General features: G+C 35.2%; 12 protein-coding genes, 1 long non-coding RNA gene, 1 other non-coding gene and 1 pseudogene across 33 annotated transcripts in view; 6 read left to right on the top strand and 9 right to left on the bottom strand.

Moving 5' to 3' along the window:
• The window catches only part of LOC146951128 (pentatricopeptide repeat-containing protein At2g03380, mitochondrial-like), an 11,203-nt gene extending 8,346 nt beyond the window's left edge, over positions 1-2,857 (bottom strand). For 14 of the 15 annotated variants that reach the window (XR_015027799.1, XR_015027790.1, XR_015027791.1 and 11 more), the window contains exon 1: positions 2,686-2,857. The gene's annotated coding sequence lies outside the window, so the exon portion shown is untranslated. Of the gene's footprint in view, positions 1,089-2,685 lie in introns of all 15 variants that reach the window. The other variant, XR_015027797.1, reaches the window with a different exon arrangement.
• Positions 2,858-4,703: 1,846 nt separating this feature from the next.
• Positions 4,704-5,975, top strand: LOC146951127 (endochitinase PR4-like). Its single transcript, XM_085747090.1, has 2 exons — positions 4,704-5,187; positions 5,404-5,975. The coding sequence occupies exons 1-2, from the start codon at positions 4,746-4,748 to the stop codon at positions 5,808-5,810; spliced, it is 849 nt and encodes a 282-aa protein (XP_085603216.1). The 5' UTR covers positions 4,704-4,745; the 3' UTR covers positions 5,811-5,975.
• Positions 5,976-8,878: 2,903 nt separating this feature from the next.
• Positions 8,879-10,459, top strand: LOC146951126 (endochitinase PR4-like). Its single transcript, XM_085747091.1, has 2 exons — positions 8,879-9,461; positions 9,934-10,459. The coding sequence occupies exons 1-2, from the start codon at positions 9,023-9,025 to the stop codon at positions 10,338-10,340; spliced, it is 846 nt and encodes a 281-aa protein (XP_085603217.1). The 5' UTR covers positions 8,879-9,022; the 3' UTR covers positions 10,341-10,459.
• A 29,364-nt stretch (positions 10,460-39,823) lies between these two features.
• LOC146951125 (uncharacterized) lies at positions 39,824-40,652 on the top strand. The gene is made up of 2 exons (XR_015025496.1): positions 39,824-40,026; positions 40,121-40,652. It is a non-coding gene; the product is annotated as an uncharacterized LOC146951125 (long non-coding RNA).
• A 2,744-nt stretch (positions 40,653-43,396) lies between these two features.
• Positions 43,397-45,262, top strand: LOC146951124 (endochitinase PR4-like). The gene is made up of 2 exons (XM_085747088.1): positions 43,397-43,956; positions 44,731-45,262. The coding sequence occupies exons 1-2, from the start codon at positions 43,509-43,511 to the stop codon at positions 45,135-45,137; spliced, it is 855 nt and encodes a 284-aa protein (XP_085603214.1). The 5' UTR covers positions 43,397-43,508; the 3' UTR covers positions 45,138-45,262.
• A 69-nt stretch (positions 45,263-45,331) lies between these two features.
• LOC146951123 (uncharacterized) lies at positions 45,332-46,032 on the bottom strand. The gene has a single exon (XM_085747089.1). It carries the CDS (start codon positions 45,926-45,928, stop codon positions 45,431-45,433), a length of 498 nt encoding a protein of 165 aa, XP_085603215.1. The 5' UTR covers positions 45,929-46,032; the 3' UTR covers positions 45,332-45,430.
• A 25,364-nt stretch (positions 46,033-71,396) lies between these two features.
• LOC146951122 (protein THYLAKOID ASSEMBLY 8-like, chloroplastic) lies at positions 71,397-74,549 on the top strand. The gene is made up of 3 exons (XM_085747085.1): positions 71,397-71,789; positions 73,624-74,019; positions 74,204-74,549. Exons 1-3 carry the CDS (start codon positions 71,466-71,468, stop codon positions 74,234-74,236), a joined length of 753 nt encoding a protein of 250 aa, XP_085603211.1. The 5' UTR covers positions 71,397-71,465; the 3' UTR covers positions 74,237-74,549.
• Positions 74,550-77,035: 2,486 nt separating this feature from the next.
• Positions 77,036-77,753, top strand: LOC146951121 (glycine-rich RNA-binding protein 4, mitochondrial-like). The gene has a single exon (XM_085747086.1). It carries the CDS (start codon positions 77,168-77,170, stop codon positions 77,537-77,539), a length of 372 nt encoding a protein of 123 aa, XP_085603212.1. The 5' UTR covers positions 77,036-77,167; the 3' UTR covers positions 77,540-77,753.
• A 3,290-nt stretch (positions 77,754-81,043) lies between these two features.
• LOC146951120 (L-type lectin-domain containing receptor kinase IV.1 pseudogene) lies at positions 81,044-83,277 on the bottom strand (annotated as a pseudogene).
• Positions 83,278-85,894: 2,617 nt separating this feature from the next.
• TRNAN-GUU (transfer RNA asparagine (anticodon GUU)) lies at positions 85,895-85,968 on the bottom strand. Its single transcript has one exon. It is a non-coding gene; the product is annotated as a tRNA-Asn (tRNA).
• Positions 85,969-89,015: 3,047 nt separating this feature from the next.
• Positions 89,016-91,436, bottom strand: LOC146951118 (uncharacterized). Its single transcript, XM_085747084.1, has one exon. It carries the CDS (start codon positions 90,793-90,795, stop codon positions 90,172-90,174), a length of 624 nt encoding a protein of 207 aa, XP_085603210.1. The 5' UTR covers positions 90,796-91,436; the 3' UTR covers positions 89,016-90,171.
• Positions 91,437-92,988: 1,552 nt separating this feature from the next.
• Positions 92,989-102,044, bottom strand: LOC146951117 (uncharacterized). 4 transcript variants are annotated; one of them, XM_085747080.1, is made up of 9 exons: positions 101,419-102,044; positions 100,583-100,741; positions 99,899-99,982; positions 98,968-99,066; positions 98,056-98,148; positions 97,829-97,972; positions 95,052-95,159; positions 94,025-94,076; positions 92,989-93,271 (listed from the first exon to the last, which is right to left on the bottom strand). In XM_085747080.1, the coding sequence occupies exons 1-9, from the start codon at positions 101,779-101,781 to the stop codon at positions 93,213-93,215; spliced, it is 1,161 nt and encodes a 386-aa protein (XP_085603206.1). In that variant the 5' UTR covers positions 101,782-102,044; the 3' UTR covers positions 92,989-93,212. The 4 variants fall into 4 exon arrangements, with proteins under 4 accessions (XP_085603206.1, XP_085603207.1, XP_085603208.1 ...); XM_085747081.1 differs by having other exon boundaries at positions 98,968-99,063; XM_085747082.1 differs by lacking the exon at positions 92,989-93,271 and adding an exon at positions 93,473-93,921.
• Positions 102,045-104,296: 2,252 nt separating this feature from the next.
• On the bottom strand, positions 104,297-109,690 carry LOC146951116 (uncharacterized). The gene is made up of 10 exons (XM_085747079.1): positions 109,431-109,690; positions 108,733-108,883; positions 108,449-108,632; positions 107,799-107,869; positions 107,342-107,479; positions 107,171-107,262; positions 106,246-106,517; positions 105,532-105,617; positions 105,266-105,367; positions 104,297-104,720 (listed from the first exon to the last, which is right to left on the bottom strand). Exons 1-10 carry the CDS (start codon positions 109,517-109,519, stop codon positions 104,559-104,561), a joined length of 1,347 nt encoding a protein of 448 aa, XP_085603205.1. The 5' UTR covers positions 109,520-109,690; the 3' UTR covers positions 104,297-104,558.
• A 2,736-nt stretch (positions 109,691-112,426) lies between these two features.
• PEX13 (peroxin 13) lies at positions 112,427-117,389 on the bottom strand. 2 transcript variants are annotated; one of them, XM_085747076.1, is made up of 5 exons: positions 117,159-117,389; positions 116,197-116,441; positions 115,764-116,092; positions 115,110-115,202; positions 112,427-113,042 (listed from the first exon to the last, which is right to left on the bottom strand). In XM_085747076.1, the coding sequence occupies exons 1-5, from the start codon at positions 117,188-117,190 to the stop codon at positions 112,782-112,784; spliced, it is 960 nt and encodes a 319-aa protein (XP_085603202.1). In that variant the 5' UTR covers positions 117,191-117,389; the 3' UTR covers positions 112,427-112,781. The 2 variants fall into 2 exon arrangements, with proteins under 2 accessions (XP_085603202.1, XP_085603203.1); XM_085747077.1 differs by having other exon boundaries at positions 116,200-116,441.
• Positions 117,390-118,337: 948 nt separating this feature from the next.
• Positions 118,338-127,596, bottom strand: LOC146951114 (protein NLP9-like). Of its 2 annotated transcripts, XM_085747075.1 has the most exons (7): positions 127,414-127,596; positions 127,020-127,123; positions 125,276-126,343; positions 123,710-123,754; positions 122,890-123,636; positions 120,954-121,077; positions 118,338-119,730 (listed from the first exon to the last, which is right to left on the bottom strand). In XM_085747075.1, exons 3-7 carry the CDS (start codon positions 126,257-126,259, stop codon positions 118,724-118,726), a joined length of 2,907 nt encoding a protein of 968 aa, XP_085603201.1. In that variant the 5' UTR covers positions 126,260-126,343; positions 127,020-127,123; positions 127,414-127,596; the 3' UTR covers positions 118,338-118,723. The 2 variants fall into 2 exon arrangements, with proteins under 2 accessions (XP_085603201.1, XP_085603200.1); XM_085747074.1 differs by lacking the exon at positions 127,020-127,123.
• Positions 127,597-138,684: the final 11,088 nt, after the last annotated feature.

Genomic DNA, 138,684 nt, shown 5'->3' with positions numbered 1-138,684 from the left:
GCACCCGTGGATATCCGCGGATAAAATCCGCCATGGACACGGAGCGGATACCTTAATGGATATCCATGGATTAAATAAACGAATTTTTTAACTACCTGCTAATTAATGGATACAGATGCGAATTTAATGGTATCGACACCCCGCGGATATCCATACCCGCTATTAAACCGAGTAAATTACATAAATAACCTTAATACCATTCAACTTCCTAAGAAAAAACCCTAGGTATTGTGAGTGTTATTATTTATTACGCTCCTTTAAAAGAAAGTAAAGTGATTGGGATTGTTGATACAAGAGCTTTGTTTTTGTTGAATATGATCAACTTTACTTATGCTAAATCAAAGAACTTTATTTTTATTAAATGTAAGAGACTTTATTCATGTTTTTGTTGGGTCAATGATCTTTGTTGTTTTTGTAATGTATGAATATTATGTTTTGCTAAAAAGAAAAGAAAATGCATGTGAAGAACCTTTGTTTCTAAATTTTAGCTAAAAAAAAATTAAACAATTTTTTTTTAAATGTTATCCATGGATATCTGTATAAACCCGCGGATACCTCAAAATCCGCGGATTATCCGCTAAACGGATATCCGCACGGATATGGACAGGGTACGGATTTCATATTTATCCAACGGAGCGGACACGGATATCACACTATCCGCATCCATGGATATCCATTTACATTGGGTCACTGTGAAAGCATGTTTTTATTTCAAGCAGAGTTTGAGCTTATAGCTTTTTACATTTTCTTTCATTTTAAACTTATTAATTTTTTATTTTATTTTTAAGGTTTAACTAAAATAAAATATCCACCCACATTCAAAGTTAACTACCCATGTTCTCTTTTTTAGCAAAAGAAAGTGAAATCTGAGTTCAATTTTTAGATGAAACAATTTCAGGTGAACTCTGAATTACCATGACCTCTTTCACCTGAAAATCATTGGGTTAATACCAAAACAGTTGGTTAGGAATTGACTCGCGCACAAGGTTCTGGATTCAACTTTCGTTGTTAATACATGAACTTCAATTTAGTAGTGATTTGTAAGTACATTTGTTAACATTCGTTGAGTCTTGAGACTTGGTGTTACCCTGATAATAAAAAAAAAATCATTAACTAAAAAACTTCTATAAAAAAAAAAAAATTCAAAATTTAAACAAGTGACCCGACTAATGTTGTTTTTCTTATTTTTATTTTTATGGAAATGTTAACTTGTTCTTTAAGAAGTTAAATCTTAGAAATTATTTATTTATTATTATTATTATTACGATGTCAAACTAACCCATCAATATTGACACCAAGAAAAATCGATTCTAAAACCTTGAAATGAGTTCAATTCAAGGTTCCAAGTCAACACCACCTAACCAATCAATGTAGATCTGTGTTTATTATTTTGAAAATTTAAAGACTATTTTTTTAAAATCAAAACTTATGTTTTAATTCTATTTTAAGATCGTTAACTTGTATTCTTAGAATATAAGTTAGTGTAACCCTTATTTTTATGAATATTGTTGTTTTTAGTTTAATGGTGGAATTCATTCATTAGATAAGAGAGATGTATTAGTGGCTGATAACCACTATTTTCTTCATCTTCTTCCAATGGAGGCAGTGGCGGAGCCAGACAAAAAAGTTTGGGGTGGCCGCCATCACGCCGTCAATTATGCACTTTTAAATGTATTGTTTTACTCAATAAGTTACCAGATTTAATTCCAACCGTGAATATTCTAAAGCTAGCTATAATATTCAATGATTTAAGTTCCTCAATATTCTAAAGCTAGCTCTAATTCCAACCATGAATAGATTAGTTCTCAATAATCTAAAGCTAGCTCTAATTCCAATTATGCATTTAAGTAGTATTGAAATCACCAAAAACTAACACCTATTTCTAGAATTATCACTGTATAGCTGACTAAAAAGATCACAAGTCAGATGCTTTTTATTATCTTGCAAGTAACCATACAAGCATATCCCTGTTGTCTTTCACTCCTTTGAATCATCACAAGAAAGGGAGAATAAGAACAATGACTCAAGCAAGTTATTAAAAAAAAGCACATCATCTAAGAACACAAAACAAAGAGTAGTAAACAATCCATAATAATTAGAATCAAGCTAAGAATTAAAGAGCAATAGGCTAAAACAATTGATCAACATCTCCACTTTATTCTATTTCATATTAGTAAAAACTCCATCTGATAATACAAGAAAAACATGAGATTTTAGCCTTTTCAAAAAAAAAAAAAAAAACAAGAAAAACATGATAGAATTATAGTTGTTAGTCACTGAGTCACATAAGATTCTGATTCCTCATATTAACCCTCACATTAGCAAATTAAAAAGGGAAAAATTAAGCCAAAAATTAGAAACAGTAAAAATTTATTCATGGGTCTCATGGAATTAAGCCATTTTGCTTTCAACAAACGAAATAATGGAAGCAAGGGTTCAAGTTTCCTACAATTGAATCAAACAACAATGGAAATAAAGGGTTCAAGTTGCCCCCAGTTTTTTATTTTTAGGGTTCAAGCAACATAGAATAATTTCATACCAATGTTGAATTGAACCAAACAATCATTTTAAAGACCAAATTATTAGCAGACAATAACAACAACAACAACAACAAACCAACACATTGATTCTAAAATCGAAATGAAAAAAGGGAAATCAAATGATGAGATTGAAAAAATAACTTACAATTAGGGTTTTTGGTTGTACAACCGTGACGGACGGAGAGAGATGGAAGATGAATAAGTGTCAGGTGAGCTTCAATAGAGAGATGGAGGGCGCCGCCGCGCCGGATTAGTCCTGAGAGAAGAAGAGTGAACTCGCATGGTCCTCGCCAGAGTTAGAGAGAAGAGCGCGTTTCAGGAAAACTGAGGGTGGCATGGTTGTAAATTTCATATTAACTCAAGGGTATTTTAGTAATTTCCCACAAATAATGGGTTGGCCATGGCCATAAAGATACCCTCTTAGGCAAGTTACTTCCGATATGCCGTAACCGACAGTTTGTTGTGCCAAATGTTTGACTTTAGTACTTGAATTGGAAAGTGTCAATTGTTTCAATCAAGTTTGTTACTATGCACGACGTTAATATACGTAACGTTTGACAGATAATCAGAGAATGTTCTCATCGTTCATTTTTTGAGGGTGTTCTCATTGTTCATGCATGCATCATCTAAAACAGGGTCTTGACAGGCTTCCATCCTCTTTATAATAAAAAAATATTAGTAGGATTTTGTTAGCTAGTATTTTGAAACATTCTTTAAGGTTTTATTATATAAATATAACAAAATTAATTATATTTTCTTTTTCAATGCATTGAATGCATAAACTTATATAAAAACTTATCTTTTAAAATCTTTAAAGAATGCTATGAACACATTTGTTAGCATTTTCCTTATATTCTAGTATTTTATTGGTTATAAATGATAAAATGGTAAAAAAAAATTAAATAAAATGTATACATGAAAAAAAAATGTTACACTAAAAAACTTAGTACTATCTTTTAATATAAAGGTATATATATTTGAAAATTTTGATTACTTAATTAAATTAAATTATAAATAAAATAGTTTTCATAACATATAAAGTTGGAAAACAAAAAATCACACCAAAAGTTTGTATAGTAATAAAACTAGTTGAACTACAACATCAATTTAGTTCGTTGATATAAATCAATTAATTAAAGGATAATGTTAGATAGTGCGAGGTTAAAGTTCATGAAATTTTTAAAATGTGTTAGCAACGTTTTGTTCATTTGATTTTATTTGATTAATTGCTACTTTAAAAAATATGGGAACCACAACGCTGTTTTTTCCAGACAACAATGATTTTTATTGGCTAAACTAGTTACAAACCCGTGCTTCGCACGGGTTGAATTATGTATTTTTTAAAAAATTTACTCTAAAGGAGAGATGTTCAAATTACTGAACATTGCTATTCTTCGTAAATTTGAAATTGGCCTTAAAGTTCACACAAGTAGACACCATTGTGATGATTTCAATGTTAAGAGAAATGCCTCAAATTCAAGTCCTTGTAAAGAGCCAAACTCAAAAAATTCTACTTTGATGTTCAAACCGTAAGCAAACAAAGTGAAAGTATACAACACATTACAGAAATTCAAAGTGACTCTAAAATAAAATAATGTTAATGGAGTAATGAATGGAAAGAAAAACTTACTTTGAGTAACTCCAAAAAGAAGTAGGAAAAAAAAACTCAAACATAGAGTTCATAGTAAAAATAGAAGACTAAGATGTTAATTTACAAATTCTAAGCTGCCTGTTATAGAAGAGTGTTATTTGAACAATCATTTACTTGACAACTTATGAGACAACCATATATTCTCAAAGAAAAGTGATTATTGACACGAAAATCAAAGCAATAGAGAGATAAAAAAGTAAAACATAATTTGAGTATAGAAAGAAAATTGTCACAAATTAGTTATACAAATATCATTTCTCATTTTAATTTATTAAAACATGTTTCACTCGGCCATCATTAAATAACACAACCGTGTTGACAAATAAGTAGTACAAAGCACTCTTTCGACAAATCAAAGTAAAAGTCCACCCAAAAGCAACCCATGCTTTCTAGAAAAGGATTGCAATTTCAATGTTGAAATGTTCAAACTCAAATTTGTCAACTAATTACACATTTCATCATCACAACCACAACACCTAACTAACAGTATAAATACACACCCTCCACCAGCTGATTAAATATCTTAAACAATTAACTTCAATAGCTCTCATAATATGACTATGATGGGAAACAAATCACTAAGCATATGTATGGCAACACTTGCCATAGCCTTTTTTATTATGATCATGGTTCCAAAAAATGTTAGTGCTCAAAATTGTGGGTGTGCTGAAGGAGTGTGTTGCAGCCAATACGGGTATTGCGGTAATGGTGATGCATATTGTGGCACAGGATGCAAACAAGGTCCTTGTTATGCAGGCCAAACACCACCAAGTTTGCCTAACAATGATGCTAATGTGGCTGACATCCTTACACAAGAATTCTTCAATAGTATAATTGATCAAGCTGATTCTAGCTGTGCAGGAAAGAACTTCTACACAAGAGCTGCTTTTCTCGATGCCCTCAATTCTTATAATCAGTTTGGTAGGTCTGGTTCTTTGGATGACTCCAAACGTGAGGTTGCTGCTGCTTTTGCTCATTTCACACATGAAACTGGACGTAAGTATTTCGGTTCATAATTTATTGTTGCATTCATTTACCATCAACTAAACAAAATTAACGAAATATTTAAACTGTGTTAACTACTAATTTGTTATCAAATTTGGTAACACAATTATTGGGTAAATTTCATGATTTTTAATCTCATATTCTCTTTTTACTAGGGTCGTGTCGTGTTTATGAACACACATAACATGTGATATTAATGTTGTGCAGATTTTTGCTATACTGAAGAGATTGATGGTCCATCAAAGGACTACTGTGATGAAGGCAACACAGAGTGGCCATGTGCCCCTAACAAAGGTTACTACGGTCGTGGACCGATTCAACTATCTTGGAACTACAACTATGGACCAGCTGGAAGAGACAATGGTTTTGATGGATTGAACTCTCCTGAAACAGTGGCCAATGATGCTGTTGTGTCCTTCAGGACAGCATTATGGTTTTGGATGAATAATGTGCACGGTGTCATGAACCAAGGTTTTGGTGCAACCATTAGGGCTATTAATGGTCGACTTGAATGTGATGGTGCTAACCCAAGCACAGTTCAGACTCGTGTTGGTTACTACACTCAATATTGTAGTGAGTTGGGTGTTGCTCCTGGTGATAACCTTACTTGCTAAGCTAGCTAGCCATACAACACATTTAGTATATATTTGAATAAATGAAATGATATCATCATAATACTGGACTCATGAAAATGATATCATAATGTATACACACAATTCTTTATAAGAAAAATAATGTATACACCAATTCAATAATACAATTTTAACTTATATTACATATCCATAGAGAATTGATATCTCACTGCATTGCTTAATTAATTTTATATAAATACTACGGTCCATAGTACAACAATGTCACCGATATAAACCATACTCAACAACGCCATAGTTTAATGATTAACTGATTATATTGAGATTACTTTAAAATCATAGATAGTTTCAATAACTAGTAGCGTATTGTGAGGTTTGGAATGATTTCACACGTTTGACAAATTGGTTAGAAGATATGGAAAGGAAATTTTTTTGCAAGGAATTTACTTCCCAAGTTTCCATTCTATGCCTTAATTAGGCATACGACTTTTCTCCATTTGATACATACCTTTGACTTTGAGCATCCCAAAAGAATTTTTTTTTTGCAACCTTTGCATCTCCAAACTCATATATTAACTCTTATGCAATACATATACATCCCCATAAAGGATGATACATTACATCCAAACTATCTTCAAGATTATACATCCCCATAACGTTTATTGTTACTAGAGTATGAAGTGCAAGAATACTATGTGGCAAAAACACCTAAAAATAATACTAATTTACTCTCCCATGCACATTCAGCTAGAATTTGATTGGTTAAATATCCTTTTTTTGCATTCTTCTATTTCGTAGGGAAATCCTTCATAAAAAAATAGCATTATTGAAGCTGTTATACAAAGCCACCGACAAATCATCACCACCATCATCATCACTCAACAAGTCAGCATATAACATTACTAATACTTAGATTAAAATGTTAATACTTCCTTTAAAAAAATATTCAAATCATGTGTATATTTCACATTTTTGAATGAATTTTAATAGAGATGTTTAGTACTACAAATTTTTTGAATGAATTTTGCAAGAGAGATTTATGTAACGTAAAAGACACATGATTTTACTTAAATAAAGTTGTGATGGAAATTTTTTCAGGAACCAAAAAATGATGAAATTTTTTATTGAGTAAAACTTGAAATTTGAAAAATTTAGACGTGCTAAAAGTGAAATATGATATATTTATATTGATAAAAACTTTTATAACCCTTAAAATTTTAAAAGAATGAACCTAGATATGAAAATAGGTCAGACCAAGCTAGTTTTTGGCAACTTTAAGTCTAGTTTGATAAACAAATTGCTTAAGTCTGACTAACATGTTATCCATAACAAGCTTATTTTTTAGTGTGAGTCTAATACATTTAAAAGTCTATATGATTGTTAACCTATTAAAAGCTTATTCCATATCAATGTCCTTGAATAAAATATGATTTATTTTTAAATAACCAACCATCAGATAGATCAAATTATTTTTTACGGGAGATAGGTCAATGTTATTAAGTTCAATTTTGAGATGTACCAAGATATTCTAGAGAGAATGATTTTTTCTCTGTACATGAGTGACAAGCACCAACTAAAATTGACACACAGAGAAGATTTCAAATTTGAATTTCGGTAATCACAAAAAAATGTCCGACCTAATATGATATCCCTTTACAATTATATTTATAATAATGTATTTAGATATACTAATTGATGTAAGCTAATGTGTTCAAATTAATAAAAAAAATTAATACAACTTCAAAAAAAAAATTAATACAAGGTACAAATATAATATATTGTTAATTATAAAAATATCTATATTTATTAAATAGACTGACATGGTAAATGTGAAAGACTTTTTTGTAGATTAAATATTAACACTCTTAACTAAATAAAATTATAAATAATCTTAATTTTATCTATTTAAATATGTGCTTTACAATACATGTATATTGATAGATAGGTGCTTAATACGATAGATAGGGATTTGAATCGCAAATGAATGTTGACTTAGTTGGTAAAGAGTTGACTCATTCGTAAACTTATGTATTCAACTTTCGCTATCAATGTGATTAGCTTATGGCAGGTGATTATCTTCTTAACCAATTGAGTCAACATTTATTTTTGATTAATTTCCACTTAATTTTAACAATTCCCAATACATTAGTCTTGATGCATATTCTGAACGTTGGTTAATCTCATAGTTCAAATCACCTAAATTTTTATGCATAAAAAGAAAGAAGATAGTAGTTGCTTGAACCCGAAGTAGACCGTCAACCTCTTTGAATCAGTTTGATTTATTTTCATCCGTAACCGAAATTTTGTGTTGAATGTTTGATTTGAACACTTATATTGGAAAGTGTAGATTGTTTAGTTGGTTGATATGCACAACGTTGATAGATACTCCCTCCGGTCCTATTTATAAAAAATAACTCACTCTTTAAATTCATTGAATAATCAATGTATTTGGTCTATATTTTAGACTGAATACATTAATTATTCAATTAATCTAAAAAGTCAATTATTTCTTATAAATAAGATGGGAAAGAGTATAACGCGGGAACAGTTAAAGTTTGATAAACTATGAATTTCTCACTGTTAATTGTTTATTTTATTTTACCGTCACGATCATTATCATTATTATATCACTAACCATTTTTATTTTTCATTTCTTTCACTCATGTCATTGTCTTTTGTAAAAAAATAAATAACTAACTATTGCATTATGTAATTAGCAAATTATCTTATAATTTGCTATTACGTTTTCTGAGTTTTGGCACTTTTTTTGTGTGCTTAAATTTAGTGTTTTTAGTAGGTTTTTAGCTTATACTAAAAATTTAGTTGAATTACAACATCAAATTAGTTCATGTATACTATAATTCAATTAAGTAAAATTATGTATACTATAATTCAATTAAGTAAAATTATTGTGACATTTGTACCCCAAAAAAAATTTGTGACGTACCGCTATCATCATTTAATGACACAATCGTGTTGACAAAAGGTATTACTACTCTATAGACAAGTCAAAGTAAAAGTCCACCCACAAAGCAACCAAATGCTTTCTAGAAAAGGATTGGAATTTCGATCTTGAAATGTTCAAACTTAAATGTCGTCCACATAACTTGTTTACATAGTATTTCTTTATCACATTCACAGCACCTTGCTATCAATATAAATATGCACCACATCTCCACCACCTGATTAAATATCTTAACTCAACTTCAATACCTCCCACCCAAAATATCACTATAATGGGAAACAAATTACTAATCATGTCTATAGCAAAACTTGCTATAACCTTTCTTATTATGATCATGGTTTCAAAAAATGCGAGTGCTCAAAATTGTGGGTGTGAGGAAGGTTTATGTTGCAGCGAACATGGATATTGTGGTAACACTGCTGCATATTGTGGCACAGGGTGCCAACAAGGTCCTTGTTATGCGGGCCAAATTTCCCCTAGTACTCCTGGTCCTAGCAATGATGTCAACGTGGCTGACATTGTTACACAAGAATTCTTCAATAGTATAATTGATCAAGCTGATTCTAGTTGTGCAGGAAAGAACTTCTACTCAAGAGCTGCTTTTCTTGATGCCCTCAATTCTTATAATCAGTTTGGTAGGTCTGGTTCTGTGGATGACTCCAAACGTGAGATTGCAGCTGCTTTTGCACATTTCACACATGAAACTCTACGTAAGTAAAGTATTATATCATTCAAAGAATCAATCACAAGTTTAGTTTTCATGCAATTTGATCACTAAAACAACAAAATTTTAGAATGATTTCAGTGATTAAATTGATTGAACTAAGAACTAATATGATCAATGATTATTATTTTCAATAATCATTTGAGAATTTAGTTAATCACAAAGATAAAACTGTCAAAACATTTACAATTTCAATGACTTAAAGGGCGAATCAATATGATTAATGAACTTTGATTAGCATTCAGCTTGGTTAACAGTTGTTTGAGACTAACGAGACCTCATTTAGTTCAATTCTTGTTCTAGCGTATAAGCTATATGATTTGACTAGGTTTAATTTTGTACACACATACATACATACATCTATAAGACTAATAAGTAATAAGTAAATTTCATGTTTCTTAATCTCCATTTTCTCAGTTTCTCAACATACATAACATGTGAAATTAATGTTGATGCAGATTTTTGCTATATAGAAGAGATTGATGGGGCATCAAAGGACTACTGCGATGAAAGCAACACAGAGTACCCTTGTGCCCCTAACAAAGGATACTATGGCCGTGGACCGATTCAATTATCTTGGAACTTCAACTACGGACCAGCTGGAAAGGACAATGGTTTTGATGGATTGAACTCTCCTGAAACTGTGGCCAATGATCCTCTAGTGTCCTTCAAGACAGCATTATGGTATTGGATGAAATATGTGCACAATGTCATGAACCAAGGCTTTGGTGCAACGATTAGAGCCATTAATGGTCGACTTGAATGTGATGGTGCTAAGCCAACCACAGTTCAGACTCGTGTTGGTTACTACACTCAATATTGTAGTCAATTGGGTGTTGCTCCTGGTGATAAGCTTACTTGCTAAGCTAGCAATCATACAATAGATTTTATAGTATTTGAGTTGATAATTATATATGTAGTAATGAATAAATGATATCATAATGTATACGCAATTCAACAATTCAATTCCTCCTTTTACCACTGCATCGCTTACTTTGATTAACTTACTATCTTAACAAGAAAATAGGAAACCTTAAACAAAAATGTTTGTATTCCAAAAGCATAAGAATTTTCTGTTTTTTTGTTTTTTTCTTCATATGCCATGCTTGAATTCAGTTATTTTGTAAAATACAAATGTTTGTTCTTAGCCAGATTTTCCATTTTGACAGTACATTTAATCAAATTAAACCATGCAGTTGAATTGTGTATACATTATGATATCATTTATTCATTACTACATACATAATCATCAACTCAAATACTACAAATTACAAAATCTATTGTATGGACTGCTAGCTTAGCAAGTAAGATTATCACCAGGAGCAACACCCAATTGACTACATTATTGAGTGTAGTAATTAACACGAACCTTAACTGTGTTTGGGTTTGTACCAGGGTCCTCTGTGTTGCTTTCATCACAGTAGTCTTATGATGCACCATCAATCTCTTCAGTATATGAGAAATCTGCATCAACATTAATTTCACATGTTATGTGTGTTCATAAACATGGCCCAATATTAAAGAGAAGATCAGATAAAAATTATGAAATTTACATAAGAGTTGTGTTATTTTGACATATAAATTTGACATCATTGATAGGCAAACTTGGTGGTGTTTGGCCTGCATGACAAGGACCTTGTTGGCACCCTGTGCCACAATATGCAACACCAATACCGCAATACCCGTATTGGCTGCAACACACTCCTTCAGCACACCCACAATTTTGAGCACCGACACTTTTTGGAACCATAATCATAATAAAAAAGGCTATAGCAAGTTTTGCTATAGACATGCTTAGTAACTTGTTTTCTATCATAGTCATATTATGGGAGGTATTGAAGTTGAGTTAAGATATTTAATCAGCTGGTGGAGAGGTGTTGTGGATGTGATGAAGAAATATGTGTAATTAGTTATGTGGACGACGTTTGAGTTTGAACATTTCAATATCGAATTTCCAATCCTTTTTTGGAAAGCATGTGTTGCTTTGCGGGTAGACTTTTACTTTGACTTGTCAATAGAGTAATACTTTTTGTCAACACGGTTGTGTTATTATTGAGAAGATGAAATTCAGAGAAGAAAAAGAGAAAAATATGAAGAATGAAGAATAATTCTCATTAGCTTTGAATCACTGATACAGCAGCCTTATATAGGTTTATAAAATGAAGCTATACTATATGCTACTATGAACCATCTCACACAGGATTATAACTAACTAATTGACAGCTAAGCAAGTTAGTTACAAGAAACTTGGGCTACAAGTTAGCCATATAAGCTAGTGACTTGAGCTAACAAGGCTGGTGACTTGAGCTGCAAGTTATTGAACAGCAGCTTCTGATCATGTGCTTCTGAAGTACTGCTTCTGAAGTACAGCTTCTGAACATGTGCTTCTGAAGTACAGCTTCTGAACAGCAGTTTATTCAACTCTAGCTTGTTTCTGCTTCTTCATCATTTAACAGATGCATTTCTATCTTTTTCATATCTTCTTTCAACAGCCTCCCACAAGCTGGAGCATGATATATGTTGATCATTCCCAGCTTGCATATGAAAGAATTAAACTTTGGAGGTGGAAGTGCTTTTGTTAAGAAATCTGCCAGCTGCTCATTGGTTGAAATGGGTAGGAGCTTAAGAACACCCTTATGTAATTTTTCTCTAACTAGATGACAGTCAATTTCAAGATGTTTTGTTCTCTCATGAAAGACTGGATTTGATGCTATGTGAATAGCACTCTGACTATCACAATAAAGAACTGGCTGCTTAACACATTTAATGTTGAGATCCTTCAACAAGTACAGTATCCATTGAAGCTCACAAGTTGCCACTGATAGAGCCCTATATTCAGCTTCTGAAGAGGACCTGGAAATAGTTGGCTGTTTCTTTGCCTTCCAAGATATGAGTGAAGAACCCAAAAAGAAACAGAAGCCAGTAGTTGACCTTCTAGTGTCCACACAACCTGCCCAATCTGCATCAACATACCCCAATATTTGTACTTCTGACTTTCTTGGAAACAGAAGACCAAGGCCAGGAGCATTTTTGAGGTATCTTAGAATTCTACACGCAGCTTTATAATGAGTAGTGGTAGGAGCATTGAGAAACTGACTCAGTTGTTGAGTGGCCAATGAAATATCAGGTCTTGTGGTGTTTAAATACAACAGTCTTCCAATAAGCCTCATATAGCAAGACACATCTGTAAAAGGTTTACTTGTGTCTTGATGCAATTTGACTGAAGTGTCTAAAGGTGTAGGAGCAGGTTTGGCACCTAAAAGACCTGATGAATCAAGCAAATCAAGACAGTATTTTCTCTGTGAAATAGAGATTCCTTCCTTGGAATGAGCTACCTCTAATCCCAAAAAGTATTTAAGAATCCCTAAATCCTTGATTTTGAATTGATTATCAAGAATATTCTTGATTCTCTGAAACTCATCAAGTGAAGTGCCAGCTAGTATAATGTCATCCACATACACTAGAAGTGCTGTGAAATCACTACCATGTTGAAGGGTAAACAAAGAGTAGTCAGCAGTGGATTGATTGTATCCTTCAGCTAAAAGCAATGTAGTCAGTTTCTCATACCATTTTCTACTAGCTTGCTTCAAACCATAGAGGCTTTTCTTCAATTTACAGACTTTGCCAGATGAACATGAGACACCTTCTGGAATTGTCATGTAAACAGTTTCTTGTAGCTCCCCGTGAAGAAAAGCATTGTTCACATCTAGCTGGTGCAAATGCCAATTTTGAATAGATGCAATAGCAAGAAGGGTCCTCACAGTGGTTAATTTGGCTACTGGTGAAAATGTATCAAAATAATCAAGACCCTCTATTTGATTATATCCTTTAGCCACCAATCTTGCTTTGTATCTTTCAATAGAACCATCAGCTTGGTACTTGATTCTATACACCCATTTACAACCAATAGGTTTCACATTTGGTGGTGTATCAACAATGCACCAGGTGCCATTATTGGCTAATGCCTCCAATTCAACATTCATTGCTTTTAACCAATGATCAGACTGACATGCTTCTTTATAGGTTTTAGGCTCAGTACTTTGTGTGACAGAAGTAGAAAAAGCTTTATGTGAAGATGATAAATGAGAAAAAGAATGAAAAGAGGAGAGTGGATATGGTATACCTGAGTTGACTGATGATGGTGATTGAGCAGATGAGCTGCATACAAAATCTTTCAAATAAGCTGGTTGAGACCTAAGTCTTGTGGGTTTGGGTGAATGAATAGTGGAAGTGGTGGATGGGGATGTTGATGTGGATGTGTCATTGGTAGTGGGAAGAGAGAATTCAATGGATAAAGGTGAAGTATCAGAAACAGGTTCAGCACTAGGGGAAAAAGAAATGTCAGAAACAGGTTGTATGTTGGTATGGTAGGTCCAAGGAATATGTGAAGGATTGGACTGATAAGGAAGAATAGTTTCATGATGTGTGACATTTCTAGAAACAAATATTTGTTTTGAGTGTATGTCTAAAAGCACAACACCTTTCATGCCACTTTTGTAGCCAAGAAAGATGCACTTTCTTGCTCTAGAATCAAGTTTGCTTCTTTGAGCTTGTAAAGTAGAGGCATAGGCTAAGGAGCCAAAAACTTTAAGTTGATGTAAATCAGGTTGCATGTTATGCAATAGAAAATAGGGTGATTGATTTTGTAAAATGGGGCTAGGCACTCTATTCATGATAAAAACTGCATGAACTGCAGCATATGACCAAAATTGTTTAGGTAAATGAGATTGAAAAAGTAATGCTCTAGTAATGTTTAAAATGTGCTGATGTTTTCTCTCAACTCTTGCATTTTGCTGAGGTGTTTCAACACAACTAGTTTGGTGTAAAATTCCTTTGGATGCATAAAATGAAGGGATGTTAAATTCAGGACCATTATCACTTCTGACAGTTTTCACATTACAGTTGAAATGATTTTCAATGAGGGTTATAAAAGCAATGACATGTTGTCTGGTTTCACTTTTTGTTTCCATTAGGGTTAACCAAGTATATCTACTATAATCATCAACTGCAGTGAAGAAATAAACATGATTATGAACAGAAGGAACAGAAATGGGGCCCCAAATATCAAAATGTATTAGATCAAACGGTTTTGAAGCTTTATTACAACTGATAGGGAAAGGGAGTTTTCTATGCTTAGAAAAATGGCATACATCACATGTTGCCTTAGAATCAACATGAACAAAAGGGAAACTAGATTGCAACAAATTCATTCTAGAAAATGAAAGATGGCCAAGTCTGAAATGCCAAAGGGCACTGTCAGGTAAAGGGATGTGTTATACCCTAATTTTGGACCTAAAAATACTAGTCAATCTTTCTTTTCTTACATTACAAGTCATTTGAACTATCTCTGATCAATTGCATCTTTCTCTGCATTTTATTTCAATGTCATTTGCAAAATTTACATGTAAGGGTATTTTAGTCATTTCCTATGTCAATTTTCTCTCAGTCTTTCAAAATTTTGTTTGAGTCCTTTCATATAGTGTGAATAAGTCTTCATTTCATTCTATGTCAAAATCCATTTCAAAATTTGCATTTGAAGTCATTTTGAGTCAGTTTTGCCCCTAGGGGCATTTTAGTCATTTCAAGTGTCAAGTCACTGTTTAAATCTCAAAAAATTGTCTCTGAGTCTTTTAATTTTGCTTGTATAAGTCTTTGTTTCATTTCTCTGTTAAAAACCCATTTTAAATTTGCATCTGAGTCATTTTCAGTCGTTTTTAGCCCTAGGGGCATTTTGGTCATTTCACACGAAATTTTGGCAGAGAGAGGTTACTTTAAAGTACCTCATTTAAGCCATTGGTTCATTTTAGTCCGTTTGGTCAAATTTTAGACGTTTCACTTTACGTTTAGTCAGATTACCTTTTTTATTCCAATTTTATTTTAGTTTTTTCCCTAAGTCCTAAAATTCCAAAAATTGCATTTCAATCCCTTAAGTCATTTTATTTCCTTTTAGGTCCTTTTCTTTATCCGTTTCTTTTTTAAGTCAAACTTCTTAAATCTTTTGGTCAATTACCCTTTAGTCCAGAAACTTAACAGTTTTGCAAGTTAGTCCTTTTTTTGTCCAAGTTTATTTTTCAGTCCTTTTTATTATTTTTGCAGATAGGTCCTTGTAATTTTCAATTTTGCAGAAAGGCCCTCAATCCAATTTTCAGCCAAGGCCGAATCAGTTAGAGTCCAGGACACATGTCACCATGCCATTTGATCTCAGGAACACATGTCAAGCTATAAAAGGGCCTAATCATTACAGAAGCAATCACAACAAGCCACATCACACAAACAGATTCCATATTCTCTCTCCATTCTGTTACGATCAAAAAAGCAAAAGTTCCAAGAACACGAAGAACACAGGGAAGAACCCTAAGTTTCCAGAACAAAGAATTGAACCAATTTGGGACTAATCTGCTACAATTCTCAGAGATTCGCGTTAGAATCTTCATCATTGAATTGATAGAACTGCAATTCAAGCACAATTTCGAAGAAATTGTGCGATCACAGTTCGAAGAGAGTGAGAAGAAGAGGAATTGAAGCAAGATCACAGTTCGAAGAAGAGAAAGATCAAAACACCGATTTATTTTCGGTTTCGAAGCCTACCAGAAGAATTCAAAGCTACGTGGATCTTGTTTTGTTCGAATCTCCGAATCAAATTCAGGTAATCATCCAAACTTCTTCGTTTTTCATCGCAAAAAGCTCAATGAAGGCTTACGATCACAAATAAACGGTGAATCGAAGGAAAATTTTGAAAAAGATTCGAAGAGGTTCAGGACGAAACCCTAAAAACGCAAAATCGTTCGAAATTCACCGTTTATTTCATCAATTGAGGTTTAAATCCATGATTAATGAAGAAAGTAGTTCGAATTAGGGTTTTGATTCAGAAGAATTTGAAAAGAAAGTTGAAACCCTAAAAAATCGTCAAGATCCAAAATCAAACCTGCGTGAAACTTGAAAATCGAAACGTTTTGAACACTCTTCTTCAAGAACTTGTAGATCGAAACGTTTCGAGCTTGTTTCCTTCGAAAAATGTCAAAATCGAACAGTTCGAACAACTTTCTTCAGAAAATAGCAAGATCGAAGTGTTTTGTGTCTGTCCTTCAAAGAATTGTAATTTGATTCATAGCTTTTTGGTCCAAAATCATGTTTGATGTATGAAAATCATGAAAGAAGCCATGAGAAAACGAGAGAGAATGAGAGAGTCTGAAGAGAAGAAAGAGAAACCTAGGTTTAGAATGAAGACAGACCGGTCCTCACGTTTTTATAAGAGCATGAACCAGACCGGTTCGTTTGAACCAGTCTGGTTCACCTTCAGGCCGGTCTTTCCTTCGTTCTTCACCGTTTGATTCACTAGATGATGACGTGTGTGGCCTAGATTCACTCCTGTTGTGTACTTGATTTGTGTTACCATACGCTGCTCGTCCTGGACCCTCAGATCTAGGGTTTTGATGGATCTGGATCAATCCAACGCTCCTGATGCGTTTGGATAGTCCAAATCCATCAAGACTTTGGGCCTGGACCTTTGTTCCTTGCAGAATTCGTTTTCCTTTTTTATTTTTGCTATTTCCTAACACTGTTTTGCTTTTTACACCTCTGTTCATGATCAAAATTACTTGGAAAATTCTATAAATTTTTGTACATGTTCTTGTTAATTTTTGGGGTGTTTTCATGCATTTTGTTTACTGAAAATCTTGATAAAAAAATATTATTTCATTTTCTTGCTTTATTTCCTTGATTGTGTGAAAATTCATGAAAATTTTGTCCAATTCCATTTCAAATTCTTGATAGTTGTGTGTGATACATGTTATATGATGTTGAGGGAGTTTTAGCTACTGTTTGTGTTGATATTAATGCATGGATATGAGTCTTGATAGGTTACTTAGCTTACAAGTCATTAAGTAGTTAAATAATGTAAATATGCTTCAAACTTGTTTTAAAATGTCAAGTAAACCATGTAGCCTTAATTCTCATTCCAAAACTTGTTTCTAAACCTCTAAAATGTAATTGGAATGTGAGAATTATAGGTCACTTGGTTCTTGCATTTTATGAACAAATTTTAGCCATGTTTGCACTTATTTTCTATCTTTCATATTCTAGTATTTCTCTTACTTCACTTCTTTGATATTGCCTTATGCTACTAACCATTTTCCTTTCATGTTTCATATTCACCATAAGCATCATCATTGCATCCCATTTTCATCTCTATTTTCCTTCTTGCAACTTAATTTGTACCAAAAGTTAGAATGTAAACACTTAGGAAATTTTGTAATATTCTTTCATGCTTTTAATTTCTTGGCAAAGAGGCCATAGAATGTATCTAGGGTATGATGTAAAGGACAATGGACTCTAAAAAATGTACACCGACACAAGCACCGACACATGCACACACACCACTATAGCTAGAATATGCATGTTTAGATGTATGTTTAGGATTGTATGTTTAGATGTATGTTTAGGCTTTATACTTAGAAAAATCATTTTCCAAAAAATATGAACAAACTTCACCCAAATCTTTTTCACAATAAACCTTGGGGTCAAAACCCCATTGATTTTCCTTTTTCATTTTCTTAATCAAATTTCAATGAAAATAATCAAACTTTGACCATATTTTGCAATTCACTAATCCAACCTCACTATTTCCTAATCTCATGCCCTTGAGGCCTCTTTCTATTCTTCAAAATCCAATTTTCAAACTTAAAATCAACCAACAAAAACAAAAACATTTTTGAGAGAGAACTACGGTGGATTTGATCCCTTAATCGGGTACGTAGGCAAGGAACAAAATTCCTTCAATTCAAATAAAATAAAAATCCAAAAACATTCTTCTCCCTCCAATTCTTCATTTAGCAAATCTTAGGTGTAAATAACATTTCAAAATAGCATTTAAAAATAAAGCGCGCGCGTAGAAATTAAAGACGGTTCCTATAGGTTACTATAGTCGTTATGGGTGCCTAACACCTTCCCGTAGCGAAAACAACTCCCGGACCTCGATTCTCAAGGGTTTTGCTTACTTTTTCCCTTCCCAAGAAAAAATAAGATATCACCGGTTTAAAAGGTTCAAACGTAATCAATGTTTGACACCCGAAAACCAAGATAAAACAGCTGGCGACTTCACTGGGGAGATTCGAGAGTTACGCCTAGTCTTTATTTCCACGCTTGCGCTTGTATTTTTACTTGTTTCTTTTACTTGCTTTCCTATGTGAATAAATGTTTAATTTCTTGCAAACGTGTGGGGTGAGAATATCAAAAGTCCTGCACCCGGGCTGAGTGAACTTAGGATTTAGGGGGGATGTAATCGACAATTCATTCCGGGGGTCGCCTCGTGTTTTGGATTATGCGATCAATCCCACATAGCTGAGGCATTTTGGGGGTGATGTTGTCGGCGCGAGTTGTCGCGTTTAGGCACTTTGCTTCTAATTGTTCTATGACGCTATGAACCGTAGATAACCAAACCCATCCATGGCCATTTTCTAGGATGTAGTGCGGAGGCTAAACCGGGTGTTGTCTCGAGTTTTAGTCGTCACGCGATACTACACTCAAGTTAGACCTTCCACGTATAATCATGGAGCGAGAGTTGTCTCGTGACACCATGAGATACGTCGGAGAGGTTGCAACTTGGGAACCTTCTTAGAACCCGGTTACTATTATCCTAAAGCCTTAGTTTCACCGGACACCGTGTCCACCCATGACTCCTCGACTTTGAACTTCAAACCCACCATGTTTTCTCCGAACTTGAACATAATCATGCATTCATGCATACATGCATACATGCATAAACTTTTTGTCATGCATTGTTATCGAAGGGCTTAGACAAGTTGAATTTGTAAACATTGTAGGCATGAAGATGACTAAGTCCTACAAGTTCAAGGAAGTGGATTTGGCTAGTTTGAGGGATTTGGCACTCAAGATTGAGGATCCGACTGGTTTCCGACGCCGTTACGGGGCTTTACTTCCTATTCTCCAGAATAGTGTGGATGAGAAGCTTGTGCACACTCTAGTGCAATTCTATGATCCAGGGTATCGGTGCTTCACTTTTCCAGACTTTCAGTTGGTACCTACTCTAGAGGCTTATTCTTCCTTGATGGGTTTATCTATTGCTAAGGGGATACCTTTCTCAGGACCTGAAGATCCTCTTCCTCCATTGGTTATTGCTAAGGATCTCTATCTCAAGACCACCGATGTCTCCAAGAATCTTGTCACTAAGGCACATATCCGAGGGTTCACTTCAGAGTATCTTCTTGGGAAAGCCAACCTCAATACCACTTGTCAGGACACTCTCGAGGCTATTCTTGCACTTCTCATCTATGGGCTTATTCTCTTTCCGAATCTGGATGGCTTCGTGGACATGAATGCTATTATGATCTTCCACTCCAAGAATCCGGTTCCTACTTTACTAGCTGACACATACCATGCTATTCACGATCGTTCCAGCAAGGGTCGTGGATACATTCTTTGTTGTGTGCCTCTCCTCTATAGGTGGTTTATTTCGCACCTTCCGCAGTCTTTCCACGACAATCCGAGGAATTGGTCTATTTCACAAAGGATTATGGCTCTCACTCCTAATGAAGTGGTTTGGCTCACTCCCGCTTCTAGGGTCAAGGAAATCATCTTCGGTGGTGGAAAGTTTCTTAATGTACCTCTTCTTGGTACCCGGGGTGGAATCAACTATAACCCGGAGCTTGCTTTGCGACAATTTGGTTTCCCGATGAAAGATAAACCCATCAATCTTGCTACAGCTCCTTACTTCTTTCACTACTCCAATGCTCCCACCGGAATTAGAGAAGATTTCATGCAAGCTTGGACCAAGCTTCGGAAGAAAGAGGTGAAGCATATGGGTGTGAGGTCCGGTATCGCTCATGAGGCCTATACACAGTGGGTGATAAGCCGAGCTGAGGAGGCTGGTACGCCTTACCCCTCTATGAGATATGTGTCTGCAACTGTTCCTACCATGCCTTTGCCTCTACTCCCACCTACCCAGGAGATGTATCAGGAGCATCTAGCTATGGAGAGTCGGGAGAAGCATCAGTGGAGGGCTAGATACTATGAGGCTGAGAACCTGATCATGACTTTGGATGGAAAGGGTGAGCAGCAGACTCATGAGGTCTTGACGCTGAAGAAAGAGTTAGCTAAGGCTAAGAGAGAGATTGAGGAGAAAGATAGACTGCTTATGAGGGACTCCAAGAGAGCTAGGGGGGCCCGTGACTTCTATGCACGATACTGCAGCTATGAGTCCGACTCTGAGGACGATGATTCCACTTCCTATGCTTGAGGATTGCCATTTTCTGTTGTTATTTCCATTTGTTCATGTTGAAATTGTCTTGTAAAACCATATGTTGGTTGTGTGTTTCCCGTTTATGTTAATCGTTGTTTAGTAATGTTTACAAGTTTATAATTTGTCTAAAACCCTTCGATAACCTAAAAAGAGTCTTTTTTGCATATGCATTAACACATTTCATGCATCATATGCATTCATTGGCTACAAAAAAACTTCTCTCGTACTCATTGCCTCCTGGTTTTGTCCGCCGCAGTCTGAAAAGTGGCTCGTGTTCGCAAAGTCTACCAACCAGATAGAATTCACCAGACAAGATTTCACAAGAGAAGGATTATGGCTAACTTTGAAGAAGAGAATGCTCTGCTCCGGGCCGAATTGGCTGCTATGAAAGAAGATCTGGCTAAGGCTCATGACGCTATGTCCACCATGATGGCTGCACAGGAACAACCAGCCACTTCTATTCCAGTTACTGCTGAGGTGATTCCCTCTATCCCGCTATCTACTGTGGCTACTGATGCTCGTTTTGTTATGCCCAACGGCCGTCCTTATGGACTCCCACCATTCTATTCTCCTAATACTGCTGCTGGTGTCTCTGGTTTTGCTGGTCAAGGACAGATTCCTGTGTCTACTGCTATGCCTCAGGTAACCACTGTTGTTACCGACCCTATTGTACACACTGTGCAACAGGTGATTGATGTTGATACTCCGCGTGGACAAGATCCCGCAATGGAAGCTATGAAGAAACAGTTGAGGGAGTTGGCTGGAGAACTCCGTGAGGTCAAGGCTAGCCGAGGAAACAATGGTGCTCCTACTAAAGCTCGTGATCTATGCTTGGTATCCCGATTTGAGGTTCCTAAGAAATTCAAAGAGCCAGAATTTGACAAGTACAATGGGACTTCTTGCCCACATAACCATGTTATCCGGTATGTCCGAAAGATGGCTAACTATGCCGACAATGATGCATTAATGATCCACTGCTTCCAGAGTAGCTTGACAGATGATGCAGCAGATTGGTACACTAGTCTGAGCAAAGATAACATCCATACCTTTGAGGAACTCGCTGCCGCTTTCGAAGGTCAATATGAATTCAATACCCGTCTAAGGCCAAACAGGGACTCTTTCAAAGCCCTATCTCAGAAATCAGATGAAACCTTCCGAGAATATGCTCAGAGGTGGAGAGGGGCAGCTGCCCGTGTTTCTCCTCGACTTGATGAGGAAGAGTTGACACAGACATTCCTGAAGACTCTGAAGAAGGAATATAAGGAGAGAATGATAGTCTCTGCTCCAAACAACTTCTCTGATATGGTTACAATGGGAACTCGCCTAGAGGAGGCCGTCCGAGATGGTATTATTGTCCTAGAAAAAGGTGAATCTTCAAACAGTGCACCAAAGAAGTACGGTAACAGACATCACAAGAGGAAAGAATCTGACGTAGGGATGGTGTCTGGTAACCCGTCTGCAGCAGCCATGCAACTACCTCTGCCTTATCACTACATGCAATACTCTCAACACCCTTTCTTCCCACCATTCTACCAGCAATATCCTCTGCCACCGGGTCAACCACCAATGCCCGTCAATGCTATCCCTCAGCAAGTGCAACAACAGACTCCTGCTCAACAGCAACGGCAACAACAACAGGGTCCCCGACCCAAACCTTCTTTTCCAACAATACCAATGCTTTATGGTGAGCTGCTCCCAACTCTACTTGCTAAGGGGCACTGTGTCACCAGACTAGGCAAGCCTCCGCCTAATCCATTGCCTCCCAGGTTCCGTCAGGACCTAACATGTGAATTCCATCAGGGTGCTCAAGGCCATGATGTCGAAGGTTGCTTTGCTCTGAAATATATTGTGAAAGATCTGATAGAAAAGGGACGGTTGACTTTTGAGAACAGTGTTCCCCATGTCCTTGACAACCCGCTTCCAAACCATGCTGCTGTCAATATGATTGAGGCCTTTGAAAGGGTTCCTGTCCATCAAGAGGATCCCAGGCTGGATGTCCGCAATGTCGTTACTCCCTTGGTGCCATTACATGTCAAACTTTGCCAGGCTTCTCTGTTCAATCATGATCATGATTCTTGTTCAGAATGTCTGCAGAATTCTATGGGCTGTTGTGTTGTGCAAAATGATATCCAGAGCCTGATGGATGACAAGTACTTGATTGCCAGTGATGTATGTGTGATTGTGCCAGTATTCCATGACTCTCCTGTTGAAAGTGTATCTCAGGTAAAGAATGTTGAGCCTTTGGTAATCAGGCTACCTGGTCCGGTATCTTATACCTCTACCAAGGCAATTCCCTACAAATACAATGCAACCATGATTGAGAACGGAGTGGAGGTGCCTCTCGTATCCCCAGCTACAGTTGATAATGTTGCCGGTGAAATCACAACTCTGAGAAGCGGAAAGGTCCGTCCACCCTTGTTTCAAAAGAAAGTAGTTACACCCATTGCCACGGTAACTCCACCAGTTGTTCCTCCTGTTGACAAGAACACCGGTCCAGCAGGCCAATCTATTGAAGAGTCCAATCTGGACGAAATCCTGAGACTTATCAAGAAAAGTGACTATAAGATTGTTGACCAGCTGCTACAGACTCCTTCAAAGATATCCATCCTGTCTCTGCTCATGAGCTCTGAGGCTCATAGGAAAGTGTTAATGAAGATACTTGAGCAAGCTTATGTTGACCACGAGGTCTCTGTGGATCAGTTTGATGGGATAGTGAGTAATATTACTGCCTGCAACAACTTGGGGTTCGGTGACGATGAGCTCCCCGAAGCAGGGAAACGCCACAACTTGGCTCTGCATATCTCAGTACATTGTGGGTCTGACCTGATATCCAACGTATTGGTAGACACTGGGTCGTCTCTGAATGTAATGCCTGAATCCACACTAAGGCAATTGAGCCATCATGGAATTTCTCTGAGAGGAAGCAGCTATCTGGTTAAAGCTTTTGATGGATCCCGCAAAGATGTTCTCGGGGAAGTGGACTTGCCCATTACCATTGGTCCTGAGACCTTTCAAATAACTTTCCAAGTCATGGATATCAATGCCTCTTACAGCTGTCTCCTCGGAAGACCATGGATCCACGACGCTGGAGCAGTCACATCCACTTTGCATCAGAAGCTCAAGTTCATGAGAAACGGTAAGGTTATCACCGTATATGGTGAGGAGGCATTTCTGGTTAGCCAAATATCATCGTTCTCTTGTGTCGAAGCAGGGTCCGCAGAAGGGACGTCATTCCAAGGCTTGACTGTTGAGGGTGCAGAGCCCCGGAGGGCTGGTGCTAGCATGGCCTCACTGAAAGACGCCCAGAAAGCTGTTCAAGCAGGGCAAGCTGCTGGTTGGGGCAAGGTGATCCAGATCTTGGAAAACAAGCGTAAAGAGGGCCTTGGATTCTCCCCGACATCTGCTGTTTCAAAGGGAACCTTCTACAGTGCTGGGTTCATCAATGCTATTGCTGAAGACGCTGCTGGAAGTAGTCACGTGCCTGCATTTGTTATACCAGGAGGCACCGTGAGAAATTGGGAAGCCATTGATGTTCCTTTAGTCATGCATGCTTCCATGTAATGTGTCTTGTTGCTCATGTTTTTCTTGTTTTCAAAATAACAATCCTTTCGCTCTGCCCAAGGCGAAAGTGATATCTTTGTAAGGGCGTGTTTGTTTCGGCATTGCCGTTAATCAATAAAAAGTTGTCGTCTTTCTCACGACTCTTTGTTTTTTACTTTTAGTGCCTTTTTCTTGGAAATAATGGTAATGCCAGAAAAAACCAAAACATCTATATTTTCTTATTAATTTCAAAAATCTGCATAGAAAAACATTTTTCTAAAAATCATCCCAATCATATTATGCAGATTGAACCATAATAAACCCGTTGAACACAGTGACCCTATGGTTCCTCCAAATTTTGAATTCCCTGTATATGAAGCTGAAGATGAGGATGATGAAGAGATACCGTATGAGATTACTCGACTGCTTGAGCAAGAAAGAAGAGCCATTCAGCCTCACCAGGAAGAGATTGAACTCATCAACCTGGGTACTGAGGAGAACAAGCGAGAGATCAAGATTGGTGCTGCACTCGAACCAGAGGTGAAAAAGAAGATCGTCCAGCTTCTCCATGATTATCCAGATGTCTTTGCATGGTCCTATGAAGATATGCCGGGTCTAGATCCCAAGATTGTGGAACATCGGATACCGACAAGGCCTGAATGTCCTCCTGTCAAACAGAAATTGAGAAGGTCTCGTCCAGACATGGCTCTTAAGATCAAGGCTGAGGTACAGAAGCAAATTGATGCGGGTTTCCTCATGACAGCTGAATATCCTGAGTGGATTGCCAACATCGTACCAGTACCTAAGAAAGATGGGAAAGTTCGAATGTGTGTTGATTACAGAGATCTGAATAAAGCTAGTCCAAAAGATAACTTCCCATTGCCTCATATTGATGTGCTTGTTGACAGTACTGCTCAATCCAAAGTATTCTCTTTTATGGATGGTTTCTCCGGCTATAATCAGATACGAATGTCTCCTGAAGATAGAGAAAAGACGTCCTTCATCACTCCGTGGGGAACGTTCTGTTATAAAGTAATGCCGTTTGGCTTGATAAATGCTGGTGCTACCTATCAAAGAGGTATGACAACTCTGTTTCATGATATGATTCACAAAGAAATTGAAGTATATGTTGATGATATGATTGTGAAGTCAAGCGATGAAGAACAGCATGTTGTGTACTTGGAAAAGATGTTTGAAAGACTGAGAAAGTACAAGCTGCGGTTAAATCCTAACAAGTGCACATTCGGTGTAAGATCTGGAAAGTTGCTAGGCTTCATTGTCAGCCAGAGAGGCATTGAAGTTGATCCTGACAAAGTCCGAGCCATCAGAGAAATGCCGGCCCCTCAAACTGAGAAGCAAGTCAGAGGTTTCCTCGGACGTCTGAATTACATTTCAAGATTCATATCTCACATGACTACTACTTGTGGTCCAATTTTCAAATTGCTCAGAAAGAATCAGCCTGTTGTATGGAATGATGAATGCCAAGCAGCTTTTGATAGCATTAAAGAATACCTGTTGGAGCCACCTATCCTTGTCCCGCCAGTGGAAGGAAGGCCGTTGATTATGTATCTGTCAGTGTTAGATGATTCAGTGGGCTGTGTTCTCGGTCAGCAAGATGAGACTGGTAAGAAAGAGCATGCTATCTACTATCTGAGCAAGAAGTTCACCGACTGCGAGACTCGGTATACGATGCTTGAAAAAACTTGTTGTGCTTTAGCTTGGGCTGCCAAACGCCTGCGTCATTATATGGTGAATCATACAACTTGGTTGATATCCCGAATGGATCCAATCAAGTACATCTTTGAAAAGCCTGCTGTTACTGGAAAGATCGCACGTTGGTAGATGTTGTTGTCTGAATATGATATTGTATACAAAGCTCAGAAAGCCATCAAAGGAAGCGTCCTTGCTGAGCATCTTGCTTGCCAACCTCTTGATGATTACCAGCCGATTAAGTTTGATTTCCCTGATGAAGAGATTATGTATCTAAAAGCAAAAGACTGTGAAGAGCCACTGATCAATGAAGGGCCAGATCCCAATAGCAAGTGGGGATTGGTGTTTGATGGTGCTGTTAATGCTTATGGTAAAGGAATTGGAGCCATCATTGTAACTCCGCAGGGGCACCACATTCCTTTCACCGCTCGAATAACCTTTGACTGCACAAACAACATAGCTGAATACGAAGCATGCACCTTGGGCATTGAAGAAGCCCTCGGTCTGAGAATTAAGCACCTTGACATCTATGGAGATTCTGCACTTGTTATTAATCAGATAAAGGGTGAATGGGAGACTCATCATGAGAAGCTGATCCCGTACCGTGATTATGCAAGACGTCTGTTGACATACTTTACAAAGGTTGAGCTGCATCATATCCCTCGGGATGAAAATCAGATGGCTGACGCTCTTGCTACTCTGTCTTCCATGTTTCGGGTGAACCATTGGAATGATGTGCCTGTAATCAAAGTGCAGCGTCTTGATAGACCCGCTCACGTGTTTACTATTGAAAATATGCCAGATCAAGCTAATGAAGATGTGAATGATAAAAAGCCTTGGTATTACAACATCAAGCAATTCTTGCAGAATCGTGAATATCCACCTGGTGCTTCCAACAGAGATAAAAAGACTTTGAGACGATGGGCTAGCAGATTCCTTTTGGACGGAGAAATCCTATACAAGAGGAACTATGACATGGTCTTGTTGAGATGTGTTGACAAACAAGAAGCTGAGAAGTTGATGCATGATGTACATGATGGTACCTTTGGGACCCATGCTTCGGGTCACGCCATGTCAAGAAAACTGTTAAGAGCCGGCTATTACTGGATAACTATGGAACGTGACTGCAACAGACATGCCAAAAGATGCCACAAATGTCAAGTTTATGCTGACAAGATTCATGTGCCTCCACATGCCCTCAATGTTATATCTTCCCCATGGCCTTTCTCTATGTGGGGCATTGACATGATCGGAAGAATTGAACCGAAAGCTTCCAATGGACATCGTTTCATTCTAGTGGCAATTGACTATTTCACTAAATGGGTTGAAGCTGCCTCCTATGCAAATGTGACCAAACAAGTGGTTGTCAAGTTTATCAAGAATAACATCATCTGTCGATATGGTGTTCCCAACAAGATCATCACTGACAATGGTTCCAATCTGAACAATAGTATGATGCAAGCTTTATGTGAAGAATTCAAAATTGAACATCACAACTCTTCTCCTTATAGACCTCAGATGAATGGTGCAGTTGAGGCCGCTAACAAGAACATCAAGAAGATTGTTCAGAAGATGGTCACTACTTACAAAGACTGGCATGAAATGCTACCTTTTGCCTTGCATGGTTACCGTACTACAGTGCGCAGTTCAACCGGGGCAACCCCTTTCTCTCTGGTATATGGCATGGAAGCAGTTCTCCCTCTAGAAGTGGAGATTCCATCTCTTCGAGTGATCATGGAAGCAAAGTTAACTGAGGCTGAATGGTGTCAAAGTCGGTATGATCAATTGAATCTGATTGAAGAGAAGCGTATGAATGCTATGACTCATGGACAGTTGTATCAAGTGCGAATGAAGAATGCCTTTGACAAGAAAGTCCGACCTCGAGAATTCAAGGAAGGCGAACTTGTATTGAAGAGAAGAATAAGTCAGCAACCCGACCCAAGGGGCAAGTGGACACCTAACTATGAAGGTCCTTATGTTGTCAAGAAGGCTTTCTCTGGTGGTGCTTTGATTCTTACACACATGGATGGTGTTGAGCTTCCAAATCCTGTTAATGCCGATATAGTCAAGAAATACTTTGTCTAAAAAGAAAAGAACAGCGTGGTAGGTCGAAAACCCGAAAGGGCGGCCTAGGCAAAAATGCGCTTCCCGGTGGATCGAAAACCCGAAAGGGCGATCCAGGCAAAAATTAGGGACAAAAAATGAATATGAAAGAGCTCGCTGAGATTGTACGCAACTCAGGCAAGAATGAGCGCCTCGATGAGCCGAAAACCCGAAAGGGCGGTTCATGCAAAAATGAGGTTGACAATAAAAGACAAGTAACTATATCTGGCAAATCACCATCACCCCTTGGGGCATCTGCAACTGTCAATGATCATTCTTCATCAGAGGCTTCTGTACCTGTGAATTCAAAATTTCTATGAAATGTAGCGGTCATCGTGTTCAATGTATCACCAACCAATAAAATTACCATGTTCCAAGCTTTGTAAATCCGTGAAGTCACGCCTTTGGCTGACTTTCACTCTTCTACATCAATTTGAGCCTTTCTACTGTTTGCAATTCTATTTTCCCTTCTACTTTCAATGCTTTATACAAAATATTTTCCTTCTATTTGATAATGACAATGTCTGAAACGAACGTTTTTGAAAATTGAAAATCTTTTTCTGTCTATTTTGAAAGCAAACCTGAGCAACAGGGTACATTTCAATGAAACATGCATGAATGAATGAGTATCAATGTCTATTTCAATACATGTTACAAGCAGGTTACTCCCCAGGATGATCTGTGGTCAATGGCAAGAATGAAAAAACAGAATGAAAATGAAAGTGAAAAAATGAAAAATGAAAATGAAAAGCTCGCTAAGTTGAAAACCCGAAAGGGCGGCTTAGGCAAAAATGAGCACCCCGCTGATTGACAACCTATGAAGGTAATTCAGGCAAAAATGGGGCAATGAAAAGAAGTTATTCCCCGGTGAATCGAAAACCCGAAAGGGCGGTTCAGGCAAAAGTGGGGTTCGAAAATGAAAAAATGGAAAAATGAAAAGAATGTAAAAGCATTGACCACAGATGCGAACATCCAATGTTTACCCAGCACTGACACGCCTAGCAACGGCGACCTGTATCCAAGAACCTTCCAAGGGTCCCTCCTTTACAAGTTTTATTGCCCTCAGCCATGGTTTCGATACGTCTCTCAACGACGGTCTCTCCAAAGAGGTTTTTCCCCTGTGAATATGTCGCAGCACGAGCCACTACGTGCCCAATCTTCCAATGTCTCATCTGCCTTTGTGAAACTTCTCTGTCAAACTGCCAACCAATCATGCATTCCAAACATTCATACATGCATAATCATGCATTTTATGTGCTCATACATCCAATAATCTTGCTATACCATACATACATATTGCATATCCAACTGTCAATCCCCGAATTCAAACCAATTTCAATTCCAAATTCCAATGACAACTTCAATTCCAATCATGTCAAACTGTCAAATTCGAAGCAATTTCCAATCTCCAATGTCAATTCCAATCTCAACCTCAATGTCAAACTGTCAATTTCAACTCAATTTTAAATGTCAAATTCGAAGCAATCTCAACTCCAATTCCAATATTGACATCCAATGACAATGTCAATGTCAATCTCCAATTCCAATATTGACATCCAATGCAATGTCAATATCAATCTCCAATTCCAATGTTGACATCCAGTGACAGTGTCAATGTCAATCTCCAATTCCAATTCCAATGCTAATCTCTAATTCCAATTCCAATGCCAATCTCCAATTCCAATGTCAATTTCAATGTCAAATTCCAATTTCAATCCAATTCCAATGTCAATCTCCAATTCCAATGTCAATTTCAATGTCAAATTCCAATTTCAATCCAATTTCAATGTCAAATTCCAATTTCAATCCAATTCCAATGTCAATTTCCAATTTCAATTCCAATTTCAATGTCAATGTCAATATCCAATGTCAATGCCAAATGTCAATGTCAAATGTCAATATCCAATGTCAATGTCAATGCCAATGTCAATTTCAATTTCCAAGCCAATGTCAATGTCAATGTCAATTTCAATGTCAATGTCAATGTCAACTTTCAATTCAATCCAAACTAATGTCAATTTACTCTTGGGCCAACAAAAATGGTCGTGTCTACGTTCAAATCAAGTCAATGACAATTTACCCTCAATTGGTATCTTGTTAAGCCAGACTTTCAATTGGTATCTTGTTACTGGTCAAGTGCCAGGTTCGATCCAAAAAAGAACCACTTGTACCTACTTGTATACCTATGCTTCCGGACAAACGGCAAGTTCGACAGAACAGTTTGTACCCAGATTATGCTCTGTTATCAGTCAGACGGCAAGTTCAATCTGAAGAACAGTTTGTACCCAGCTTATGCTTTGTTATCGGTCAAACGACAAGTTCGTTCTAAGAGGACAGTCTGCACTCTCCCACATGATGTGGTGATGATCCAACAAGCAAGTTCGATCCAAAGAAGCAGCTTGTATCAACCCTTTTGTCTATGTCTCCGGCCAAACAGCCAGTTCAATCCAAAAGAGCAGTTTGTGCCTGTCTATCTGTTTAACCAAGTGTCAAGTTCGATCCAAAAGAACCGCTTGTATCTGCCTATATGTCTATGTTTCCGGTCAAGTGCCAAGTTCAATTCCACGAACAGCTTGCACCTATCTTTTGTTTTGTATTCCTTGGTCAAGTGACTAGTTCGACCCAAAGAACAACTTGCACCTTATTCTCTACTCCTTGGTTTGTCTACCCTGTCAATGTTCACCTGAATCCCCAGTGACATGACAGGTGCCATAGACTCCAGTCGTTTGTCTTGCATTCATAATCAAATATTGCATGGCATTCATATCTTTGAAAATTTGAAAACGTATTTTTATGTCCAAAAGCAGTGCAAATGTTAATATTTAAGTATCTTCGTCCCGTCAACTCTAAGACTTCGTCTCTTGACTCTCCGGACAAAGAAACTTAAATAGGGGCAGCTGTTATACCCTAATTTTGGACCTAAAAATACTAGTCAATCTTTCTTTTCTTACATTACAAGTCATTTGAACTATCTCTGATCAATTGCATCTTTCTCTGCATTTTATTTCAATGTCATTTGCAAAATTTACATGTAAGGGTATTTTAGTCATTTCCTATGTCAATTTTCTCTCAGTCTTTCAAAATTTTGTTTGAGTCCTTTCATATAGTGTGAATAAGTCTTCATTTCATTCTATGTCAAAATCCATTTCAAAATTTGCATTTGAAGTCATTTTGAGTCAGTTTTGCCCCTAGGGGCATTTTAGTCATTTCAAGTGTCAAGTCACTGTTTAAATCTCAAAAAATTGTCTCTGAGTCTTTTAATTTTGCTTGTATAAGTCTTTGTTTCATTTCTCTGTTAAAAACCCATTTTAAATTTGCATCTGAGTCATTTTCAGTCGTTTTTAGCCCTAGGGGCATTTTGGTCATTTCACACGAAATTTTGGCAGAGAGAGGTTACTTTAAAGTACCTCATTTAAGCCATTGGTTCATTTTAGTCCGTTTGGTCAAATTTTAGACGTTTCACTTTACGTTTAGTCAGATTACCTTTTTTATTCCAATTTTATTTTAGTTTTTTCCCTAAGTCCTAAAATTCCAAAAATTGCATTTCAATCCCTTAAGTCATTTTATTTCCTTTTAGGTCCTTTTCTTTATCCGTTTCTTTTTTAAGTCAAACTTCTTAAATCTTTTGGTCAATTACCCTTTAGTCCAGAAACTTAACAGTTTTGCAAGTTAGTCCTTTTTTTGTCCAAGTTTATTTTTCAGTCCTTTTTATTATTTTTGCAGATAGGTCCTTGTAATTTTCAATTTTGCAGAAAGGCCCTCAATCCAATTTTCAGCCAAGGCCGAATCAGTTAGAGTCCAGGACACATGTCACCATGCCATTTGATCTCAGGAACACATGTCAAGCTATAAAAGGGCCTAATCATTACAGAAGCAATCACAACAAGCCACATCACACAAACAGATTCCATATTCTCTCTCCATTCTGTTACGATCAAAAAAGCAAAAGTTCCAAGAACACGAAGAACACAGGGAAGAACCCTAAGTTTCCAGAACAAAGAATTGAACCAATTTGGGACTAATCTGCTACAATTCTCAGAGATTCGCGTTAGAATCTTCATCATTGAATTGATAGAACTGCAATTCAAGCACAATTTCGAAGAAATTGTGCGATCACAGTTCGAAGAGAGTGAGAAGAAGAGGAATTGAAGCAAGATCACAGTTCGAAGAAGAGAAAGATCAAAACACCGATTTATTTTCGGTTTCGAAGCCTACCAGAAGAATTCAAAGCTACGTGGATCTTGTTTTGTTCGAATCTCCGAATCAAATTCAGGTAATCATCCAAACTTCTTCGTTTTTCATCGCAAAAAGCTCAATGAAGGCTTACGATCACAAATAAACGGTGAATCGAAGGAAAATTTTGAAAAAGATTCGAAGAGGTTCAGGACGAAACCCTAAAAACGCAAAATCGTTCGAAATTCACCGTTTATTTCATCAATTGAGGTTTAAATCCATGATTAATGAAGAAAGTAGTTCGAATTAGGGTTTGATTCAGAAGAATTTGAAAAGAAAGTTGAAACCCTAAAAAATCGTCAAGATCCAAAATCAAACCTGCGTGAAACTTGAAAATCGAAACGTTTTGAACACTCTTCTTCAAGAACTTGTAGATCGAAACGTTTCGAGCTTGTTTCCTTCGAAAAATGTCAAAATCGAACAGTTCGAACAACTTTCTTCAGAAAATAGCAAGATCGAAGTGTTTTGTGTCTGTCCTTCAAAGAATTGTAATTTGATTCATAGCTTTTTGGTCCAAAATCATGTTTGATGTATGAAAATCATGAAAGAAGCCATGAGAAAACGAGAGAGAATGAGAGAGTCTGAAGAGAAGAAAGAGAAACCTAGGTTTAGAATGAAGACAGACCGGTCCTCACGTTTTTATAAGAGCATGAACCAGACCGGTTCGTTTGAACCAGTCTGGTTCACCTTCAGGCCGGTCTTTCCTTCGTTCTTCACCGTTTGATTCACTAGATGATGACGTGTGTGGCCTAGATTCACTCCTGTTGTGTACTTGATTTGTGTTACCATACGCTGCTCGTCCTGGACCCTCAGATCTAGGGTTTTGATGGATCTGGATCAATCCAACGCTCCTGATGCGTTTGGATAGTCCAAATCCATCAAGACTTTGGGCCTGGACCTTTGTTCCTTGCAGAATTCGTTTTCCTTTTTTATTTTTGCTATTTCCTAACACTGTTTTGCTTTTTACACCTCTGTTCATGATCAAAATTACTTGGAAAATTCTATAAATTTTTGTACATGTTCTTGTTAATTTTTGGGGTGTTTTCATGCATTTTGTTTACTGAAAATCTTGATAAAAAAATATTATTTCATTTTCTTGCTTTATTTCCTTGATTGTGTGAAAATTCATGAAAATTTTGTCCAATTCCATTTCAAATTCTTGATAGTTGTGTGTGATACATGTTATATGATGTTGAGGGAGTTTTAGCTACTGTTTGTGTTGATATTAATGCATGGATATGAGTCTTGATAGGTTACTTAGCTTACAAGTCATTAAGTAGTTAAATAATGTAAATATGCTTCAAACTTGTTTTAAAATGTCAAGTAAACCATGTAGCCTTAATTCTCATTCCAAAACTTGTTTCTAAACCTCTAAAATGTAATTGGAATGTGAGAATTATAGGTCACTTGGTTCTTGCATTTTATGAACAAATTTTAGCCATGTTTGCACTTATTTTCTATCTTTCATATTCTAGTATTTCTCTTACTTCACTTCTTTGATATTGCCTTATGCTACTAACCATTTTCCTTTCATGTTTCATATTCACCATAAGCATCATCATTGCATCCCATTTTCATCTCTATTTTCCTTCTTGCAACTTAATTTGTACCAAAAGTTAGAATGTAAACACTTAGGAAATTTTGTAATATTCTTTCATGCTTTTAATTTCTTGGCAAAGAGGCCATAGAATGTATCTAGGGTATGATGTAAAGGACAATGGACTCTAAAAAATGTACACCGACACAAGCACCGACACATGCACACACACCACTATAGCTAGAATATGCATGTTTAGATGTATGTTTAGGATTGTATGTTTAGATGTATGTTTAGGCTTTATACTTAGAAAAATCATTTTCCAAAAAATATGAACAAACTTCACCCAAATCTTTTTCACAATAAACCTTGGGGTCAAAACCCCATTGATTTTCCTTTTTCATTTTCTTAATCAAATTTCAATGAAAATAATCAAACTTTGACCATATTTTGCAATTCACTAATCCAACCTCACTATTTCCTAATCTCATGCCCTTGAGGCCTCTTTCTATTCTTCAAAATCCAATTTTCAAACTTAAAATCAACCAACAAAAACAAAAACATTTTTGAGAGAGAACTACGGTGGATTTGATCCCTTAATCGGGTACGTAGGCAAGGAACAAAATTCCTTCAATTCAAATAAAATAAAAATCCAAAAACATTCTTCTCCCTCCAATTCTTCATTTAGCAAATCTTAGGTGTAAATAACATTTCAAAATAGCATTTAAAAATAAAGCGCGCGCGTAGAAATTAAAGACGGTTCCTATAGGTTACTATAGTCGTTATGGGTGCCTAACACCTTCCCGTAGCGAAAACAACTCCCGGACCTCGATTCTCAAGGGTTTTGCTTACTTTTTCCCTTCCCAAGAAAAAATAAGATATCACCGGTTTAAAAGGTTCAAACGTAATCAATGTTTGACACCCGAAAACCAAGATAAAACAGGATGGTTGAGTGAATGGTCTTGCTTGCAGAACAAGCCAACTTATTATCCAGATTCAAGTAGTACAGGTCTTCTCTCTTATCACCAGAACCAATCATCCTCATGGTTTTCTCGTCCTGAATCAAACATTGAAAACCATTACAACTGACAATAGTATTCAGGGAACTATTCATTTTGGACACAGAAAGCAAATTGTAATTAAAATCAGGGACATAAAGAACATCATAAAGAATAAGAATGGAAGAAAATTTAACAGTTCCTGAATATATTGCCATACTAATATGACCTGTAGGTAACTTTATGGACATGGGAGCAATTTCATTGTAAGAATGAAACCACTTCAGATTGCAACAAATATGATGGGAAGCTCCTGAATCTATGATCCAGGAGTTTTGAGTGAAATTATAATTTGCCAAAGAATTAATGAAACTTGTACCTTGCCTATCTGATGGTGAATGACCAACAGACATAGAAGTAACCTGATTGGAAGCATGCACAGTTCCTGAACTTTGATTAAGAGATGAACCTTGAAGAAGAGTCATTAACCTTTCATACTGCTCATGTGTAATAGCTGGAGCACTACCCCTGCTATCAACACTAGTTGGGGATTCTGCAACATTATTATCTCCCTCAGGTGCAGCATGATTGGCATAAGCAGAATTGAATTGTTTCTGAAGATGTGGTGGAACTCCATGCTTCTTCCAACATGTTTCAACGGTGTGATTGCTCTTTCCACAAAAGGTGCAAACACGAGAAGTACCTTTAGAATTTGATCCTTGAAATGATGATTTACCAAAAAAGTTGTTGCCTTTAAACTTCTTGGAATCAACAGAGTTGATTAAAACAGAGTCATCAACAGTAGGAGAAGGATTATATTGTCTTTCATATTGTAAAACCATGGAGAAAATCTTGTTCATAGAGGGAAGAGGATCCATTAACAGAATTTGAGATTTTACCATACTAAAGCTTTCATTCAAACCAGTAAGAAAACGAATAGCGTAGAGTAGAGTATGATTACGTCGTGCATTTCTCATGAATTCACAAGAACAACGTACTCTACAAGTGCAGTTTGGTATAGGCATGTAAATCTCCAATTCTTCCCAAAGAATCTTCAATTCAGAGTAGAAAGTGGTAACTGTTTTGGAATCTTGTTGTAAGGAGTAAATTTCTTGCATTAGTTCAGAGATCCTTACCAAGTCACCTTGTGCAAATCGTTCCTTCAAATCCACCCAAACATCACATGCATTTTCCATAAACACAATGGATTGAGCAATTGAAGGAGAAACCGAATTCACAATCCAAGAATGAACGAGCATGTTACAGCGATTCCAAGCGCGAAAAAGAGGATCGAATTCATCAAGAATTGGAGAGATTGATCCATCAACGAACTCAAACTTCATTTTCCCGCCCAAAGCTCTTCGCATTGAACGAGCCCAAGAATGATAATTTGATCCGTCAAGAACCGGAGAAACAGAAACTGAAGAAGGACCATCACTTGGATGAACAAAATAAGGACTTGAATGATTTGTGGGATCCTCCTCGAAAGTAGAAGAAGTACCAACGTCTTTGTTGCGTGGCGCCATTGATGAAGAGCTTGAAAAGCTTGAAAAGCTTGCGGAAGAAACGTGTTTAGATCTGAAGGCTCAATGATACCATATTGAGAAGATGAAATTCAGAGAAGAAAAAGAGAAAAATATGAAGAATGAAGAATAATTCTCATTAGCTTTGAATCACTGATACAGCAGCCTTATATAGGTTTATAAAATGAAGCTATACTATATGCTACTATGAACCATCTCACACAGGATTATAACTAACTAATTGACAGCTAAGCAAGTTAGTTACAAGAAACTTGGGCTACAAGTTAGCCATATAAGCTAGTGACTTGAGCTAACAAGGCTGGTGACTTGAGCTGCAAGTTATTGAACAGCAGCTTCTGGAGTACAGCAGCTTCTGATCATGTGCTTCTGAAGTACTGCTTCTGAAGTACAGCTTCTGAACATGTGCTTCTGAAGTACAGCTTTTGAACAGCAGTTTATTCAACTCTAGCTTGTTTCTGCTTCTTCATCATTTAACAGATGCATTTCTATCTTTTTCATATCTTCTTTCAACAGTTATTAAATGGAGAAATGATATTTTGACAACCATTTTTCAACAATTTTTTGACAACTTTCTCTCTCATACTCACAATGTATTTTTATTCTCTCTCTTACTTTTTCTCTCTTTTATTTTCAACCAATAGAAATAGAGGAAAATGAAGTTGTCATGAAAGTTGTCTGTTAATGGTTGTTTATATATCATTGCTCTATTAAATGATGATAGCGGAAATATATTAATTTACACGAAGGAGGATAAAGTGTTATCGATCACAATTCAAAAACATTTTTTGACAATCAATTCAAATTCATTTTTATGAAGGGTTATGAATTAAATGAGTTGGAGAAATATATAGTTTTTGATATAACACTGGTATCGATTTATTCATATAGTTGACCATATTTAATATGATAGAGTTTGGTTGTTGTTGTATCTCGTATAAAGTCATTCTCTTTAGTATGTAATACCTAACTCTTCCTCTCATTCCCCTGCTTGTTAGATTAGATAATTTTTGTGATTGGTGGGGAAAGCATAAAATTTTCTCACCATGGGAAAGTTGTATTTGACCAATAGATCATATCAAGAACACATACTTATCATATTCTCACCACACTAGAATTTCTTTACACACTTCCACCACCATTCTCTCCTCCATACCCTACACTCATCCATTACCAACATCAAACTCAAGAAATTGCACATGGTGAAGTACAGACCAATGCCAAATGACCGTCGTAGTTGACACAAGTAGAATGAATAAATTTCATTTTAGTGTGGTTGATACATCACACAAAATTGTAAGTAAAATCAAGAAGAATCCATTTTAAAGACTTGAGTGTACTCGGGTGGAATCATTCAATACACAAACTTACAATAATGTGGGTGAGTAACAAACAATTTTAAAAACAAAGTATGGAATCCGCTCCCAGTTGCCAAGAAAATTAAAAATTGATTTTTCTGCTAGAGCTCCGGGTTGAAGACGAAGAGGGAAGGTGTGCAGAACAGTCTAAGCCCCGGTAGTGAACTTTGGATTATTCTGTCCCTGTATTTTCTTTTTGAACTTTGTGTCTTGTTATTCCAACCCGTTTTGTGAATTGTTTACTAACTTGATTTTGCTTTAGAATTTGGATCCTTCCATCGTCTACAATTTATCTCAAGTCAAGAATTGCCAGTTCATGGACTAATTTTAACAGGGTCTTCATAGTTGAGCTCTCACAAGTTGAACTACCTCCACCACTAAATCAAACTTTGATTCTGACTGGAAGGGGTGACCGGAAACTTGCCGGCATAGGTGTGTGGCGGCTCTCTAGAGAATGTGCTCAGAATGCAAGGCATGGAGGAGAGAATGGTGGTGGAAGTGTGTAAAAAAAATCCAGTGTGGTGAGAGTATGATAAGTGTGTGTTCTTGATATGATCTATTGGCCAGATACAACTTTCCCATGGTGGGAAAGTTTTATGCTTTCCCATGTTAAATGCCACCTTTGTGATTACCCAGGTTTGAATTTGGAATGTTTCGTTTGTGTGAATTTTAGTTGATGTTTGTCACTCCTGCTTACTACAAAAATAAAATCATTCTAACTAAAATATCATAGTATATCTCAAAATTGAACTTAATAACATTGACCTATCTAATCGTGAAAAATAAGTCATATATTTAAAGACGTTGATATGAAATAAGTTTTAAATAGGTTGACAAATCATACAACACCCAGTAAAAAGTAAACTTAATGTACAAAACATGTTAATAAAGGCTTAAACCTTGAATTTATGGTTTTTTCTAGATTACCCTCTCTTATTTAGAGGGTATTTACCCCTCATGATATCAACCAATCAAAATGTAATATACATTGGCAACATTAAATGTCAATAAATGAGTAATTTTTTTTCTATAAAAAAAATCAATTTTAGGCAACTTTTAATACTTTTAATTTTTATTTAATTATAGACAAGATTACATTATATGTCCTTTATCTTATTTATTTGTAACACTTTGGTCCTTTATCTTTATTTTTTTCCGTTTAGGTCTTTTATCTCTCATAAAAGCACATATACATCCTTTTTCTCATTTTTTATTAAAAAAAATACATAATTTTATTTTTTAAAATATATTTTTATGAAAAATGAAAAAAAAATCCAGAAATATGATGAAGATGTACATCATCTCCATCTTCTTTCTTTGAATCTTCATCATCTTCATTGAATCAGAAAAATTATACACAAATATATCTCCAAATATCATGAATTAATGTTATGTTCACCTCAAATCTTCTTTTAAACACAAAAATCAAAACCCTATAGAAAAGAGATTTAGTTTCATCACAAAAAAAAATTAGTTATATAAATTGTCACACCGTATATTATTATTATTTTCTAACTCAATATTCAAACCCGGCATAAAAATAACCCCAAAATTGAGAGCAGCTTTGCACATCAATTTTGTTGTTTCCAGAACAATCTTAACTTTTGTAAAGCCTAACCCTTCCGTCAGTGACTAAGCCTCCACTATCCTCCTTGCAACATTTGTGAAATTAAGGTTTTGATTTTTGTGTTTAAAAGAAGATTTGAGGTGAATATAACATTAATTCACGATATTTGGAGATATATTTTAGTAGATTTTTTTTTATTTAAAGAAGATGATGAAGATTCAAAGGAAGAAGATGAAGATGATGAACATCTTCATCATATTTCTGGATTTTTTTTTTCATTTTTAATGAAAATATATTTTTAAAAATAAAATTATGTATTTTTTAATAAAAAATGAGAAAAAAGATGTATATGTGCTTTTGAGAGAGATAAAGGACCTAAACGGGAAAAATAAAGATAAATGACCAAATTGTTACAAAAAAATAAGATAAAGGACCTCTAATGTAATCTTGGCTTAATTATATTTAGGTGTTCAATCTTAATTAATTTACACTACAACACTGGCTTAGAACAATTAAAATTTCACATCAAATTTCTTTCATCTGAATGTCCTTAAATTTATCGGTTACATTCATAAAATTTCTTCTTCCCATTTTGATTGTTCAATTTTGTTCTAAACTGCTGCATTTTTCAATTTTCGTGAGAATCGTCGTCGTTCGTTTGATTCCAAATATCGTGAGAATTACTGTTATTTCCAGAACCACGTCAGGTATGGTGAGTTGATTTTTCTTTTTGATTTGATTTTTCTTGGTTGTGAGGTAGTTAATTATAACAATTGAGTAAGTCATCTGTTATACTTTAAGGATTGCTAGCAGGTGTTGCCGCTGTGATGTTTTGGGAGTTTGCTAGCATCTTTTTCGGTTGCTGCTGAAATGGTTATGTCATGAGGCTTTTGTTCTTTTGTTTGGACTTAAAGGCTTTGGCTGATAGGCAGGTCTATGCGTGTTAGCAGATTTTATTAGGTTGGCTGCTTAAATAAAAAAAGTCACGATACCTGACGCGGTTCTAGAAACAACGACAATTCTCACTATAATTTGAACCTGCAGCAGTTTGGAATGACAAAATTGAACAATCAAAATGGGAAGATAACGGAAAAGAAACAAGAATTGATCAATAGGGAAGAATAAAGAAGAAATTTGAATGAAGGAGATGTTTTTGTTCTCACATTCGGGGTTGTGGAATGGAAGAAATTTTATGAATGTAAGTGATGAATTTAAGGACATCCAGATGAAAGAAATTTGATGTAAAAATTTTATTTGTTATAAGTCTTGTAGTGTAAATTAATTAAGATTGAACACCTTAATATAATTAATAAAAGAGTAAATTACACTCTTCTCCCCTCAAAGATTCTTGAATTACACTCCCATCCCCTCTTATGTTAAAATATACACTCCTCTCCCCCCTTATTCCAAACATATTAGAAAACATTTCATTCCCCTCCCTTAAGAGAAGCTTGAATTACATTTCTCTCTCTTCTTATGTTAAAATCTACACTTTACTTCCTCAATATTTTTTTTTAATAATCTAGCAAAAAAAATAAAATAATCTAACACACTTAAATAAATAAAAAAATACCGGGGGTCTATTTTAACATAATCAAAATTTGAATACATATTTTTCGCTATTTTTTATTCACAATTACATTAACATATAGTTTTAAACCCTATTATAAAATATGAAACAACCAAAAAATAAAATTACAATAATTACTAAATACAGTAAAATATGGTTATTTAAAAATTAGTTTTATATTATAAATTATAAACTTAATAGCAAAATATTTAAGTTTAATTACCATTGATATTTAAATTATAAAGAAATGAATTTATTTTTCTTAAATGGTGGTTCAAAATTAGTATATATCATAAAAATATTTATTTATGTTAAAATAGATTAAAGTGTAGTACATATTTAATTATTAAGGGAGATGGTTGTAATTCAAGCATCTTCTAGGGAGAGGAGTGCAGATTTTATTTTTAAAGGGAGGGAAGTGTATATTTTAACATAAGAGTGGAGGGGAGTGTAATTTACTCTAAATAAAAATTAAAAGTATTAAATGTTACCTTATGATTAAGATTAACTTTTTTATTTTTAGAAAAAATTGATTTATTTATTTGACATTTAATGTTGTCTATGCATATTACATTTTGATTGGTTGATATCATGAGAGGGTAAATTACCCCTTAAACAAGAGAGGGTAACGTAGTTCTCTTATCATACTAGACTTAAAGTTGGCAAAACAAAAAAAAAACTAGCTAGGCCTAGTTTATTTTCACCTTTAGGTTCATTCATTTCAAATTTTAAGGGTTAATTAAGTTTTTTATTCCTCTAAATATATCACATTATGTTCTTAGTACGTCCAATTTTTTTCCTCTTCAAACAATGGTCCTTCAAATACTTTCAATCGACAATTTTGATTACTGCTTAATTCTAAATCAAATTATGTGTATCTTTCGAAACTTGAGCTATTTTTGAGTTATCCGTGACCCGGGTTCGAACCCGGAACCTTACAGTTGTGTCACTTGTGTGTGGATTTATTTTCAGTGGATTACCACTTCATCTAAGACAACAAAAAAAAAATATCTTTCTTGCAAAAGTTTAGAACTTTTTAACAATAGATGAATTATACATAAATTTTTATGTTTTTAACGTTTGAAATTCATATTTAATTCATCTTTTTGTTTAAAAATTATAAAGTGGAAGAATTATAAACTTTTGTTGAGTGATGAAGATGATTTGTCGGTGGAAATTTTGGATGTATGCCTAATTAAGGCATAGAATGGGAATTTTGAATGTAACTTCCTTTGCAAGTTTTTCCTTTTCATATCTTGCAACCAGGCTTGAATACATGCTACTACATTCATTCGAGTGTATTCATTGTGAAAATGAGAAATTAAGTGAAGGAAGATCAGCAGATGAATTCAGTGATACATACCATGCCAGATATTCATTCTTTGGCGGTTTGCTTTGAGCAGAAAGGAAAGACTCCTCCTGCAAGAAGCACTACTGCCACAAACACTTTAATCCTATTAGAGATGCTGAGTTTGAGATGAGACTTGATCAATGGAGGCCAAAACCAAAAGGGTAGGAATTGTGTTTTTTTGTTTTTGTTTCTTCTTATACCATGTTTGAGTTCAGTTATTTTCGTCACGCTAAAACAAGCTCACGCTATAAATACCACCATTGGAATCATTCTCAAGGCATCTCATAATCAGTCTAAATCCTAGTTACGATTATTGTACTCACTGCAAGTACAAGTTCATTTATACTCCCTCCGTCCCTATATTTAAACACTCATTTGACTTTATTTTTGTCCCTAAATGTAAACCCCTTTTAAAATTACTAGATGCATTTATTATTTTTTCCTAAACATACCCCTTATTAATACTACTAACTTGTCTTGAAATACGAAAAATCAAATTTAATACACATACATATAAAGGACAATTTGGTAATATTAACACACAAAACAGACACATTAATTACACTGGCAACATTTCTTAAGAAATGTGAAAAATACAAAGGGGGCTTACATACAGGAACGGGGGAGTATAATTCACTTAATTAAAGTTATGAAAAATACAAAGAGGTCTTACATACAGGAACAGAGAGAGTATAATTCAATTAATTAAAGTTATTGTGACATTTGTAACCAAAAATATTAGTATAATTCAATTAATTAAAGTTATTGTGACATTTGTAACCAAAAATATTGTGGCATACCGCAATTACCGGAAAATGGATTATTACATGTGTAATTTACACGTTAAAGGATAGTGTGTTCTCTTATTCATGAATAACACATAAAAGGTGAATTTGAATTTACACGTTAAAGGATAAAGTGTGTTCTCTTATTCATGAAAAACACATAAAAGGTGAATTTGATTTGTGATCGATAACACTTTATATTCGTTTTCCTAAAAAAAAATCACTTTATCTTCGTGTAAATTATTCTATTTCCGCTATCATCGACCGTGTGGACAAAAAGTATTATTCTATTGACAAGTCAAAGTAAAAGTCTGCCCACAAAGCAACCCATGCTTTCCAGAAAAGGATTGGAAATTCGATCTTGAAATGTTCAAACTCAAACGTTGTCCACATAACTAATTACACATATTTCTTCATAACATCCACAACACCTCTCCACCAGCTGACTAAACATCTTAACTCAACTTCAATACCTCCAATAATATGACTATGATGGGAAAAAAGTTGCTAAGCATGTCTATAGCAAAATTTGCTACACCCTTTTTTATCATGATCATGGTTCCAGAAAGTGTTAGTGCTCAAAATTGTGTGTGTGAGGAAGGTTTATGTTGTAGCCAAATTGGGTATTGTGGTAACAGTGATGTATATTGGGGCACAGGGTGCCAACAAGGTCCTTGTCATGCGGGCCAAATTTCACCTAGTACTCCTAGTCCTAGCAATGATGTCAATGTGACTGACATTGTTACACAAGATTTCTTCAATAGTATAATTAATCAAGCTGATTCTAGTTGTGCAGGAAAGAACTTCTATACAAGAGCTGCTTTTCTTGATGCCGTCAATTCTTACAATCACTTTGGAAGGGTAGGTTCTTTGGATGACTCCAAACGCGAGATTGCAGCTGCTTTTGCACATTTCACTCATGAAACTCGAAGTAAGTATTAAATATAACTCATTTAAAAATCAATCACAAGTTTAGTTTTCGTGCATATTGATCACTAAAATTAACAAAATTTTAGAATGGTATTTAAAAATTTAATATTTTCGATCATGTCACTTTCAAGACAATTTCAATGATTAAATTGATTGAACTAAGAACTAACACTAACATAATCAATAATTATTATTTTCAATAATCATTTGAGATTTCAGTTAATCACAAAGATAAAATTGTCAAAACCTTTACAATTTCAATGAATTAAACGGCAAATCCGTTTAATAGGCTTTGATCTCATCCCAAATGCTATGAGAGTACTCAAGCATATTTATACAATTAACAGCTCGTAAACTTGAGCAATGTGGGATAAATAACAAACTACAAAACCAACTTCAACAGAATCAATATTATTAATGAACTTTGATCAGCAATTCAGCTTGGTTAACAGTTGTTTGAGACTAACGAGACCTCATTTAGTTCAGTTCTTGTTCTAGCGTATAAGCTATATATGGTTTGGCTAGGTTTAATTTTGTACACACATACATACATACATCTATAAGACTAATAAGTAAATTTCATTTTTTTTTAAAGCTAAATTAGCCCACCCAAATTGGTATTGAAGAGAATCGAACCTGAGACCTTAAAGAGGAGCACATTCTCAGGTCTCAAGCCAATACCACAAGACCAACCCAAATGGGTTTAAACTTTTTCTTAATCTCCATTTTCTCAGTTTCTCAACATACATAACATGTGAAATTAATGTTGATGCAGATTTTTGCTATATAGAAGAGATTGATGGGGCATCAAAGGACTACTGCGATGAAAGCAACAGAGAGTACCCGTGTGCCCCTAACAAAGGATACTATGGCCGTGGACCGATTCAATTATCTTGGAACTTTAACTACGGACCAGCAGGAAAGGACAATGGTTTTGATGGATTGAACTCTCCTGAAACAGTGGCCAATGACCCTGTAGTGTCCTTCAAGACAGCATTATGGTATTGGATGAATAATGTGCACGGTGTCATCAACCAAGGCTTTGGTGCAACCATTAGTGCTATTAATGGTCGACTTGAATGTGATGGTGCTAACCCAAGCACAGTTCAGGCTCGTGTTGATTATTACACTCAATATTGTAGTGAGTTGGGTGTTGCTCCAGGTGATAAGCTTACTTGCTAAGCTGGTAGTAGCAATCCATACAATAGATTTTATAGTATTTGATTTGATGATTATATATGTAGTAATGAATAAATGATATCATAATGTATACACAATTCAACAATTCAATTTCTCCTTTTACCACTTGACCTCAAAATTTTGCAGTATTCTACTTGTGTAAAAAAAAAAGTACCAGGTTTATATCACACATATATGAACAATCATTGATGTATACTGAGAATTCATATGAGTTTGAACAAACATAGACAATATATACAAAAATACAACCTTAAGAATAAGAATTATAATTTAATTTATGCGGATAAACCAAGAAAAATAGAAAGAGCAACACCGATGGAGTAAGCTCCAACGAAACTCCCAAGCAGCACAGGACCAGATCTTGCAACAGCACCAATTCCAACGATTCCAGCAACACCAACAGGAACTCTTACGATCAAGGCTTTACCAGCAGAAGCCAAAACAGCGTCAGTGTAAAGACACCGAGCCCATTCCTTGAAAACCGGAAGTCGAAGGACGCTGTCGCGGTTGTGATCGGAAGGAAGGACACGGCGGAGTGTGGAGTCAACTTGGGTTCGATCGGGAGGAGATGGGACCCAGTTGTGGATGAGGGGGTGGTTGATGAGGAGGGTGTGGATTTGATCGGAAGCGGTTTTGAGTTGGTAGGGTAAGACTCCTTCGAAGGCGTGTTGTGTTAGGGAGAGGCAGTGGATGAAGGTTGTGTCGCAGGCTGAGTTGAATTCGGGGGAGGTTTGGAAAGTGTTGTTTACTCTCTTTGATGCTGAACACCCCATCTTTCTTTTTTGATCAGTTCCTCTCAACTCGATTCAATTTCAACTCATCAATGGGATTTTAATTTAAGGAACCAAACAAGATAAATAGATACTTCATCCAACAAAATTAAGTATGGGTCTCATTTTTTTTTTTTTAGGGAATATGGGTCTCATGTTAATTCTAATGAATTGATTTTATAAAATTGATTTTGTCTGAAATGAGTTGTAGAGTCAAATATATAAATGGTATTGTTAACGAGTGTTTTCACTGTTCAGGTATTAAGCATTCATTCTTTAATCAAAAAATGATTTTTTTTTTAAAAGTAAAAAAAATTCTATTTCCAATGCAATAGATGCAAAACTTTCATAAAATATTATCACTTTGGGTGCTTAAAGAATGATCCGGAGGTACTCGTTAACATTTCTCATATAAAAAATTAGGTATGGGTCTCATCATTAGTTCAATTGAAATTAAAGATCAAATGTAACCTCTTTTTCGTTGCTTTGAGACTCTATGATGGTCTTGGCTATCAATATCTAAACATGACATCGTATTGGGTCTTGGCCCAATTCGAAATAGTTGGCTCCCAAGTCATCATCTCATGACAAAAGAAGACACTTGTAGTAGTAGTAGTTGAGGAACACCAAAATGATCCGCACTTACATTTAAAGGCATGGTGTTGAGAAACATGGCATCCATGGAAAAATGGAGAGAAAACTATGTGAAACTTTGTATTGATATTATTGAACAATCTTACAAATGAGAAAGTTGCAATAAAAGAGTACATCAAAGCCTATTTATATGAATCCACTAACTAGTAACTAACACTTCTTATCACTAGCTCTAACTAACTTCATACTTGACTATTAAGTAACAACTACACCAACTACTAACTATCATTATTCTTAATAGCCTCCCTCAAACTCAAGGTAAGAGAACTCTTAGCTTGAGTTTGGAGTACAAAAGTAACATCAAACAACAACAAAAAGATAGACAAATGTGACAGTATCATCAAAATAAAACTTCTGCCATGTACACTATCTTCAAAAGGAACACTTCTGCAATGTTGACATAGCCATAACAAGGACAGTAGACAACCAATACCTATCAAGTCTGAAACACCAAGCATGAATAAAAGAACCAACATCAAGGGAATAAAATCTCTTTCCTTCAGCTATTGATCCCTCAACAAAATCACTCCATCTTTCCCACCAGAAGCATAGAGAGAACCATCAGTACATATCCAGACAATGAGAGGAAATCTGAGCAAATCAGGAACCTATGAATCAAAATGCTTAACCATTGAGTAGAAGCCACAAACACAGGCTTAACCACTTAATAGAAGCTACCATCATCAAAGTCATAAGGCCAAAACTTAATCATCAAGCAAAAGCCATAACTCAAGGCTTAATCACTTGGAGGAAACAACCATGCTTAACCACCATAAGGCAGAAGCTAACATAAATGCTTAACCATCTATGACAGAAGCATCAGGCTTAACCATCATGGACAGAAGCTCAACCATAAATGCTTAACCATCTATGACAGAAGCATCATGCTTAACCATCATAGACAGAAGCTAAAGACAACAAGCCAATTAAGGCAAAAGCTTAACCACCTAACAAAGGCAGAAGCAACCATCTACAAAGAAGAAAAATAGTTCCAGAAAGGAATGGATTACCAAATGAATTAAAACGTGCATAATCAAAGCTCCCAAAGATCTTGAAAATTCCAATTTTCACAAAATGCATCCTTTGCACCATAACAAAATAACCTTCGTGTTACACCAAACCAAAACGCGATTCTGTATAAACTTTCACTGAACCACAAACAATATCTCAAAACTTCATCAAAACACAGGGGTTAATCCCATAACAGAATCATGAACCAAGAACCAATATGTTTTCAGTGAGGACTTTCCACAAGCATCTTGTGATCACAATGTGTTATACCCTAATTTTGGACCTAAAAATACTAACTCAATTTTTCTTTTCTTGCATTACAAGCTATTTGAACTATCTCTGATCAGTTGCATCTTTCTCTGCATTTTATTTCAATTGTTATTTGCAAAATTCACATGTAAGGGTATTTTGGTCATTTCCTATGTCAAGTGTCTCTCAGTCTTTCAAAATTTTGTTTGAAGTCCTTTCAAGTAGTGTGAATAAGTCTTTGTTTCATTCTATGTCAAAATCCATTTCAAAATTTGCATCTGAAGTCATCTTTGAGTCAATTTTGCCCCTAAAGGGCATTTTAGTCTTTTCAAATGTCAAGTCACTGTTTAAATCCTAGAAGTTGTCTCTGAGTCTTTTAATCTTGCTTGTATAAGTCTTTGTTTCATTTTCCTTGTTAAAAATCCATTTTAATTTGCATCTGAGTCATTTTTAGTCGTTTTTAGCCCTAGGGGCATTTTGGTCATTTCACACGAAATTTCGGCAGAGAGAGGTTACTTTAAAGTACCTCATTTAGGCCATTGGTTCGTTTTAGTCCGTTTTGTCAATTTTATTCGTTCCACTTTACGTTATTTTCCAATTACCAATTTTAATTCATTTTATTTTTTATTTTTAGTCCTAAAATTCCTAAAAATTGTCTTTTAGTCCTTTTGTCCAAGTCATCAGGTCTGTACACGTGTCAGTTGCTCATTTGTCCATCTGTCCAAAAGTTTGTTACAAGGTCCAGTACAGGTGGCAATATTCTATTGGTCCAGAAGCTACACTTGGCAGCCTATAAAAGGCCCCAATCATTGCAGTGCCATTCAGATTCCAACACCTCATCACAAACACTTCACAATTTCTCTCTCTGCTCAGAACAGATCAAAACCGTAACAAACTCTCAAAAAAACTCAAGAACATGATGAACAAGTTCATCATCTTCAAACCCTAACCACTTTTCCAGAATCACAATACACACAAATCCTTTCAAATTCGCACCAATTTCCATCGATTCAGCCACAAGCAAAACGAATTCAGCAAACATTTCACCAAATCAGCCCTAATTCAACAAGTATTGAAGGTTCTCAGTGATTCTTTTCCAAGAATCATCATCATCGAACCGTTCTCTCGCAATTCAAGCATATCTGCGATCACGAGAGAAAGAGATCGAGGAAGAGAAGAAGAGGATCGCAGAAGCCAGCACAGAAGCACAACAAAATCTGAAACCCTAGGGTTTCAACACAAGAACTGAAGCATCAACGCAAGAGCGCAAAGAAGAGAAGCAGATCGAAAAGTTCACAGAAGTCAAAAGAAGAAAAACCTCCGAAGAGTTCGTCCTCTCTCTCGTTCAGGTACCAAATCTTTCTTCCCATCCTGTTTTCGCTCTTTCGTTATCAATCATAGCAACTTGTTTCATATACGTGCTTTTTCTTCGCAAATCGACGTAGAAAGGAGTGTCACAGAAAATCTTTCTTCAAAAACATCGTTTGAAAAGAGCTAAAAGCAAAAGAATATCAACGTCGTGTTTAATTTTTCCCCGATCTACGTCGATTTGCAAGTCCTTTGAAAAAATGAGCCTCGAAATCGAAGAGAGGAGGTCAGGAGCTATAGAAACATGTGTTTAAGTCTGAGTTCTGGGCGGTTTAGGGCTCCGACGCGGCGGCGCCACCGCCGGCCACCGCGTCGGAGGAAGGTTGAAGATGACCGGCCTTAGGTCGGAGAAGAGAGAGTCTGCAGACTCTCTCTCTCTAAGAACTTTGTAGAGAGAGAAAGAAGTGAGGATTGTGAGGGATTCCTTTGTATTTTGCTTATATACTAGCTCTGTGATTCCACGCGCGCGCGTGCACTGCAGGTCCATGTTCCCCTTGCTTTGAAGCCGTTGGATCTAGGGTTTTAGAGGTTCTGGATCGATCCAACGCCTCCAAGGCCCTTGGATGATCCAGATCCAACCTGTGTTTGGGCCTGGGTCGTTTCTTTGGGTTTTTCTGTATTTTGCTTGTTTTCTTGCTATTTGTCGCACAGTCTTGTGTTTTCACACCCTCACCAGTCCAAATTTCTTCACAAAAATTTCTAATATTTTTTCTAATGTGTTCTTGATATTTTCTTTAACATTTTTGTGATATTTTTTTTGTGCTAAAGCCTCTGAAAAATAATTGAATCTTTTTTTCTTATTTTTGTTAGAATTAATAATTTTCTTGCATTTTTTTAGTCCAAAAAACCTTTAAAAAATTTCCTAAAAAATTCATATAGGTTTCTTGATAATTTTGTAGCATTTTGTGGTAATTTTTACATGTCAAAATTGGTTAAAAAATTAGGTGTCAATTTTCTTGCTATTTTTGTTATATTTTGTGCTAAAAATAAGTGGATCTTTGCTTGATTTTAATCCAAATATCTTGATGAATATTGGTGACCTATGCCACTTGAATTCATAGGATTTTAGCTACTGTTTGTGTTTAATTTTGTTGCATAATTGTGAATTTTGGTAGGTTACTTAGCTTACAAGTCATTAAGTAGTTAAATAATGTAAATATGTTTCAAAACTTGTTTTAAAATGTCAAGTAGATCAAGTAGCCTTAATTCCCATTCCAAGCTTGTTTCTAAACTTTAAAAATGTAATTGGAATGTGAGGATTATAGGTCACTTGGTTCTTGCATTTTATGAACAAATTTTGGCCATGTTTGCACTTATTTTCTACCTTTTTACATTCTAATATTTCTCTTACTTCATTTCTTTGATATTGCCTTATGCCACTAATCTTTTCCTTTCATATTTCATATTCACCATAAGCATCATCATTACATCCCATTTTCATCTCTATTTTCTTTCTTGCAATTTAATTTGTACCAAAAGTTAGAATGTAAACACTTAGGAAATTTTGTAATATTCTTTCATGCTTTTAATTTCTTGGCAAAGAGGCCATAGAATGTATCTAGGTATGATGTAAAGGACAATGGACTCTAAAAATGTACACCGACACAAGCACCGACACATGCACACACATCACTATATAGCTAGAATATGCATGTTTAGATATATGCTTAGGATTGTATGTTTAGATGAATGCCTAGGACTTATACTTAGAAAAAACCCATTTTTCAAACAAATGTGAACAACTTCACTCAAACCTTTTCCAAATAAACCTTGGGATCCAATATCCCATTGAATTTTCTTTTCCTTTTTCTTAATCAAATTTCAATGAAAATAATCAAACTTTGACTTCTTTTGCAATTCACTAATCCAACCTCACTATTTCCTAATCTCATGCCCTTGAGGCCTCTTTCTATTCTTCAAAATCCAATTTTCAAACTTAAAATCAACCAACAAAAACAAAAACATTTTTGAGAGAGAACTACGGTGGATTTGATCCCTTAATCGGGTACGTAGGCAAGGAATCAAAATTCCTTCAATTCGACTAAAATAAAAATCCAAAAACATTCTTCTCCCTCCAATTCTTCACTTAGAACATTCTTAGGTTTAATAAACATTTCCAAATAGCATTTAAAAATAAAGCGCGCGCGTAGAAATTAAAGACGGTTCCTATAGGATACTATAGTCGTTATGGGTGCCTAACACCTTCCCGTAGCGAAAACAACTCCCGGACCTCGATTCTCAAGGGTTTTGCTTACTTTTTCCCTTCCCAAGAAAAAATGAGATATCAAAGGTTAGAAAGGTTCAAACGTAATCAATGTTTGACACCCGAAAACCAAGATAAAACAGCTGGCGACTTCACTGGGGAGATTCGAGAGTTACGCCTAGTCTTTATTTCCACGCTTGCGCTTGTATTTTTACTTGCTTCTTTTACTTGCTTTCCTATGTGAATAAATGTTTAATTTCTTGCAAACGTGTGGGGTGAGAATATCAAAAGTCCTGCACCCGGGCTGAGTGAACTTAGGATTTAGGAGGGATATAATCGACAATTCATTCCGGGGGTTGCCTCGTGTTTTGGATTATGCGATCAATCCCACATAGCTGAGGCATTTTGGAGGTGATGTTGTCGGCGCGGGTTGTCGCGTTTAGGCACTTTGCTTCTAATTGTTCTATGACGCTATGAACCGTAGATAACCAAACCCATCCATGGCCATTTTCTAGGACGTAGTGCGGAGGCTAAACCGAGTGTCGTCTCGAGTTTTAGTCGTCACGCGATACTACACTCAAGTTAGACCTTCCACGTATAATCATGGAGCGAGAGTTGTCTCGTGACACCATGAGATACGTCGGAGAGGTTGCAACTTGGGAACCTTTTTAGAACCCGGTTACTATTATCCTAAAACCCTAGTTTCACCGGACACCGTGTCCACCCATGACTCCTCGACTTTGAACTTCAAACCCACCATGTTTTCTCCGAACTTGAGCATAATCATGCATCCATGCATACATGCATACATGCATAAACTTTTGCCATGCATTGTTATTGAAGGGCTTAGACAAGTTGAATTTGTAAACATTGTAGGATGAAGATGACTAAGTCCTACAAGTTCAAGGAAGTGGATTTGGCTAGTTTGAGAGATTTGGCACTCAAGATTGAGGATCCGACTGGTTTCCGACACCGTTACGGGGCTTTACTTCCTATTCTCCATACTAATGTGGATGAGAAGCTTGTGCACACTCTAGTGCAATTCTATGATCCGGGGTGTCGGTGCTTCACCTTTCCAGACTTTCAGTTGGTGCCTACTCTAGAGGCTTATTCTTCCTTGACAGGTCTATCTATTGCTAAGGGGATACCTTTCTCAGGACCTGAAAATTCTCTTCCTCCATTGGTTATTGCTAAGGATCTCTATCTCAAGACCACCGATGTCTCCAAGAATCTTGTCACTAAGGCATATATCCGAGGGTTCACTTCAGAGTATCTTCTTGGGAAAGCCAACCTCAATACCACTTGTCAGGACACTCTTGAGGCTATTCTTGCACTTCTCATCTATGGGCTTATTCTCTTTCCGAACCTTGATGGCTTCGTGGACATGAATGCTATTATGATCTTCCACTCCAAGAATCCGGTTCCTACTTTGCTAGCTGACACATACCATGCTATTCACGATCGTTCCAGCAAAGGTCGTGGATACATTTTTTGTTGTGTGCCTCTCCTCTACAGGTGGTTTATTTCGCACCTTCCGCAGTCTTTCCACGACAATCCGAGGAATTGGTCTATTTCACAGAGGATTATGGCTCTCACTCCTAATGAAGTGGTTTGGCTCACTCCCGCTTCTAGGGTCAAGGAAATCATCTTTGGTGGTGGAAAGTTTCTTAATATACCTCTTCTTGGTACCCGGGGTGGAATCAACTATAACCCGGAGCTTGCTTTGCGACAGTTTGGTTTCCCGATGAAAGATAAACCCATCAATCTTGCTACGGCTCCTTACTTCTTTCACTACTCCAATGCTCCCACCGGAATTAGAAAGGATTTCATGCAAGCTTGGACCAAGCTTCGGAAGAAAGAGGTGAAGCATATGGGTGTAAGGTCCGGTATTGCTCATGAGGCCTATACACAGTGGGTGATAAGCCGAGCTGAGGAGATTGGTATGCCTTACCCCTCTATGAGATATGTGTCTGCAACTGTTCCTACCATGCCTTTGCCTCTACTCCCACCTACCCAGGAGATGTATCAGGAGCATCTAGCTATGGAGAGTCGGGAGAAGCATCAGTGGAGATCTAGATACTATGAGGCTGAGAACTTGATCATGACTTTGGATGGAAAGGGTGAGCAGCAGACTCATGAGGTCTTGACGCTGAAGAAGGAGTTAGCTAAGGCTAAGAGAGAGATTGAGGAGAAAGATAGACTGCTTATGAGGGACTCCAAGAGAGTTAGGGGTGCCCGTGACTTCTATGCACGATACTGCGACTATGAGTCTGAGTCTGAGGATGATGCTTCCACTTCCTATGCTTGAGGATTGCCATTTTCTGTTGTTATTTCCATTTGCTTATGTTGAAATTGCCTTGTAAAACTATATGTTGGTTGTTTGTTTCCCGTTTATGTCAATTGTCGTTTAGTAATGTTTACAAGTTTATAATTTGTCTAAAACCCTTCGATAACATAAAAAGAGTCTTTTTTGCATGCATTTACACATCTCATGCATCATATGCATTCATTGACCACAAAGAACTTCTCTCGTGCTCATTGCCTCCTGGTTTTGTCCGCCGCGGTCTGAAAGGTGGCTCGTGTTCGCAAAGTCTACCAACCAGATAGAATTCATCAGACAAGATTTCACAAGAGAAGGATGATGGCTAATTTTGAAGAAAATGCTCAGCTCCGTGCCGAATTGGCTGCTATGAAAGAAGATTTGGCTAAGGCACATGACGCTATGTCCGCTATGATGGCTTCACAAGAACAACCAGCCACTTCTGTTCCAGTTACTGCTGAGGTGATTCCCTCTATCCCACTATCTACTATGGCTACTGATGCTCGTTTTGTTATGCCCAACGGCCGTCCTTACGGACTCCCACCTTTCTACTCTCCTAATACTGCTGCTGGTGTCTCTGGTTTTGCTGGTCAAGGACAGATTCCTGTGTCTACTGCTATGCCTCAAGTAACCACTGTTGTTACCGACCCTATTGTACACACTGTGCAACAGGTGATTGATGTTGATACTCCGCGTGGACAAGATCCCGCAATGGAAGCTATGAAGAGACAGTTAAGGGAGTTGGCTGGAGAACTCCGTGAGGTCAAGGCTAGCCGAGGAAACAATGGTGCTCCTGCTAAAACTCGTGATCTGTGCTTGGTATCCCGATTTGAGGTTCCTAAGAAATTCAAAGAGCCAGAATTTGACAAGTACAATGGGACTTCTTGCCCACACAACCATGTTATCCGGTATGTCCGAAAGATGGCTAACTATGCCGACAATGATGCACTGATGATCCATTGCTTTCAGAGTAGCTTGACAGATGATGCAGCAGATTGGTACACTAGTCTGAGCAAAGACAACATTCATACCTTTGAGGAACTTGCTGCTGCCTTTGAAGGACAATATGAATTCAATACCCGTCTGAGGCCAAACAGGGACTCTCTTAAAGCCCTATCTCAGAAATCAGATGAAACATTCCGTGAATACGCTCAAAGGTGGAGAGGGGCAGCTGCCCGTGTTTCTCCTCGACTTGATGAGGAAGAGTTGACACAAACATTCCTGAAGACTCTGAAGAAGGAATATAAAGAAAGGATGATAGTCTCTGCTCCAAACAATTTCTCTGATATGGTTACAATGGGAACTCGACTAGAAGAGGCTGTCCGAGATGGTATTATTGTCCTTGAGAAGGGTGAATCTTCAACCAGTGCACCAAAGAAGTACGGTAATGGTCATCACAAGAGAAAAGAATCTGATGTGGGAATGGTGTCTGGTAATCCATCTGCAGCAGCCATGCAACTACCTCTGCCTTATCACTACATGCAATACTCTCAACATCCTTTCTTCCCACCATTCTACCAGCAATACCCTCTGCCATCAGGTCAACCACCAATGCCCGTCAATGCCATTCCTCAGCAAGTACAACAACAACCTCCTGCTCAACAGCAACGGCAGCAACAACAGGGTCCCCGATCCAAGCCTTCTTTTCCACCAATACCAATGTCGTATGGTGAGCTGCTCCCAACTCTGCTGGCCAAGGGGCACTGTGTCACTAGACCAGGCAAGCCTCCGCCTAATCCATTACCTCCCAGGTTCCGTCAGGACTTAACATGTGAATTTCATCAGGGTGCTCAAGGCCATGATATTGAAGGTTGCTTTGCTCTGAAATACATTGTGAAAGACCTGATAGAAAAGGGACGTTTGACTTTTGAGAATAGTGTTCCTCATGTCCTTGACAACCCGCTTCCAAACCATGCTGCTGTCAATATGATTGAGGCCTTTGAAAGGATTCCCGTTCCTCAAGAGGATCCCGTGTTGGATGTCCGCAATGTTGTTACTCCCTTGGTGCCATTACATGTCAAGCTTTGCCAGGCTTCTCTATTCAAACACGATCATGCTTCCTGTTTAGAATGTCTGCAGAATCCTATGGGCTGCTGTGTGGTACAAGGTGATATCCAGAGCCTGATGGATGACAAACACTTGATCGTCAGTGATGTATGTGTGATTGTGCCAGTGTTCCATGATTCTCCTGTTGAAAGTACAAAGAATGTTGAGCCTTTGGTGATCAGGCTACCTGGTCCGGTATCTTATACCTCTACCAAAACAATTCCCTACAAATACAATGCAACCATGGTTGAAAATGGGGTGGAAGTACCTCTGGTATCCCCAGCTACAATTGACAATGTTGCCGGTGAAATTACAGCTCTCAGAAGCGGGAAAGTCCGTCCACCTTTGTTTCAAAGACAGGTGGTCACACCCATTGCTACGGTAACTCCACCAGTCGCTCCTCCTGTTGACAAGAACACCGGCCCAGCAGGCCAATCCATTGAAGAGTCCAATCTGGACGAAATCCTGAGGCTTATCAAGAAAAGTGACTATAAGATTGTTGATCAGCTACTACAAACCCCATCAAAGATATCAATTTTGTCTCTGCTCATGAGCTCGGAAGCTCACAGAAAGGTGTTGATGAAGATACTTGAACAAGCTTATGTTGACCACGAAGTCTCTGTAGATCAGTTTGATGGGATAGTGAGCAATATTACTGCCTGCAACAACTTGGGGTTTGGTGATGATGAGCTCCCCGAAGCAGGGAAACGCCACAACTTGGCTCTACATATCTCGGTGCATTGTGGGTCTGACCTGATATCCAACGTGTTGGTAGACACTGGATCATCTCTGAACGTAATGCCTGAATCAACGCTAAGGCAATTGAGCCATCATGGAATTTCTCTGAGGGGTAGCAGCTATCTGGTTAAAGCTTTTGATGGATCCCGCAAAGATGTTCTCGGGGAAGTGGACTTGCCAATTACCATTGGTCCCGAGACATTTCAAATAACTTTCCAAGTCATGGACATCAATGCTTCTTACAGCTGTCTCCTCGGAAGACCATGGATCCATGACGCTGGAGCAGTAACTTCCACTTTGCATCAGAAGCTCAAGTTCATGAAGAATGGTAAGGTTGTCACTGTATATGGTGAGGAGGCATTTCTGGTTAGCCAAATATCATCATTCTCTTGTGTTGAAGCAGGGTCCGCTGAAGGGACGTCGTTTCAAGGATTGACTGTTGAGGGTGCAGAGCCCCGGAGGGCTGGTGCTAGCATGGCCTCACTGAAAGATGCCCAGAAGGCTGTCCAGGCAGGGCAAGCTGCTGGCTGGGGCAAGGTAATTCAGATCTTAGAAAACAAGCGCAAAGAGGGCCTTGGATTCTCCCCGACATCTGCTGTTTCAAAGGGAACTTTCTACAGTGCTGGGTTCATCAATGCTATTACTGAAGATGCTGCTGGAGGTGGTTACGTGCCTACCTTTGTTATACCAGGAGGCACTGTGAGAAATTGGGAAGCCATTGATGTTCCTTTAGTCATGCATGCTTCCATGTAATGTGTTTTGTTGCTCATGTCTTTTGTTTTCAAAATAACAATCCTTTCGCTCTGCCCAAGGCGAAAGTGATATCATTGTAAGGGCGTGTTTGTTTCGGCATTGCCGTTATCAATAAAAGTTGTCGTTTTTCTCACGACTCTTTGTTTTTTTTTAGTGCCTTTTTCTTGGAAATAATGGTAATGCCAGAAAAAACCAAAACATCTGTATTTTTCTTATTAATTTCAAAAATCTGCATAGAAAAAACATTTTTCTAAAAATCATCCCAATCATATTATGCAGATTGAACCATAATAAACCCGTTGAACACAGTGACCCTATGGTTCCTCCAAATTTTGAATTCCCTGTATATGAAGCTGAAGATGAGGATGATGATTATGAAGAGATACCGTATGAGATCACTCGACTGCTTGAGCAAGAAAGAAAAGCCATTCAGCCTCACCAGGAAGAGATTGAACTCATCAACCTGGGTACTGAAGAGAACAAGCGAGAGATCAAGATTGGTGCTGCACTCGAGCCAGAGGTGAAAAAGAAGATCATTCAGCTTCTCCATGATTATCCAGATGTCTTTGCATGGTCCTATGAAGATATGCCGGGTCTAGATCCCAAGATTGTGGAACATCGGATACCGACAAGACCTGAATGTCCTCCTGTCAAACAGAAATTGAGAAGGTCTCGTCCAGACATGGCTCTTAAGATCAAGGCTGAGGTACAGAAGCAAATTGATGCGGGTTTCCTCATGACAGCTGAGTATCCTGAGTGGATTGCCAACATCGTACCAGTACCAAAGAAAGATGGGAAAGTTCGAATGTGTGTTGATTATAGAGATCTGAATAAAGCCAGTCCGAAAGATAACTTCCCATTGCCTCATATTGATGTGCTTGTTGACAGTACTGCTCAATCCAAAGTGTTCTCCTTCATGGATGGTTTCTCTGGCTATAACCAGATACGAATGTCACCTGAAGATAGAGAAAAGACGTCCTTCATTACTCCGTGGGGAACGTTCTGTTATAAAGTGATGCCGTTTGGCTTGATAAATGCTGGTGCTACCTATCAAAGGGGTATGACCACTCTGTTTCATGATATGATTCACAAAGAGATTGAAGTATATGTTGACGACATGATTGTGAAGTCAAGTGATGAAGAGCAGCGTGTTGTGTATTTGAAAAAGATGTTTGAAAGACTGAGAAAGTACAAGCTGCGGTTAAATCCTAACAAGTGCACATTCGGTGTACGATCTGGAAAGTTGCTAGGCTTCATTGTCAGCCAAAGAGGCATTGAAGTTGATCCTGACAAAGTCCGAGCTATCAGAGAGATGCCGGCCCCTCAGACTGAGAAGCAAGTCAGAGGTTTCCTCGGACGTCTGAACTATATTTCAAGATTCATATCTCACATGACTACTACCTGTGGACCAATTTTCAAATTGCTCAGAAAGAATCAGCCTGTTGTATGGAATGATGAATGTCAGGAAGCTTTTGATAGCATCGAAGAATACCTGTTGGAGCCACCTATCCTTGTCCCGCCAGTGGAAGGAAGGCCTTTGATTATGTATCTGTCAGTGTTAGATGATTCAGTGGGTTGTGTTCTCGGTCAGCAAGATGAGACTGGTAAGAAAGAGCATGCCATCTACTATCTGAGTAAGAAGTTCACCGACTGTGAGACTCGGTATACAATGCTTGAAAAGACTTGTTGTGCTTTAGCCTGGGCTGCCAAACGCCTGCGTCATTATATGGTGAATCATACAACTTGGTTGATATCCCGAATGGATCCAATCAAGTACATTTTTGAAAAGCCTGCTGTTACTGGAAAGATTGCACGTTGGCAAATGTTGTTGTCTGAATATGATATTGTGTACAAAGCTCAGAAAGCCATCAAAGGAAGCGTCCTTGCTGAGCATCTTGCTTGCCAGCCTCTTGATGATTACCAGCCAATTAAGTTTGATTTCCCTGATGAAGAAATTATGTATCTGAAAGCAAAAGACTGTGAAGAGCCACTAATCAATGAAGGGCCAGATCCCAATAGCAAGTGGGGATTGGTGTTTGATGGTGCTGTTAATGCTTATGGTAAAGGAATTGGAGCCATCATTGTAACTCCGCAGGGGCACCACATTCCTTTCACCGCTCGAATAACCTTTGACTGCACAAACAATATAGCTGAATATGAAGCATGCATCTTGGGCATCGAAGAAGCCCTTGACCTGAGAATCAAACACCTTGACATCTATGGAGATTCTGCACTTGTTATCAATCAGATAAAGGGTGAATGGGAGACTCATCATGAGAAGCTGATCCCATACCGTGACTATGCAAGACGTCTATTGACATACTTTACAAAGGTTGAGCTGCACCACATCCCCCGGGATGAAAATCAGATGGCTGATGCTCTTGCTACTCTGTCTTCCATGTTTCGTGTCAATCACTGGAATGATGTGCCTGTAATCAAAGTGCAGCGTCTTGATAGACCCGCTCATGTGTTCACTATTGAAAATATGCCAGATCAAGTGGATAGAGATGTGAATGATAAAAAGCCTTGGTATTACAATATCAAGCAATTCTTGCAGAACCGTGAATATCCACCTGGTGCTTCCAACAGGGATAAAAAGACTCTGAGACGATGGGCTAGCAAATTCCTTCTGGACGGAGAAATCCTATACAAGAGGAACTATGATATGGTCTTGTTGAGATGTGTTGACAAACAAGAAGCTGAGAAATTGATGCATGATGTACATGATGGTACCTTTGGGACCCATGCTTCGGGTCACACCATGTCAAGAAAGCTGTTAAGAGCCGGCTATTACTGGATCACTATGGAGCGGGACTGTAACAGATATGCCAAAAGATGCCACAAATGTCAAGTTTATGCTGACAAGATCCATGTGCCTCCACATGCTCTCAATGTTATATCTTCCCCATGGCCCTTCTCTATGTGGGGCATTGACATGATCGGAAGAATTAAACCAAAGGCTTCCAATGGACATCGTTTCATTCTAGTGGCAATTGACTACTTCACCAAGTGGGTTGAAGCTGCCTCCTATGCCAATGTGACCAAGCAAGTGGTTGTCAAGTTTATCAAGAATAACATCATCTGTCGATATGGTGTTCCCAACAAAATCATCACTGACAATGGTTCCAATCTGAACAATAGAATGATGCAAGCTTTATGTGAAGAATTCAAGATTGAACATCACAACTCTTCTCCTTACAGACCTCAGATGAATGGTGCGGTTGAGGCCGCTAACAAGAACATCAAGAAGATTGTTCAGAAGATGGTCACTACTTACAAAGACTGGCATGAAATGCTACCTTTTGCCTTGCATGGTTACCGTACTACAGTGCGCAGCTCAACCGGGGCAACCCCTTTCTCTCTGGTATATGGTATGGAAGCAGTTCTCCCTCTGGAAGTGGAGATTCCATCTCTTCGTGTGATCATGGAAGCAAAGTTAACTGAGGCTGAATGGTGTCGAAGTCGGTATGATCAATTGAATCCGATTGAAGAGAAACGTATGGATGCTATGGCTCATGGACAGTTGTATCAAGTGCGAATGAAGAATGCTTTTGACAAGAAAGTCCGACCTCGAGAATTCAAGGAAGGCGAACTTGTATTGAAACGAAGGATAAGTCAGCAACCCGACCCAAGGGGCAAATGGACACCTAACTATGAAGGTCCTTATGTTGTCAAGAAGGCCTTCTCTGGTGGTGCTTTGATTCTCACACACATGGATGGTGTTGAGCTTCCAAATCCTGTTAATGCCGATATAGTCAAGAAATACTTTGTCTAAAAAGAAAAGAACAGCGTGGTAGGTCGAAAACCCGAAAGGGCGGCCTAGGCAAAAATGCGCTTCCCGGTGGATCGAAAACCCGAAAGGGCGATCCAGGCAAAAGTTAGGGACAAAAAATGAATATGAAAGAGCTCGCTGAGATTGTACGCAACTCAGGCAAGAATGAGCGCCTCGATGAGCCGAAAACCCGGAAGGGCGGTTCATGCAAAAATGAGGTTGACAATAAAAGACAAGTAACTATATCTGGTAAATCACCATCACCCCTTGGGGCACCTGCGACTGTCAATGATCTTCTTCATCAGAGGCTTCTGTACTTGTGAATTCAAAATTTCTATGAAATGTAGCGGTCATCGTGTTCAATGTATCACCAACCAATAAAATTACCATTTTCCAAGCTTTGTAAATCCGTGGAGTCGTGCCCTTGGCTGACTTTCACTCTTCTACATCAATTTGAGCCTTTCTGTTGTTTGAAATTCTATTTTTCTTTCTACTTTCAATGCTATATACAAAATATTTTCCTTCTATTTGATAATGTCAATGTCTGAAACAAACATCTTTGAAAATTGAAAAATCTTTTCCTGTCTATTTTTGAAAGCAAACCTGAGCAACAGGGTACATTTCAATGAAACATGCATGAATGAATGAGTGTCAATGTCTATTTCAATAACATGTTACAAGCAGGTTACTCCCCGGGATGATCTGTGGTCAATGGCAAGAATGAAAAAACAGAATGAAATGAAAAGAAAAAATGAAGATAAAAAAGCTCGCTAAGTTGAAAACCCGAAAGGGCGGCTTAGGCAAAAATGAGCACCCCGCTGATTGACAACCTATGAAGGCAATTCAGGCAAAAATGGGGCAATGAAAAGAATCTTATCCCCCGGTGAATCGAAAACCCGAAAGGGCGGTTCAGGCAAAAATGGGGTTTGAAAATGAAAAAATGAAAGAATGAAATATTGAAAAAGCATTGACCACAGATGCGAACATCCAATGTTTACCCAGCACTGACACGCCTAGCAACGGCGACCTGTATCCACGGACTTTCCGAAGGTCCCTCTTCTACAAGTTTTATTGCCCTCAGCCATGGTTTCGATACGTCTCCCAACGACGGTATCTCCAAAGAGGTTTTTTCCCTGTGAATATGTTGCAGCACGAGCCACTACGTGCCCAATCTTCCAATGTCTTGTCTGCCTTTGTGAAATTTCTCTGCCAAGTTGCCAACCAATCATGCATTTCAAGCATTCATACATGCATAATCATGCATTTTACGTGCTCATGCATCCAATAATCTTGCTATATCATACATACATGTTGCATATCCAACTTTCAACTGCCAAATTCAATCAAAGTTTCAACTGTCAAACTCAATTCCAACTGTCAATTCCAATTTTAAATTCAACTGTCAAATCCAATTCAATTTCAATTGTCAAAATTCAAAGCAATCTCAACTTCAATAACAATTCCAGTGTTGACATACAATGACAATGTCAATGTCAATCTCCAATTCCAATGTTGACATCCAATGACAATGTCAATGTCAATCTTCAATTCCAATTTCAATCCAATTCCAATGTCAATTTCCAATTTCAATTCCAATGACTATGTCAATGTCAATCTCATATTCCAGTATTGACATCCAATGACAATGTCAATGTCAATCTTTCAATTCCAGTATTGACATCCAATGACAATGTCAATGTCAATCTTTCAATTCCAATGTTGACATCCAATGACAACGTCAATGTCAATTTTCAATCCAATTTCAATGTCAAATTCCAATTTCAATCCAATCTCAATGTCAATTGCAACTTTCCAATATCCAATGTCAAATTCAATTCCAATTTCCATGTCAATGTCAATTTCAATTCCAATTTCAATGTCTATGTCTATGTCTCTGCCAATGTCAATTTTCAATTCAAATCAATGTCAATTTACTCTTGGGCCAACAAAAATGGTCATGTCAATTTTTCAACTCAAATCAATGTCAATTTACTCTCAATTTACTCTTAGGCCAACAAAAATGGTCATGTCTATTTTTCAAATCAAGTCAATAACAATTTACCCTCAATTGGTATCTTGTTAAGCCAGACTTTCAATTGGTATCTCATTGCTGGTCAAGTGCCGGGTTCAATCCAAAAAAGAACCACTTGTACCTGCTTGTATGCCTGTGCTTCCGGACAAACGGCAAGTTCGATAGAACAGTTTGTACCCAGCTTATGCTTTGTTATTGGTCAAACGGCAAGTTCGATAGAACAGTTTGTATCCAGCTCATGCTCTATTATCAGTCAGACGGCAAGTTCAATCTGAAGAACAGTTTGTACCCAGATTATGCTTTGTTATCGGTCAAACGACAAGTTCGTTCTAAGAGAACAGTCTGTACTCTCCCACATGATGTGGTGATAACCCAACAAGCAAGTTCGATCCAAAGAAACAGCTTGTATCAACCCTTTTGTCTATGTCTCCAGCCAAACGGCCAGTTCAATCCAAAAGAACAGTTTGTGTCTGCCTATCTGTTTGTATCTTCAACCAAGTGTCAAGTTCGATCCAAAGAACCGCTTGTATCTGCCTATATGTCTATGTTTCCGGTCAAGTGCCAAGTTCAATCCCTAGAACAGCTTGCACCTATCCCTTGTTTTTGTATTCCTTGGTCAAGTGACTAGTTCGACCCAAAGAACAACTTGTACCCTATTTTCTACTTCCTGGCTTGTCTACCCTGTCAGTGTCTATCTGAATCCCCAGTGACATGATAGGTTCCATAGACTCCAGTTGTTTGTCTTGCATTCATAATCAAATATTGCATAACATTCATGTTTTTGAAAATCTGAAAGCGTATTTTTACGTCCAAAAATAGTGCAAATGTTAATATTTAAGTATCTTCGTCCCGTCAACTCTAAGACTTCGTCTCTTGACTCTCCGGACAAAGAAACTTAAATAGGGGCAGCTGTTATACCCTAATTTTGGACCTAAAAATACTAACTCAATTTTTCTTTTCTTGCATTACAAGCTATTTGAACTATCTCTGATCAGTTGCATCTTTCTCTGCATTTTATTTCAATTGTTATTTGCAAAATTCACATGTAAGGGTATTTTGGTCATTTCCTATGTCAAGTGTCTCTCAGTCTTTCAAAATTTTGTTTGAAGTCCTTTCAAGTAGTGTGAATAAGTCTTTGTTTCATTCTATGTCAAAATCCATTTCAAAATTTGCATCTGAAGTCATCTTTGAGTCAATTTTGCCCCTAAAGGGCATTTTAGTCTTTTCAAATGTCAAGTCACTGTTTAAATCCTAGAAGTTGTCTCTGAGTCTTTTAATCTTGCTTGTATAAGTCTTTGTTTCATTTTCCTTGTTAAAAATCCATTTTAATTTGCATCTGAGTCATTTTTAGTCGTTTTTAGCCCTAGGGGCATTTTGGTCATTTCACACGAAATTTCGGCAGAGAGAGGTTACTTTAAAGTACCTCATTTAGGCCATTGGTTCGTTTTAGTCCGTTTTGTCAATTTTATTCGTTCCACTTTACGTTATTTTCCAATTACCAATTTTAATTCATTTTATTTTTTATTTTTAGTCCTAAAATTCCTAAAAATTGTCTTTTAGTCCTTTTGTCCAAGTCATCAGGTCTGTACACGTGTCAGTTGCTCATTTGTCCATCTGTCCAAAAGTTTGTTACAAGGTCCAGTACAGGTGGCAATATTCTATTGGTCCAGAAGCTACACTTGGCAGCCTATAAAAGGCCCCAATCATTGCAGTGCCATTCAGATTCCAACACCTCATCACAAACACTTCACAATTTCTCTCTCTGCTCAGAACAGATCAAAACCGTAACAAACTCTCAAAAAAACTCAAGAACATGATGAACAAGTTCATCATCTTCAAACCCTAACCACTTTTCCAGAATCACAATACACACAAATCCTTTCAAATTCGCACCAATTTCCATCGATTCAGCCACAAGCAAAACGAATTCAGCAAACATTTCACCAAATCAGCCCTAATTCAACAAGTATTGAAGGTTCTCAGTGATTCTTTTCCAAGAATCATCATCATCGAACCGTTCTCTCGCAATTCAAGCATATCTGCGATCACGAGAGAAAGAGATCGAGGAAGAGAAGAAGAGGATCGCAGAAGCCAGCACAGAAGCACAACAAAATCTGAAACCCTAGGGTTTCAACACAAGAACTGAAGCATCAACGCAAGAGCGCAAAGAAGAGAAGCAGATCGAAAAGTTCACAGAAGTCAAAAGAAGAAAAACCTCCGAAGAGTTCGTCCTCTCTCTCGTTCAGGTACCAAATCTTTCTTCCCATCCTGTTTTCGCTCTTTCGTTATCAATCATAGCAACTTGTTTCATATACGTGCTTTTTCTTCGCAAATCGACGTAGAAAGGAGTGTCACAGAAAATCTTTCTTCAAAAACATCGTTTGAAAAGAGCTAAAAGCAAAAGAATATCAACGTCGTGTTTAATTTTTCCCCGATCTACGTCGATTTGCAAGTCCTTTGAAAAAATGAGCCTCGAAATCGAAGAGAGGAGGTCAGGAGCTATAGAAACATGTGTTTAAGTCTGAGTTCTGGGCGGTTTAGGGCTCCGACGCGGCGGCGCCACCGCCGGCCACCGCGTCGGAGGAAGGTTGAAGATGACCGGCCTTAGGTCGGAGAAGAGAGAGTCTGCAGACTCTCTCTCTCTAAGAACTTTGTAGAGAGAGAAAGAAGTGAGGATTGTGAGGGATTCCTTTGTATTTTGCTTATATACTAGCTCTGTGATTCCACGCGCGCGCGTGCACTGCAGGTCCATGTTCCCCTTGCTTTGAAGCCGTTGGATCTAGGGTTTTAGAGGTTCTGGATCGATCCAACGCCTCCAAGGCCCTTGGATGATCCAGATCCAACCTGTGTTTGGGCCTGGGTCGTTTCTTTGGGTTTTTCTGTATTTTGCTTGTTTTCTTGCTATTTGTCGCACAGTCTTGTGTTTTCACACCCTCACCAGTCCAAATTTCTTCACAAAAATTTCTAATATTTTTTCTAATGTGTTCTTGATATTTTCTTTAACATTTTTGTGATATTTTTTTTGTGCTAAAGCCTCTGAAAAATAATTGAATCTTTTTTTCTTATTTTTGTTAGAATTAATAATTTTCTTGCATTTTTTTAGTCCAAAAAACCTTTAAAAAATTTCCTAAAAAATTCATATAGGTTTCTTGATAATTTTGTAGCATTTTGTGGTAATTTTTACATGTCAAAATTGGTTAAAAAATTAGGTGTCAATTTTCTTGCTATTTTTGTTATATTTTGTGCTAAAAATAAGTGGATCTTTGCTTGATTTTAATCCAAATATCCTGATGAATATTGGTGACCTATGCCACTTGAATTCATAGGATTTTAGCTACTGTTTGTGTTTAATTTTGTTGCATAATTGTGAATTTTGGTAGGTTACTTAGCTTACAAGTCATTAAGTAGTTAAATAATGTAAATATGTTTCAAAACTTGTTTTAAAATGTCAAGTAGATCAAGTAGCCTTAATTCCCATTCCAAGCTTGTTTCTAAACTTTAAAAATGTAATTGGAATGTGAGGATTATAGGTCACTTGGTTCTTGCATTTTATGAACAAATTTTGGCCATGTTTGCACTTATTTTCTACCTTTTTACATTCTAATATTTCTCTTACTTCATTTCTTTGATATTGCCTTATGCTACTAATCTTTTCCTTTCATATTTCATATTCACCATAAGCATCATCATTACATCCCATTTTCATCTCTATTTTCTTTCTTGCAATTTAATTTGTACCAAAAGTTAGAATGTAAACACTTAGGAAATTTTGTAATATTCTTTCATGCTTTTAATTTCTTGGCAAAGAGGCCATAGAATGTATCTAGGTATGATGTAAAGGACAATGGACTCTAAAAATGTACACCGACACAAGCACCGACACATGCACACACATCACTATATAGCTAGAATATGCATGTTTAGATATATGCTTAGGATTGTATGTTTAGATGAATGCCTAGGACTTATACTTAGAAAAAACCCATTTTTCAAACAAATGTGAACAACTTCACTCAAACCTTTTCCAAATAAACCTTGGGATCCAATATCCCATTGAATTTTCTTTTCCTTTTTCTTAATCAAATTTCAATGAAAATAATCAAACTTTGACTTCTTTTGCAATTCACTAATCCAACCTCACTATTTCCTAATCTCATGCCCTTGAGGCCTCTTTCTATTCTTCAAAATCCAATTTTCAAACTTAAAATCAACCAACAAAAACAAAAACATTTTTGAGAGAGAACTACGGTGGATTTGATCCCTTAATCGGGTACGTAGGCAAGGAATCAAAATTCCTTCAATTCAACTAAAATAAAAATCCAAAAACATTCTTCTCCCTCCAATTCTTCACTTAGAACATTCTTAGGTTTAATAAACATTTCCAAATAGCATTTAAAAATAAAGCGCGCGCGTAGAAATTAAAGACGGTTCCTATAGGATACTATAGTCGTTATGGGTGCCTAACACCTTCCCGTAGCGAAAACAACTCCCGGACCTCGATTCTCAAGGGTTTTGCTTACTTTTTCCCTTCCCAAGAAAAAATGAGATATCAAAGGTTAGAAAGGTTCAAACGTAATCAATGTTTGACACCCGAAAACCAAGATAAAACACAATGATGCAGAAGCAAACGCTTCAATCCACACTAGCACCATAAGCAAACGAATCAAAGGCTAGAAATCAGTGATGCTCTCCACCGAACACAAAAGGCAAATTGATGATTCACTACAACGTGTAGATTAACCAAGAAATCGATCAAGAACATCAAATCTGATAATCCGTTTCGCAAACGAAAAAAAACGAACTACGGTGAAACATGACAAAAACAGATAACGAGAAAAATGAATCGAGCATTAGATTGAATCCGAAATTGGATTCTAACTAATAAATCGGACCAGAATCAAACAAGAATTGCTAAACAGAATCGCGAAAGAAATCGCACGCGAGAAACAGAACCCTAAGATTTGGGGAAAATGGTGAGAACAAAATCTAATCGAATTGTGACCAGAATCGCTAATGAGAAGACACGAAAAACAGAATTGAATCAAAAAGATTGGATGAAATTGAGATCAAGAAGAAAAGATAGGATCTAGAACGACAAAGAAGGAAAACAGGGAAAAACTGATTTTCTCGAGAAAGTGATAGAAAAAAAATGAGAAGGAAAAAAAAAGGGAAAAAAAAATGAATGAGAAAATTTAATTTTCTCAGGAAAATGCAGCGGAAAAATTGTTCAAGGTGGATACCAATCATGCTCTGATACCATGTTGAGAAACATGGCATCCATGGAAAAATGGAGAGAAAACTATGTGAAACTTTGTATTGATATTATTGAACAATCTTACAAATGAGAAAGTTGCAATAAAAGAGTACATCAAAGCCTATTTATATGAATCCACTAACTAGTAACTAACACTTCTTATCACTAGCTCTAACTAACTTCATACTTGACTATTAAGTAACAACTACACCCACTACTAACTATCATTATTCTTAATACATGGTGTCGTCTTTCTAGTGATAAATTTGGGTATCCATTGTTTAGGCAAGGTTCTTGTCGGATAAGGAATGACATGTCCATGACGGATGAGGTTTATTGTCCGACTGATTATGTTGCACGATCTTTGGAGGAGTAGGTGCAATGATATTGTTGTTGTCAATTCGCGTCTCCTAGGTTGCTGTTTTGTCTGGCGCATGGATGTCACTGCTTGAGAGCATTAAATGTGAATGAGGTGCATGTACTTCAATTATCTTCCTATGTGATGCAAGCATGTGTGTTGTCTCAGGATTTTGTAGAGCGCGGTTATGTTCATCCACAAATTCATGAATAACAAACTTTCCATTCTTATATACAAGGGAAATTATTGCTTTGCAATTCGTTTTAGCCTCAACATTGTGGATCTTAACAAAATGATCACTCTTGCTTACTTTTTGAAGACATTCCTTAGAATAAACAAACCTACATGATGATACAGTGTCGTCATTCTTATTCTTCTCGGATAACATTTTCTAACTTCAAAGTTGACCCGTACACTATATGTGAGCCAAATTCATAAGCCTCATCCATATTTTCAAATGTTATTTCATTCATATAAACCTTTATAGGAATAATTGTGTAAGGATGGGAGATTATCCTCTTGTCATGTCAATGTGGTTTATCCAAATGTTTGAAATCCGTTCTTCATGGGGATATTAAACAATTGATGAATTTCAAATTGAGTAATGATATGAATTGGCGCAATGTCTTGTCGTTTCTTGTGGAATTAGAGGAATAAAGAAATTCATGATGTGAATTTTAAGAGGTCGATTCATCAAGCACAACATGTTTTAAAGAGTGTAAAGGATTACTATGTAGCGGATAAGGCTAACAAACTGGTGATTGAAAACCCAAGTTGTGTGGTGCTTATTGGGCAGAAACCTACACTGGTGCTTATAAAAAGTTGCGTAATTATTGCTTAATGAAAAGTAACGACTTAGATTTTCAAAACAAAATTCTACTTTTGGATTACATCAGTGCTTCGGAGGCACCTCTTAGTAAAACCTTAAAACAATATATATTTATTTTTTGAAGAAAAACAAAATATATAATTGTTTCTCAATGTTATAATAAACGTGGGTATATGAATTAAAAAAACAAGAATGTGTGTATATTTATTCCCCATCCATCCATCCATTTATTCAAGGTTAATAATTACCCATGTAATATAGGTGATTTCTGGTTTACCCTTTATAATTTTTTATTTTTTAGATTCCAACCTTGTAAAATACAAATTCTCCAAAAATACCTCCTGACCTCGTCTGACTATGCAAATAAGCTTACGTGGTATATTAAGTCGAATTTTTTGATTACATGACACGCTGATTCTATAATTAATTTTGTTTTTCATTTTTTTTATTACATCATACATACATATAATTTTAGGTTAATACCTCTTTTGGTCCCTGTAATATGAGCGAATTCCGGTTTTAGTCCCTGTAAAAAAAAATTTAGATTCTATCCTTATCATTTCAGATTCTTCCACTTTTAGTCCCTCACTTAAACATGTCAGCATAATCTGTCTACGTAGCACGCTGACTATATATATTTTTTACTTTTATCATTAAATTTATTTCCATGTAGCTTTTCTATGATTTTATTCATTAAAAAAAACATTATTAAATTAGAAAAATAAAATTGACAAAAAAAAATAGGAAAAAAAAAACACAATACAACAAACCCTCTTCATCTTTTACAGGAAATTAACCCTTGTTCATCTTCCTCTTCATCCCTTTCTTTGTTTCATATGTTCTTGTTTCAATCCAACCCATCTCAAACCCTCTTTTTGAGGAAACACCAATTGTCATTCTCATCTGCTGAACAAAAATTAAAAACACTTTTCTTCATAAACACATTCATGATTCTTCTTAATTTTCCAGAAACCTAAATATAAACTCATTCAATGTTTCCCAGAAAAAATCAATAGAAAAAAAACCATTTCGAATTTTAGGGTTTCGAATTTTTCCCGTCTTCATCTTCCAAAAACCTAAACACATATATGGATTGTGCGTGTATGAATATCCATTTGCAATTTTAAGGTTTCGAATTTTTCCCCTTCTTCATTAGAATCTGGGTTGTGAGTAATTTTTTTTGTTGTTGAGTGCTTTATTCGATGGTGTGTTGGTGTTTGACGGTGGGTTGTGGATGGTACGGCGGCGGTGAGGTCGGTTCCGGTTGGAACCTCGCGTGCCACTAAGTGGGCTTCAAGGAGTTTTGGCTAAAGGAGAAGGTGAAGAAAAGCAGAGGGAGAAGATGAAGATCAGAGAGAAAGAGAGGGAGAAGATGAAGATCAAGAGAGAGGGAGAGAGAGATTATAGGAATGAAAGATTAAAAAAAGTTTTTATTTTTAATCTGTTTTTTTAATTTATGTTTTTTAATTTTAAAGAATGAAAATAATTATAAATTCTAGAGAAGATGAAGATCAAGAGAGAGGGAGAGAGATTATAGGAATGAAAGATTAAAAAACGTTTTTATTTTTTAATCTGTTTTTTAATTTATGTTTTTTAATTTTAAAGAATGAAAATAATTATAAATTCTAGGTTGATTAAAAAAAATATTAAAATTACACACTCATCATGCCACGTAGACAAATTCTGTTGACAAGTTTAAGTGAGGGGCTAAAAGTGGAAGAATCTGAAATGATAGGGACATAATCTAAATGTTTTTTTTTTTCTTCAGGGATTAAAACCGAAATTCGCTCGTATTATTGGGATAAAAGAGGTATTAAACCTATAATTTTTTATTTATAATTCAAAAAACTTAAAAGCACAAAAAAATTCCGAAACCTCTCTGCCCCCCAAATCACAATCTTCCTTCATTCAACTGAACACGCTCCGCTGCTACTTCAATATTCATCTTCGAAGATGATACTAAGACCAAGCGCATGGATATTTCAAACGGAATTGCTTTTCCCACCCTCAAATTCAACCACCACCACCAACAACAACAGAAGAAGCAAAGCAACAACAGTAGTATGCGGCCTCCGTTCATGCAAAAACAAGAAACCACCTTCAATGGTAATTTCCAAAGAAAGCGTTCAAGTTATTCACGCTCTCAAACTCGCTAAAAATTCCGAAGAAAAACTCAACCAAGTTCTCAAGTCTAAATTGCTTAGGTTATTGAAGCCTGATGTTTTAATTGTCTTGGCTGAATTGCATAGACAAAACCAACTCCATTTATCTCTCAAGGTAAAAATCACAATTAAAACCCTGTTTGGTTAAGGTTTAAGCACTTATTGCATAAGTGATTATCATGTACATGTTATTATGCACTTATTTTATTTGAGGTTATTTACTAATATAATTTGAGAGAGCTTATAAAAATACTTATGATATGCCTATAAGTTGTTTGCAACTTGTTTCTAATAAGCTATCTAGGACGGCTTATGAAAACAAACAACTTATAACTTATATGAAAATTATATGGCTTTATTTTAGGCTTAATAGCAGTTTTAGCCCCCTAACTTTCCCAAAGTTGCAGTTTTGGCCCCTAAGACCAATTTTGACTCGGTCTACGCTGACGTGGCACCTAAGTGAGGTGCCACGTGTTATTTTTTATTTTTATTTTAGCCTTGGGGGCCAAAACTGCTACAATTGCAAAACTTAGGGGGCGGTTTTGTAGTTTTTTTTCTTAGGGGGCGAAAACTGCTGTTAAGCCTTTATTTTATCTTTTGATAGATAAATATCTTATTGATGAGAAATTATATGACTAACACTTAATCAAGTTGTTTATCCAATTCCAAACAAAGCCAATATCAAACTATTATCTTATTAGCTATAAGCTTTTTTCATAAGTTATTCTGGAGAACATGTGAAAATAAGCTGAAAACTACTCACGGACATGTCAAAAACTGTTTTCTCTAGTTTTTTTCAAGCAGTCTAAGAAGTTTCTGTGCTAATAGAGAGACTCAAATAATTCAATTCAAACACCCTAATTACACTAGTGACTAACTATTTTTTGTGCGTCTAAATTCTCCGTTCTTATAGAAAATGATATCCAACTAATTAGAAGTTCTGCTGATAGTTAAGTTGCTAGAAAATTATTTCATTTAGGTATCAAACTCATATTCAACTTTAATAATTTGATCATAGTTGACGGATATTAACCTATAAGTATTACGTAGTACTGACACTTAAAAGATTAAAGGTCTTAGGATTGAAGGTGTGTTTGGTGTCACATGACACAACATAAGCAGTCACCTTCGATCATTTCTATGTCTGTTGTCAATGTATCTGTCAATGCTTTACATGCATTAACAACTTGCTTCCAATTAACTAGGATGGGTTATGGAAACAACTTATAGCTTATATGAAAATGATATGACTTTATTTTATCTTTTGATATATAAATATCTTATACATAAGAAGTTATATGATAAGTGTTTATCAAAACAGAGCCAATGTCAAACTATTATGTTATAAGCTATAAGCTGTTTTCATAAGCTATTCATGATAACATGTGAAATTAAGCTGAAAACAACTTACACACATGTCATTAATTGTTTTCACAAGTTTTTTCAGATAATCTCACAATTGTTTGTGCTAATAGTGAAATTCAAATAAGCCAATTCAAACAACCCTAATTAGAGTAGTGACTAACTATGTTTTGTGTGTCTAAGTTCTCTGTTCTTATAGAAAATGATATCCAACTAATTAGAAGTTCTGTTGATAGTTAAGTTGCTAGAAAATTATTTCATATAGGTATCAAACTCATATACTAATTTAATAATTTGATCGTAGTTGAAGGATATTAACCTATATGTGGTACCGACACTTGAAAGATTAAAGGTCTTAAGAATTAGGATTGAAGGTGTGTTTGGTGTCACATGACACAACATAAGCAGTCACAAAGTATTACCGGTGTTTATGTGTGGGTATCATGTCTGTTGTCAATGTATGTGTCAATGCTTTACATGCATTAACAACTTGCTTCTAATCAGTTAGTTACCAGTAGCTAATAATTCTAACTACTCTTTCTCATTATTTTTTCATTTTAATTTTGGATTTGATAATTGTAACATAGGTTTTCGAGTTTATTATCAGTGATGAGGAAGCTGGGTATGATAAATGGCTGCTGCCATTGTATTCTGACACTATATTGTTGCTGGGAAAGAACAAGATGATTGAGATGGCGGAAGAGATGTTCAATCAAGTTGTGGAAAAGGGGTTGAAACCAGATACGAGGTTGTTCAATGAGATGATCGGGGTTTATTTGCAAGTTGGTAATACGGAGAAGGCGATGGAGGTTTACAGATCCATGAAGGCTTCAGGGTGTTTGCCGGATTCATTGACATTCACTATACTGATTAGGAATCTAATGAATAATGGAGAACATGAACTGGTTGAAACTTTGAAAAAAGAGAGTTTTGACTATGTCAATAAACCTGATAAATTTGTTCAGAAAGTCCAGCTGAAACATGTGAGTTTTCAAATTGTATGGTGTTATGTTGTGCAACTATTGTTTTCTCTTTCTCTAATTTTTTAAGTGACATTTTGGAATTATACCTTATAGTTTGTGATGTACTTGTAAATTTGTAGTGTCTTGTATGGGAAGAGTAATGGAATTAGCTAATTTTGTAAATTTGTTTTTCTGTTTGTTTCAGCCAAAAAAGAGACACGTCAATCTGGTTATCTAATTTCCTGCATTGATGGGGTTCTACTTATACTGTTTCATTTTCATCATTTCTACTGGAGGAGATTCACACTGGGAGCATTCCAGACATTTGAGCTACAATTTCCAAATTACTTTTATGCTTGTTGGCGGCGACTGCCAATTTCGGTTGTATTGATGTAGTGTGTGAATGTGATAGGTACTAACTGGCATGGTTAGTTAGTTGGTTCCAATCTATATACTAGTGATGCTGCACCGTTGATAAGATCATTTGTACTTTTGAAATGAATATTAATAACAATGAGAAATGGTTGTTGCAGCTCAAGTTATTCTGTTTACGATACGCTCTTTCCTTATTGCGAAAATAATGGTGTAGAATTTTAGCTGGTAGCATTCAGAATAAAAGTGCTGCACTTGTAAAAATACCTGTCTGTGTACATTTGCAGTTTTAAATCAACTAAGCAAAGCATCGTTGACACAAAATAATACAAGACAATCCAAATCATCAATATAATTGAAAATTAAATGTCTCCTAACTCCCACTGGTGTTTGACGAAGACACATGCATCAGTTACCTTCAACCATTTGTATTTTCTCAAATTGTTTTTGGTGTTTATGTGCCGATATGGTGTATATGGTGTCCAGGTATGTGTTAATGCTTCACGTGCATTAACAACTCACTTCCAGTAGCTAATCACTCTAAGTCTCTTACCACTCTTCATTATTAATTGAAGCATAGGTTTTAGAGCTTATTATTAGTGATGAGGAAGTAGGATATGATACATTGCTGGAACAGTTGTATTCTGACATGATACTATTGTTGGGAAGGAACAAGATGATTGAGATGGCAGAAGAGATGTTTAATCGGGTGGTTGAAACTGGAAACGAGGTTGTTAAATGAGATGATTTTATTTGCAAGTCGGTAATACGGAGAAGGTGATGAGAGACTCGTGTCATCTCAGGGTATATCCAATATGGACTTGGTCGAATGGTAGCCCCTCTTATTTTTTACAAGTTTTATAAATAATTGGGTTAATAGTGCTTTTCACCCCTGTAATATAGGCCATTTGCGGTTTTCGCCCCTGTTTTCATTTTTTAATTGGCCACGTGTAAAAAAATATTTCCACATCAGATTTTATTTTTAAAATATTTGAAAATAATTATTAAAAAAATAAAAAAATCCAAAAAATCATAAAAATATTCAGTTTTTTTTCCAAAAATTTAAAAAATCGAAAAATATTTTTTAAAAAATTCAGAAAAAATATTAAGATTTTTTCCGAAATATAAAAAAAAAACAGAAAAATAGTCATATTTGTTCAAAAATTTTAAAAATTAGAAAAAAAACTATAATTTTTTTTTAAATTTAAAAAATTTGAAAAAATAAAAAAATATAATCAGATTTTTTTTAAAAATAAAAAGATTTTAAAAAATTCTGGAATTTAAATTTCAAAATAAAAAAAGTAAAATTACAAAAGAGGTCAGATTTTTTTTTAAAAAAATCTGAATTTTTTAAAAAAATTTGTATGCAAATATAGAAAAAATTCAGATTTTTTATTCGAAAATTTTATTCCACAATTTTAATAAAATATTGGGAAAAAAATCATTTCATTCCACAATTTTTTTTTTGCCTAATGGTTCTAACAAAAATCCATTTTGGGGCTATCATAAGAATTTTTATTCTCAAATAATATCAGAGGGTTTTCCCATCGTCGTGGAAAGATTTTATAAGATTTATGATTTCTACCTCCTCTAAGGAAGAGCTTAATTTTAGGAAAAATGGAATTTCCATGACTTTTATAAAACCCTTTAAATTTGTATCCAGATTTTTAAAAATTATTTTTTTTTCCCGAATTATTTTTAAAAAATCTTACCTTTTTTTTAATTTTGAAAATTTACTTTTTTTGTATTTTGAAAATTAAATTGCAGAATTTTTTAAAATCTTTTTAATTTTGAAAAAATCTGGTTATATTTTCTGAATTTTTCTAATTTTTTAATTTTTCAAAAAAAAATCTTAAGATTTTTTTTCTAATTTTTAAAATTTTTGGAAAAAAATATGACAATTTTTCTGTTTTTTTATATTTTGGAAAAAATCTTAATATTTTTTCTGAATTTTTTTAAAATTATATTTCGATTTTTTAAATTTTTGGGAAAAAACTGAATATTTTTATGATTTTTTTATTTTTAAAAATAAAATCTGATGTGGAAATATTTTTTTACACGTGGGGAATTAAAAAAATAAAAAATGAAAAAAATGGCAAATCGGCGCCACGTAAGTGAATTTGCTGAGTTGGATGGGGGAGGGGTGTTTTCTGGAAAAAAAAAGTTTTACAAGGATGCAAATTAAACCGAAAATTTTATAGGAGCGAAAACCGAAAATGATCTATATTACAGAGGTGAAAAGCACTATTAACCCTAAATAATTTTTTGAAAGTAATAAAATAATATTTTTGTTCTCGACATTTTATTATATTTTTTTTTGTGTGCGTGAACCATGGACCTAGCATATATTATGCATTGTCCCTACAATTGAGTTAAGCTCAAGATGACATATTAAAATATATTTTTTATTAAAAGGGTAAAGGTTTACTTTTAGGTCCTTTTTTAGAGATTAATATTATACACACTCATATATTTTGATTTTTATTCAATTTATTTTTTTTACAGATAATTAATTTTTATTAGTATGTATCATTCCGTCGAATTTTTTTTTAGTAAGATGTATCAAATTAATATATTATTATATATGCTTTGATTTTGTTTTGAAGAAATTCGTCTAATTAAAAAATTAAAAGCAACTTTACAGCATAGCATTAAAAAAAGAGATAACTCATAATTCAAAATAGCCAATCGTGCATATCACGCGAAAATCTTGTCGCACACTTTGGCAATTTTCTTTGCTTAAACCCTAGCCGCTTCACTCTTTTCTCTCTCAAACTTTGAAGGGTCTTGAATCAAAATGGGTTTCTGTAACAAGATTGGAAACCTCTTGAGGCAAGGTGGTACCCAGAGCACTCAAGCTCCTCCTCCTGTTTCATCCATGCTTAACTACTTGCGCCACATGTCTTCAAGCAAGCTTTTCATTGGAGGCCTTTCTTACCATGTTGATGATCAGTCTCTTAAGGATGCATTTACAACCTACGGAGAAGTGGTTGAGGCAAGAGTTATCACTGATAGAGACACTGGAAGATCAAGGGGATTTGGATTTGTCAACTTCACCACTCAAGAGTCTGCAACTTCAGCACTCTCTATGGATGGACAGGATTTAAATGGCCGAAACATTCGTGTGTCCTATGCAAATGATAGACAGGCTGGTGATGCAGACTTTTAATTTGATGCGCTTTTCTTCCTGTGTCGAGTTCTTGTACTAATTAGTGAGATGTTATGGTTTTTTGTTGTCGTTGTAACATTTTGGTTATTTAGTGTTTTTATAGGTTGTGTTGAGGTGGATTTGTCTTCCTTCCCTTTTGCAACGTATTATGGTGAAACTTCTTAAAAAATGTTGCATGCACTCATTTTAATATATGTACTTCAACATTCTTTCTTCAATCGACTGCTCACTTTATCTCATAATCTTCATCATCTTAGTGTTCCAACCGCAGCTTTATGTGAGTCTCTCTTACTCTTCTTCCTTTTGTATTATTGTGTTGCGTGTGAGGTGTTTGATAATTTGACTCAATGAAAGGAAGCCACTGCCGTGTGAGTATCTCCCAACAAATTTGTTTCGATTTGTGTTTAGTAACATTGCTAAAATGATAAGATGGATTCTTTGATCCTTTATAATCTATGATTAAATGGTTGCGTTATTGATTAGTGATAATTATGCATTTCGCATTGAACTTAGGAATAAAATGATTAATCCTTAAATAAAGTAGAACTTCTCTTTTCGCATTCATGGTGTGCTGTGTGCCTGCTGTTGTGTCTCTGCTAGGAGTTCCCCTACTGTTTTTTGTTGGAATGGAGGGCCTGGCTGGGTGTTTTACTTGCGGCAGGGTCCGTTTTTTGGTTAGGTGCACGGTTGTTTTGCTGTTGGGTTGGTTTGGTGTGGTAGGTCAGGTTGTTTTGGTGTGCTGCTGCTGTGTGGGGGTAGGCCTGGCTATTAGGTGTTTTTGAGTAGCAGGTTTTTTGGGGGAGTTTCCCTGCGAGTGTTTTGGTTTTGCTGGCTAGTTTTGTTGTTGCTTTGCTGTTTTGCTTCTGCTGTAGGGGTTTCTTGAGGTGCGGCGGCTTTGTGTCCATGGGGGTGTTTCGGCCGCTCTTCTGTAGGTTCAGCTGTCTTTGGTGTTGACGCACGGTATGCTTGTGGATTGTCATTTGTATATGCCTGAGTCATTACCCTTTGGGTTCGTAAATTTTATTTAGGGGTGGTTTTTAAGGGGTTTTTGTTCGAGCCGATGTTTGTGTGGCAACCGATTTCCCCTTGTATGTATTTTTTTTCCCACCCGAGCTTATTAGTGCTTCTTGCACGGGCTTGTTGGTTAATAATATTTTTCCGATTCAAAAAAAAAAAAGAGTAGAACTTCTCTTTCATGAATGTTGTGTTCATTAACCGGTGATTAGCTAGTATAGATTGAGGCATGTCTTATTGTATGTGATATAGAAGAAATGCTTTGGTGGTCTTTGCCTACTATTTGAAAGTCATTTTTGCATTCGTTGGTATCGTACGAAGTCATCCATGATAGTGATTATGATCTGTTCAATTTTAGGGCTCATTCTATTTCTATGCATCCTGATAACTTATATGGGCATATGCAGAATTACTGAAGTGTCCATGAAAATAGAACGAGTGCAGGAGAAAAAATAAAGAGCTTGTCCGAGTCTTTAGCACAAATAGAATGTCTGAAGTTATTTAGTGGTTGCCTTATTGCATTTGAAGGTTTTGTAGGTTATTTCTTTGTTTACCCTTTGAATCTCTTTGATATTACTGAATAACAACTGTAGTCTCTTAGATCTACTCAATAGATAAAACTTGGACAAAATGAAGTATATGCAAAATCAGAACAAATTTTTTTAATGAGAAAATGCTTTCGTGTATCTATTAAATTATTTACTCAAACATGATTTCAAGATAACAAACCTCTTTAATCCCTTTTACCAAAATCTAACACATTACAAAATCAAAATGCACCAATTAAGCATCAATTAGAGGTGCCTTCTGAAATCAACGACCACCAGAGAGAATGGATTCAGCAATATACTGCACACTCATGCTTGGTCTAGCCAAAGGCTCTAAATGTGAACACAACAAGCCAAGTTTCAACGCCAATTCCACCTCTTCAGAAGACACATAATTTGTTCCTAAATATACATCTTTTGCCTCAAGAATTTCACCACTTTTTCAACCTCTGTTGTCAATAGCGGCCGCGCCGACTGCTATAGCGGAAAAATCAGGACCACTGGACCAGGCCGCGTTGGTGCGTCTCAGGCCGCGTCAGCGCGTGTCAAAAGTTGAAAGCGGCCAAAGCGGACCTATAAATAGTAAAACAATAACTTGTACTAGTTGTATATAATTGGTATTAGGCATTTTCGATTTTGCTATCCCTTTTATTTCATATTATGAATACTTCATGAAATTTTGAGTAATGTTTAAGGTATTTTAGTATTTCTTTTTGAATAGTATGGTATCTAGTATTAAATTTATTAGTGGCCGCACTACCGAAATAGCGCCCGCTACGCGCCCCGCTCCCGCACCGCGCCAATTATTGAGTTGGCCGCGCCGCCCCGCATTTCTGCATTGACAACAGAGTTTCAAACATTCAAACACATAATCAACTAGAGTTTTATATTCAGATTTTATGGCAAACATAGGCCTCATACCACAAACAACCTCAAGAAGAAATGCACCAAAAAAAAAACACATCAGAAAATTTAGTAGCCTTACCTGTTCTAACTAAGAGTTTTATATTCAGATTTTATGGCAAATAAAAAAGTAGTTGAGAAAGAAGACACACTTTTACCGAGTGTTTTTGAAAACTATAGGATTTGGATAGAAAGCATTGCCATCAAGATATAAATGTGATGATTGGAATCAACTGCATTTATAGATAAAGCAACATAAACACAAGTCTGAGGAACATGATTATAGTTTGTGAATGAATAATGCTTCTGTAGTTCTGTTCGAGTGTTCGGTGTTTATGATTGATAAGATTTTTGTAGAATTGCATGTTGTGCAATCTTTCTACTCTAATGGAGTTAAGGAACTAATAGGGTGAGGGTTGAGTGTTTTTGCGTGATATTCTTATGTTGGAAAACAATTTGTAAACATCTTGGATAATGAGATCTCATTAGAGTAAATATCAAACTCTTTTTCTAGTTTTCTCCTTGGATCTCAATTAGATTATTCTTTACCTAGGGCTTTGGTCAATTTACTCTCAAATTGTTTCATACAGACTATTTTGGTTGAAATTTTTTAATTTCAGTGATCATTTTAGAAGTATGAGTATTATGATGAATGGAAAATTTGAAATTCATCACTGCATTCGTTTGTATCGTATGAAGTCGTCCATGATAGTGATTATGATGTGTTCAATTTTAGGGCTCATTCTATACATCCCAATAACTTAATCTTATATGTGCATTTGCAGAATTACTGAAGTGCTGAAGAAAATCGAACGAGTCGAGGAGAAAAGATGAAGAGCTTGTTTGAGTCTTTAGAACAAATATAATTTCTGAAGTTATTTAGTGGTTGCCTTATTGCATTTGAGGTTTTGCAGGTTATTTCTTAGTTTACCCTTTGATCTCTGTGATATTACTGAATAATAATTGCAGTCTCTCGTCTACTCAAAATAGATACAAACTTGGACGCAATAAAGTATGTACAAAATCAAAACAAAAAAAGTTTAATGAGAAAATGCTTTTATGTAACTATTAAACCATTTACCCAAACATGATTTCACTATTTAGATAACAAACTCTCTTTAATCTTTTTTACCAAAATCTAATACATTACAAAATCAAAATGCACCAATTAAGCATCAATTAGACGTGCCATTTGAAATCAACGACCACCCGAGAGAACAGATTCAGCAATAGACACAGAAGCATATGGCACTGTCTTGTCCTCAACAAATAATTGGTACCCAAAAGTTAAACCAGAAGAAGATAAACTAAGCGAAGAAAAATCTGGCAAAGGTAAACCACACCTGAATGTGAAGTATTTGCCAGATTTTTCATGAAGATAACAACTTGCCAGATTTGGAGATTTCACCTTACTACACCTGAGTAGTATTTGCCAGATTTGGAGATTTCACCTGGTGTGGTTTACCTTTGCTATATGAAGATAACTTACTCTCCAAATACTGCACAACTTGTCTCATACTTGGTCTAGCCAAAGGCTCTGAATGTGATCACAACAGGCCAAGTTTCAACACCAATTCCACCTCTTCAGACACATAATTTGTTCCTAAATGTACATCTTTTGCCTCAAGAATCTCACCTCTTTGCTAACATTCAAACACATAATCAACTAGAATTAGACTGTCATTGTCTCCTACACGGCCTATAGGCCTCCTACCACAAACAACCTCAAGAAGAAATGCACCAAAAGAAAACACATCAGAAAATTTAGTAGCCTTACCTCTTCTAATATGTTCAGGAGCAAGATAACCAATAGTTCCAGCCAAATTAGTTGTGTGAGGATCAGCACCATGATCATGCAACCTTGGAAGACCAAAATCTCCCAATCTAGCATTAAATTCAGAATCTAACAACACATTACTAGCTTTTATGTCTCTATGGATAACAACTTTCTCCCATTCTTCATGAAGATAAACCACACCTGAAGCAACACCTTTGATGATTCTAAATCTTTGACTCCAATTCAACCTCACTTTTGGTTGGTTGTATAGATAGTTGTCTAAACTTCCATTCAGCATGTAATCATAAACCAAAAGTAACTCGCTTTTTCGCCGGCAATAACCATGAAGTTGGACAAGATTCCTGTGCCGAAGACGACCAATACTAACAATTTCCGACACAAATTCCCTCATCCCTTGTGTTGACTCATGTGACACCCTTTTCACAGCAACCTCAAGTTTAGAACTTGGTATCACACCTTTGTAGACTCTACCAAATCCACCAACTCCCAGTAGCCCCTTTTCCCTGAAACCCTTTGTGGCAGAGTATAGATCTTTGAACTTAAATCTATGTGGGCCATATTCATGTTCCCAATCTTCAAGAACCTCATCAAACTTCTTCAATTTGACATAATACATAACCCCTGAAGTTATCATGAATACCAAACTTAGCAAAATCAAAGGCAACCCAACAGTTAAAAATTTCGACTTTTTTTTCTCAGCAAACACTGGTAGTTTAGGAAGTTCAGAGATTTCAAGGTTTTGAGCTTGACCATTAACCTTAAAACTCCAACCAAGAATATACTGAGAAGCTACCATTAACCCTGCTGAAGATGAGAATCCAACATACATTCTATTGTTGAGAATTGGAGAAAGATCTTTGGTCAATGATAACAAAGGTTGTGTTGGTTTATTACTAGCACCAACACTCATTGGAGCTAAAGTAACATCAATCTTTTTCTTCACTCCATCATATTCAATCCATACCTGTATAGGATATCCATTGGAAAGGGATAAATTCCTGAACTGAGCATTATCATCATAATATCCTGCAGGAGTTGAATTAGCTGATTTCAAATCATTGATATCAATACCAACATGGTTATCATTGATATCATCAAACTGAAAATCTTGACGAGTGTCAAGCTCAACACCAAAAACATGGTTGCTACTGCTTCCAATGTTGGAATTGTTAAAGAGACCAAAGTATTCATTTGGAAGTGAATTTGGTAGCTCTTTTGTTTGTGAAATAACCAAACAATTCCATGGCCACTAATAGATGGATACATAGATTTTATGGCAAATACGAAAGTAGTTGAGAAAGATGACACACTTTCATTGGAAGTGTTTTTAAAAACTATAGGACTTGGATGGAAAGCATGTGTTGTATCTGGCCCGGTCTGATTGGCGAGTCTTAGTAAGCCATCTGAGGTTACTCAGCATTGCCATCAAGATATAAATTATAGATCCATGAAGGATTCCGGGTGTTCACCGGATGAATTGACGTTTGCGATATTGATTAGGAATCTAATGAAGAATGGAGAACATGAGCCGGCTGAAACTTTGAGAAAAGAGAGTTTTGACTATGTCAATGCGCCTGATAAATTCGTTCAGAAATTCCAGCTGAAACATGTAAGGTTTCACATTCAGTGGATATGTTATGCAACTATTGTTTTCTCTTTCTCTGTTTTTTTAACTGTAATTTTACTGTTTGTTTCAGCCAAAAAAGAGACATGTCATATGAGGCTTGCTTAATGAAATATTATAAAGTAACCATACTGAAAATGCAAATAGAGTAACCATACTGAAAATCTAATAGTTATGTCCTCTCCTAGATAGTAAAGAATAGAGAATTCTAAAAAAATAACCTAGCACACAGATCTTCTAAACCTCATAAGCATATAAATAAATTATATAAGGCATTGACCATAGTCATTAATTAACCATCATGCAATGACGCAAGATCATACATTACTTCAGAACTACCAATACTCTAATAGCATGTGAGAATTGAGATTGTCTCTCTCTCTCTAGTTCCCAGGACACCGCAAAAACTTTAGATAACATAATCAAAATTGGAGAGGGGCACATAGCATTTCGACCAAAAATTACCATTCCTTATCATCTTGATTCTTGACTATAAGATAAAATTTATTTCAAACAAAGTATACTGACTCACCGTAAGAAGAAAATTGGCAAATATATACACAAGGAAGTCTGCTAAGGCATCGCCTTCGGCTAGTTAATTGTTATATTAGTAACCATACATTAGACTTGAAAAACGTCGAAGTTGTTCATTTGGACGATGTTATATATATAATCGAAAACAATGCCTAAAAACACACATACAATTGTTCAGCAAATAGAAAGAACTACATAACCATAAAGACCATAAACAAAACACTACGATACAAGTATGTCTTATCACTACCACCGCATATGCAAGTAAAGTTTTATCCGTAAAGTCGAAGTATCCATTCACGTTTCCTCTCATTAGACATGACAATAAGCACTTCTCTCCAATCCGGATTCACAAACTTTTTCAAAGCTTTTCCATAGACGCCACACACTTAGCAAGAAAACAATTTGATGTTATGCATGAAGTAGCCTCCACAGTCCTATCGCTATACCTCTCAACTATGTTGAATGTGCATCTCCCATCTGACGTGATGTAGACTCTTGAGAATTACTTGAATTTTCTGCTTCCCACTGCATGTGATGCGCTCCACTTCTTGTAGATCATCGTTTGAACTATCAATTGCATTATTTTTGTTGAATATGATTTCCAAACACTTACAATGGTCGCACCCTTTCTTTTTGAAACAGAGAAGCTTTATCATGTACCTAAAATAATATAAGCATATCAACAATACATAAGCAATATTGACAAAGAAAATTAACGTAAATCTACCAACAATACGTTACAATTAAATTACATTATTAGAATGTTTTTTTTTTTTTGACATCTCATTATTAGAATGTTATTAAGTATGTATCTTTAAAATGTCATATGATCGTAAACACATCACATACTCTAATCCATGCTTAAAAATTAAATGTGAAAGTAGACATCATCAAAGCACATATAAGAGAGCACAAGTTCCAAGCATGTTCATACAAATGATAAAGAACCGCAAAGGCACAAAGAGGAGCAAACAAGGAGGTCATGATACAAATTCATACAATAACCAACTCATAAATTGTATTGATCAGTACCATTTTGATTTTTTGTGTAAGCTTAAGTTCAAATTGGAAGCTCCAAAAGAAAATCACATATATTCTAATGAGTGAATAACCAAATTTAGAATTATAACACAGTGTTGAGATGCAAAATACTTCAGCAAGTGAAACCAACTAGCTTTTGCCAATTTGTGAGAAAGTAAGAAAATGGCATGAATGCCTGTCTCCAGAGAAGTCACTTGGTTGAAGTTTCTCTCTTCAATCTCGAGAAACTCGGTTCGAGTCCCGGCACCCAGAGAAGAAAATGGCATGAATTGCCAATGACCAATCAACATGAACTAAGAATTATGCCAAGATGAAAGCCAATAACATTATGATGGCCAGCCAAAGAAACGTGAAAATAATGATTCAACAAAGATAAGGAAAACCACGAAATGAATTAAAACAAGCAAAGAATAAAATATGGAGAAATAAAAAGATAGTAAATATTATTGTGTTATGTAGTTTGTACCAGAGAAACTGAAGTTTAGATAGAGAAAATGATCCAATATGCCATTCTCATTCTCAAATGCTCCCTCCAAGCAAACACAAAAGAATTGCTGTATTAGTGTGGGAGCTAATGCAGAAATTTGTTTCTTTTAAGAAATGGGTGTGTTAAAGCATCAAATCAATGACAATATCAAATGGAGGAGTGATATTTTGACAACCAAAATCAAACAACTTTAATGACAACCTTTTTTCTCTCTTCTTATTGGACAATAACAATAGAGAGAGAAAAAGGAAGAGAGAGAATAAAAGTATAATGTGAGTATAAGAGAGAAAGTTGTCACAAAAGTTGTTTAAAAGTGGTTGTTCAAATATCATTTCTCTATCAAATGTTACTCTTTTAAAGTAAGTATGAAATATGCAGAAACAAAAAAAAAATATTGAAAAAACGCTAGAAGGAGGGGTTGAACCTCCGACCTTGTGGTTAACAGCCACACGCTCTAACCAACTGAGCTATTCCAGCTTGTTGATAGCAAATCGTAGTTTGCTTATATTGTTTTGGCCAGGGATGTGATACCTCGCTCATACCTGTATTCTCCATGACTTGGTACCGTCAAAAACATTATTTATTTTTTTTGAATAAACCATCAAAAACATTATTAATTCTTTTGTTTTTGAGAGATTATTAATTCTTTTGTTAAAAAAACAAAACATTATTAATTCACAAACCTTTTCCATCTCAGAGGGTATATGAAGATAATATGCACATCTTAAACAAAAGTATTACTTATACTACTTTTTTTTTTCTTCATTTTTGTACTCATTTATTTTCAATCCCATTATTTACTCAACTTTTTTTGTTAGTACGAGAGGGCAATAGTCCATTTTTTTTTTATAAATAAAGTAACATTGGAAAAGTAATAAACACTTTATTGATTATCCTCTACGCATATTAATCCCTCAAATATGATATGATTGTAGTAAGTGGCAAAACTTACCCTTCAAGATATTTAACATTGTTACATTTACATAGCTGAATTCTAACTCAAAACCTCTTATTAAGCTGAAAGAGATTCTTTACCATATTATTCAAGTGGTCTAATAATAGACACTTTATTTATCTAATTTTAAAATGAAAAATAATGTGACAGTTTTTATATATTTTTTATAAAAAAATAAAATCGAAACATGACACTTAATATCATACGACATAATGTGTTTAACATTGTAAGCCTAGCCCCCCTTCAAAAAATAAATAAATAATAATTTGTCAGCCTAGTCCCCTACATTATCATAATTTCATTTTCTTGTCTAAAATTAGAAATGAACGAAGAAAGATTAGTCCCTTCACGTGTACCGGTGAATATTAGGACTGCTGGTGTATCAAAGTAACAAGGTACGACCTTTTAGTTAGTAACAACTTGGTAAGAGATCAAATCCTATCACCTATTGATGAATCTAGTTTTGCATCAAAAACAAGATAAGTATTTGTATCGTCTCCACAGGGATTAGTGCGACATCACGGATAGATTAACATCAAATATCATTCTAAGTTAAAAGGGTGATTGTTTGTTTCATTTACAACTATGTTAACTAAATGCAAAAAGTAAAAGATGAGATTAATAAGGATTGAAACTTGTTAGGAGTAGCGTTCCTTAACCAAGCGTCACACGTAAACTAATGATCCATACGAATTCTAGCTTTATAAACAACATTATCACAATCAATTCTAAACTATCCTTCGTGTCCAAAGCGATATAATTAGCTCTAAGGTATCGTTTAAACATTCGTGTCCAAATCCCTTAAACGATAACAAAGTCGATCGAATAACCTAATCGACCGTGTCCAGCCTGATTAAGTATCCGAAAGCATTTAACTCTTGATTATGGTGATTATCACAAGATTAACAAAGATGTCAAGTAAGTTAACCTAAGATATATTGCTACTCTAGCTCAAGATTCAAGAGTTTGTGTCCAAATCATCTTGAATCTCATTGAAAGTATTAAGAACAAGAATAACAACAATATTGGATATAAAATATGCTAGAACCATATATAAGCTTAGATCAAAAGATTACATGTTAGCAAGAATCAAGTACCTCTCATCCCAACAAAGAGTGTTTAGCTACACATCATCATGGAAGCCTTGCAAGAATGGATTGAAAAGGAAGGAACCATTACACTTGTGATGTCTCAACAAAGGAATAAGGATCCAACTTCCAAAATCACTCTCACTCTATATGATCTAGCCTTATTTCTCTCTTAGATATTACAAGTGAAAAGCTAGAGAAAAACTTATGAAAAACTAACTAAGTTACTCTCTAATAATTTCCCCTAATGAACTACTAATATATATAATAAAGCAAGCCCCAAAATATCTAAAAATAATATCTAACATAATATCTTACATAAATATCTTACATAAATAGCAAGTGGGCCACTTGAGTGAGGCTAAACTTCTATTTTAAAGGGCTGAGTTTTTTACACCTACGCTAATAGCGAAATATACGCTATTAGCGTGGTTGGTCGGCCTAAGTTCTGGCCAATTGCAGTGTGCCACGTTGGTCCTTGACCCTGTTCTTCACCCTTGGTACGCTAATAGCGTAGTCTTCTGGAGCTTTTACGCTAATAGCGTAATTCACGCTAATAGCGTATTTCTTCAAACCCAGATTCTGCTTCGCTCCAGGTACGCTAATGGCGTACCTCTCTGGCCCAATTTCGCTAATAGCGTGGAATACGCTAATAGCGAATTCTTCAAAACCAGCTTTTGCTAATTTGCACTTTTTCATGATTTTTGGTCTTTGATCAGTGTCTTGAGGCTAATTCCTGCACAAAAGGATAGAGTAAGATATATAAAGCGTAATAAGGCATTTAACGCTTATTTCTCGGCTTTTCCTACAATAACTTGCAGAACAAGTAACAAAAAGTGCTTAAAATATAACATGAAATTAACACTTTTTAGCACTTATCAAACTCTCCCCAACTTAACTCTTTGTTTGTCCTCAAACAAAAGATTGAAAATCAAACAAGTTAATAACAAGACACAAGTACAAAAGGCTTTGAAAATATTTTCAGATGAATGATTTAAAAGTGAATGCGCGGGCAAGTCTAAGTTTCCAACTAATCTGAAATTCTACTACCAACATGAGTTGAGTCCTAAGTACAAAGTTCATGTCAAATATTTCAAAATAATAATATATTTACTTACGAACCACACCTAACACACTTCTATGAAAGTAGATAAACAATTGAAATCAAATGAATGAGGATTATGAACACACATCCGGCAATCAAGTTAACATTCCAATCAAGTTATGTGTCCATCCAAATATCATTTCAAAAGGTATAAAAACATGGATCAAAAGGTCTTTGAGGGTTATAACTTGGCTTGGCTACAAAAGAAATGTCATATGTGGGGCAATTGAAATCAAAAAGCCTAACAACTAGGAACATTCCTTGTATCAACCATTAAAGTCCACAATCTTCCCTACCAATTATTACAAACCCTTGGTGTTCACATGAGATACACTTTGATCTTGACAACTTATTCTCTTTTTGGATTTTTCTTTCTTTTTCTCTTTTTCTATTTTTCTTTTCATGTACACATTGTTTTCTTTTCTTTTGTATTTACAACAACATGTTGTCTTGATCAAAGATAAAATTACACCATAGTACTTGACATAAGGTTTACATCTACCTTCTCTCCCCAACTTGAATCAAAATACACCCTATTTGAATGTTCCTTTACTCTAAGGCAAAAGGGACAAATAACATTGAAAGTTTGGGGTTCAACAATTAAAAACAACTCAGAGTCCTAAAGTGCGTCAAAAATGAACTGGGTTTAAATTTAAGGGCAAGTTCATCAAGCATGGTGCTTATGACTTGACAGTTCATAATTGAGGACTCCGATTCATTTGGCTCAAGTGGGTTAGCAAGTACTCGCTCTTCTCACAAGGTAGGCTATTTGTGGTCAAGTAAGTTTCACTCATAAACAAAAATGTGCCTTGATCACTTCCATGCCTTCACACAATTTAAAACAATTATTGGATTTAACATAAAACAACCGAGTTAAACAATGAAAACCGGTCTCCTTGCATATGTACAAACACTTGAGGTTTCCTCACTTTTAGGTTAGAACTAAGTGGTTCACAAACAAATAAATTATTGTAAAGAACTAAATGAAATGAAATTTGCACAAAGTACCCGTTCCATATTCAAGTAAAAACCTAGAAAAACTGGAAATTTGTACCTTGGCTTTGCGCTTTTGATAATTATGTATCATTACCAATCATCTGAGATTTGAAAAAGAAGCAAGAGTGATACAAATGAAGCTTCCATGATTTTCAAAACAAAATGAAGTACTTAATCAACAAAAAATGCTAACACATTATTCAACATAAAACATAGTACTAATAAAACAAAATACGAGTTCATGTGCCAAAATGAAACAAACAACAGAAGCAAACTAGTGTTTAAAGGTATCAAGGAAGAAAACAAAAAAAAACCAAACTATGCTTGCTCGCAATTGCGAGCTGTTTTTTTTTTTTTTTTTTACTCGCCATTGCGAGTTGTGACAGTTCAGGATTCTGCTCTCTGTTTAACTTCTGTTTTTGCTGTTTTGATGCATGCACATGACTCCTAGACTTATTATGTATTAAAACAGTAAATGAATTGGGTTGCCTCCCAACAAGCGCTTGTTTAACGTCGTTAGCTCGACGCCTTTTTCGTTAGGGTGGCCAAAATGAGACGGACAAGACATCATCCTTTGTGTTCCTTCGCTTTGGGAGGAATTCCATGAACTTTAAGTACAGATGATGTGGAGTCCATAACCTCCCTATCTTGGTTTTGAACAAGGTACAAATTTTATCAATGACCCGGTCAATTTCAGCCTTGCTCACTTTCTTCCCCTTTTGTTCAAATGTTTCTTCCTTGCCAAGTAATCGTTCCTTTCTCTCTACCACCTCTATCACTTCTCCGCTATCAACAGTTTTGTCCTCTTCAGTAAATGACCTTTCTTGAGGAAGTTCGATTTCATGTGGTGGACCACATTCCTCTACTATTGCATCTTCCTCAAGTTCAAGAACATCTTCTCCAACAATCTCTCCGTCATGAGTGGATTGAATGTTGACTTGATTATCCATGATTTTAGCTTGAATCATCTCCAACTGAATTGATAAATTCCTCAATCTTTGGTTGGTATTTTGCATGTTTATCATGGATTGTTGCATGAAGATATTCAAAGTATTTTCCACATTGGTCATTTGTTCATCTTCAAAAGGATATTGCTGATGCTGTTGATATGGTTCATACTCGGGTGGAGTGTAGAAGTTGTTATAACCATGATCAGCCATGATTTTGTCTAGGTGATGATCTGAAATGGAAACAACTAACAAGAAACTTTTCTTTGTTTATCAAAGAGGGGTTAGTGGTAACAACTATTAAGTAAAGAAAAATATTTACGGAATATGTACGGATACTTAAAACGATAAATCAATCGTTCTATCTATGATATCTAAACACCAATCCCCGGCAACGGCGCCATTTTGATGAATCTAGTTTTGCATCAAAAACAAGATAAGTATTTGTATCGTCTCCACAGGGATTAGTGCGACATCACGGATAGATTAACATCAAATATCATTCTAAGTTAAAAGGGTGATTGTTTGTTTCATTTACAACTATGTTAACTAAATGCAAAAAGTAAAAGATGAGATTAATAAGGATTGAAACTTGTTAGGAGTAGCGTTCCTTAACCAAGCGTCACACGTAAACTAATGATCCATACGAATTCTAGCTTTATAAACAACATTATCACAATCAATTCTAAACTATCCTTCGTGTCCAAAGCGATATAATTAGCTCTAAGGTATCGTTTAAACATTCGTGTCCAAATCCCTTAAACGATAACAAAGTCGATCGAATAACCTAATCGACCGTGTCCAGCCTGATTAAGTATCCGAAAGCATTTAACTCTTGATTATGGTGATTATCACAAGATTAACAAAGATGTCAAGTAAGTTAACCTAAGATATATTGCTACTCTAGCTCAAGATTCAAGAGTTTGTGTCCAAATCATCTTGAATCTCATTGAAAGTATTAAGAACAAGAATAACAACAATATTGGATATAAAATATGCTAGAACCATATATAAGCTTAGATCAAAAGATTACATGTTAGCAAGAATCAAGTACCTCTCATCCCAACAAAGAGTGTTTAGCTACACATCATCATGGAAACCTTGCAAGAATGGATTGAAAAGGAAGGAACCATTACACTTGTGATGTCTCAACAAAGGAATAAGGATCCAACTTCCAAAATCACTCTCACTCTATATGATCTAGCCTTATTTCTCTCTTAGATATTACAAGTGAAAAGCTAGAGAAAAACTTATGAAAAACTAACTAAGTTACTCTCTAATAATTTCCCCTAATGAACTACTAATATATATAATAAAGCAAGCCCCAAAATATCTAAAAATAATATCTAACATAATATCTTACATAAATATCTTACATAAATAGCAAGTGGGCCACTTGAGTGAGGCTAAACTTCTATTTTAAAGGGCTGAGTTTTTTACACCTACGCTAATAGCGAAATATACGCTATTAGCGTGGTTGGTCGGCCTAAGTTCTGGCCAATTGCAGTGTGCCACGTTGGTCCTTGACCCTGTTCTTCACCCTTGGTACGCTAATAGCGTAGTCTTCTGGAGCTTTTACGCTAATAGCGTAATTCACGCTAATAGCGTATTTCTTCAAACCCAGATTCTGCTTCGCTCCAGGTACGCTAATGGCGTACCTCTCTGGCCCAATTTCGCTAATAGCGTGGAATACGCTAATAGCGAATTCTTCAAAACCAGCTTTTGCTAATTTGCACTTTTTCATGATTTTTGGTCTTTGATCAGTGTCTTGAGGCTAATTCCTGCACAAAAGGATAGAGTAAGATATATAAAGCGTAATAAGGCATTTAACGCTTATTTCTCGGCTTTTCCTACAATAACTTGCAGAACAAGTAACAAAAAGTGCTTAAAATATAACATGAAATTAACACTTTTTAGCACTTATCACCTATCCACGTCGTTCAACCAATTCATCCAACAAATATGAGGAATTAAATTGACGCAAATACAATTAAGAGTTATAAACATCGACATAAGATTTCAGAGATGGACCTCTATAATGAAGTACCCGATAGTCAGCCAACATGGTGGAGAAAGGTAGCTGATAAAACTTATGTGAATTTCCTAAGTGTTTTTCGTATGATTCTTAATTTATAAATACTATTTGTAGTTATAACAAACTTTGAGAAAATTGCAAATAACTAAATCGTGCTTAAATTAAGAACCATGTGAAATGGACACACATTTTTTCCAATGGGCAACCTCTAAATAACATAATATAGACACAATAAAAAAAAACATATTTCATAGAGTTCAACATGTCGTCATTTCAAACCATGTTGACCTTAACTCAATGACTAAATTGAACTTTAGACCTAATTTTATTTACATTGCTTCGTCAAACCATGTTGACCTTAACTCAATGACTAAATTGAACTTTAGACCTGATTTCATTTACCTTGCTTCGTACATCATTGATTTATGGTAGTGTATGTATGCTAATAGGTTTTTCAGATATTTTGTACATAAAGAGTAAGGTTTTTCATGTTAAATACCCAATCATCACCCCACTGTTGTGTTGTATTGTCATGGATCTCTTGTTAACCTACCTATGTACTCCTTTCCTTTATTTAATTTATCTATAAAAGTCTTCAGATGCTCAGAGGAAGATAAATCAATGAACTGGTTTTTGCAGACAAGCTTCTAAACACTGCGATAGACAAGAATCTGGATTCAGTGAACAGACTTACTATCAACATCTCAATGCTTTTGATATTTTATCCCGGCGTTATACCAGGTGTGCATGGAAAATGCACTACTTACACAACAAACTAGCTAAAGTAGAAGATGTTTATGATGAGTGGGTATTGAGCCAATATTAATACTATTACTACAAGAAATGAAACATCAATTTCAGCCAAGAAGCATAATTAGTGTAATAATAATCATGTCTGCAATAGACAATAAGGAGTTTCTGGTCTACCATATCCCCAAGAATGAAAATCACAAAATCCCACTTCAAGTGGCTAATGGGAATCTTTCACTCTGCACCCTTTGACAGAAATTGAAAAACTTCTGATGTTAAAGATTATTATCATTGGCACTGGTGGCTGCTGAGGGCCAATACCCAGCTTGTATCAGTAAAACTACATTGAACTAGAAAACATTACCAAATGGTCATGAACAGTGATAGAGAACTAGTTCAAAATCGTTCGTTTGTGAGGTTTTGATTGCTATATAATGGCACCAATAAATGAAAGAACTGACAACAGTCCGTATATTGAAGGTGTTCATCTAAAAAATAACAATTAACTGCGCCATGAATGAATTAACCTACATACTCTTCCTGAACTTGGCCATCTGTAGAATCAGAGAAAGCGTAGCAAGGTTTAACAATACACACAAATGAAAAGGTACATGTACATTAAAGATGAACAAACATTTAAGATTTTGATAGCCTCACCAGCAAGATTAACGGCCAAATTTGCTTGAGCATCAGCCTCGGAGTTCAAATCCTTGACAAAGGAAACATAAAGTTATTTTTGAAGCGCAAATAAAAGCAGACGGAGTCTTATTAATGCGCATGTATAAGATTCAAATAAGGAGGCTCTTTTCCCAACACATTATATCTCAAAGGAAAGAAGCTATTCATTAAACAAATTAATACAAGGGAAAACCATTATTATGCATTGAAGGACTTGACTTAGAAGGCCTGTCTATGAAGCAGAATTAGCTACTAGGGAATTATGCCTATCAAGTCATTAACAAATTGCCACTAAGAAAGCAAATTTAACCAGAAAGGGGATGGAGCCGGTGCATTTATAGGATTCAATGAAAACGTATCTAATGTTGCTAAATAGCGGTCGTGGCCAATTTTTTTGACAACCGCCATAGGAAATTTGTGAAGGGATGCCTGTTATGGCGGCACCATAGGCATCAATGGAATGTTTAGATGGCGGATTTTCGGTCTTCAGCCATTCGCCACCGACAACACTATGTACCACTAAGGAGGCAATGCCATTTAGTAGACGTGTATCTAAGGACAGAAGAAAACATATAGATTACACTCTATGTTTGGTGGATTTAAATTTGAATATAACAGGATATGAGCTATAAAGTAATATATTTTGGTTCCTCTAAAAAGATTGATACTAAGAAAAGAATGGAACAGTATTCTGTTCTATTCGTGCGCCAAATACAGCCTTCACCTCATTGATTTTTAGTGTTAAATACTTAATAAATAACACCCTTACATTCAATGGATTCCAGCAATTTATGTAAAAGATAAACAGACCCCTTTTAAGTAAAGGGGGAAATCATAAGCTTCAGAAGTTCTAGTCTTCTAGAAGGCATCACCTATTCACATTTTTTTTGTTTTTTTGTTTTTTGAGTTTGACTGAAAACATATATTTCTCATACTTAAGATAATTTTCAAGATTAAGGTACATGATAAATAGCTAATATAAAGCCGAATATAATTCCGTGCATACCCTTAGAACATGACTGATCTGAAATGACACAAATTTATCCTTGAGTTCTTTGGCCACCTTATACAATGTAGATAAGTTCTCATTCTTGACCTTCCATAAACCATCAATCTGTTTCATGTAGAATTGGAAAGTTGAAGAGAAACAAACTGTAAATTATAATAACCATATGCTAGCAAATGAAAATGATGTAGACTAGAATACTTCTGTTCTATCATTTGTTAATGGTTTTAATTGTGTAATTATGGACTTGTTATAATTTTTGTTAGCTAGTGATTTTATTCTATTTTGGATTGTCTTGTTCCAACTTAGAACAGAAACAGCTTATTAGGGTGTTTGGATTTATTAGATCTATATATAAGCCTTCAAGGTAATAACAATTGAGATTCAGAGGACTACATCCTAGAGAAGTACTACAGGTTTTTCATGGAGGAGTATCCTGCAATGACAAATCCTATTGGATTATTCTACGGCTCTGTTTGGTAAAATTAGCGGATAGCTGATAAGCTAGCTGATAGCTGATGACTGATAGCTTATAGCTGATAGCTTTTAGCTGATGACTGATGACTGATAGCTGATAAGCTAATTAAAGTGTTTGGTAAAATCAGCGGTTCAACTAGCTGATAAATGTGAAATGACATAAAAGGACATTCTTAATTCTTAATAAAATTTATATCAATTAATACTTCAAATACTTTCTTTTTAAGAAATTTTAAGATACTTAAAAATTAGTAATTTAAATAATTAATTTAAAATATTATTTTATATATTATTATTAATAAATTAATTTTTTCCTGCAGAGATTATTATTTATATTTATGTTTATTTTAATTTTATACTTTATAAAAAAGTTAATAATAATGTTTCTATCTATTCATTTAAATTATAAAACTAATAATAATAAAATTATATATTATACTAACAACGAAAATTATACAGGCTCTTTCAAAGCAAAACAAAAAAATTATAAAGGTAATGTTGTTTACGTAACAAAATATGTATATTGCAACCATCTTTTTTTTTTGTCAAGGTATATTGCCATCTTCCCTTAACGAAAATTATGAAAGTATATTGTTTACGTAACAAAATAAACGTCCCTTAAATATATTGCCAGTAACGTAATAAAGGGTAAAAACATAATTTAGTTAAAATGATAAGGGCAAAAATGGAAGAAAAAATGAGAAGCTATAAGCTATAAGCTCAAACGCTACTTGAAGTAGCTTCTGAAAAATAGCTTATAAGCTCCTGAAATAAGCTATAAGCTCGTTGTAAAAAAACGTTACCAAACAGAGCTTTTTTTGTCAGACGAGCTTATAAGCTATCAGCTATAAGCTATAAGCTCTTTTTTGGGTGTTACCAAACAGACCCGTAACATCAGAAATAAGGTTAGAAACTAAAATGTCCTAGATGAAATTAGATGCTTTTCTCATACTTAGTTGACATGTTAAAGGGTAACGTGATTTACACTAAAATTACTTTTCCCTGATGTGACATATAAAATATCTGACTGCAAATCTGTGGTTTGTTCCATTATTGTGTCCCCTAGGGCCTTTGGTACAAACTAGAAAGAAAAAAAAGGTGTTCAAAGTGTATTCATGTGTCAGTGATGCTGCTAGCTGGTGCATAATGGATAGACAGAGAAAACTTCAGGTATGTGAGTGATAACGGTATCAAGTACAGGATGGTAGAGTCAATCTATACACCACTAGGACACAGTAATTTCAGGTAAATCACATTGGAAAGCTGTAATTTATTCTATTCAAAGATGATAACACAATAAAGCTGTAATTTTAAGTTTTTATCATAACTTAATACAGCAGAAGACAAATTTGATAATTTAAACCATCTTTGTCAAGTTGATTTCAAAAGATATGTCCATCATTAAAGTAAAAAACGTCACAACCAACCTACTGTTTTCTTAATACAATTATGATTTAAACTTGGGGTTATCAAAACCAGTGAGTGAGTAAACTATGTTTACAAGATACTTAATTTTTAAAGGCTGAAGGCAAAGCTGGGTTGACAGTAAAGGCTAGGCTATGTTAATTGCTTCAAGTAGCAATTGCTTCAAGTAGCAAAGTTTTCCCATATTTTGGTTACAAATGAAGTGGTAAAAAACCAGGTCAGGGGATGAGGCACGATTGGCTCCTGCTTCAAAGTGAGACCAAATGCGAGTTTTGCACACATGCCTAGTCCTGTCACACATGCCTAGTCCTGTTTTATTTAAAATTTAATTGTACTAACACATTTTGTCTGATCCAACTCATCTATCAAATGCTGCCAATGGAAATGTGTTGAAATTTGTAAGGTGAGGAGTGCCTCCTCTTTATAAACTCTGACCAAGCTTCCAATCTAACCGATGTGGGACTAAATCCACCCCCTCAAAGACAAGCCAACATAAGGCAACTTGGGGCAGATCGCATCGCAATTTTAAGGTGGAATTACCAATCCACCCCCTCACATTCGGGGCGGGATTTCCAACAAAATGAAACCTGACATTTAGTGCTTCCATAGGATGCTAGGTCCCATAAGACCACTGGCAAAGAAGCAACATCTACGAACATAAACTTCAAGTATTCTCTCAAAATTAATCAAGTTTATCACAATAGTGTTGATATTTTATACATAGTTTTCTGATAAATGTTCGATCTAAAATAAGGAAAATATTACAACACTATAAGATGCGAAAACTAAAGAAACAATGGAAATATACTGTAATAAAATGTATAAACATTTAATTATGTTAGAATAAACTTAACATAAGAATATAAATGGCTAACCTGCATGCACACAAGTTTAGAGTCCCCTTGTATAGAGATACTGGTGAATCCTTTTTTAAGAGCATATCTCATTCCCAATATCATTGCACGATATTCAGCAACATTGTTTGTTGCTATACCCACACCTTCACGAACCCTATAAATCTTTAAAGTGATAATAATTAAAGAGATCAGATCCCGTAATTGAATGGAAATTATGCATATTCATAGAAACATCAGATGTATACCAAATTCCCATCTTTAGATCGCAGAACAGCACCAGCACCAGCTTTTCCAGGATTTCCTTTTGATGCTCCATCGAATTCAACAATACAAGTTTTCTGCACAAGGATATATGACTATGAATACGTACATAAATCATAAAGAATTAATCAAAAGATTTCATTCAAAACTATACAGAATACAAATCAACAATAGCAACTAGAGAGCCTCCAGTGACCACCCTATAATCATTGAGTCTGCAATTACAATAACAAGTAAGAAAAAATGTAACTAGCCCTGATTGCATCCAATATCATAGGATAAAATACAAGGAACCCCTTAACCTTCAACTACAAGTCAATTGCACAAAACCCACTATGGTCCAAAACATAACAAGTTCAAGGAGACCAGTTGCTATGTTTTCAACCCCATGGTGGTTTTCACGTTTCTGCAAGAGCATTGCTACACAGTAAGGTTTTTATGTATGCTCCATTCACAAATTGTCTTGAATGAGTTTAAGTGAACAAATTCTAATTTAAAGTAAAGAAAGTTACATTCCAGTAAAAATCAGGCCACATCCTTTCTTTTGTGGAGAACCGGCATTACTCTTTCAATAATTGACCTATAACTGAAGGGAGTTAGACACTAGGATGCATTTTAGTCAATACTTTTCAAGGTGCAAAGAAATTAAGACAGTACCCAAGTAGTTAACATCCTATACTGGAAGATCTCATAAAATGTGACATTCAAGTCAAAAAGTAAAGCAATATAATGCCATTGGCCCCGACTATCATGCAATAGGTTTACAGGTTAAAATATCCACGGTTACATAATAGCACATGCATATGGAGAAGATGCACCGATGATTGTGGTAGAAATAGGGAACCCTGAGTAAACATAATTTTGCATACATGCGCATTAATATGGTTTCTGCTTACATTTGCAAGTGAAGATGCTTTGCCCAGAGCAGCACGATCTAACTTGACTTGCTTTCTCAAGGGATCTTCAGAGATGGATGTCAAACCAGTTGCTTTCTGCTAAACAATTAAAAAACTCATATGTTAAAACACTTACACAAATAAAAAGGTCTGAATAGTGCATCCAGTAATGAAGAATCAACGCATTAAGAAAAGAGACCCAAACCGTGACTCTAATCACACGGCAATACAACCAACAATTGTGTCAAAGACCTTTGGCATGTTTGATTAGAGAAAATGGTTTTGTTTACTGTTTTCATTAATAATAACAAAAGTCCCACCTAATTTGTATATTTTTTTGAACCCCGGATCTTGCATATATTATGCATTGTCCATACCAACTGAGCTAAGCTCATGAGGACACTGTTATTTGTATATGAAACAATGAAAACATTTTTTTTTCTTTTGGTGTTTCTGGAAACAGTGATGTGATAATTTGTAATTATTAGTAAAAACAAGAAAGATTCTCTCAAACCAAACAAGTCCTTAATAACTCACAACCAAATATGTCCTTAATAACTTACATCAACAACATTTTCTCATGTCTCGGCTAATATTAGACTCGATGGAGGTTTCTGGCTGAAAATGTGTGTGCACTTTTCTCAATATGAGAATGATGACAAATTGATAAGAGAATCGATATTTGTACAATTATTTTGTGACAACTTTTGAACAACTTTCTCTCTCATACTCACATGTTCTTATCCTCTCTCTTTCTTTTTCTCTTTCTATTGTTTTTGACCAATAAGAAGAGAGAGAAATAAGGTTGTCACAAAAGTTGTCATCATATGGTTGTACAAATATCATTACTCAATTGATAATTCAGATACATAATCTTGGATCTGTGCCTTCCTGATAAGCATGTTATAAATTCAAATGGTACTAAACTTACCACAATATCTTGTTCAAGCACTTCTAGAGCTCTCTTTTTAGATGAATCTGCATTTGATGTGGTCCCTTGGGTAGAAGAAGGATCCTAAGACACATAATAAATCTTCTGATTTTCTTCATAAACATACTTAGAACCACATTAAAGGTGTCTAGGGAGAAAAAAATACAACAAGGGAACAGAAATGTGCCAGCAATGATATAGAATACTATCTTTAAAAGTTTTTAAAACAAAATACAGTTATCTACAACCTGATTATTTTATGATGTATTGTATCCACAAAATAGCTTTTACAAAATTGTAATTGAGGAACTGAACCTAGCGATTGATAATTGAAAATATATTGGACATTTTAAAGGAACCTAGCGATTGTCTTGCAAGAATATAAAAATCAAAGAGAAATTATATATAATTACTCCCATCAACACCAATGCCCTACCGATTCAAATGTGATTTACGTTATCTTAGAGCACATTATGCTGCAAAGTCAAGGATAAAATATGAATCAAGGATACAGGCCTACTTTAAACAAGGAAAAAGATAACTTTCAGAAGTTGATGCAGGTTTTGAAAAAATTGAATATCTTCACTCTTCAACTCACAGATAACACTTTCCCCTCCTATACTCTAGACAAGATAATTTATCAAAAAAGAAGGGAAAATCAAACACACCGAAACTGCTATTTACCTGGAAAGGACAAGGAACAAGCGTGCCAAACAAATCCTCTTTCAAATCAGAGGCTCTAATTGTGTACAAAGCATTCTTTAGTCCATGCGAGAGAAGGTACTCCTCAGTTTCGTTCGACATTGAATATCCTTTGTATACACTAACAGGAGGATCACATACCTAACACAAAAGTAACATCAAAAGTTCAATACTTCAAGCTTTAGAACCGTTGAAAATCACATTTCAATTTTGACATAATGAAATGCAAACCACATGTACAAATACCATGTCCAATCAAGCAGCTATGTTTCAGCATTAAAAAAAAAGGTGATTTCAAAGCTAGCAACCGAAAGCCATGCCACAAAGATCATAAGCATGACAGAAATGCTACTTTGACAACAAATATTAACAACAATTTGGATAGGTTAACATAATTTAAATATGTGATTAATTACGTTTGATGGGTTGTTGACAAATATAACAAAGTATTGCAACTCATTATTCATCCACCAATGTAATTAATTAACCACGATTTTCAGGTGTTCAATTGTATAGAATATTCATTAGCCATCTAAATTGTGTCCAAATATACACCTGAAAATTGTTATTAACTGTATTTAGTGAATGATTAATAAATTGCTACACTGTGTTATCATTCACTGAACATAATTAACAATATGCATTTGAACTACATTAACCATCCAAATTGTTGTCTCATATTATGTCAAAAGAACAAAGCTGTAACCATAACCACAATCTACATTTTCAACCAACATTTTTGTACTCACATTCAATTTCATTACGAATAAAAACAAGAACTTTAAAACAGTAAAAACCAAAATGAAGAAAAGAATTACCGAAGATCCAACTTGAGCTTGAGAATGAGTGAGAGTATTATAAATTCCAACAACATCCCCTTTCCTTACAACATAAAAAGCATTCCTTTCATTTTCTTCCTGATCCATCGTCGTTTCAGCTTCCACCTTGTGCAACTTGGAAGAACCGGTTTTTCGTACTTTTCTAGTGGAATAGCAGCGAGTAACAACTGTTGTTAAAACAAATTGAGAACGAAATGAGGTAAGACGAGAATGATGTGATTTAATTGGGAATGAGAAAGTGTGAGGAGTTGTGTGGAGAGAACGGTTTGCTACGAATTGGGTTGTTCTTGCGAGGATGGTAGATGTGAATGATGAGAGGTGAGAGAACAAAGCAGCGTTCATGACAGAGAGAGAAGAAGTATTTGGATTGAACGTATGGAGAATTAGAATGGGTTTTGTTGTTGATGATGTCAAAGTGAAGGAAAATGCATTGTTGTAAAATTTGAGCTGCGGATTTTACAACAGAATTTGGAGTTGAAAGAGTGAGAACGATTGGTGTGGTGGCGCGCAACAGTGGTGGTGGTGGGACTGAACGGCTGAGGGGTGGTGGGACGTGGGAGAAGAAAGAAGGAGCGTGTTCTGTGTTTAGACTTAGCACGAAGTATAAGGTTTTGCAATTTACCTCAACTCGTTCTGTCTTTTTAAATTGGAATCCTAAACTCGATTCAAAAACTCGTACCTAAAATAAAATTTATATATGCATGACACATATAAGTCAATATTGCAAAATATAACTTAATTACAAAGGCAAATTATACCAAACTACATTAATAAACCGCTATGCTTAACTTAACATCAATATACAAAAATTAATGCACAAAATCGTAAGTTTCACAAGTCACTAAGTCATCCATAAAGCCATCCAAAAAAGCAAGTTTCACAAGTTTCTAAAGTTATTAATAAAACTATCCAAAAAATAAACAAGTTAATATCTTCAAAAGTTCAATCCTTCAAAAGCTTCATAACATCTCTAAGATATCATGTTCAATTTTTCAAGTAAAACAAGTTCTTGTTCGACAAAGATAACACATTAAGATATAATGTTCATTTATTTTGAGAAGAAGAAAAGAAGCATCGCGCGTTGATAATACAGTGATATTGGGCTGGGCTTTAAGAATGAATTGGACTTTAATTGAAAACCGGCCCAAAAAAATTGTTTTTTTAAAAGGTAAACTCGCAAACTCTGACGAGTTTACCCAATTTTGCCGATTTTAAGCTGTGTTAACTCGGTTAAACTCGGTCAACTTTCCGAGTTTACAAAAAAATAAAACGAGTTTACGTTTTAACACTCGATTTGCAAAACCTTCTATTGCAATTTCACCTCCACGTTTGTAACAGCCCAGGTGGGTCCCGCACCTATTAGTGGGGCCGTCCCACTACCCCGGCACTGTCACTCACAAGCTCAATCACTGCCCCCCTCCTCTAGTAGTGTTTTTGCCTCCCGTGGGAATCGAACCTAGTACCTGGGGATAAGTACTACTTCAATGCATTCCCACTACCAATTGAGCTAGCTCAATTGGTAGTGGGAATGCATTGAAGTAGTACTTATCCCCAGGTACTAGGTTCGATTCCCACGGGAGGCAAAAACACTACTAGAGGAGGGGGCAGTGATTGAGCTTGTGAGTGACAGTGCCGGGGTAGTGGGACGGCCCCACTAATAGGTGCGGGACCCACCTGGGCTGTTACAAGGCTAGAGGAGGGGGGCAGTGATTGAGCTTGTGAGTGACAGTGCCGGGGTAGTGGGACGGCCCCAATAATAGGTGCGGGACCCACCTGGGCTATTACAAGGGCAGAGACCTTAATGGATATTCATAGATAAAATAAATGGATATTTCAACTATTCATTCTTTAATGGATACAGACGCAAATTTAATGGTATTTACACCCGTGAATATCTATATCCGTTAGTAAACTAAGTAAATTATATAAATAACCTTACTACCATTTCAACTTCGATAAAAAAAAACACTAATACTTACAATATTATTACTTGACGTTGTCAAAAAAAAAATTATTACATTGAACTTTAATTCTCCTCTAAAACAAACTAATAATATTACCCCTTTTATGTTTTTTCTAATCAAAGAACTTTATTTTTGTTAAATGTGTTTAGTTTCTTCTTTTGTTAGAAATGAAATGAACAAATATTGTTATTGTAATGTATAAATATTATTATATTTTGGTAAAATGAAGAAAATGAATGTGATGAACTTTTGTTGTCAAAGTTTAGGTAATTATAAAAAAAATTACAAATATTTTTTAAAAAAAAAAACGTTATCCATGGATACTTGTATCTTGTATATCTCAAAATCCATGGATAATCCGTTTAACGGATATCCACGTAGAAATGAAGAGGACACAAATATCATTTTTATCCAATAAAGCGAGCACATATATCATATTAGCCACGCCCATGGATATCCATTTAAATCCCTTGTACCACTCCTTAAAACTTCAAAAGTTTGTTAAACTAAAAATCACAACAAGGTTGATTTGTTGATTCTAATCAAGCAAGTTTGTTGATTCTAATAATGTCATGTGTGAATGTGATAGGCACTGTTGGTTTTTGCCATGGTTAGCAGGTAGCCAAGCTATATGCTAGCGATGTGGCAATGTTGATGAGATCATTTATACTTTAGATTTGAACAATCATTTATAACAATGAACAATGAGGGTTGTTGCTATTCTGTATTTCTGTTTTATGATATGATCTTTCCTTGTTGAGAAAATAATGGTAGAATTCAGAATATGAGTTGTGTACACATACGCAATGACTGTTTGTGCATAAATGCAGCTTTAAATCAACTATGCAAAGCATCATTGACATAAAATCATACAAGACCATCCAAATCATCAATAACTGAAAATTAACTCCCATTGGTTGTTGACATTGCAAGATATGAAGATTTAATACAACAAAATTAGCTTCTATCTCCAGTTTATTTTTACCTCTCCTTTACAAGATATTACATTGCAAAATACAAGTAAGAATGGTAAAAAAAAAAAAATTAGTTCATCTATATGAAACAAGCACCACACACTAAAGGGGAAAAAAGTAGGATGGAATGAGGAAAAGGCTGCAAATAGAAAAACTAAATACAGGAATTCAGCAGAGGCATTTAGGCAGCTAAATGGCTAGGAGAGTTGTTAAACATGCTGTGCCACATAAATGCACGAGAGAGTACCATCTCGAGTTCCTGATCAGTCCAGTTCTGAGTTGGAAGGTGTTGAAGGAACATTACTAACTCTTGAAAATCAAGCTTCTGAATTTCGTCTGACCACTGAAAAAACGACGATAGATATTAGAGAACATTTACTTTTATACTGCATAATCATTGCTAAAGAAAATAATCAAAAGCAACCATACTGAAAATATAAGAGTTAAATCCTCTCCTAGACAGTAAAAATAAAGAATGCCAAAAAACGAACAAGGGTAAGGAGCTTCAGAGCAACATACATGAAGAATCTATAACCTAACATGCTAAACGGGACCAATAAAAAGGGTATGTGAGACTGTGGCTATAAGTTCCTAGTTCAGCATAAAAATTCAGATAACATAATGAAAACTGTCTTTTGCAATGATTGTTAGAATGCATCCACATGCATCCATCCCATCTGAGTTGAACACTTTGATATGTAATAATACTAGCATTTTACAGAATGGTATCTATTCTACAGAAAACGTTTGTACCGTCGTTTACTGAAATCTACCAGCCGGAGGGGGCACATATTGACAAAAAATTACCATTCCTTATCATCTTGACTACAAGATAAAATTTAATCCAAACAAATTACAATATAAACGGGACAAAGTATAGTGACTCACCGTAAGAAGAAAACTGGCAAATATATACACAAGGAAGTCAGGTAAGGCATCTCCTTCAGCTAGATATGTGTCCCAAAGGCGTGTGACAAGATGGAAGGGTATCTGATAACATAAATCAGACATCACACTTAAAAAGGCATAAAAGCCGTGTCAAATTTGTTCAGTCCATTATCTCGTGAAATTTAATATGCAGTCCCTTTATTAATTATAGTGTTGTTCTTCTGTAGAAATTTGTTGAACTTGTAAGGAAAAAAATCAGTGCAAACCTCGCGGATTAGAAGACAGTTGAACCAGCGGAAAGCAAATTGAAGAAATTCCAGTCCCTGATTCTCCATATGGCTTGAAACAGGATCTGGCGCAGCTCAAAGTTTCAGTAGCAGATTTTATTTGGATATACAAATAATAATATACTCCCTAAGTTTCAACATATTTGTTTTAGATAATAAATTTCATTTTATTTTATGTCACCATGGAAAACCATGAAAGCAGTATCTAATGGTATCTCAACAAAGTGAATAAAGAGAGAGCATTGATGAAGACTGAGGAGATAATTTAGTCAAATGTAGTTTTACTTCTCTAAAATTGAGGACATGTAATGGTTTTTTCATTCACTGTACAAAAAACATAAACTGATATATTGAAAGAGAGGTAGTAAATAACAAACAAAATAAGTTAGTTTGGTAATATTAATACATATCCAAATCCAAATGCAAAAGAGGGCTGTTATATGTACAACCCAAAATAGACACCCTTGTACGACAACCTATCATTTCATAGTGTCATACTCACATTTTCTCTAGGCACGCATCCCAAGATGCATACAAAAATTTAAAAAACCCACTAAACCGTATAGACATACGGTGTGGTTGTTGAAATGGGTTGTTCACATAACATTAGTGAATGCAAAAATGGGGTATTAAGTTCATACAATCATAGATACTATGTTTTAAGAAAAACAACAGGCCAGAGAAAAAGGTTACCATCAATCCTCCTGACCAATTCCTTCAACTTAAAGACAAGCCTTTGAATTCCTGGTTGAGCAAATGTGTAATGATCTTGCATACCATCAAGCAATTTTGACAAGCACCAATAGCAGTCAGCCTCTACATTAGAGATTTTATCTGAAGATAAATCGGACATTGTCCAGTTATCTATGCTCCCTTCTAAGTATTCTGATAGGAAAACAACAAAAAATGGCGTGACAAGATCATTTATCCCCTGAACATATCCACTTGCTGGATGCCGAATGGCCCTGGAAGAAGATGAGGTTATCATGTAAGTAAAATAACCATGATATATAAACATACATTTCATAAGCAAAAAATAGTCGACAAGAAGGCTAATCCATAATTAAAGATCTCAAGAGTATCCATCTCAAGCATAGATTGCAACCAATCCAATTTATTACTGTGTTATGTACTTCAAATGCAAAAGGTAGATCACAAAAGACTGTCAGTGTTCTTGCATCTTTTATCTAGTTTCTTTTCCTACGTCATGGCTCTAAACTGCCGCTAGGAAGAAACAGAAGTATGTGAAACTAGAGCAAATATTCTCAGCATCTTCTGAAAGTGCATTAAATATCCACACTGTCTTACATGCTTCTAAAGCTTAATCCATTTCTAGAAGGGAATCTACAAACAGTGTCCATCAATATTATCAATCAGTAAGATAATCGGAACAAAATCTAGGATCAGTCTATCTTACAGAAATAACTTCATCCGCTAACTATTTAAGACAGGATTGAATACAATCTCAAAAAGAAAGTACAAATCCCGCCTTATAAACCCTGTCTAACCATCTTACTCGAACTAAAATCCATCTTTTGACCTCAATAAAAAATCCACAACAAAGAACACTAGAATGAAAATAATATAAGGCCTGACAAACAGGTCATCTGTAATATACCATGCGTAAAGAATACGCTCCAGTGATTTCTGAACTTGTGGTTGCTGGAAGAATGCAACATCAGGTACAGTTCTTGGACAATCAACGGCAATCTAACAAACATAAAAAGTAAACGTTAAAAAAAAAGTAATTATTTTAGTCAATAATTAAGAGTGGCATAATTAAGGATACCTGGCGAAGCATGCCGATCTCATCGTCTGAGCGTTCCGTATCAGGAATATCATAATACTGAGAAACACAATCAAGATACTCGAGCCGCTTCCTTCTCAAAACTCCCTCCCTTCTATCTGAATTAGTTGGTGCATATCCCTGTTGTCAGTTCATCTTTAAATTTCAAGAAGAAAAATTAACCATGGAAAATCATGACGTTGACCTATTGACTTAAAATGATTATCAATAGGCCAAATACCCCTAATTATTCTTTTTCAAAATCATTTGTATGATATTTTTCCAATGCATTTTTCATATAAGCAGCATTAAATCTCCATGAAAGAATAATTCTGAAACCCACCCTCAATAATTTGTTTAGATATCACCAAAGTATAACAAGAATACACATATCCTAAAAAATTCTGATCTGAACTCTAAGATTATAGTTATTGTACTTCTTGAAGATCATAGAGCTTACCAAGAGAAGTCTCCACACTGTAGGACGCATATAATCTGGAACACCACTCCAAGCTAATTCACGCAATTTATCTACAGGATAGTTAAGGATGAAAATTATGGTTTGCATAACAAGTTTAACATTGAAAAATGGAAAACTAAATAAATATTATTCAGGCATAATTGCTTTATAGCATAAGCAAACAAGAATGATAGATGCTTGACAATGAACAACATTTTGGGCCAAAATCAAGGGAATGAAAGACACTCAAGTAGTTAATTTTTTAGTAGTGGAATATAGCTTCTTGTTGTGATGGGCGTATATATTTATTATGAATCGTTTGTGCATATAAACTAACAACAACCTGAAAAAGCAGATATCAATTGTTTATGTCTGATTATGATAAAGCAGTAAATGGTTAGACAAGTACATAACTATATATATAATAATTGATAACCAAACCTAAGTTCACATAAAACTCGACATCTAAAAAATCAGAAGAGAGAAAATATCAAGTTATTTAGAATGGCAACGTGTTAGACTTATTATGGCATATACCTCAGAATTACATATGATACTTTCAAAACTGGAAGAGGTCACTTAGGAGCAAATAGAGAATAAGTCAATATGTGATATAAAAGAAAATAGAAATACAGAAGATAAAAGTATACCTAATATAACCATGGTTCCAGAGAGAACCTTTGTGAACTTCATAACTCTTGCAGAATCAGTAGTCCTACCACCCATGGAAGATTTCCGGACTTCTTCAGTTGGGTTCTCTACATGGGAGGTTGATGTTTTTAATTTACTATCGTTGGTAGTTCCAAATGGCTTGCTTCCATTGTGAACTTCTTCCTGTATTAAGAGCAGAAGTCACACTAGATGAAGCGCTATCCATAAGTCTCATAAATGTATATAATGAGCCATAACCACAAAATATGAATAGTAAAATCACCTCTATTGTTTCAGTTGCACGATTGCTTGTGCCAGTATCACTATATGAGGAACTCCTTTGGTAAGTTGGTGAGTATAAGCCCGAATTATCTATCGGATCTACCCTCTGGGTCAATAAGATTTTACCCGGAATGCTACGACCCTTTAGTAACCTTGACAAAGAAACAACATATCAATTGTATAAGGTACAAACTATCTCTCTGAAACATATAAATCTATAAACAAAACAAATTACTAATTGGCTAAAAACATAATTTTTTTATATCATCTCCAATTTTGACAGCAATCAGAAAATGCTTCAAATGCAAAATTAATAATTGTTAAGAACTGAAACAGTGCTCAATCATTCATACTTTTCTAACTTCAATTATCACCACATTTCATTTCATAACAATTATCCACAACACTAAGAAAAAATCATCCAATTTGATTACACAGATCAGATGAAAATTGGGGGTTAATTATCATTTATCTAACACACAACACTATAATCATTCATAATCATTGATCTTAGTGTTAAAAAAATCAACTTTTTTAATGGGTTTTTCCTGTATCCGATGATAAACTAATCAACAAATCGGGCAGCGTAATTATCGAGATCATGAAGATTCCTGAAATGCCCATTTTTTTAGGGGTGAAATTAAGAAAAGATAATATTTTTACAAGGAACTAATTTAAAGAAGAAGGAAAAAAAAATACCCTTGAACATTTCTGAGGGTTTGGTTGAATCGAGAATCAAGGATTCCTATGGTACTAGTGTCTTTGTTGTTGTCGTTGTTGTTGTTCATGGTTGATATGTTGGAATTTGATTTGGTTTTGTTTGGTTTGGTAGTTAAGAGTTATAGCTAGTGATGAGTAGCAGTGAATGAGTGCAGCAAGCAAGCAACATCATCAAATCAACACTCAACCAAATTCACAAACATCTTTTCCTTCCTTCAACCACTCCAAACTTCACTTTTCTTTTCTTTTACTACCTTTTTCTTTTTGTTTAAGTTTTTTTTTTTTAGAAAAATAGTATATACTCCCTCCGTCTCGTAATATTAGTCGTTTAAGGTTTGTGCGCGGTTATTAAGGAAATGATTAATTGTGTTGATTTCAATGGTAAAATTAGTAGCATTTACTAAAACACCCTTATTAATTGCAGTTAGTGGAGTAGTTAGTTGGATGTAATTCAATAAATAAGGGTATAATAGTGGAAAAAAATAATAAATGCTGCATTGGTATTGTAAAGTGACAATTATTTTGAGAAAAAAATAAAATGGTAAAGAGACAATAATTGTGAGACGGAGGGAGTACTATTTACTTAATTAAATAACTATAGATTTTGCAAAGTCATCGGCTCCCGCGAACATAGTTCAGTTGTTAGAAACAATTCATTATTATATGTAGAAGAAGTTGGGGTTCGAGTCAATTTTAGCCACTAGGCTATCGGATAAAAAAAACTAAAGTATGAATGTTTCTCATGATCATAATTCAAATATTAGTTCTTGTGAGAGTCTAATCATTTTTGTTAGGCTAAAATATGATTTTAGTCCCTGCAAATATGTCTCGTTTTGGTTTTAGTCCCTGTAAAAAAAATTTGTAGTTTTTGGTCCCTGCAAAATTTTTTGTTTTTGAAAATAGTCCCTCAGGGACTATTTTAAAAAACAAAAAATTTTGCAGGGGCCTTTTTAAATAAACAAAATATTTTGCAGGGACCAAAAACTACAAAATGGGTTCATCCATCATGTGCCACGTATGCAAATCATCACAAAAGTGGAGCCAAGGACTATTTTCAAAAACAAAAAATTTTGCTGGGACCAAAAACTACAAAAAAAAAAATTACAGGGACTAAAACCAAAACAAAGCATATTTGCAGGGACTAAAACTATATTTTAACCTTTTTGGTTTTTTTTTAAGGAAGGAAGGAAGGAAGGAATATTTTAGCCTTTTTTGTTAATCCTCGTTGATTTATTAATTTTTTTTACCAAGTTATCTTTTCAGTTAACGACAATAAGACAAATACTAACATGTTTTTTTTTTTGCACTTCTTATATACTCATTAAGTTTTGTTTAAATTTAATTCACTTGTTGTTTCACAAGCATATCCAAAGGTGGGTTATTATATTTGTCAAAGAATAATTTTTTGTAACACTGATGAAGTATGTGTATGACATGACATGGCAGCCATTGTGAAGAACAAGATTTTTGCAAGAACGTTGTTATTACTTATTATTAGCAATTGTGGACGGATTGTAGGATTCACTAAGCAAGTTAAAAATGTAAATTGAGTTCTTTATATTGGAGTGAAAAGAGAAGATTTTAAATCATAGAGTAAAATTTGATTGAAAGGAAAAACAAGATGACAGCTAATATATAAAGTAATTCAAGTTTAGATGAATACATAGGAAAAACCATGTGCAATGAAAAATGCATTCAAGGCTGGGGAGGAACTTTTTAGGGTTAAATATGTTTTTGGTCCCTGTAAAATTGCGACCTTCTAAGTTTAGTTCTTACTTAATTTTAATAGCTTTTTTAATCCCTACAAAAAAAAATTTACTTATAATTTTAGTCCCTGCTAAAATAAATTTTGTTTAATTATCCTTAAACTCTTAAATTTTTTAACGATTCTTTTTATACAAGTTTAGAACACTATGAAAGGTTCATTTACTAAAATCTATAATTTTTTAACATGAAATAAATTAAATATGAATTTTTTAAAACGACAAAAGTTTAAGATATAAGTAACAAAAAATATGGACGTAGAAATCAAATTTTTGCGATATTTTTTTTGGAGGATCTTTTAATAACGTTCTTAACACGCTTGTAAAAAATTGTTGAAAAACTTAAGAGTTTAAGTATAAATTAAACAAATTTGGATTGAGTAAGGACTAATATTAAGTGCAGAAATTTTTTGTAGGGATTAAAAATGCTATTAAAATTAAGTAAGGACTAAACTTACAAGGTCGCAATTTTGTAGGGACCAAAAACATAATTAACCCAACTTTTTAAAGCAACAATAACAATAAATATAATATTATTTTATTTAAACTCAAGGGGAAGGAATTCACTTTTGTTGATTTGGTGGTGTTGTCTTAAGATCACCTTAGAGTGTACTCTTTTTAAGGTCTCAAATTCGATTATCTTTGATTTCAGTTCGATTCTTTTCGGTGTCATTTTGGATGGGTTAGTTTAACTTCTTAAAAATAATATTTTTTGTTTAAACAATAATTAAGACAAAATGGAGATAGTAGTAATCAACAATATTCGTTTTTCCATCCTCTAGCCAGGATCTTACCAAAGTTTGGAGCCAAGTCTAAGCTCCTAACATGCCAATTTGTTCATCTCAGTGATGATTTCTCTAACATATTCATACAAACAAAATTTAACTCCCGATTGTTTCGTAGAACCATGTATAAAAGAGAAAGAACTAGAATGAACTATCTCAATGACTGGTTTTCCCATCCAACAAATCAACTTATTTTCCACCAAACATGCGTTGCAATCATTTTCACATTAGTTTGCCCCTAAAACCAATTTATCTTTTAATTTTCAGAGATTGGAAATGGTTCTTGTCAATGTTTAAATTAACTCAAAATGTCAAAAGAACTTCAGAGGCAAGCCAACCACTTAGTTATACAGGTGGTTCACGCTTGAATTCACCATATAAAGGTGGTTCTGATTCTGATGAATTAATGTTGACATTTAAGAAAGAGTACATCAAAAGAAATGCAATTTAAGGTGTACCACAAAACTTCAGCAGTTATGCAAGTTTACATTCATTCTAGACACAAAAATAATACATGTACTTGGAAATAGTTGCATCCTGCATATTCAAAGCAAACGATGACAAGGTATAAAGGTAGGGATAATATCTTATTTTCTGAAGATCCCGCTTCCAGTAAAACCAAGAACCAATCTAGGGAAAGAAAAACAGAAAACTGCAATTAAAATTAGGATATACATGAATTCTGCAGCTTCAGTGCCTTCATTTGAAATGCCGATGATTCTCTCTTCTCTTTAATGTACTTTTCTTTAATGTACTTGAACACACCAACTAAATTCACCAAATCATTGACTGGCGTCGTTTCCCCTGGCATCGTTTCCCCATACATTGTCCCAAGAACCACTTGGAGCAGCCTTTGGTGCCTCAATGTAGTTCATATTTCCAGAAGAATTGTGTTGTCCTTGATGTGGATATCCATTCGGACCTTGATGTGGATATCCATTTGGACCTGGTGGGTTAACCTTATTGGGCTTAGTTTTGATCCCGAGCAACCGCAACACAAATCTAGCTAGCTCCCCATACAACATGCCGGAGCGATCAAACAGCTGCAGCAAACACCAAGTGATCATCTAAAATTAAACTATATTCACAACACATGATAAAATGCAATTATGGAACGGGTTCCCAGTGTTGGCAAGTTCAAAGAAAACAAGAATAGAATAACTAATAAATCAAAATGAATATCACAAAAGGTAAAATGAGTGCATTGATGTGAAATACTGAAATAATAGATTCGTCAAGCAGTATGTGCTCAAAAGGTAAAATGAGTGCAATTTGGTTATTTTCATACTTTTTTTCTTCAGAAAAGCAGGACAAAGTTGCTTTTGGTTTTACCTGAATATGTTGTTGTTCATCATGTATGACGAAAATAGCCTTAAAATGTTTGTATCCAGACAAGTTAACACATCACAAATAATATATATAAGCTATGATGTCACTTGTGCATCCATATAACATAGATTCAATGATTCTTAAACTGGTTCCACGAACCTCAATTAACATTATACAATTTAGATGCAAAATCTATCCTGTTTCCATAATTTGATACTAGAAATAATATTTCCTGATAATGTCCAAAGGATAACAGTTTCACCGCATACTTTTTAGACAACTTTCCAATATGAAAAGTTGATTTGTTAAATAGGACTAAAAGTCAAACTTGAGAGTCCGCATAAACTCGTAAGATCTTCGTAGACTCTACATGTAGACTTGTAAGATTTTACTTCATACAAAAACAACGGATCATAGTCACCAGGTTCGCGATTCGCTCAGTACGCGGTACGAACACGGGGTACGCGGTTCGCCATCTATCAATAATCCGGTACGTTAGGGGATACACAGAGTCGGTACGCTCGGGTTCGTATAATATACATATGATATACTAATAATTATACTATCAACAAATTTTTCTCTTAATAGTTTTGTAATAAAACAATTTATCTTTAATTTAACATTGAACTACAAATTAAAGCATTATTAAATATTAAAAAGAAAGGGCTACAGTATATACTTTTCAATTTTATTTTACTTTTCCAATGTTAGGTCACGTGGACTGGACATTGGAGAGTTGATTTTTTCTTTACCAAAGCATTTAACACTGTGCATTGAAGACAGTTTTTGATTCTTTTCTCTCATCTAGTACTTGAGATGACTCTTCTATCCCTGTTATATGGAGGAGAGAGAACCGCATCATCTTCACCATTTTCTCTGTGGCTTGAAGCTTTACCACCGCCACTGGTTCACCTTTTACAAAAACTAAACCACGAATTTGTACGAACCGGTACGGACGAATTGGTTCGCGGTTCTCATGGGTGGAGAGTGAATTCTGTGACTATGCAACGGATAAAACATCCATCTAAGTATATAACAGAATTTACTATGTGTATAGTAAATATTTAATATTCTAAATGAACAATAAAGCAAATCATAATACCGAATTGGACAGCAACCAATATATTAAACTCAGATGGGTTCACAACCAACACAAATGCACAAACATAGAATCACCATTATAAAATAATGGACAAATTCACAAATCATGAGATAGGTGCGTAACTCAGCGGTCAGCACATAAAAATAGCATAACAGGTTCAAAGTCTATGGTCAAGTTGACAACTCCGTCACAAGGTTTAAAACGAGTGAAGGTTGGTGGGACTTGGTTCCCCTAGCTCGTGGGATTCAACTCGATAGAGCTAGAACGCATCAGAGTTGGGTTCACTTACCCTGAGTTTGATAACCATAAAAAAAAAATCCAAAACCAATCCTTGTATGTATAAGCTTTAGTGCTTCACCAAAGCAAAAAAATCACAATTCAAATCACAAAGGACTTGGTTCCCCTAGCTCGTGGGATTCAACTCGATAGAGCTAGAACGCATCAGAGTTGGGTTCACTTACCCTGAGTTTGATAACCATAAAAAAAAAATCCAAAACCAATCCTTGTATGTATAAGCTTTAGTGCTTCACCAAAGCAAAAAAATCACAATTCAAATCACAAATTGAGCATATATGATTCTGTTTTTTTACTTTAATTTCAATCTTTAAAAAACCATGGGAAATGGGTACACAATTAGCAAATAAACAAATCACAAGTAAGAGGACAATGAAGGCCAAACCTGAAGCATGGCGGTCATGAACAAATGGAATGCCTGGGTGTTCTGGTCAATGAGTATTGATATCCGACCGAAAAAATTAACCACACCTTGCATCTGTCATTAGAGGGAAATAAGTTCAACATGTACCAAGCATATTTGCGGACAACAAATGACAAAAAATATCAATATTCATATTAAAATAATCCAAAGGGAAAAAAAAGAGGAGAGAAGCAATGGTGGACCACGGTAAGAGTAAGAAGAGTGCATAAAAATGTACCCTAAAAACAAATACACAATGTTCATGATCATATGCAGCTTTACTAACTGGATACTTCTAGATACAAAGAGTTTCATTACAGGCCACTAACATGATTACTGTTTCTATTGTGTCTTGCCTCACATTGCTCACAGGAAATCCTACTCCTAACTAATATCATGAACATGAGGTTCTGATTATTTTTTATCAATAAAATCCAAAGACAAAATATATTGTCCTAAATACAGTTTAATCTGAAATATAACCATTGCAAACATGAAAATGTCAGCAATAAAAAAACTTCGCGCAACTTCACAATCCAGTTAAACAAAACGGGAAAAACATTGACCATGGTACATGTTGATCAATTATTCCCATATGGAAGAAAAAATAAGTTCCAAAAGTATCACATGGCTTACCACGCGCATCACAGAAATCCAAAATCCTGGCGGGGATGGAGGGGCGCCATATGGATTATTGGGATCTTGCTCACCACCATAAGGACCAACTCCCATGCCATACCCACCCATTCCACCCATTGGACCCCCAAGGCCACTATTATACATTCCACCTCCTCCATACATCCCAGATGACCCGTAAAGGCCGCCTCCATATCCTCCTCTGCTGTACATACTGTTACCATACATCCCACCGCCGCCATACATTCCTCCTCCTAGCCCGCCACCATAAGAAGATCCATACATCCCAGATCCATATCCAGAATTATAATTCATTGTTGAACCGTATCCTGCAGATTGTAAGAAAAATAAAAATTACAAAAGATCACGTGAAATAGGCAAACAAGGAAAATGTTGAAAGGAGATGAAGAGCTACAAATTAAAACAAACATACCACCTAATGCTCCGCCTCCATAGCTGTTAGTTCCATAGTTCTGCTCCCATGGCCTTGCAGGAACAGGCCTGGCAAGAGTATTCCTGTTGACAGCTGCACTTCTATCAGCGGTGGTAACAATTTCCCCAGGTTTTGCAGTCCCTGAAGCCTCAACAACGTCACTGGTGCTTCCACCTGATGGCGGTCTAAAAGGTGCCGGACCAGATGAAGAACCTGCTCGTTCCCAAGGTTTTGGTGGAGGATTACTTGCTGCAACACAAAATTTATTTAAAAAGTAAAATCATTGTGAAATGGGTCCACGTTCAATAATGAACTACAAACAGTCTGTAAAAGCTATACTTTATAGTATCACAAATTGAGGGCCTGTTTGGATTGACTAATTTGAGCTTATCTAATGGCATAAGTTTTGTGAGAACTTACAAAAACAGCTTATGGCATTGTTCATAAGCTGTTTCAGCTTGTTTTTATAAGTTCTCTAAGATATCTTATCAAAACAGCTTATATGAAAAATAATTTAACTTTATTTATTGTCTTTGTCATATAAACGGGTATAGAAAAATGGTTGTGCTATAAGCTGCGAATAAGCTGTTTATCCAAACAGGATTCTTCTTTTCACAACAGCTGGGAAGACCCTTGATTTATTATACCAGGAATGAAGAAAAAAAGTGAATTTTTATTTTATGGATTAAGGTGTTAAATTAAAAAGAAAAACTCCCAGAACAAGCAATCTCTCGATTCAAATTCAACATAAACTGATGAATGATATGGAAGAGAATTAAAGATGAAGGAACCGAAAAGAAGAAGGGGATTAATGTATGTGTTTGAATTTTAGGGTTCCGAAAAAAATTGATGAAGATGAAAGAGAGAGAATTGTAATGAATTGATGTGGTAAACGGCAATGAAACACTAACCCTAACAGAGAATGATAAAGTTAATAGAAAAAGAGGAGAAAGAGAAGGAACCTGCCTGATGGTTGTTGAGGGTTGGAAGCCATTAAATTAAATGAATAAATTTAATCGATTATTATTGAAGAAGAATAAGAGAAAGCAAACACCATATAATCGATTAGGCGATATCCAATTCCAAACCCTTTCTTTCTTTCTTTCTTTCTTTCAGCGCCGAGCGAGATTGATTAAGTGATTACTGTTGTTGGAATTGGAAGAAGAAGAAAGTAGAAGGAAAGGGATGATCTACATCATCATTCAACACTCGGACTCGGTAAGTGGGGCCCACCACTTGTCAACTTTATTTATATCACATGCTTTCAATTGCCAACTTATATTCACACCAACAACCAAACCTCTTTCATCCGTTTATTATTTTCTCAAATTGGATAAATATCTTTTTCTTTTTTTATTATTAGTACAATTTAATTTACAAATATTGGATAAATTCTGATATTTTTTTATGGAAATAGCCTATATAGCCTTGAAATAGGGACAAATAACCTTTATCAGATTTTTTTTTTTTGGTACGTGCAATTAGTCTTTTTTTGAGATAGATATTTATAAATTAAATTTGTAGTAAAAAAATTGAAATAGATATTTATCCAATTTCACTAGTTTGATGAAGAATAAGAACTTCATTAATTTATATACATCCTTGACCTAAACAAACAATTCTATATTGCATTTGTTTCAAATGAATGTCGCTTTAGTCAATTGCATACAAATTAAGGAATGAAATAAAGTAGTCAAATGTCATGACAATTTTACTAAAATAACCTTACTTTATAAAAACAAGACAAACTTAAAGTTGCATTGAAAATTGTGTGAGAGAGAAAAGTTAGAGTATTTATTAAGGGTAAAGTTGAAAGAAAAAAATTAAAGTTGTATTGAAAATGTAAAATGACATTCATTTTGAAACAATTTTTTTTTTCTAAAGCGACAACATTTTGAAACGAAAGGGGCAGTTGATCAGCAACACACTCTTCAAAGGTTTCCTTTCATGTTCCACTTGAATATTGCTATGTCACTGTCAATATATCATTAAAATCGAAGAGGCAACCACCAAAATACATAATTATATTACTTTTTAACAATAATCATATTTATTTATAGAAAGGAGTTGGTGTAATCGTTAAAGTTGTCACTCCTTGACTTGGATTCACATCTCTTATTCATAACAACCACTTTGTACACTTTTCTTTTCTATATTTATTGTCATCATAATTTAATTATAACATCTCTTGGGAAATATATACAGCAAACTGACATTACATTACAGCACTGCTGAGCCATTTACCACAGTCCTCACTACTACTACTTACTACAACAAATTTCTATGCTACTGCTATGTGTGAGAGCACCATATACAGAACTATAAGGGAGGATCTATGAACAAAGCTCTCCCCATGTGGAGTATGGACTTGGAGAAAGCAAATGTGCACAGCCTTACCCAAAATTTGAACAACCTTATCATTGTGTTGAGGCTCGCTACTATATTCAACATGCAAGTACACAGAACCCCCATAAGATTGTGAATATACCATCAAAATCTTGTCTAAGCAAAAACTAGAATTTTTATACTATGAGCTGCCTCCCAAGTAGCAACTGCTACTGCCAGAGCTGCCAAACGTACAAGGAATATCACGAACAAGAAACCTGGCATTATGTGTCCCCATGTCATTCAATATTTCCAAACACACTTGCAAATCCGAGTCGTTCACTAACATCACCCATTCTTCTTCATCATCTAGATATTTGAGCTGGAATGATCCATCTTGTAGTTTAAATCTTGCTGCAACTTCTTCATATAGTTTATAATAACCTGTGGATGGATCAAACTTGAAACGAATGGTGTCTTCTCCATAGGTAGCTTTCACGACGATTTTAGACCCGCTATCAACTATGGTTGATTTGCCTTTGGACGGCTTCTGGTTCTTAAAGTTCTGATAATCTGATGAACTGCCATGTATCATTGAACCAGAGCCATTAGACGAATCTGTCAAGCTTGAAGAAGTAGGATGGTTGTGTTCAACAACATCATCATCCCCATCCGCACCAGTGTCCATCTCATCAACAGCAAAGGAACTTGTCCTCTGGCCAATAGTACTATGTTTACGTTTTTCTTCTCTCAAACCGCCATTGTTTAGAATCCATTCATCACATTTTGCAAGAACGGAGCCATTACAAGCTTGTTCAGGACAATCATCCATTCCAAATGATTTTGAATCTTCACTGCAATTGATCGAACAAGTATTGGTTTCCTTCAATTTTCCCTCCAACTTATTTTCCGAATTCTCACCTTCACTAGGCACCGAGACAGCATCTTGTGAAATAGGCTCAGAGTCTTGTGTAGTACTTCTCTCGGGGAAAAGGAGACTTCTATTTTCATTGATTTCTTGTATGGTTGTCCCTCCTGCCACAAATGCTCCCGAGGAAGGATCAAACTTCAACCCGCCTTCAACTCCCTGAACAGAGTCCAGCACAGTCTGAATTTTCTTCAAAGATCGATTCACTTTATTAATCTTGCGGGATGGCCATCTTGAAATTCCGTGATGCCTGCATATCCTTTTCAGAGTTGTCGGGCATACTGCTCAAAGAATAATTCAATTGTTAAAAACAAACTTGTTTCAATAAATAAGAATAGCTTTCAAAAACATAAAACATCTTTGGACAATGAAAGGACATTTTTTGTTTTAGATAGAACAGTCACGGTAAATGGATTTCAATCGTTAGTAACGATGATGATATTTTTATTTAAGTTACACTAAGCTTTGAAGTTATCATACTGCATATCTCACTTTGTAAACATCTCTCTTGTTTATTTCAAAATAAATTTGACTGACAATCAAGTGATGCTTAATACACAGGTGTAACATGCAATCAGAACCGTTGAAACAATTTCATTATAAAATACTTACTTTGCTTTCATTGTTTTGCCTAGAAGTAGTAAACTATGGAAGGAATTAAAAACATAATGCCTCTCAAAACCTAAATGTGTTTGGATAAGAGATTTTAAGAAGGAAATATAAATTTTGCAAGAATTCAAAATACTTTAGTATAAAATAACCTGTTTGGGGTAGTTGAAACAGGAATTTAAAACATCACAAGAAATTTTATTCAGGTTAATTTTTTCTCAAAATAGAGAATTTGAAATTCTACCTCTTGAGATCAAGTTTTGAAACTCCACCAATTACACTAACACATCTTACTATCAATCGTTGTGGCTTCAGATCTACATTCCATATAGAGAAGCGGTATATGGTCATATTCTTGCAAATCATGTGAAAAACTATGCTGTCAAAAGTCTCGATTTTGTCTGGGGAAGGGTTAAGCATATATGAGAGTTAGGGAGGCAGAGGAGAAGGTGTTTGTGGCATCGATCACCCGCAGATGATGGTGTAGAAAAGGCTGTGCTGGTTTAGGGTAGCTATAGCTAAAGATGGACATAGTGTAGTTGGTAAGAGGAGGCTTTGCTTTTATGTTGTGGCTGGTGACGATGTACAACGGTGGTAGCAAGAAACGAGAACAAATATCACAAATACTTATGCAAACAACAAATTAATTAAGCATGCGGATTTTAAATTACTGCATTATAATACCACTGTATTTTAAATTATCTAATATTTCAAATTACTTAATCCAAACACAACATTAAGGTATACATTTTAAAATATGGTTAAGATCCACCTATATAACTCAAGCAAATGCAGATATGATATAAATTGATATCTGTCACCATAATCCAAAATAAATAAGCCAGGTCAATAAATAAATATACAGAAATCAGGACAAATAACGTTGGAGCCTAACCACCAATGCTTTTTGCAGCATCCTTCAGACTACCAGAAAAGTATTGCTGGAGAACACTCAAGCTAACATTCTTCTCTGATGTGTTTCTTTTTTTCTCAACTCGCCTTCTCGATCCATTATTTTCCTGCACAAAAAAACAAAGTTGAATCTCAGGAAACACTCAAAACAGTTATACCGTCAATAACTAACAAAAATTGATGCATAAATTATATCAATATTCCCCATTAGTATACTCCTTTATAGCATACATGAAGTGTGATAGAGGTTTCGTATTTTTGGTCCCTTGTTCTACCCCATGATTCACAATCATTTTTAACAAATGCTTCCTCAGATAGAGATGCAATTTTACATTAAATGTCACTGTTATCATCATAATAATAAAGGCTTATTAGATCATTTGGTCCCTTATTTAATTTCATGTTTTCATTTTGGTCCCACAATTAATAAAAATGGCGTTTTAGTCCCTCACCTTTTCCTTCGTTTGCCAAATAAATCCTGACTGTTAATTTTAACTCCAAATGTCTATGGTGGACCAACCTCCAAAGTGGTCCATCGTAGACCTTATTAATTTTGTTAATTTTAACCATTCGATCTATTTATCATAAAAGGGACCGTTAGATCTTCATAAAATAATGTTAAAGATGTGAAATACCTAAAATACCCCTAATGCCAAATTAAAAATCCCAATTTCTGGGTTTCCTCTTCTTCTCCAACGATCATCTTCTTCCCTTTCATGTTATTTGCCTTCATCAACACAACACAACACATCATAACATCAACAACAACACAACATCTTCTTCCCACTAACAACACAACATCAACAACAACCTACAACAACAACAATTTTCAATAGATCCGAATCAAAATCGTGTCAAATCCGATCCGAAGCTTGCAAGCAACAAACGGACCTTGGAATCAACGATCTCGCCGTATTGAGACAAGTGGCTGCGATGACGGTGATGATATGAAAGAGAGAGTGGCTGCGTTGGTGGTGGTGAGTGAAAGAGAGAGTGGCTGCAGTTGTGTCATTTCGAGAGGTAGAGAGGAAGGTTTCAAAGCAATAATGGTGGAAAAGAGGAAAATAAAGAGATGTTTCTGGATATATTTCTTGCAAAAGGAAAATAATGGAGGTTCAAAGCAATAATGGAGGAAGGTTCAAAACAATAATGTGTTTGTTGTTGATGATGATGTTTGGAGGAAGGTTCAAAGCAATTCTGGATTTTCTGTTAAGAAGAAATGAAAATTGGAAAATAAAGAGATGTTGATGTTGTTCTGTTAATGAAAAGAGGAAAACAGGGAATGAATTTGTTTTTAGAAAGAAATGATGATTAGAGTGTTGATGATCATGATTTTCTTTTTTCTGGGTTTTTTGTTTAATTTATTTTTCTGGGTTTGTTTGTATGAATGTATGAATATGATTGAAGAAGATGAAAATATAGAAGATGAAGAAAAGGAAAAAAATTAGGTGTTGTAGGTACATCGTAAGATAAAATATACCTGTCAAATCTAATGGCTCTCTCTTTTTTTAAAAATCAAACGGTTGAAATTAAAATAATTAATTGGATGTATGGTGGACCACTCTTAAGGTTGGTCCACCATAGACATCATTTGGGGTTAAACTTAACGTCGGGATTTATTTGGCAAACGGAGGAAAAGGTGAGGGACTAAAACGCCATTTTTATTAATTATGGGACCAAAATGAAAACATGAAATTATATAAGGGACCAAATGATCTAATAAGCCTAATAATAAATTTTAGACATTTCATTATAAACATTATGATATTCAGAAATGCTTACCAAATACATCTGTGCTAGTCATTCTCATTTCTGGGGGAAAGTTATTTACAAATTTAAGCATTAAGAAGAACATGCTATAAACAATTCTGCAAGATAATAAAACTCATTCATTAGGCCAAAGGATAGTAGGGGTAAACCTGATTACAAGAAGGTTCGTTTCCATTGTTTCTCAGATTAGAAGCATCCAATGATAGCTTCTGAACAGAACCATCCTTTTCATTTATTAATGATATCCGAGAGTTCCTCGTAGATGTGGGGGGGAAACTTGGGACATTTTTCTTTCCAAACACCGCCACTGAGCTTTCTGTTCCTGATATTTCAGCACCTGAAACTGTCCTCAAACTCTTACAAATTTTCTGCATGGTACCTGAGAGGTTGTCTAATAAGAGTTGCTGTTCTTGACTCCCTTTCATATTGATAGGAAGAAAGAATTCCAATATGTAATCATCATTATTAGTATAAATACTCCTTAGCCTGATTGCAACTGCAGCACCCAAATTGAACTTGCGAGCATGATGAACAAGCGGATACTCACTAATATCATATGTTTTCACGTCAGAATAGAAGAAAGGATGGTTTGATTGAAGTGCTTTCCCAGCTACACCTTTCCCTTCCTCAAGAGGATGTTCAATGCATGCACGCACAAATCCTTCCATCACTTTATCAGTTATATAGCAAGCTGATTCTTCAATACACAGTATGTTTTTTTCTCGAGAACTTGAATTACCCTCTTTAATTTGTATTCTAGTAGTTACATCTCTTGCGCCGTCGGTGTAAAAACAGGGAATCCATGTTAGTGCCAATGGCAATCTATGTGCATGACACACAGATCGTAACACATCCACTATCTCGGTTAAAGCAGCTCTTTTATTGGTCGAAAGACACTGCGGAAGAAGAAATAACATTCTAAGAAGTGAAAAACCAGTGGGAAAATAAAATTCATGTTTAAGAAAATACCTCAGGAAGCAGCCGAGAAGACACAGCAGTCCTTAAATTTACAAGCTGCAGAAAGGCATGAGAAATGCATGTATCATTACCACCTTCAGTTGTGATATAATACGCAAATTTATAAAAATTAAAATGTATTAATTCTTCTAAGAAATTGAAGAGTGCGTCAATAACTGAATCAACTGAGATATGCGATGGTCTTTGAGAAAGATATAGGTTTCTGTTAGACATCGCATCAGACAAAATACATGTCTTTTATGAATCTTATAGCGGAATTAGATGCTTCTAATGTGGACCTGGCATTGAACGCTCATCAACAATCTCCAACCTAGGCCGGATCTATTATTGGGGATTGTACTAATTTGATTGTTTGTTTTCATAGTTTAAATTTTTTTGCATGTTAGGCGTGAGGCAAACCAAGCTGCCCATTATTTAGCAAAATATGCTCTTCATAATCCGGATTGCAGATGGATTGAAGAGACGCTGCCTTGTATTTCTGTAGTCTTGGACTTTGACTTATTGTCAGACTTTCGTTAATGAAATTATCTTTAAAGTCAAAAAGGACAAAATACAAGAGAGGATAAGAAATAACTATAGCAGTTATTATAGCAGTTATGTTTTATATTAATTGTGAGTTATGGAAGTTATAAATTGGTGGTTATTGGTTATTGGGAAGGAGAGACCAAGCTCTCAAATTCTAGGAAGGGAAAGACCAAGACTCTCGAATTTCTTGGAAGGGCATAACCTTGTAACTACACTATCCTTGTCTCTGTATAGTCTACATTTTACTTTATGTTCTGTTGTGTAAATGTGATTGCAGTAATAAATATATAGCCTCTGTTTTGAGACAACTCTGCAGAGGGCTTATTCAGTTATTCCACAAATTCTGTTTTATCCTGATTTATTCGAACATAGATACCAGTTATAACAGTTTCTTGGTCAAATATGAGCCGCAATGAATATTGGATGCATATACAAGACAGTTATAAACTATTAAGTTTAAACATATAATGCCTATAAATTTTAATTTTTCAATTTAGGTATGACCCCTAATGCAAAGACAGGAAACATGACCACCCGATATACACATCCATAGAAATTTTTCTGCCTAAGTGCTCCTCAACCGTGGTGTGGAACAACATTGTACATTATTAAGTACCGACCAATCACCAACGAACACATAAGATACTTTGCCGGTCAAACTACAAAAATTCCCCGTGATATCTTTGTATTGAGACATCTAAGTCCTGAATGGTGATGTAAAGATAACAATAAGTCTCAAATAATCGATTTATGCAACACATATCTGCCAAAACAATTTCCAAACAGATTTGATCACGTTGTGGGCTAAATATTGATCCAAATTCCTTAAATGCTTATCAAACCAGGGCAATATAGATACAAATAAATTCACAGTAGAACAGAAATAAATTGAAGGCAAAGAAATTTCTGAACTGTGTATACTGTACGTGAAGGGAACCAGGTCAACTTCTATCAGACTCAACATGAAAAGCAGTGAGACAGAGAAAGTGCAAAAAGGAAAGTTCGAATGGAAACAGGAAAGGAAATGCCTACCTGAAGTGACCGACAAATGATTTCCAACTCTCTGTCAAAATCAAGCTTTTCCTTTGTAGTGACAAGTTCCAAGACAGCAGAACATGGCAGTCCAGAGTGCAGATCAAATATGGGAAAAGCAATTGATCCACGAACCTCGTGATTTCTTGCATGCTCAGCCCTCAAGTACTCCTTTGGATTGTAATAACCAACATTGGAAGTCCACTCAGGAACTTTGGAGATAAACACACGGCCAGGAAGACCCGGTATACAACCTGGTTTTCCTTCTGTAGAAAATCTAAATGTCCTTGAAACTTCACGATACCCTGCAAGCATTTGATCTAGTAAATAAGGTTGCTCGCTGGTGCTTAAGAGTACTTGACCATCATGCTTTATGGGTACCCAAACTTGTGCCAATATTCCCCCACCAGCTGATTCTTTAAAGAAGGACAAGGCTTTCAGCATTCTCTCATCAAGTGACAAAGCAGGTGGCCTGGAGATTAAAGCTTGTGGCCTGGCGATTACATAATTACCCATATCAAAGGCATTGACATGTTGCGAAGGGTCGTCAAATTTTTGCCTAGAACTTAAGTTATTTGCATCATTGCTGTTGTCTAAGAAACCAAGTAGGGTATCCATTTGCTGACACACAATTTTCTCCCCAAAAATAGGGGAGCTTTCCAAATTATTGTAATTTCCACCGACTCCTCCTGTCATATAGAATTGTCCACTGTTCTGTTCGACTGGATTGAATCCATCAGGCGATTGATATAATACCGAGGCAAGAGATGGAAGCTCATTGGTCATAATCTGATCGGTCATGGATGGGCCAGAACACAAACCAGCATAAGTATCAAAGTTCATGAGCTCGGAGAAGCTGTTAGGCATATCTTCTGACACCAAATTGTTGATTCCACCATCTAATGATGTTGGCCCTTCGAACTGAGTTCCAGGAGACTGCCAATACCCAATTCCTCCTCCCTTAGAATAAAAAGGGTATTCCATACTTTGGTCAACCGATTATTAGAGTCCTTCTACGTAAAAAAATTCACAAGACATTGCTTCCTTGTTCGCCAGCCTTCTTGAAGCCTATAAGTTTGTATACTCAAAATCAGCTAATTTTATCATAAAGCAAATTAAACATGAGCGATTGAGCATAACCCCTAAGGAAAAATCTACAAAATAATGAATTAGCAAACACCACAATCATCAACAACTAAAAATCATAAGAATTGCTGCAGAGTTGAACTTGTAAGGTAAGCACTGCAAAAGCAGATTCTTCACAGCTCAAGTGAAGACATTGAATAAAAATTCGGCTAAAAATCTTTGAAAATAAGAAAAATGATAATCTCAACTTCTCAAGCAAAAACCTGTGCTGCATATGTAAAACACTCCCCGTGTTAAAATTGTTTGTGCACAAGAAACTTGCTTGAGAGAAGTTCTCTTGATAACAAAACAGAATTCTATTATGAATATTTAGAATTTGATAATAACAATAAGTACTGTGCCATTGAGCTGAAGTCCTCTAATTATTTATTAACTATTAATCTATCATCCACCACTCTTCAATTAAATCTTATCTTTTGGAACTAGAGAGAATCAAAATTCAGGAATTGCAACCTATACTCTATAGTTCCCATACTTCAAAGCTATACTGAGATAATTTCAATCTTCAAAAGGACGCAATTGAAACAAATGCCTTAAACAACAAGCCATCAAAATCCAACAAATATAACAAAAAAACAATGAAATTTTCCTTCAAAACCTGAATGTTGGGGACCAAATCTCCAAAAGAAGATCAGCACTGATATTTAGACACAAAATTTCAACACCGTATAAAATACACCCACTTTCAGTATGTTCAGATTCCTATGAAAGAAAAATAATTAATATAAAATCAGAAACTGTATATAATGTGCTCAGAATACGGTGTCTGGTGTCAACTTCTGATGTCTAAAAAACATTTCAAAAGGAAGGCAAAAGGGTCACAAGAAAATGTGAAGATTTGTGAATTCTATTTATAGCTATTGTATGCAATGCAAATCTTTAAGAATATAATAAGAAACTAAAAAAGCTGAAAATTAATTTGAGAATGAAATTGGGAATTGTTGAACCCTAAAAAATGGATTTTGATAATGATAAAAGAAACAACGACCGACCTTAAAATCCTCGAAGATGACGAAATCTTTGTTTGATAGAATTGAACAAGAACAGCTCTGAAGTGAAGTGAAAGGGTGAAAGCAGTTAAAGAAATGAAGTGGTTTCTATAAAAGGAAAGAAAAAAACAAAGCAAAGTTGGGACGTAAGATTCAGCGATTTGAGGTTGCTATAAATGGTATGACGGTGTTTCCAAGCCGTTTTCTATCTTTGTACGGTGTTTCTTAACTAAACTTTCTCATCACTTTCCTTCGGGTCAAACTTTGTTGTCGTGGTTTAAAAAATGAGAAAAGATATTTGTATTATTTTATGATAATTTTTTCTCTGATACTATACTTACATTATGTTTTTATTTTATCTCTCTATAGTTTTGATTTGTTTATCAATATATATTTTTTTTTTGTAATTTATGCTTGTCTCATAAATTGTTGTTCAAATAACACACTTCTAATAGAATTATCCAAGTGCCCTCTCATTATGTCATGGAATCCCATAGATGGACTAACATCTTTATTTTGGGTTTTCATTTGTTTTAAGAAGAAAATCCATTGGTAAAAAGAAAAGTCTTAGTTCTCGAGGTTTGGTTCGAGCAAAGATAATGTTTGGATCGAAGAATCATTTCTTTATCTAAATTTGTTTGAAAATTGATGTTTACACTTTGCACAAGGCTAGGAAACACCATGAAATGGCAAATTTAATCTCAATTTTCATCGGCAGTTATCTACCGTCGGTTAAAATTCATCGGCAGTTAACTGTCGATGAGGTTATTTCGGTATTTTCGTGGTGTTTTCTAGAATCCTTTGATGTGGAAACAACAACATTCAATTTGTTTTCATCTTAAGAAGGAAGTGAGAGGACTTTCATAAAAAATAAAATGAGATAAATATGAAATAAAGATGTTTTTTTCTAAATAAATATATAAAGTTGGTTTTGTGGTTATAGAAGAGTGATAATAGTGATCTTCAGTCCTTTTTTTGTACTAACATTTGTGGTTTTAAAGTAACGTGGAAAATATATTTATTAAAAAAAGATTTGAGAAACATATGTTATGTACTGATCACTATCTTGGATCCATCATGCAAAACGATGGAGAAATAGACAGAGAGGTAAACCATCGAACTCAAGTTGGATGGTTGAAACGATGTTGTATGCAACATATGTGTGGAAAAACTACAATGAATAGGATTATAAATGACAATATTAGAGACGGATAGAGATGAGATAGTACCTATAGTAGAAAAGATGGTGAAAAGTGTACTTGGGTGGTTGGGGTGCGTAGAGAGAAAACATCTAAATTATGTAATAAGATAAGTAGATGGGTAGTAAAATCAATGAAGAATATCTAAAGAAAAACTATTAAGAAAGATTTAGAGATTAATGAGTTTGAAAGAAATATAATATATAAAAAAAATTATGACATTGTTCGATACATATATAGCAGGCTCAAATTAATGGAATAAAATTTAGTTATTGTTGTATTGATTCCTGACGGATAAGGAATAAATCAATACAAATAAGTATCTTTTTCTTTCTTTTTTTACTTTTTTTTTGACAAAAACAAAACGATATTCATTCATTCAAATCGATAGATTACATCAGATACAAACATCGCTAAAAACGTAAAAGGTGAATCTGCGAACAAACTCACAGCACCTAAGTTAATAGCATAAAACGGCAAAATGCCTATAAATAATATGATAAAACCTAAGTCACCGAAATTCACATGTTTCCGGATCTTCAACGTTGACGCCCAAATCATTGGTTGAATTTGTAATTGACTGATGACGATCTTTCAATAGGAAATAAACGAACACCGCGACAAGACGCGAAATCAAACGCCGCACAAGACGACAAACAACACAACGCCACACTTAGACGATGAAATCACAAAAAAACACAGAAGAAAAAACTTGATATATGTGAAAACCACTTATTTAAATTGAAAGAAAAGGGAAAAAAGATGTAGAGGGGTGATTCTAGGTCAAAAAATGACCTAAAACCACCCCTCCTCGATGAACGAAGGAGAAAGAAAGTTTAGAGAGAAGTTGGAGTTTCTTTTGTTACTTATATAGTTTAGTTATCAAATTCATACGTTAGATATAGAGTTTGAAGGAATATTATTTCTAAAAACAATAATTACTGTGGTTGAAGATGACATAAATATTCAGGATTGATATGTTTTTTTTCCCTCTAAAAATGATACTTCTTCGTTCCTACAAAATAAAATCTACACGCAATTTTCTGGTCGCTAAAGCCAAATTTATTTAACCATCCTTAAACATTTAAATTTTAAAATGATTATTAAAACACTATAATTTTAGTCCATCACACATAATATGTTGATTGTTTAAAAAGACGGTTTAGTAACCATAACTAAGTTGTTTGATCTTTTACTTTTTGGCTCCCTCTATTTTTAAAAACATAAAGTGTTTATTTTTATTTATTTTTTGCATTACAAGAGGGCCGAATCTCAAAGAAAAGAGACAACTACCGTTCAATTAGCCGCAACGTGGAAATACCATTCTAATCAGCTAACATTAAGAAACTAATTTGAGCAGGGCAATGCACCTAAAATCGATGGAAAAAAACCCTCACAAGCCATATATTTTTTTGGTCAAGTAGCCTATTGGCTAGATTCACACACATTATGTGTGGAGAAGTGAGGAATCTAAGGTTCGAACCCCCACCCCTGCACAAATTATCCCTGATAACTACCAACTGAGTTACACTTACGGGGCCTCACAAGCCATATTTACCAACGTGTTTGCATAAGCATTTGCTTCTATGTAAGAGTGTCAAATTTGTACCTTCCAATTCAAACTCAACAACTTCCTAATGTCTTACAAAAGACTTCAAGCCGCAGTTGATCCCCCTTTCGTTGAAGTAATAGTAGAGACTACTACTCAAGAGTCCACGTGAAGGTCCAATTTTTATTCCGACGAGAACGATCAATTTTCAAACTTTCAAAGACTCCCCACTATTCTGCAATATAAGCGCCGCAGAAAACCCAAACCTTTCGAAAAGCTGCACATCCAAGCACCATTTTCTCCCCGATGACTCCTCCACAACCAGCAAGAAGGCCGCAAAACATAAAGTGTTTAGGATAAATAGGAATCACATGGAAGGAGTTATGTGTGCAAGGGAGTGAGAAGGAGGTTGTATAATTTAGTGTTGGTAGAAAAAGAGGGTCATGGAATATGTATGATCTCAATCTTCTAGCCAGCACCTTATCTTTATCTTCTTATTCTATTTTCAAACAGAATAAGAAGGAGTTGATTATAGTTGTTAGTTCAATAAAACAGTAATCCAATTTCACTATCTTTTTAGAGTCATTACACATAGTATCGTGTGAAGTTGATTTGTGTCTGGTAATTTTTTTTTTCTTCAAACTTCTCTCTCATTTATCACACTTGCTAAACTCAAATTTTTCATAAGTTATAAAAGCGGCTTCTCATTTTGATTAGTAAAATATATTTTTATGATTCTGATTAATTTTTAAAAAAAACATGACCATCGAACCATTAAAAAATATTTTAATGTTTCTGATCTTAAAATATGTTTAACTTTTTATTTTAAGAGAATGAAATCAATCATTACCAAGTATATTAAAGTTTTATATCATTAAGGGTGAAACAAAGATAAAAAATAAAAAATCTCACACAAAACATGAAACTTTATAATATCAAACTTTTATTCATTCAGTATTGCAGATACACAATACATGATAGTACATTGAGTTAATTTCCTGGAGAAGCTGTTGGAGAAGGAGTACCAGCATCGGCATAAGCAGTTTCATCATAAGCAGCAGGCTTTGCAGAAGCTGTTGGAGAAGACGTTTTGCAGAAGGCACAAAGGTTTATGTAACAAAAAGCGCATTTTGGGTCTCCACTGTTAAGAGTAGATGCACCATTATCAGCATCACTAGCAATTGCTAATGACATTAAAACAACAATTAAAATAAAAACTGTAATAGTTGTCTTCTTCATACTTGTTTATTCTTTGATTTAAGTTGTTTTGTGTGGAATAAGAGTATAAGACTAACTCCAATTTATAGAACCATAAGTTAGGTCTCAAATTAAAGAATTTGGTTTCACATTAAGAGATAGTTAAAGAAACTGGTATAAATGGCCTATCAAAGGGAGTGTGTGTCATTATGATACCGTAGATGTTTCTTCAGAAATGCTAACTATGAGGAAGGTTGAAACTAGAACATATAATTAATCTCATTAATCGCAAAAAAAATAAAAAATAATATCAATCCTAAAATAAAGGGTTAAATGAACTCTTTATCTCAACAAAATTATTGTTGTTGATGTGTTCTGCCATCTCTCCTGCGAGTCAAGATCCTTTATTTGTTCCATTTAGAGAGACAAAGACATAAAGAAATTTAAAAATAATTAATAGTAGTGGAACCTACTTAATGGTGGGTCCCACTACATACTTTTTTTGTATCTATCTCTCATCGAATGACATTGTCCATTTATTTTAAGAAAATATAGATGATCTTATCTCCCTGCTGCAGCTAATCCAAGGTGTGGGAGAACATCAAGAAAAAGTGAGAGGACTTTCATAAAAAATAAAGTGAGATAAATCTGAAATAAAAATGTTTTTTTTTTCTTTCTAAAAATGGATATAAAGTTGGTTTCTTGGTTATGGAAAAATGATACAATAGCGATCTTGAGTTCTTTTTTTCATTTTTAGCAAATACTAACATACTAATTAACAGTAAATATACTAACATTTCGTTTTTTTAGTAAAGATATATTATTAAAAAAATATTTGAAAAATATATTTGATGTATCTATCACTGTCTTGGATCCAAGATGCAAAATGTGGAGAAATAGACAACGAGGTACACCATCGAATTCAAGTTGGATGGTTGAAATGATGTTCTATGCAACATAGTGTTGGACTGTAATGAACATACACGAAAATAAATTAAGTGCAGGAGAGAAGATGATGTAGTGTTAGATGTGTGGAAAACTACAGCAAATATGATTATAAATGCCAGAGAGGGAGGGAGGGAGAGAGAGGGAGAGAGAGAGAGAGTATTGATAGTCAAATCACTTGAGACAGAAGAATACATAGAAATACTACAAGGAAAACTACTAAAAAAGATCTAAGATTAATGAGTTTTATAAAAATATAGTATATGAAAGAAAATCATGACATCGTTTGATACATGTAGCAGGCTCCATTCAATAGGATAAAATTTGGTTGTTGTTGATGTATTGATTAATGACGGATAAGAAATAAAAATAAATCAATACAAATAAGTGTCCTTTTCTTCCTTTATTTAGTTAGATAGTATTTTTCTTCCTTTATTTACTTAGATAGTTTATGTATCAAATTCATACGTTAGATATAAAGTATGAAGGAATATTATTTCTAAAAAAAATAATTATTGTTGTTGAAGAGATGACATAAATATCCGGGGGGGGGGGGGGGGGGGGGGGGGGGGGTAGATATGCTTTTTTATCTCTCTAAAAATATTAATTCTTACTTTCTTCCTCATAAAAATGGTACTCTTCGTCCCAAAAAGAAATATACACGCAATTTTTCGGTTGCTAAAGCCAAAGTTATTTAACTATTCTTAAACTTTTAAATTTTAGAATGATTATTTAAAACACTATAATTTTAGTCCATCACGCATAATATGTCGATTGTTTAAAAAGACAGTTTAGTAAACGCAACTAAGTTGTTTGATCTTTTATTTTTGGCTCCCTTTATTTTTAAAAACATAAAGTGTTAATTTTTATTTTTATTTTGGATTACAAGAGGGCCGAATTCCAAAGAAAAGAAACAACTGCCGTTTAATTAGCCGCAACGTTGAAATACCATTAAAATCATCTAACATTAACAACTAATCTGAGCAGGATAATGCCCATAAAATCGATGAACAAATACCCTCACAAACCATATTAACCAACGTGCTTGCATAAGCTAGCATTTGCTTCTATGTAGTAGTGTTAGTTCCGGATCTCTCAATTCAAACTCAACAACTTCCTAACGTTTTACAAAAGACTCCAAGCCGCAGGTGATCCTCCTTTCGTCGAAGTAATAGTAGAGACTACTACTGAAGAGTCCATGTGAAGCTCCAATTTTTTAATCCCTCCAGAACAAGCGATTTTCAAAACTTCAAAGACTCCCATAATTCTGCAATATAAGCGCTGCAACAACCCAAACCTTGCGGAAAAAACCGCACATCCAAGCACCATTTTCTCCCCGATGACTTCTCCACAACCAGCAAGAAGGCCGCAAAACATAAAGTGTTTGGGAGAAATAGGAATCACGTGGAAGGAGTTATGTGTGCAAGGGAGGGAGAAGGAGGTATATAATAATAATATAGTGTAAGGAGAAAAAGACGGTCATGGAATATGTATGATATAAATCTTCTAGCCAGCACCTTATCTTTATCTTCTTATTCTATTTTCTCGACATTGAAATATGGAGAATTTATCCTTCACCTCTAACTTTTTATGGAGAGTTATGTTTCTATGTTAAAATATGTCTAACTTTTTATTTGACTTTAAAAAATTGTCTTTAATCCTTTCACTTTAATCTGGTTTTATTTTAAGAGAATGAAATCAATCATTACCGTGTATATTAAAGTTTTATAACATTAAGGGTGAAACAAAGATTAAAAAAAAAAAAAAAAAATCTCACACAAAACATGAAATTTTATAATATCAAACTTTTATTCATTCAGTATTGCAGATACACAATACACAGTACATTGAGTTAATTCCCTGGAGAAGCTGTTGGAGAAAGAGCACCATCATCATAAGCAGCAGTGGCATAAGCAGTTTCATCATAAGCAGCAGGCTTTGGTGGAGAAGACACTTTCCAGCAGATGCCACAAAGGTTTATGAAACAATAACTGCAGTTTTTATTATCAGCATCACTAGCAATTGCTAATGACATTAAAACAACAAGAAAAATAAGAACTGTAGTTGTCTTCTTCTTCATACTTCTTTATTTTTTTATTTAATAGTTGTTTTGTGTGGAATATATAAGACTGACTCCAATTTATAGAATCATAAGTTTGGTCTCACATTTAAGAATATGGTTTGACATTAAGTGATTTTAAGAAGTTAGTTAAAGAATAATTGGTATAAATGGCCTATCAAAGGGTGTGTGTGGTGATTATTATACCGTAAATGTTTCTTCACAAATATTGCTAACTATTTTTTTTTTTACAAAGAAATGCTAACTATTAGGAAGGTTGGAACTGGAATATATACTATTTTTTAATTACAAAAAAATAAAAAGGATTTCCAATTCTATAATAAAGGGTTAAATGTATTTTCTGTGCCAATAAAATTACCAACTTTCACTTTTCGTGACAATGTGTTTTCAATAAAATTCCAATGTGTTTTGAACCTATAGGAGTTATAGCATGTTCCACTTGCATGAATGAATAGAGCAAATGAGAAATCCAAGATGGGCATGAATAAAGAGGACGTTTTTTTTTGTCTCCATAGCTCAAACAAGCTAAAAGACCCTATGAAATGTCGTCAATGTATATTTTGTTGCATTATGACCTTCTTGTATTGAAATGTATAAATATTCTTTTGCTATCTCAATATCGGTAGGGGTGTAACGGTTCGGTTTGGATTGGTTTTCACTCAAAAAAATGTCCGAACCGATGAAACCTTCATCGGTTTGGATTGGTTCGGTTTTCACTGTTTTTCAAAAAAGAAACCGAACCAAATTAATCGGTTTGGTTCGGTTTGGATTGGTTCGGTTGATCGGTTTGTTTAAAAATACAATTTAAAAAATTCATATTCTCACAAAATATTTCATAGAACTTTGTATAATTGTATTTCATATTTTGTTTTTTCATGTTCTCTATTTTTCAAACAACTTTTTATGACTAATAAACTTAGTAAGAACACTAACCAATTGAAGCAAAACATATCAAAATTAAAATAAGTTTAGAATTGACTAGTTAATCTCTAATATTTTTAAATCTCTAAAACTTATAAAATTATTTCTGAACCAACAAATAAAAAGTTATGCATGCAAATAAAAAGTAGCATATATATTTTATAATGTTATTTCAATTTTTATCGATACACATCACACACGATCAAAATTTTATGGTGTTCTTTTTTGTTTTATTTCATTTTCTAGTTCTAAGATAATCGCAAATCGCAATGCTTTCTTTTTTGAATGGCTTTTTCTAATCTTCACTAAACAATGACATATAACGTGTATAAATCAATGACATGGAAAATGAACATAGAAAACAATGAAATATAATGAGTATAAATCAATGACATAAACATGATAAAACTAACTAAGAGATGAACGATCTCAGCGGTGACCGGTGGTGATGAACAATGGGTTTGGTGTGGTTGATGGCTAGGGTTTCCTTTTTAGTAGAAACGAAAGAGTTTGACTGATGAGATGAAGATGATGATGAGAGAAAGTGAATGGATTAAGAAGTATTTTATGTTGGACTTTAACTTTGAGCCTAACCATAAATTTGTGTAAGGTAGGACAATATTAGTAAAATAAGGAGTATGATTATCATCGGATTGGTTCATCGGTTTCACGGATCTCGAAATAAAAAATCATGAACCAAACCAAACTAGATCGGTTTTGATTGGATCGGATCGGTTTCAAACCGAACCAAACAAGGTCGGATATTTTTTCGGTTTGGTTCGGTTTGAACTTTCGGTTTCGTTGGTTTTGTCCGAACCACTTACACCCCTAAATATCGGGCATAGGGCAACAAATTCCGAATTTTGGCTCCATGGTAATCCTTCAAAAAATGAATCTCTTAGTTCTTTAATAAATAGTTTCCAAGGGAAAAACAAAATTTACACGTAACAAACATGCAACACATTTTCATCCCTTAGATGCATTCTTCAACTCTTTGCTAGTGGCCTTCAAATTCATGAGATATTTCAAAAAGTTGGCAGCAAGGAACGCATTATAAGTAAAAGAACATCTATTGGAACACTTAAAAGCATTTTTTTTTCCTAGATACAAAATATAATTTTGATGGAAGAAATGATGTTGGATAGAAGGTAAAGTTTGTTTTGGTGATTAAACTTACGGTGGAAGGGAAATGATAGAAATTTATAGTTACATCCCTTAATTTATATTTAAATGAGAAAATTACATTCACCTCCCCCGAGGTCTATGAAAATAACACTAACATCCCCTCTAGTTTTGAAACTTACATTAACCTCCCTTGAATTTTCCTTAAATAGACAAACACCTCCCATGCTATTAACACTGTTAAGTTTTCCGTTAACTTTTTTTTAGTATATTCAATTAACTGTTAATGGGAGCAAGCCTCCATTGTTGAACTTGAATTCATTCAAGAAACCAAATTCAAATTTAAATGAGTATCAGATCAAACATTCAAGAAACCATAGGTTATGGCTTTTTAATTTCACACCGATTCTTGGCAACCCCATTTCATTCTCACTTTTGCTCTTATTCTTAATCTAATAATATGTGATTATATGATTTTGCTCTCTCCGATATAATTATCAATTTAATCCATCACTAATCCTTTATTTGAACCTTTCCAGTTCTTTGATGCTTACTTTCTTGATTAAAATTATATTCTATTAGGTTAATCAAATCAAAATTTAATTGTCGATGTCATTAGAAATCAATTTAACAACATAAGATTGAAAGCCTGCAAACAAGAACAGTAGAACACGTTTTCTCTCAACAACAAAAAAAGAACAGTAGAACACGTTGATAAACATCCATGAAAAATACTAACGGAAAAAGTAACAGAGTTAATAGTAAGGGAGGCGTTTGCATATTTGAGGAAAATTTAAGGGAGGTTAGTGCAAGTTTGAAAACTAGAGGGGGTGTTAGTGTTATTTTCACAAAGCTCAAGGGAGGTGAGTGTAATTTTCCCTATTTAAATTGTTTTAAAATAAATGAGTAATTGTCAATGCCTCTTCATTTGCAATTGTCATTGCCATGAGAACAACAACTAAAACACGGTATTAAAGCAATTTTCTCTTGTAACTTTGTTTAATTTTTGGGTTGTCTACTATGGATACAATTCAACGGTAAACCCTCGTATTTTTTGTAATTCTTAATAAAATATTAATTTTATTATAAATTTGTTATTATTATAAAATTTATTTTTTGATAAAAATGGTAAAGATCCACATTTAATCTATTTTTAATGGTTCGTATTAGACACTTATAGTTTTATTTATATATGGAATAAGATTGAAACAAATTTACACCAATTTATAAAACCATATTTGGTTGCACATTTAACAGTTTTGCATCACATTAAAGCATTGAAAGAAACTAACCATGTGATTTGCATTCATTAATTGATTTTACATGCAAAGAACTTGGTGAAAATGGTGAAACAAAGAAAATGTGTATAGTTATTACGTATTGTAAGGGTAAATTTTTAAGGGTAATGTTAACTTGTGCCCTCAGGACACATGTTTAGAATCTAAAAATGGAATTAAATAATAAATTTTGTCTTGAAAAGATAAGATTTCAAATTTCTAAAATATTGAATGCACAATTTCCAACAAAATATTTCTATCTTTAGTTTCTTAACTTGTGCCTTGAGGGCACAAGATAATATTTCCCAATTTTTAATTAGTAATACTACATTGTTTAGATGTTGGAATGGTGATCGTAAATGTTACTAGTTAATATAGTAAATGCTATAATCATATCATATTAAAGAAAAGTAAGCTAAATGAACCATTCATGTTTAATGTTTAATATTTAACTCTCCTTTCATTCCATATTTCTTTATTATTATTTTTTTGTCAAGTAGTCTAGTGGCTAAATTTACACACATAATGTGTGGAGAAGTGGGGAATCCAGGGTTCGAACTTCGGCCCATGCACAAATTATCCCTAGTAGCTATCAACTGAGCGACACTTACAAGACCCACATTTCTTTATTTTATCCCTTTTATTTTAGAATTAAAATACTCATACAAAAAATCTTATGCAAACCCCTTTTCAAAAATAAATGATTTCTTTACATCTGAATGAAATCATTAATCAATTTATCTTTGAGAGAAAATTTGTAAATATTAATAATTTTACCAGCTGCATTCAAAAATAATTTTACCAGCTAAAATCAATTTTAAATAAATAAGTTACATGGTATTTCCCCCTTAAAAAAAGAAGTTACATGGTATTTAGTCAATATTATACCTAACCTTTAAGGATTAGTATTTGTAAAGCCCAATGATACTTGAATTAGACACGTTTTGTGTTAGAACCTCGCTAATTGCAATTTAAAGTACTGTA

The sequence above is a fragment of the Medicago sativa genome, chromosome 2 (assembly GCF_051527215.1).
Source record: "Medicago sativa cultivar Bolivia chromosome 2, Bolivia_mono, whole genome shotgun sequence".
Classification (NCBI taxonomy): domain Eukaryota; kingdom Viridiplantae; phylum Streptophyta; class Magnoliopsida; order Fabales; family Fabaceae; genus Medicago; species Medicago sativa.
This window is presented reverse-complemented; position numbering and strand designations above follow the sequence as displayed.

Bases quoted from the DNA above. Each gene is read 5' to 3' on its own strand.
- LOC146951127 (XM_085747090.1), top strand. From the start codon at position 4,746: ATGACTATGATGGGAAACAAATCACTAAGCATATGTATGGCAACACTT. The intron at 5,188-5,403 runs GTAAGTATTTCG...AATGTTGTGCAG, and splicing joins TTTCACACATGAAACTGGAC to ATTTTTGCTATACTGAAGAG.
- LOC146951126 (XM_085747091.1), top strand. From the start codon at position 9,023: ATGGGAAACAAATTACTAATCATGTCTATAGCAAAACTTGCTATAACC. The intron at 9,462-9,933 runs GTAAGTAAAGTA...ATGTTGATGCAG, and splicing joins TTTCACACATGAAACTCTAC to ATTTTTGCTATATAGAAGAG.
- LOC146951124 (XM_085747088.1), top strand. From the start codon at position 43,509: ATGACTATGATGGGAAAAAAGTTGCTAAGCATGTCTATAGCAAAATTT. The intron at 43,957-44,730 runs GTAAGTATTAAA...ATGTTGATGCAG, and splicing joins TTTCACTCATGAAACTCGAA to ATTTTTGCTATATAGAAGAG.
- LOC146951123 (XM_085747089.1), bottom strand. From the start codon at position 45,928: ATGGGGTGTTCAGCATCAAAGAGAGTAAACAACACTTTCCAAACCTCC.
- LOC146951122 (XM_085747085.1), top strand. From the start codon at position 71,466: ATGATACTAAGACCAAGCGCATGGATATTTCAAACGGAATTGCTTTTC. The intron at 71,790-73,623 runs GTAAAAATCACA...ATTGTAACATAG, and splicing joins AACTCCATTTATCTCTCAAG to GTTTTCGAGTTTATTATCAG. The intron at 74,020-74,203 runs GTGAGTTTTCAA...TGTTTGTTTCAG, and splicing joins AGAAAGTCCAGCTGAAACAT to CCAAAAAAGAGACACGTCAA.
- LOC146951121 (XM_085747086.1), top strand. From the start codon at position 77,168: ATGGGTTTCTGTAACAAGATTGGAAACCTCTTGAGGCAAGGTGGTACC.
- LOC146951118 (XM_085747084.1), bottom strand. From the start codon at position 90,795: ATGGCTGATCATGGTTATAACAACTTCTACACTCCACCCGAGTATGAA.
- LOC146951117 (XM_085747080.1), bottom strand. From the start codon at position 101,781: ATGAACGCTGCTTTGTTCTCTCACCTCTCATCATTCACATCTACCATC. The intron at 98,149-98,967 runs GTAAGCAGAAAC...ATCCTTGTGCAG, and splicing joins AAGCATCTTCACTTGCAAAT to AAAACTTGTATTGTTGAATT. The intron at 97,973-98,055 runs GTATACATCTGA...ATCACTTTAAAG, and splicing joins GATCTAAAGATGGGAATTTG to ATTTATAGGGTTCGTGAAGG.
- LOC146951116 (XM_085747079.1), bottom strand. From the start codon at position 109,519: ATGAACAACAACAACGACAACAACAAAGACACTAGTACCATAGGAATC. The intron at 108,884-109,430 runs GTATTTTTTTTT...TTCTTTGTCAAG, and splicing joins ACCCTCAGAAATGTTCAAGG to GTTACTAAAGGGTCGTAGCA. The intron at 108,633-108,732 runs GTGATTTTACTA...CTCTTAATACAG, and splicing joins GTGCAACTGAAACAATAGAG to GAAGAAGTTCACAATGGAAG.
- PEX13 (XM_085747076.1), bottom strand. From the start codon at position 117,190: ATGGCTTCCAACCCTCAACAACCATCAGGCAG. The intron at 116,442-117,158 runs GTTCCTTCTCTT...TGTTGCAGCAAG, and splicing joins CCTCAACAACCATCAGGCAG to TAATCCTCCACCAAAACCTT. The intron at 116,093-116,196 runs GTATGTTTGTTT...TACAATCTGCAG, and splicing joins TGGAGGCGGAGCATTAGGTG to GATACGGTTCAACAATGAAT.
- LOC146951114 (XM_085747075.1), bottom strand. From the start codon at position 126,259: ATGGAATACCCTTTTTATTCTAAGGGAGGAGGAATTGGGTATTGGCAG. The intron at 123,755-125,275 runs GTAGGCATTTCC...GCCTTTCTGCAG, and splicing joins TCATTTGTCGGTCACTTCAG to CTTGTAAATTTAAGGACTGC. The intron at 123,637-123,709 runs GTATTTTCTTAA...CTTCTTCCGCAG, and splicing joins CTTCTCGGCTGCTTCCTGAG to TGTCTTTCGACCAATAAAAG.